This window comes from Carya illinoinensis, chromosome 8, assembly GCF_018687715.1.
Source record: "Carya illinoinensis cultivar Pawnee chromosome 8, C.illinoinensisPawnee_v1, whole genome shotgun sequence".
Classification (NCBI taxonomy): Eukaryota; Viridiplantae; Streptophyta; class Magnoliopsida; order Fagales; family Juglandaceae; genus Carya; species Carya illinoinensis.
Window position 1 is genome coordinate 13,703,402 of NC_056759.1, and position 144,179 is coordinate 13,847,580.

Here is a 144,179-nt window from a genome sequence, read left to right on the forward strand (position 1 = left end):
AGAGACGTTAGCCTTGGCTGGCTCTAGATACCATATTGAATAAAATATCAGAGTATACCAAATGCTTGAGAAAAGGTCTAAAGAGATCGTTTTTACTCAAAGTGTATTCTTGTATTTGTTTTCCACACTTTACAGAGCAATACAGTGATCTATTTATAGAGTACATTCCTCTCAACTATTGGTCCACCTGTACATTCGGTTATGAGTGATTCCTTCTAGAATTTACAAGATATTACAGCAGAGGAGCATATACATTGTGGGGTGATTTCTCTATGGTCAGATTGTGGTGTTGGTCCTCCTGTGAGGCTTTTATGTTATTTGCCTTATCATTAAGTATTTTAAAAGATAAAAAATATATAAATACACTTAAGACCACTTTCTTAATTATTAAATAAAAATAAAATAAAATTCTTTTTGTAAAGCAGTCAATATTGGATGGCAGAGTAGCTTTTTTTCTAATCTAATTAAACCTATTCTCTATAGATAAAGAGAGTTTGTATGTTTTTTTAGCACTTGAATGGACGAAAATATCCTCAAACGTGCGATTAGCTTCAGTTTATTCGATCCCCTTTTAGTAATTAGGAACTGATGATCTCGTTAAATCACGCCTAAATCCAGTAGAAATGCCTTTCTTCCTTCCATCCGAACACGGACAAGAACCAACGGATCGACCGGCAGGTCTCCATGCACGTCTGTTACATCTCTTGCATGGGCCATTGGCCTTCTGCTGTTCCTAATTGCCCCCATATGTAGTCATCTCAAATTCGGCCGAGGAGTCGCATACTCTCGCTTGGCCAAGTGCGTCCGTACTGTGGTGTTGCATTCACTTTTATCACATACGAGCTAAATAGGCATGATTCCCTCCCAATCACGTCCAATCTCGAAGAGGAAGGTCTTATCCTTCTTTATTCCATTCGAGTGCGGGCAAGAAATAGTACTGGATCAACCGACAAATCTCCACGTGTATCTTTGGTAATCTTTTATAGCGTCTGCATGGGATGGCCTCGACAATTGACATGGCCGGCCATGTGAAAAATGAACTTTTCTTGCTGGTGATAAAGTTGAAATCATCTTCAAAATCACAACTGTTAGGATAAGGATAGATAGTGATCCCTACTCACAAGGCCACCGTAAACCCCCACTTGAGAAGAGAGGGGGGTCATCCGGCAATATTGTTGGCATTTATCATCCACTTGGCACAATGAGCGCTAAGATTAACCATTGAACAACCAACATGAGACACTTAGCTTGCCATCCTCTAAAACTTGCCCATTGCTGCCCTTCGACAATCAGACCAAAACTAAAAAGAAAATATGATCTTGTTTAGGATCACTGAGTAATGCATATCTCCACAAGACCCTACTTCAGATCATTGAGCAAATAGAAAATATGCTATACCTTCGAATTATCGAGCAATGCTATCTTCACGTGACCATGCTTGGGATCATCGAGTCGGAGGAAAGTATGCCCTTGCCTTGGATTACTAAGCACGACTGTTTTTACAAGACCCTATTTGAGATCATCGAGTTAGAAGAAAGTATGCTCTTGCTCAAAACTTCCGAGTGAGGTCTATCTCCATAAGACCATGTTCAAGATTACTAAGAAATGCCAATCTTCATCACAAGCCGCTCAAGATAATCGAGCAGAGGAAGAAAATAAGCCTTTGCTTGAAATCACCAAGCAATCCCAATACTCTTGCTTACGATTCCAAACCAAGGCATAGTCCACAAGACCCTATTCGGAATTACTGAGTAGGAAGAAAGTACGCTCTTGCTCGAAACTACCGAGTAAGGCCAATCTTTACAAGAAGTTACTTGGGATAATCAAGTAGAGAAGGAAAATAAGCTCTTGTTCGGGATCACCGAGCAAGGCCTATCTCCACAACTAGTTCAATTCGGTTCGGTTCTGAACAAATCTTGGAACCAGATTGGTATACACTGATTTTAAAAGTTTAAAAATTGATACAGACCGATTTATCACCGAAACCAAAACTTTCAGTTTTTCCGGTTTGGTTTTTCCGGTTTACTATTTACACGTTTGCACTACATAAATTTAGTATTATAATTTTTTCAATACTAAACTTAATTGTTTGAATTTAGTATTTGTTATTAATAATTACTAATTCATTAGTGTTTAATTATACTAGTATACTATAAGTAATGTCTAACTTATATAAAATGTTAAATTAATTTTATATTATAATATTAATATATTAGAATAATAAGATTAATATTTCATATTATATTAATTTATAATTTAATATATAATACAAAATAAAAAATTATATACAATATAAAAATTAAAATCTATATACCGGTCCGGTAAAGTTTAGACCGATTTTCTAAATATGAAAACTGATATCAAACCGGTTTAAGATTGTTTTCGATTATAAAGAACCGATACCACATTGGACCGATTACAAAACGGCTCGACCCATTTTCTGATTTTTTTGGCACCCCTATCCACAAGACCCTGCTCGGGAGCAGGAAGCAAGAAGATACTATGGTCTTACTTAGGATTCTTGAGTTAGGCCTATCTCAAGACCCTGCTTGGGATCACAGTGTGAGAAGAATGTATGCTCTTGCTCGGGATTACCCCCATCACGTCTTGAGTATTTATAGTACCAAATAAATACCTAATAACTATTGTTAAAAATGCACTGAAACATCTCAAATTAGCAACATATATAGAATTAATTAATAGAGATTTTTCAATTCTGATCTGTTTAACATTATTTTTATTGCATAAGAATTCTTCATTCTATATTGAATCGACAAATAATTATTTGGATAAATTAATTGTTATATATAGATAGTCAACTTTTTGAAAAAATATGTGTATAAGAAGATCAAAGGCAACGTTTGACTTGTAATTCAACTGGTATGCCATTTATTTTTAACCAAATGATAGGGATTAATGTAGTGAGCTCTAAATCCACCAAGTAAATCATTTTTTTTTTTTTTTTATATAGAAAAACAAAAAGAGATAGAGAATTACATCCATGTTTGATGAGATGATGATGAGAGGAATATATATGTGTTATATGAGATTATATTCTATATAAGAGAGATTCTCATCATCATTAGGCCACACCAAATATTTTGTATATTTTAATATTATTTTTTTATTTTATTTTATTTTTATTAAACTAATTCGGTTGTTCTATATATCATCTTTATACCACATATTTGTTATATGAAAAATAAAAATTAAAATTAAAATAAATGTAGTTTGTGGGGATGATAATTAGTAAAACTATTATATATATATATATATAAATAGGTTTTTAATCTCACGTTTCAAATTAAAAATAAAAACAAATCTTAAAGAAATAATGAATTCGCTAATTAGCTTATACGTACGCATGCAGCATATATGTATATATATACTCATATATGATCATGCCTTGCCAGTACGTACGTAGCACAAATATCAAGCTGTATTGATGATCTTGTTTTCCATTTTTTATTTTATATTTTAGTTTTTTGCCCTTTGCTGTTCCTATGATCATGGTTTTGGAGGCATAAATTAAAACACAGCAGCTTTAAGGTCGACGGGTTAGATCGAGCTACTTAATTCGTAGGGATTCTGACATGAAGAAGATCGGGATCAAGTCTAAATGCACTAGTCTCCTATTAATCTGCATAGTGGTTACTGGCTTTTCTTGGGGTTTGCTAAGGAGGCAGCACTACAAGAAAAAGGCAGCACCACAAAATTGACTCTCAGGCTCAACAATTGCATCGTAAAACATGATAAAGATTAGGCGAAAAGTCTTTGGAGTTGGTTCGTTCAATCTACAGTGCTCTACCTTGATTTCTTTGTTTATAAATAAATTGCTCGTGAATACAAAATTATGATAAATTGTTATACGATATTGCAAAAATTTGATTTGGCTCTGTATAGGTTTGTATAATATGGTATTTATTATTTTTAACTTTTAAAAGGGGAATATTTTAAATATTTAAAAGGGTATAAATACAGTATAAATTATGCCTGGTACATATTGTTTAAGGTGCAGTTTAATGGAGAACATGAGTTCGAAGCCCCCTCCCTCCCCCATTCTATATATAAAAAAAGAGTATTAGCAAGTACTTTTTGAGTTCGTTTGGATTTAGAGAATATTTCATCTTATCTCATCTCATCATTACAATTTTTTCAAATTTTCATATAAAATATAATAAACAATTTAACTTTTTCAAATTTTAAAATAATAATAATATGAAAAAATAATAATCTAATCATATTTGATTCAATTTTTAACTTTTATCTACAACTATCTTATCTCATATCTAAACTCAAATGAGTAGTTATCAATTTTTGGTTATTTGTGTCTCTGTTAATAATATTTCAATTATATATATTCTTCTTTATTATGAGTTGAGACTTATGTTACTGGTTATTTCTGTTTCTATCTTCAACCAATAATGGTGGAAATCGATTGGTTAAAGCTGCCAAAACAGAATGTCTACTTCAATGAGACTTAAACTAATACCCAGCATTGTTGAGGTATGAAATGCCCAAATCTGTATGACTTTATCACTTTTTCCCTTGACGGCATGGAGCAGCTAATAGTTTGTCAAGGGGTATAGGGATATTAGATGGTCAAATGTGCAGCTGGAACAAAAGCTTGCTTACTGGAAAACCTATAACTTACAAACATTTCAAATAAGACAACTTTCTAGAGGTAAGACTTTCAAAGTGTTTATTCCATTCTCTTGCCTCTGTGTTAGGCATGCTGATGTGATGCTACTCTCTCTCTCTCTCTCTCTCTCTCTCTCTCTCTCTCTCTCTCTCTCTCTCTCTCTCTCTCTCTCTCTCTCGTGATGATATTAGAGTGCATGTTGTCTACTCAGTATTGATGTTAGAGTTTAACGATTTTATTTTTAAAATCATGACCTAAGGACTTCTCATATGTTTCTATGTATTGCTCAGAACGTCTCGGTTGCAAGTTAATATATTTCTGTTTTAAGAATTCTTGGGAACTTGGGGTTTTGTCATATCTTATTTCTTACTCAGCTTAGGTTTGAGGGTGGGTGTGAATATGTTGGGATCGTCCATCTGCATTTCTCTGACCCCTTCCTAGTAAGTGTAAACCCTTAGAAATTTTATTTTACAAATAACTCACCACACACATGCTGGAACCTTTTAGCGATGATAGAGGAAGATTTTTGGCAGCCTCTTCTACTGAGTTTGGCTTTGGAATAAATAATGAAGTGGAACTAAGGGCGCTTAGTTGTGGTTTAGTGCTTTGTAAGGAGTTGGTCTTCCAGAATATTGTGATTGAAAGTGATTCAGTTCTGGTGATTAATTGGCTTAGGAAAAAGGAGTGCACAACTTGGTATTTATGGAATTATTGGGATGAAGTTATACATATGCTTGATGGTCTTCAATATATGGTGACTCATCAATTTAGGGAGGGGAATAAACTGGCTAATTTTCTCACTAGACCAGGTGAGGAGGGGGTGGAATGTACTTATATGGCTTGTGATGAAGTGCTTATTTGTGTTCGAGGTTTACTTTGGTTGGATTTTCTTGATTTGCCTAGTATTAGGTTGTTATTATTATTATTTTTTTAGTATTTAGTTTTTGTATACATTTATGGTTGCTGGGTGTGTTTTTAGGTTACAATGATTTATTGGTTTGTAATTCTTTGGCAATAAGGTTGAGTTGGATGGGCATGTAACCACGGTTTTCCTCTACTATAAGTGAGGGTTTATTAACAAATTTGAAGAAGGGTTACTCTTGAACCTATGGTCTTGACTTTTAAAAATAATAATAATAATAAGTAATATTTTTAGCAGAGTTTGAAATAAGGACTGTATAATTCTGCTCAACTTGCATCTGGTTTGAAGGCTTGCACGTGCTATTGTTTGATGCATCCTTAAGACGAGAAACATCATTTGAGTCTTTGGAAATTTGTGTCTTTTTGTGTTAGCTATATATCACACCTCAAAAGATTCAGCTATTTTTCTTTGATAGAAAATAATTATGCCTTTTTGTATTAGACTTATAATTAGTCATGGGTAGTAGATGCTGAATAAGAAAATACTCCTCAGCTTACCAAACAAAATATATCAAGTTTGGATTAGATGCCTGATTTTCGCACTTGATAATTGAGATTTTGACATGCTTTTGCTTATAGTACCTTTACTAAATGGTCGCTAGAATGTTATCGAACTTGATATAGTTTGCTGGTCTTCTCTTTCCAATTTCATAACATAATTGGAGTCTTCATATGTACAGATTTTTTTTCAAGTGCTTTCTTTGACATTTATGATGTTATGTTCTTTCGATTCTTTTAAAATAGCAGCCCTTTGAGTGAAAGTGCTAGATTAGTTGGGGCTTATTTTGTTGTTTTGGCAACTCAAGCTGGGTGTATGCTAATGACTCAGGTCTTCAAATCTGTTGCCCTATTTTACATGAATGGGTTATACGCTTTACAGTTTAAGCATTTTATGCTTTTAGTTTTTGGTTCAATATTTTCCACATATATGAAGTCACCATCTGCCTGCTATGAGATATGTTTAATATACTTATTGATGTTATGTCTCCTTGATTCTGATCACAGCTTCCTTATGATATGAATATGCAGGAATGGTTCTCTTGAAACCATGATCAATTTGAAAACTCAATCAAGAAAGTTAAAATCAAGATAAATGGAAAATCTAGAGCCATTGAGGAACTCGTTTCAAGAACCTAGATTATATAAAAATCTAAAGAGTTTTGCTACATACAAGTGCAGTTGCGCACTAATCTGTGTACCAACACTGATTTATTTATACTTAAAATTTAAATTAACACTGTTATCAATAAAATCTACTTTTTGACCAATCACATCACATTGGTGCACAGATTAGTGCATAATTATGCTTGCAACTATACTTTTCCAAATCTAAACCCGTTAAAGAATCTGTCTCAAGAACCCAGATTACAAAGAGGAACGTCATAAATGTTGTAATTTACTTTTGATAATTTCAAAAGTTCATTAAAAAATAAGAAGAGATAAAATCAACTCATAATGAAAATAATTTATCAAATTTCATAAACGGTTTAAAATGAAGCTACAAAGAGTATTTAAATCAAATCCCAAATAAAACCCTAAGCTAAAATAAAGCTCATTCTTCCAAAAATAACCTTGGCTGAATTTTCACCCCAAGAGAATCCCTATGGCCAGCACCCCTCCTTGGTGCATAAACATAAAACCCCTAAAAAATAACTTTCCAAATGAACCATTGGCCAAAAATATAAGGCTTTTTCAAAAACCCTAATTTAACAAAAATAGGACATGTGGGCCAAACATACTCAAACTCAATTATTCAACAAATTCAAAACCTCAAAATAATAAATATAATATTAAGCCCAAATAATTAATCCTAAGTCACGTCTTCCGTAACTTGTATCATGTTGATCAAAATTGGACCTCATTCTCTCAAGCCCATCTTGAGTGTTGGCTCTTGCTAATTTCATCCTAAGTGAATTGCATCCATCTTTACATAACTTCCTTGACATTCCCAACTCTTAATCTTGTGATTATCCTATTTGAAACTTGTAAAGGATTTTTAAGATTTGGTCTACCTTAGTACCCATCACCTTGTATAACATTTTTCTTATCGATAAATAAGATTTTACTATACTTGATTATGATCAGGAAGCTCCTAAGGTACTTGTATACTTTTTGGAGCTTATTTTCTTTGAGAAATTGGTTCAAGAAAATGTTTGAGATCTTCTGAAGGTGAGTTTTCTTACATGCTCCCCATCATTGAGAGCATTTTTAAAAGCTAAATGATGGTGCACAAAAGAATTTAAGAGTTTTGTACATACTGTCTTTTGTCATTTTTATCACTTTATTTTAGATTTTATTTTATAGCATTTATTTTGTTTAAGTATAAAGTTCTTTTACAAAAAGAAAACTATATCTTCTAGGACAAATGTATGCATATGGACAACAAATCATGCTTAAAGATTTATGAATGGTCTCGTGAACATAGGAAGCCTACAATATGAATGGATAATTTATTTTTCATGTATCATGTTTAACGCATTTGTTTTTTAAAATTTTGTAAGGGTCCATTAAAAATTGCACGAAACATTTTTTTTATAACTGTTGCACTATTTGCTACGATATGAAATCGCTGCTAATAGTTATTTGCGTCACCCAAAACCCAAAATCAAGGCAAAAACTTATTTGCGGTGCTTGCAATGGTGGCAAATATTTATTTCCCAATAAAGATGTCGCCTAAAAAGTCATCACGGCAACACTTAACCATGGTTATCTACTTTTTTGGGGGAGATTTTGACTTTTTCTGGCAATTTGTTTTGTTGAAAAAATTCTATTATTTTCGACTATTCTACAATCTCATCAGAAATAGGAAGTTTTCGCACAACAATTGTAGTAGCTACAATGCGGCGAGCATTATATAGTAAAAAATGTTCTTTTCCAACTAATTTTATTCTTTTTCTGGCTACTCATTGTTGTCAGGAAAAGCCATTTTCTTGTAGTGTGGCTTGAGAAAGGATTTCTATGAGCTAAAATACCTATCCACGCATAGAGACAATTATCGAGGATTCAACTTGGAAACACGTTTCCAACAATCCCAACTTGCTGGCAAAGCTTTTGAGGATGCGTTTCCACAACTATTTTGTTAGGGTATTGCATTAAATTAAGGTAGTGAATGCATATATACGGGTTATATATACTGCAAATTAATGTGTATATTTACATATATATGTATTAATTATATGGATGTACTAATCATTTGATTTGCATGTGATTTTCATAATGCATACATATACTGATATGCATATATATATTGCTTGTATGCACAAATTATATGCATGCCAGCATATATATATATATATATATATATATATATATATGTATGTATATGTATGAATGTGTGTTTAACTATATGTTTTCATTTTTTTTTTCTTTTTACATTTTTTGTAAATTTTTGTTTATTTTCACATTAAGTACTATTTGTGTCTGCACTAGTACTACTCTTTTAGACATAAATAGATGCATGCATGGGACATGTAACAGGCAAACATTATTACATATCTAAGTTATTACAAATTACATTGATGAAAATTTGCAGGGTTGCGATGGATCAGTTCTATTGAACTCAATAGAACTTAAAATGACTCTATAACAACATTACACTTGCCCAACAATAACCTCACTGCATAAATATGCAAGAAAATGACTAAAATGGACATAACAATGGTATTAATTAATTTTAACACGCTCTTTTAATGCCTTGTGTGACATCTAACATTTCTCTCAAATAATGAAATTTATCTTTCCGAAGAGCCTCAGTGAAAATATTTGCAACCTAGTTTTTGGTATTGGAAATACTTGATTTGAATCTTTTCATTTTCTACAGCCTCTCTAATAAAGTGATGTTTGATTGCAATTGGACCTGAGACCCAGTTGAGCATTTCAAAACTTTCAAGGCTCACATGACGTTGCCTGGGTTCCCCAAGGAGGTGGCCTACAAAGCCTTACCGCTGACTTTGAGGGGACCAGCAAGGACATGGTTTGGCTCCCTAGAGCCCGACTCCATTGAAAATTTTGATGAATTTGCTCGCTTATTCCTCACCCATTTCATGGCTAGTAGGAGAAAAAGGTGCCTTGCCGCCTTCCTCTTCACCATCAAGCACAAGGAAGATGAGAACCTAAAAACATACCAGGCCAGATTTAGTAAAGAGCACATAACCGCAGAAGACCAAGACAAAAAGATCACTCTCTCCTTGGGGGAGTTTGGCCCCGATCCGCGTTCATGGCAGAACTGGCTAAATGACCCCCACGACTCTCTAAGAGTTCATGGATCAAGCTGACAATTTCATAAATGCATAAGATACCCTCCGCGTCTTGGCTAATCTAAGACGACAAGAGCTAGAGTGAGCATACAAGAAGGGAAAGCCCAAACCAAAGGCCACACTTGGGAGAAGGCCAAGAGGAAGCAACGGGAAGTGAGGAAGAAGAACCAAAGGCGAGGAATATGCTACACTGGCACAACCGCTTAACTTTCATCATCACGAAGGAGGATAAACGACCAACCCCAGAGGAGTGTCATTACTGTACTTACCACCAGTCGACCACCCACAGCATTAGGTAGTGACGTTTATACTAGGGGGACCGAGCGCCACCACAATACCCTCCATCCTAACAAATGGAACAACCATGGAGGGGATGTTCTCAGGAAAGGAATCCCGACAAAGGTTATCAGTAGAAGAGGTTGGAGAGCCCAAGGAGGAGGGAAGCCGAACAGGAACCACCGCACATCCCTCCACAACAACCGTGACAAGAGGTAACCACTGTGGGAGAAATTCACATCATCGCATGAGGTTTGTCAATGTTGGAGTGACTTCGTCTAGGAGGAAAGCCCATGCGAGAGAAGCTCAATATTAGAAGGTCTACTCGGCTCCTACCTCCCCACTAAATACCATAGGGGCAAGCCCGTTCCTATAATCTCCTTTGGAGAAGCTGACGAGGAAGAAGTCTTCTATCTGCATGACAACTCATTGGTGGTCACCATGCAGATCACTAACTTCACCACTAAAGAATCCTCATCAACAACGGCAGCTTGATGGATATCTTGTTTTGGGATACGTTCGTCCTCACGGGAATAGATGCAACCCAGCTTCTAAGGGGAAATGGTCCAAACAGTTGGGATGATCGCCTTATCAGTCTTGGTGGGAAACCCTCTTCCTCGCACCGCCTCGGTCATGGTTAACTTCTTAATAGTGAGCGCTTCATCATTCTATAATGCCATCATCGGTCACTTTACACTCAACAAACTGAAGACAATTACCTCCATCTATCACATAAAGGTAAAGTTCTCAACGACCCAAGGGGTAGGCGAGATACGAGGAGAACAAGCCTCAGCATGAGAATGCTATGTGCAGGAGCTGAAGCCAACGGCGGGAGGAACGACACCCAACGCTGGTATGCGCCTCTCATGAAGTCGTGACAAGCTCTTGTCATGACATGAGCTGTCTTGATTGGGGGCAGGAAGAGGGGTGTACAAGAAGGAAAAAGAAAGAGGCAACTCGGGTCTTCCTTTAATTTTGTAAATTTGATTCCATTTTGTATGAACTCTACTTAATGAAATGCGCTAGTCTTTTTAGGGATTTAGTAAAATACATCTTCAATTGCAATTACTTTGTCTAAACTCCAAATTTCATCGACTGATTACCTCCCCACAGGATAACAAAGGAATAAGTGTAATGCCAAATGCTGCTTTACCCCTCTCGCGGCAGAGTGCGGGTCTGTCCACAAAATAGCTCGACACACCATACCTTCCTCGTGAGTGTCAACCAAAGATGGGAGCAGGTCCAGTCAGATATATTGTCTAAACATATTACCTCCCCTCAAGGCATCAAAGGGCGAGATGCGCCAGAGGCCATCTCGACCCTCCCACGGGGGAGAACGGGTCCAGTCCTGAGGTTGCCCGAACAATACCCCGTTCTACCATGACAAAGAGTGGGCCTAGCACCAGCCTGGTCCTCACACCCTTTTCTTGCGACATCAACGGATGTGAGTGGGTTCAATTAGACATATTACCAGAAAAGACTACCTCTACGTAAGGGTCAACAGGTGGAGCTAACCCTAGGTTAGACCAACCTCCCCTACGGAGGAGAGTGGGACCAGCCCAGAGGCTGCCCAAACATAACTACATCCCGTCGTGGTAAAGAGCTGACTACCTCCTCAGAGGGAATGAATAGGGAGAGTGTGATTTGAGGTGCCTCTACCCTTCCCTTGGTAGAGTACGAGACTATCCTTAACAGCCTGACACATCATACCTTCCTCGTGAGCGTCGACCAAAGACGAGAGCTGGTCCAATTAGACATACTGCCCGAATAGTTTACCTCTCATTCGGGCACCAAAGGGTGAGATAAGCCAGAGTTCATCTCAACCCTCTCGTGGGGGAGAGCAGGTCCAGCTTTGAGTTTGCCCAAACATTACCCCTTTCTGCCATGACGAGGAGTGGGCATAACACCAACCTGGTCCTCACTTTCCTTTCCTACAACATCAACGGATGGGAGCGGGTTTAGTCAGACATACTGTCCGAATAGACTACCTCCATGTAAGGGTCAACAGGCGGAGTTAACCCTGGGTTAGACCAACCTCCCCTGCAGAGGAGAGTGGGACCAGCCCAGAGGTTGCCCAAACATTACCCAATCCCATCGCGACAAAAGGATGACTACCTCCATGGCAGTTTGAAGGGTGTGGCTTTAGGCGCCCCTACCCCTCCCTTGGTAGAGTGCGGGATAGTCCCAAGACTACCTATCGCAACCTTAAAAGAAACCATGTTCCCCAAGCAAGCAAAGACCCCAAATCTCACCATGACAAACTGAAAAGATAGGTTGGTAATGGTCAAATAAAATACATACATGATTTTGCAGCATATACACAAAGAGTTTGGGCGAGTTCTGGCTTACGTGCCACTCACCCCCTCTCATTGAGTGCGAGGGTCAATTAGGCTCACCCAGTCTTACATACCGCGCAACCTCTGCAAAGTATTTGGATGAGTTTCTGCTTATATGCCACTTGACCCCTCTCGCCGAGTGCGAGATTCAATGAGGTGCACTCAGTCTTACATACCACGTGACCTCCCCTAAAGACCTATGTGAATTCATGCAGGTGAGTTTTGGCTTATGTGCCACTCGGACCCTCTCTTTGAGCCCGAGGATCAACGAGGAGCGCTCGGTTTTACATGCTACATGACCTCCCCCAAAGATCTATGCGAACTCCATGGGTGAGTTTTGGCTTACATGCCACTCGGTCCCCCTCACCAAGCACGAGGGTCAACGAGGCAGGCTTAGTCTTACGCACTGCACGACCTTCACAAAATATGGGAAAGTTCTGGCTTACATGCCACTCAACCCCTCTCACTGAGCATGAGGGTCAATGAGGCGCGTCCGGTCTTACATTCCGCTCAACCTCCACAAAGAACCAAGGCAAGTTCTGGCTTGCATGCCACTCGAACCCCCTTGCCAAACGGGAGGCAAGCCTGGTTGCACCTACCGCAAGACTTCTGCAAAGGCCTTGCCTATGCAACACTAGGCCTCGGTGGGAGTTTAAAGAAAAAGTGATGAAGACATGGCGTAAAGGACTTGGACAAATTCGGTTTGAACCCCTAAGGGGTTCTAGAATATTACTAAATGACGAGTATTTAGTCCTCACAAAGATGAGTGGATAAAGAAGCAGTTATGCTCGATTGGGGTGCCACCCAAGAGGTTATTAATTTGTCAAGATTAAAGGAAAACACCAAGTCTCAACAAGCAACCAACATATTGGCATGCGCGAAACACAAGAAAGCAATGTGGAAAAGGGTGACAAAGCTTGAAAGTATAAATGGAACAACATTTTATTCATCAACTATTGGAACGATTACAACAGAAAGGTTACAACATAATTGCAAGAAACCATGCAAAAAGAAACAATGGTCGAGAATAGTCCAAAGGAAAAATCAAACTTCGCAGGGTATGCTATAGTACCATCGGTAGAAAAAGACAACAACTCCCGAGAGGCACCATCTTAGAAGTATAGAGGGGTGGCGGGACAGGAATTGCCTAGAAGACGAGCTCAACATGGCGAGATGCAGGCTCAATCAACTCACACTCCCAAACCACACAGCCGTAGAGAGCCCCCTTTAGGGGGAACCAGCCTCAGTCAAAACCAATTCCACTTGAGCTGAAGGCCCATGTGGAAGTGAAAAATAAAGGCTGCCTCTCCATGGACTCCACCCAAGAATCTGGGCTAGCAACGGAGAGCTTGAGTTGAAGGAAGCACCTTTGTGGTCTCCATAAAAGCCCCACTATTGGTGCAAGTGCCTCTTCTTTCTCCTTTTGGCCTACGAGGAAGTGCTGAAGCCCGACAAGTTCAGGACATCAGAAATCCCTTTCGCTCACCAAGCTTGAGGTAGTAGCCCATCTCCTTCCTGAGCATTGAAACGACTCGAGATATAATGACAGAACATGAATTGTACAAGGAATTTTGAGATAGAAAAACCCATTGAATGGCCTAGTCATAAGGCTAAGAGCATGCCTTCCTCACAAAAAGCCTCCTAATGATAAAGGATGATACGGCTCTCGGATAAGGACATCCTCTGAAAACTCCAAAAGACTACCACGCGCATGCCTCCACAAAAGCCCACTGCAGGGTGCAGTATCAAAACGCTGGCCTAAGGCCAGAAGACCCATCGGAGCCAAAAATGGCCAACAATAGCATGAGGAAAAATAAAACTTTGAATCACTTCAAGAGCAGGAATGGAGAGTTGATGGTAAATGACAGAGGCAAAAGAGACTATATATAGGCAGGGAACAGTAGTTCGCTTCTCGAAATTCAAAGAGCATGCGCACCTTAGAGCTTCATAAAATCTAACGTAAATCTTGCGAAGAGCCCCGCATGAATCCCATGACAAATGTGGTAGGTGTTATCTAATGCCATAAATACGGGAAGACCAACGGGTGTACATTAAATGGCCAACTACCCGAGATCCTCCTGAGGTCCTTGCAGGTTCGCAAACGAGACATTGGCCACTGAACCATTTTCATTGGAAAACTAAAAGACAGTTTATGGCAAGGAAACCAGAGAGGTGAACTACGAAGCGCCTCCTCTCACCCTTGGGAAAAGGGAAACTCTATAGTGGAGAGATAGACAGACAGTATGAAAAGGGAAGCAATTGGTATTGGGAGACAATCAATGTGTAAAGGGGATATATTATTACATCCAATATACGTATAGGAATAAAGAGGCATGTGACACCCACAATCTCTATGGGCAAAAGCCAAAAGGCAAAAAGTTACAAAAGAGAAGAAGAAGACAACGACACCAAGTGGAGTCAAGGCCAGGAAGCTCTTGATCCTCATTTGGATCAAAAGGGCCTGCCTTGGGAGAACCCAGCACTTCTCCAAAATCTGCATGGTAAGCCTCAACCTCTTCGATGCTCCCCCTTAAGCCGGCACCAGCATCATTCTCAAGAGGGAGGTTGGAAGGATCGTCATCCTCCGGGAGGATGGCATCTAGAATCATTGCCTGCCCAATCTTGCCGACATGGTTGAGGGTGGCTGGGTCAAGCTCGAGGTCTTTAAATCCCACAAATGTGCCTCTAACGCCCTAGAACTTTTTTAAGAATTAAGGATGACATAATCACACATCCTTTCGAGGCCCTCCAAATACCCGTGAAACCAGGTTTCATCACAGATGTAGAGAGCCTTCCCTAGCTGGCTTGACCGAGCGACAACCTCTTACACCTGTGACAAGTCATTTCTCATACCCCAGATGACTACCTCCTAGTCCGCTATCCTTTTGTGGGCTACCTCCAGTTCGGCTAGAACCTCATCCTTATGGATTCTAGTCGTAGACAGCAATGCCTTTTGATCTTCTGCAATGGCCAACATGGCTGAGCGCTCCTCCTCCAACATCTTGGCTCGGCGGGCATCGAAGTCTCTAAGGCCCTCTCAACTCGTCATTCTTTGCCTGAAATGAGACATGTGACCCCTGAATCTTGCTTAGCGACTCTTAAGCTTTCATGACCCATTCTCTAGCCATGGCCAACTCTACCTTCAGGCAGCTCCTCTCCTCTCTCTCCCTGTTGGCATAATGGAGTATTGTCTTCACCATGGACCAGAGATCTAGCTTCTTCCTCTCTATCGACTCCTGGCCACCAACTATGTGTTCGGTCGACCTTCTGACTCTTTGCAGATCCCAAAGTTAGAAAAAGAAGAAGGTAAGCCAACACTAAAGAATATGGCACAGATCATAGAACACGGAATAGAGAAAAATCTTGGAGAAAAGTTTCTACAGCAGCTTGGACTCTCGCACCAAAGCCTCCTCCCGCCAAGTCTTACCCTTAAGCTGAGGAGAAACTGGAATGACTTCGCTCGTAGCCTCCTAAGAATGCAGTTCAATCCTCATCGACTCGTCCAGGACTTCTTTACAGGGCCCACGACTAAAAGAAGCAAGAGCGCCCTCACTCACTAACAAGATAGGAAGGGCGACAAAGGGCAACCTGTCCTCAGCCCTAGGACTACACTGGTCTCCCTCCTTAGGACTCCCCTTTACTGCCACAGCCTTCCCTGGGCTAGGCAAGGTAAAAGAGGGAGGTTCGACCCCTGAGGCCCCTCCAAGACTTGAAAAGGTAGGGACACAAGCTCGGTTGCCAATTGATCGCCTCCAATTGCACCACATTTGTGTTCACCATTGGCCCAGTTGTAGCAGCAATAGACAAAGCACCGCTCGCATTGATTTCATCGCAAGGAGATTTTCAAGTATTGGCAGACTCCAAGTCCACCATGAGACAGCCCAAGACTTCCTTAAATTCAAAGGCCTTGGCTAGGGATTGAGTAGTGGACGCCAAAGAAGGAAACATCTCCACATTCAGTGGGGCTGTTCCACCACCTGGGTTTGACGAGGCGCCCTAGAAGTGCATGTTAACCAAGTTTGCCCTTTGGGAGACACCCTACGCCCCCGCAAGGGCTCCTGTCCCCCTTGGGCCAGACTCCATAACTATAGTCGCAAGAGAAAGAGGTGCGGCGAATGTGCCTAGATTCGAGGACTCCCCGTCTCCTAGGCACCTGGCTGACATCACAGAGGAAGAAGAAAGGGCAAAGGATTGCGTAGACCCAGGTCACCTGTCGTTAATGGCCAAGGCCTTCGGGAATGATAGATCATCCCCACTGGGCTCTGAATGGGCTCTCTTCCCCTTGTCTTCATGAGGAGGATCTGAGGCTCGTTTCCTTGAAGAATCTGGTAGCGGGTGAATGAAAATATCGCGAGCGGGAGGAACGATGTGACCTATCGGGGAAAGGAAAGCATCAAGGCTATCCTCTTCAAGGAGAACCTCCTAATGGATCAAGAGGAGATGTTGGGTTGCCCAGTCCTGCACGATCTTGATACAGCACAACTCTCTTAGTGTGGCGATTGGATGCACAATCCTGTCGCTTGGCACAACCCCCAAGAAGTTTTGATTAGGAACTCGGCTCAGCCAATTTGACCCATGGGGAACTCTCATCCATGACCAGACAGGAAGAAGAACTTGCCGGTCTAGTCTAGTGCCTTGCAATATCTGCTCTAGTACGACCAGGGTATGCATTCTCTTGAAACTACATATTTCCCCAATGCCCTTCTTCACGTTGTGGGTCAAGAGGAACTCACGGTAAATAAGGTTAGCATGCTCCAGGTCAAACTTCAACAAAGCCTGACGCCACAGAATGAATCAACAGATCAAGATTTGCCAAGCGTTCGCAAGAAGCTGAGTATGAGCCAGCCCCAAGCAATGCAGGATTTTGCAAACTAGACGAGGGAAAAGTAGTCTCAGCCCACTAGAAAACATGATAGGGAAAAGGGTGACATGCATCGCTAAGCCATCGGCAGTCATAGCCCCCTCACATGGCCCCGAGACTTCAAGAACCACCGCATCTAGAATGCAGTAAGTTAGAAGTGGCCTCAGAATGCCAAGAGCGGCCTGCATATCCCGGCTCCGACGAACCAGCCTCAGGACGATGCTCAAAACTTGTAGGGTTGGCAGATTTATGAGTAGTCATCTAGGCAATAAGAATCAAACCAAACGAGGAAAGCGAGAAGGAATAAGAGCAAAGAGAAGGGAAGAAGAGGGAAGCAATGAGAGTGTGACAGAAGCTATCAGCTCTCAACACACTACAAATGCGAAAGGGAGAAAGGATTTAAAAGCCCCACATGGCTACGCAATCACAAAGAAGAGGGAATGTCTGACAATCTGACAATCATCGTTATGGAAAATACGGAATGACAACCTAAGAAGTGTCGGTTGCGACTCCAAGAACAACAATGGAAGAATCAAAATCGGGCACATGGAATCATCAACCCACTAATATTTTCACTCAGTGGCAAGAGAAATAATTGGCAACCCTAAATAGAGGCAGAGGAAATTCCTATCAGTCTAAACCAATGAGAATTGGTAAGTAACTGTTTAGGGGATTTTTGTCGTGGGCATGAGGCCCAAGAGAGCTATCCCAAGCCCAACATCAAGCAGGTTCTCCATATTCTAGATAGCCTGAAAGGGCCAGGCCCAAACCTGTAGGAGCCTCACAATGGCTTGGGAGGAACCCATGACCATGTAAATCAGGCGTAACTATTTGGGTCAATATGGGAGATTACAAGAGAAGTACAGAATGCCTAGCCGAAGGAAGGAGAAGGAAGCATGCCAAGAGAAAGGGAAGGGACTCCAAAGCAATGTTAGGAGACCATGCCACATTAAATGAGTTCACAGATAACCACGCCGCATTAATGACTGATTCTAGAGGGTCACGCCGCATTAAAGACAGTATGGCGGAGGGAGCTCCGGGAGAGCTTCCCTTTTCCTAGGCCACAGGGTATGGCTTTCTGACTCTCCAGGTTGAGTATAAAAGGCCCTTTCGACTACCAGTTAAAAGATGAAATCTTCCCGCTCAAACACTAGTTCTCACTATCTCCTTGTTTCCCCGCTACTTAGTAAGTTGTTACTGACTTAGGCATCGTCTAATTTCCTGATTCCTTCTTCGTTATTGCAGGCCTCGAAAACAGAAGACTCGGATCACTGAGAGCTCGGCCCAAAGGAGTACGAAATACGTCGTTAATAATATGTGTTTTCTTTTGACTGACCCATTTTGTTCATTAGTATGAATGCAAATTAGATGATGGAAAATACCAATTAATCGAAAGTATGTGTTTAAACAACGATATTCTCCCCCCTTCCAATCTTTTTGGATTACCTTGATTTTAGTCCCAAATTGACGTTCCACAAGCAATTGAAACTGATAGAAGGTTTTCTTAACATCGTATTTGCGAGTGAGAGGAAACAACCAAGTAAATTTACTAAAATCTTCAACAAAAGTAACATACTAACGATGGCCATCACTAGATGGAATGGGAGAAGGGCCCCAAACATCAGAGAAAATTAAATTTAAAACATTTGTGGATTTAGATGGTGACAAATAAAATGGAAACTTGTGACTCTTTGCTTGTTAACAAGAGTTACAAACAGAAGGAGCCTTAATGGAGGACATTGGAAGTGCATGAGAAAATAAAATTTGCTTGACCAAGCGGAGGGAAGAATGACCAAGCCAGTTGTGCCAAGTTTGAAGCAATGATTTTTCTCCAATGAAAACAACTTTTGGTGTGGATGGCTTAAGATGCGGAGAGAAAGAATATAGGCCATCTTTAGTTGGTCCATGAAGGAGGAGGTTCCTTGTTTTGAGATCCTTGACGTAGAAAAAATAGGGTGAAATTCAAATAAAACATTATTATCACGTGTAAATTTATTGACAGATAATAAGTTTTTCTCAATAAGAGGAACATGAAGAAGCTGGTTCAAAAGTAATGGTTTAGAGGGAGAGAAAATGCTAGAGACACCAGTGCATGAAATGGATAAACCTGCACCATTTCCAACTTAGATTTGATCATTGCCCACATATGCGGTCAGATTATTAAAATCAGATGTAAGATGATGAGCGGCAGCTACGTCAAGGTACTAGCTTTGATTGGGGACACTAGAAGTGGCAAAAATGAATGTTTGGTATTGATTTGGTTGTTCTGCCTTATATGCTTGGTCAAATCAATGATAGTATTTGAGGGTTGTGTGACCAGGCTTATTGCAAGCTTGGCAAGTAGGTCGAGAGCAAGTGGATGGTGCTGGGCCACAACCACGTCCTCAACCATGTGATACCTATTGAATAGGCATTGGATCAATTAAAGTGGTGACAGAAAAGGGTCATATTCTGAGCCAAGTCCTGCAAGGACATAACTAACTAGTTCACAGTTAGAGAGAGGTTAGCCAATGGCAGCCAAGGTATCTCCAAAAGATTTTGTTTTCTGAAAAAAAATTCCAAAATAGAAAGAGTGCCTTTTTTAAGAGAGGCAAGATTATACCAAACATTCATAACTTTGGCATGGGATTGTAGGGAAAAATTTTGCTCTAAATTTTCCTAGACCTCTCGTGATGTATGGAGTCTGAGAGGAGTCCTCCAACTTGAGAAAGTACATCTTCAGAGAATGAGGAAATTAGAGCTGAGAGGAGAAGTTGATCTTAATGATGCCAAGCAAGATAGGCTGGATTAGGTACCAAGATGGAATCATTGTTTTCAGAGGAGGTTGTGGTGATCATAGGAGATCAATGGAGGTGGATGAGTGCCATCAACAAAGCCATAGAGTTGCTGACCTTTGAAGTAAGGAGCTGAGCCCTCCAAAGAAGGTAATTTTCACGTGTTAATTTCAACGTGATCAAATGTGTAACATTGGTGAGAGGAACAATGGTGTTTGGTGGAGTGACATAGACAATATTGGTGCTGGAGGAAGACGATGAAGCCATGAATCAGTGGCTTTAAAAAAAAAAAAACAAAAAGAAAGGAGGATGACGTGTCAGTGGGGCTCTGGTACTATGAAAAGATAAAATAAGATATGAAAAGAATATTGTTTTATTCCACACTTTAACTTTACAGAGAAGTATAATATATATACATTGTAGTCAATAAATGATAACCAAAAGTACAGGGATATGTTTGACAAAATTCCAGCAAGCTAACTGTCATGCATAATTGGGAGAAATTGATTTTTGCCTTGTATGTGAGCCTTGATCTTTGGCAAAGGAAATCTTTTCATTGACAGCAGATGAATCTTCTCATGATTTACGGTGGTGTCAATGTGTGCATTAACATGTACCGATATCTTTGCTTTGGCAGCTAGAGGCTCCGTTTCATTCCAAGTAATTAACAAATTATTAAGCAAAATGAATCTGAATGATGCATGAAGTATTATATATAATATATATATATATATATATAACAGTAGTACGCTAATGTATGTAAAACTTTGCAGTTCCAAAGACCAACGTGGGAATTGAAGTGCATACGGGAATAAGAGATGGCAATGTTTCTAACATCATAGAGGCCTTAACCAACATTCCACTGCCTTTCTTTAACTTCACCCAACTCGATCAAGAACAACTTTGCTCGTAAAAATCTTACTGTGCATGCATTACCTCGCCGTATTATCAGGTATATAAATATATGAAGAAAATATCAATAGAAAAAGAGATAAATTTATTTATAAAAAAAAAAAAAAAAAAAAAAAAAAAAAAAAAAAAAAAAACTTTTTTCTTGTGTTTTAACCCAAAAGTATGTAAATATGTAGGTGGTCATACAATTGGAATAGGTCACTACAAGTCTGCAATGCTTTCAGCAATAGGCTAATTTACAAATTTAGTGGAAGAGGTGATCAAGACCCTTCTCTGAACTCAACTTATGCTGAAGTCTTGAAGATATATAAAATGTCAGAGCCTCAATGACACAACAACAACAGTACTAGAAATGTGGTAGCTCTCAAAACTTTGAAATTAGCAACTATATGCTATTCTTCTGCAAAACAAGGGTATATATGTTCCAATCCGATGCAGCTCTTTGACAAACAAGCAAGCCAGGAATACTGTCAATGAATTGGCTGGCCAAACTGATTTCTTCACAGAATTTGCACAATCAACGAAGAGGATGGGAGCGATTGAAATTTCTTAATTGAAATTTGAAGGGGAGCTGCTGCATGCAGGAGTAATGGTACTGGTCCTAGTACTGCGGAAGAAAATTAGTAACATGATGATCGCCTTCGGCTGCAACCCGCGTCCAGCTAGCTGCTAGCCGTCATCGAATGGAAGAAAGGAGACTTTGATTTACCAATAACTACTACTCATGATGAAGATCAGTGAGTTTTTTAGGAGTTTCTTCGATCCGCTTGGCAGGGCAACAGTATGTATAATAAACTACAAGAAAAACGAGAAATTATTTGCGATGATAACAACTATTTGCGACAAAAATATACTCATTTTGATAAGAAGTAGTCATTTTCTTGCTGATTTCCTTGTAGCTAGCTAATTAATTTGTTGCTGATTTTCCCCTTCTTGCTTTTCTTTCCTAATCCTTCACTAATATTTCTCTCTTGATCTGCTGCATATAATATGCGTCTTCTTCTTCTTATTTCTTGTTCGTTCTGATATCTTATTTTCACATGAGTACCTCTCCAATATTCTTTTACCTTTGGTTTTCTTATTCATGAAAATCCTCCATCATTAATTAATACATGATGTACGTATACCTTCTTATATATATGTAATTTATTTCTACTTTGTGGCTAAATATATATATATATATATATATACACATTATAAGGTTTTAGTGAAATAAGTATCTAATTTGAATCATTTTTTTTTTCTTTTTCCTTTTATGATAGATAAGATATTTTGTATGTACGTTGGAAGGAAAAAATAAAATAAAATAAAATAAAAGTGTTTTAGGTTGATATATAAATGAAGGGAACATGACCCGTCACCTAATATTACAATTTACACGAGTGATGCGTACTTAATCATCCACATGCATTTGATTATACTACAAGAAAAACGAGCAATTGCAATTAATTAATAGCAATGAAAAGACTATTAACAATCAATTTTGTTAATAATCTTTTCGTTACTATTAATTAATCGTAATTGCTCGTTTTTCTTATAGATATATATATATATATATATAATTATATATGAGAGTTATTTTATTTTTTATTTTTTCAATAAAGGAGATGAAGGGTTTCAAATTCAAATTTTTTATTTGAAAAACCGGATGGTCCGAATCCTATGCTATCATGCCACAAGCTCTTAGCAATTAAGAAAGTAGTTATACTGCGCTAGAATTTTTCATTTTGTATAACTTATTTCGGTATATATTAAATTTGCGAAAGCAGACAAAAAGTTCTCTCTAAATTATATATGTTGGAATAAATTAACTTCAGCATATATTAAAATAGAAAAGTCATTTTTCTTCCAAATTATTGGCTTATTAATTAGACATTAACTTCAATATATAATATCAAAATTAAGAAGGATCGGACAAAGTTTTCTTTAAATTGGGAAGTAAGAACTAATAATATTCCAAACTTAATTTATTAAAATTAAAACATTATATTATATGTTTTCTTAAATTACCACCAATATTAGAGATTAATTCATGATGTTAGCATAACAAGCTAGACTTAAAATATCAATGTTATCCAAGGTTATGAACCCCATTTATGAATTGCATTAATATTGTTAAGAACGTGTTTCATACCACCGACAGTACAGATATCCTGCAACGAAGGGGATAAAAATTGAAACACAATTTTGCAACAAATTTAGTAGTTGCAAAACACTCAAATTTTTGCAACAAATGTAGTAGCCACAAAACATGTGGGAGCAATATTAGAATTTGAATTTCAAAGGCTTGATGTTATGGTAAGTTGCTCCTTGCAATCTATGTACGTGACACAAGAAGGAAAAAAAAAAAACACTCATTTTCTTTCCTACTTAATGTGGAATATATGTGTATGTGTGTGTGTATATATATATATATATATGGGAAATAGTTTGGACCCGTTGGATTTGCACCACGTGTCCCATATATAACTTTAGTAACGTCGATTTAACGGATCTAGTTCTAATTGAAACTCAATCAAACCGAACTCATCATATATATATATATATATATATATAATGAATCAATATTTCTCTTTAACCTATGTTGAAAGAGAAATAGAGAAAAGTAAAGGAGAGCAACTTGGTTAAAGACTTGGAATGCATGAATTACCAGCCATGAGGTATTTGAAATTTCACTTCCAACAATATTCTTGTTTTTTTTTTTTTTTTTTTGCTTTTTGGGAGTTTTGTCCCTTTAATAACCCAATTTCAAGAAATTAATTTGGGCATGTTTAGATTGGAAGGTTCTTTAGATTCTTTTTAGATGGTGTTTTCGTGGATTGGCTTAGACAGTGATTGCTCGTAATCTTGTTAGATAAAGAAATAGTGCATATGTACGAGCAGTCATGCATTTATGGGCATTTTCACAAACTGTGCCCACGCACAGTTTGTGAAAATGTCAGTTTGTGAAAATGTCTATATGTGTTTCTATCATTTTTAGATCAAAAATTCTATATACAGTTATTTTTATATATTCTTTTATACATTCCACTGATGTGATTGGTTGCATATTAAAAAAAATTGATACAGTTAATTACAGAAATAGAGTACGTAAAAGTGATTATACATAGCATTACTTTTTTTTGTATATGCACATGCTCAAACCAATAGTGATAAAGTTAAATATAGAAATTGAATATTATATTTAGAAGAGAATGAGTAGTACTTTGCATATTTAATTCAATGTGTTTTAGTAAATAGCGTTTAGTTTTATCATTCCCCAATAGATAGATTCTGTTTGGATACTGAAGTATTTTGTTACTATTTATTATTTTATCATTACTTTATATTTACAGAATATCTAAAATCACCTTATTACCCAAACGCAACCTTAAGAGGATGGTCCTCCTCTTTCATTTGATAAGCAACGAGAAATTATACACCTCATGGATGGCATGCATATTCATAAGGTTAGCTAGATGTGCACACATTCTTATTATATCAATACCATACATTTTATAACAACAATTACATAATGAGATATAGAAACTCTATAAGAATAGCTCTTGTGAATATCTTTTTTCAAAGACTAATATAAGAAATTGTGTTACAATTCTATAATTATTCTACTTATACAAACACGGTAGAATTTTGTTAAATAGTCAATCTTTAGATCAATTCTTGTTAAAAAGGCATAAATTTTAGAAAAATTTTACTCATCATCCTCACACCAAATACCACATATAATTTTTTAATTTTTCTCTTACCAAATGTGTAGTGTATGGATGATGAGTAAAAGAACTCAATTAGTTTTAGGAAGAATGAAACAAAATAAAATAAAATAAAATAAAAATAAGTGTGAAGTGTGGCGTGAACATGATGAGTAGCAAAACTCTAAATTTAAATGTTGTTAACTTTATCTGGGATACCCCATATGATAAGGATAAGAGTGAGTTGTGTATGAGATCCCCCATTACTTGAAAATGAGATTTTTTTTTTTTTTGAAATGGTCATTCATTCATATACCATCAGTTACACATAGTTTTTCGTTCAAGACTACATGTACAAGATCAAGAGGTCCCTCCTCAAGCCATATCCTTTCACTCTTCGAGTTTTTTGCCAACTAAGTTGCTTCATGAGCAGCTCTATTACCGGACCTGTGAGTAAAAGCCAGCCTCCACATATATGCCTTTCCATCATTTGTTGGATGTCATCTGTTACTTGTCCTCTCCATGAGTTATCCGCCACATTTGAATTGACAGCATCAATAACTATCTTCGCATCACCTTCAAACTCTACCAAATTAAATCCCAACTCATGACACAGTTCCATGGCTCTTAGTAGAGCATTGCTTTCAGCTAGGAAAATAGAATTAACACCTTCCTTGGGAGTGATCAAACAAGTTTGCAAGTCCCCTTCACAGTCTCTGATAACAATTCCCATGCCCATCCTCTCATTCTCCTTATCAAAAGCTGTATCAAAATTGACTTTGACAAAAGGTCTCCTGGCAGGTTCCCACTTTTTTCCCCCTTCCCTTAACTAGTTCCTATCTGGTGTATTTGGAGCCCTCTGGTTTGCTAACTGAAAATCACTAAGTTTAGCCTTAGCCATATCCAGGACCATCATAGGATTTTTAAACTTGTTTTCAAAAACCACCCCATTCTACCTAGTCCATATGTGATGGAGAACCACTCAGATCAATTCCAACTTATCCTGTTCTAGCCGAGAGTATAACTCATACCATAAACTCTGAAAATCGACAAAATCCCTCTTCCACTTCTTCACCGGGCTTGTTCTCCCTCCCAGCACATCAGTGGATGCAGCACAGGACCATAGAGCATGTATAACAGTTTCTTCCTCCCTTTTACAGATTGGGTAGATATTGTTGTCAATAGTTTTTTTCTTGAGTAGGTTACCTTTCGTGGGTAAGATATTATTTAAAGCTTCCCACAAGAGTTGTTTTGTCTTTCCTGAAACTCCTAGATGCCAAAGCCTTTTCCATTGATCCTCATTCTCCCCCCCCCCCCCCCCCCCCCCTCCGGCCCCCGGTTAGAAGCTTGGCCTTGCAACTGTCTACGTTGCATATAATCCTCATGGTAGGCGCTTTTAATTGTGAAGACACACCTAGCTGATCTCGACCATATTAATCTGTCGCTTGAGCCCTTGATACTAATAGGGATAGCACATATAATTTTTGCTTCTTCCTTGGAAAAAACTACCTCTATCACCTCACGCTTCCAACACCTCTTCCCTGCATCAATAATCTCAGCAACTCTTGCCTCCGCACCTAATGTATTGACTGGTGTCTGAACCTGGTATGTTGTTGGCCTTGGCAACCACTTATCCTTCCAAATTTGAATGCTCTCCCCGTTCCCTACCCTCCACACCAGACCACCTTTCACTAAATCCAGGCTTGACCAGATACTCCTCCACACAAAGGATGGTCCCGAACCCAATTTTGCCTCCAATAATCCACTGTTTTGGAAATACTTTTCTTTGAAGATCCTAGCCACCAGAGAGGTAGGATCCTTTATAAACCACCACCGTTGCTTAGCAAGCAATGCTCTGTTAAAGCTATTAAGGTCCCTAAATCCCATACCTCCACTCCCTTTGGTCCTTCCCATTTTCTCCCAGCTTCTCCAATAAATTCCTTTCTCTAAGCTTCTATGTCTCCACGAAAAGCGAGCTAATAGGGTTTCAATTTCTTTAACTAACGTGCCAGGTAACTTAAACACACTCATAGCGTATGCTGGTATGGCCTGCAGTACACTTTTAATTAGAATTTCTTTACCTGTAGTGGAGAGAAACCCAGTTTTCTAGCTATTGATTCTCTTCCATAACTTCTCTTTCAACTCTCTAAAAGAATTCTACTTTGACCTTCCGATGATTGTTGGCAACCCTAGATACTTGTTTAGTTGTTACACACCATTCCTCTTGCTTATTGAATAATAGAATTTCGGGTCTCGATCCTTATGTTTGAGCTAAACAAAATGCTGGTTTTCTACTTGTTTAAGGTTTGCCCTAAATCCCTTTCGAACTGAAGCAAGAGGTTAGAAATTACAAACCATTCTACTTGTTTGGCTCTACAAAAAATGACACAATCGTTAGCAAAAAGTAAGTGACTAATCCTTGTGCCTCCCCTGGCCACTACTATGCCCTTTCTGGCCCCACTGTTTTCAACATTTTGAAGCATGTCACTAAAGCCTTCAGCACAAATCAAAAACAAGTATGGTGACAATGGATCACCCTGCCTCAAGCCTTTTGAAGGGGTGATGGTTTCCCCTGGTACTCCATTAACAATAGCAGCATAACTCACAGATCTCACACACTTCATCACTAAACTTGTCCATTTTTGCCCAAAGCCGAGCTTGAATAACATAGCCTCTAAATAATCTCATTCAACCCTATCGTACACCTTTGACATATCCAACTTTACAGCCATACTACTCTCCCTTCCCCTTAGAATGAGAAGTTTTTACTTTTTATAAGATTTTAATGAGATTCTAATTATATTATTAATTAGTCTTTTGGAACATAAAACATGTAGTTTGGATCTTCTATGGAGTGTTACACTATCATATCGTATCGTATGGACAGAATAAAATAATAGTGAAGACAGTTTATTACAAAGTAGAAACCAATTTCAATTTCTAAATTGAAAAGAGAATGTGTAAGCATATACTTTTGTGTGAAGATGATTAGCATATTTATTTAGATTAATATATTATTTAAATTTTTTGCTCATATTAAATTTGAAAAAAATGGATACAAATGGATCCCATGTTACTCACTTTTAATCCTTATTTTACTATAATTAAATTTAAGGTACACAACAAGATATCCCCCTCTGTCTCTCCATCTCTCTCTCTCTCTCTCTCTCTCTCTCTCTCTCATACCCAAAAAATGACGAATTTTCTGCGTGTTGGAATTCATTCTAAAATCATTTCATCGAATCCACAGGCCATCCGAGGATTGAACATTTGGTAAATCACTAATATGAAAATTGCATAATTGATTTTAATAGGTTTTGTTCATTATATATATGCATGTATGTGTGCACGCCGTACGGCCTCAATCTCTCTCTTTGGTGCCCACTTCTTCAAAAACACCCGCGAATTCAACGCTTTTCATATGAATTTTTTGGCTGCATTTAATAAAATTTGTCCTTGATGCTCGACGATACTGTTCTCAGGTCAGCTTTCTGAACTTGAATATATAGATATTCAAGCTTTTACTCTTTCATTTGTACCGGACGATTCATGTAGTTGTCTCTTCAAGTCTTTCGCATATGTAGGGTTTTAGCCTCCAATTCACGTTGCTAACTTCAGAACTAGGGCTTTTAAATGTGGGGTTATTTTTTATGGTTTCTCTGCATTTCAGACTCACACGATTAATTTTCAATATTTTCACTCTGATTTAGTTATTATTATTTTTGTCAATGCAATTATTTTGCCTAGTTAAATTTTACACTACTCCAAATTGATGCAACCCAATGCATTGCATTTCAGAATGCTCTCTGTAACTTGCCTATATTGCAAAGAATTCAAAAATTATTCTCAGATGCTAAATAATTTCCTTGAACATAGTGTAGACAAACTTGACTTGAATCTTCTGTTTTGTAGTGCTTAAATGGAATAAATAGTGATTTAGGACCTCCTGAGTTATGTGCTTTCTGCATTTTGCATACAACATCTCAATCCCAACAAAAATATCTTTTATAGAGCATCTACATCCAACGTGTGTATTTTTGTAAGCGCATGGGATAGTGATAGAGCTAGTTTCATTTCCACATAATTGTTTGACATGGGACGAAATCTATGTATGGGTACCCCGGAGTTTTTATGTGTTGAAGATTAGGTTCAAAAGCCATCATGGTCCATGGACATGCTAGCATATGGTAAAAATATGATATTCTCAATAAATTGATGATTCAAGTTCTGAGATGGTTAGTATTCATCATTTGATAAGTGGAGAGGGCTGGGAATTTTTCTACCAAATGTTTTACCCATTTGAAGTTTCCATGACGATAAGCTTGTATATGGTCCAATTGTCTGCTGTCACCCTTTATTCCTTGTAGAGGGTTCGACGTGTTCCATCTCTTAGCCTTCCTTAGTGCACTATAGTAAACTTTGTCTGTTTATCTCATGTTCTGAATAATTTTTCTCTACTTCTCTTCCTTGTCTGAAAATGTATTTTTCCTTGGCTCTAGATTTTCAAGAATGAGGATTACCATAGAAGAACCCTCGTGTAGTTCTTTTGCCCCAGTAAGTAATCCAACTTGAATCAAACTTGGTTTGAAATCCCAACCCCTTTTTCCTAATAACCTGTTTGCTTTAGAGAAGTATTTCACCTTTTATTCTTCTTCCTCTTCTTTTTTTTCTTTTCATTTTTTTTTTCCTTTCAAATTGAAAATGTCTCTGTTATTCGTCCCCTGCCCCCAGTATGAATGTGGCTCAAATTATTTGCATCAGCAGGTCATTGACTTAATTTCGGCAGTGAAGGAGCTGCATGGCTTTAGCTCTCAGGAACTTCATAAGCTGCTGCGGGACTCTGAAAACTTTACCATTCACTACCGCACAGAAAAAAACTCATTGATTAAGGTCAGACGATGTATCACCATTATCACCCACTATCAGCTTCGGTGTTGTTATTGCCATCAATATGCTTTCCTGTTTTTACTCTTTTATTAATGTGTCAGATATTAAATTATGTTCTGTTTCAGATTGATATGGAAAAGCTTGCAGGATTTCTTCCCTTACATCTTATTGCAGTGCTTATGTCAGCTGACAGAGACGAAGCCCTGTTCAGATACTTGTTATCCGGCATACGTCTCTTGTATTCATTATGTGATTTAGCACCTCGACATTCTAAACTTGAGCAGGTTCTTGTAGTAGTTATCAACAAACTTCTGTTTTATTCTGTTTTTATCATAATAGTTTTGTGTTTTTTTCTTATGATAGAGGTCTTCACACGGTATGACATTTGCCACCAATATCTGTTGAGATTTGATGGATTTGCTAAGCAGCTAGTCTTCCCACTTTTTATGTGATAGTGCTCATGATACTTTAAAATAAGGAAAAACGGATGGGAGAGAGGGGTTTTGGAGTGCAGTATGTCATGTATCAAGGTTTATAGGAGGCTTTTTGATCATTTTTAACTTTAATTGATGAGGAACAGTACTAAACTTGGTGGTGTTCTAAATGGTAGGAACAATATTTTATGAGAGAGAAGAAATTAATTGTCTTCTGATTCTTGTATTTGAACGATGGTTTCAGATTTTGCTTGATGATGTAAAAGTGTCCGAGCAGCTGCTGGACCTGGTGTTTTATTTGCTAATTGTTCTCGGGGGTTATAAGCAGGTTTACCAATATCTTCTTCTTCAGGGGGTCTATCTACTGTATTATATATTTTTATTTAGACTTACTTTCATGATGTAGGACACCCTTATGTTTGGTCCTATGCCCACTGTGCATTCAGCACTGGTGGCATGCAGTCTAAATCTATTGACAGGTTGTATATCTTCGCAATTTCCAGATCTTGTCCATGTATTGCTTGCACACCCTAAGGTACAATTTACACAATATGATTTGATTAAGATGTTATTCAATCATTCTAGGTTTCAGTTGAAACAAACTCTTTCTAAAGCTAATGTTTTCATGTTAATGTATTTTTTTATTTTTTTTTTTTACTTTTGTTATTCCATCAGTTGAGCTACATGTTAATTAGTTTCTGGTTATTATCTCTACTCTTGCTAGATTTATTTTCCCCTATTAGGATCTGAAGGCTTACGCATATATGCGGTCGGTGATCAAGAATCTTTCTGTGGCAGGTTGACATTTTTATAGAAGCTGCTTTTGGAGCAATTTGTGTAGCCATTAGGTTTCTCAAAATCCAGCTGTCAGACAAACATCCTGATTTATGCTTGAAATCAAATCTGACTGCTGAACAAATAGTTAACTATATCTGCCAGCAATGTGAGGTTTCTGTACAGTTTCTTCAGTCATTATGCCAACAAAAATTATTTCTGGAGCGCCTACTCAGGAATAAGGTTTCTAAGCCAAAACAATCTTATACTGTATCTTTTCTGCGAAGTGATATGTTAGGAGGTGTCTCTTCTATGGTGTATCAGTCACTAAATAGGGAAAGAGATGGAGATTATTATATCATGTTTTCAAATCAGAGGCATGACTAGATATCACTTTCTGGTTACTGCATTTTACTATGGTTTACTAGCAAGAGCAGCTTGGCAGTGAGAGATTTAAAATGCCAAGTTTGTTATTTGGCTGACAAAATCATTGTTGAGATTTTAGCAATTATGAAACAAGTTTCAAGATCATATAATATGTTTGCAAGAAAGGAAGCTTGATGGATCCTTCTTAGATTACCGGTCAATTGTATTTATGTTCATTTATTTAGCTTTGTAAGATTATTCACAAGTATTCTTATCGTGTTAAAATTCTGGTTCTGGTATTATTTCAGGAACTATGTAAAAAGGGTGGTATTCTATTTCTTGCTCAAGCCATCTTGAAGTTAACTGCCACGCCTCATTTTGTAGAGTCCTCCAGAATTTCGGCTGCTGTATCTAGGCTGAAAGCTAAATTTCTAGCAATTGTGAGTCCTAGTGATGAAAAAGATACAGCTAACTTCTACTTTGAGGCTTGAGATTTAGCTTCCTGTTTTATGCTACATTTTAAAACAAAACTAATTTATTAAACTAATCATGAACTTCCTATTTTGTAGCTGTTGAATCTGTGTGAAGCAGAAAGCATCTCTTACCTGGATGAAGTTTCTAGTTCACCAGGAAGTCTCCAGTTGGCAAAATCTGTAGCTTCAGAGGTTAGTCAATGTTGTATTCCGAGAGTGGGATACTTTTCTCATAGCCCATTTAAACTGCTTGCACATGGCTTTTGGCTTACTCTTCAATGGCTAACCAGTGGATGAACCTTTTTCACTGATTTTGGCTGGGAGATCTACTACACTAAAATTATAAGGACATCATGATTATCACTTTCTTATAACAATGTGGTCTGGGTATCAAACGTTACCTATGTTGTTGGTTTTTTTTTTAGAAGAGCTAGATTTTTTATTTTTTATTTATTTTTTATCAGTAAATAGGAATTTTATTAAATATGGGTGAAGCCAAGTAGAAGAGCTAGATCTACAAAGGGATCTTCCTAAAATAAACGTACAAACTTATATGACTTGATATAATACGTCATACATACTTTACACTAAAAAGAGATCTACAATCTAACTACTACATCAAGTCATGTAATTTGTAAGTTTATTTTTGTAAGTTTATTTCTCAAAAAATTTGTAAGTTTATTTTTGTAAAATCTATTTGTAGACCAAGCATTTTTTTTTTTTTTAGTGCCTACCAAAAGATGTCATAATTTCTATAGTGGTAAACTTTTCTGTTCTCAACCCCTGGGTAATCTCATTTATTGGCACTCTGCATACTGCATTTATGCAAGCATTGCTAGCGCACTTCTTGATCAGTCAACTGTTATTGTGGATACTCTTTTCTTTCATTAAAGCCTATAACCATCAAGTGCTTTCTCATTCACTACTGTTTCCATGATGTAGGTTTTTGGGTTATTGAAGACCGAGCTCAGCAGAGATCCCAAACATCTTGCTGCTTGCTCTGACAGAACTTACCCTATGGGGTTTTTCCAACTCAATGCGATGCGCCTAGCTGACATATTCTCAGATGATACTAACTTTCAATGTTACATCACGATATACTTTGTAAGCTAATGCTATCAGCTCCATAGTTTAGATACTGTTGTGCCATTTTTGTACTTTTTGTGTATTGCCACTGTAACTTTTGAGAATACCTTTGTGGTTTGACAATTTGGAGATCATAGAGGATATACAATTGCTTGATTTATAAGAGATCACGTATCTTTCAATAAATTATATCATCATCATCATCATCATTTTACTTGAAAGTTCTGAAGTGACTTCAAGCCATGATGATGCATAAAGTTCACATAGGTTATATGTTTGCAGTAAGAGTGTCTGTTCTAATGGTTTTGCACCCATATCTTCTCTGTGTCCACCCAGACTGAAATTCTGACTGCAATATTATCGCTTCCTCATGGGGATTTTATATCCAGTTGGTGTTGTTCTGATCTCCCAGCGAGGGAAGTCGATTCTACTCTCGAGTATGATTCATTTGCAGCAGCTGGATGGGTTTTGGATAATATTTCATCATTGGATCGTCCAAATGAAAACAATTTGGAATTTACTCTGATTCCTATAAGCATACCCCGGGCTTCTTATGAACATCAGAGAACCTCATTATTCATCAAAATAATTGCAAATCTTCATTGTTTTAATCCCACGATCTGTGAAGGTTGGTTCTTTATTTTCTTTGACAGGTTTTGGCAGTATATACTATATACCATTGTTTCTTAGTAACGTTAACAAAACTCTCTTTATCCACAGAGCAGGAGAGGAACCTCTTTCTTCACAAGTTTCTAGAATGTTTGCATATGGATTTATCTAAATCATTTCCAGGATTTTCCTTTAGCTCTGATGCTCCAAAGGCTGCCAATGTTTACAGGAACCTACGTAATTACCATATACTTTGCTTTTTTTTAATGAAAACTTGATCTTAGATGTTATTTCATTCCTAAGGGGTAACTTGTTTGTGTAGGGTCGTTGTTAAGTCATGCAGAATCTTTAGTTCCCAACTTTTTGAACGAGGAAGATGTACAGCTCTTAAGGTTATTTAAACCTAACCCAAAGTTTCTTTTCTCCCGGATTTTTTCGCTTGGTTACTAAGATTTCATTTTTCTAGTTCTTTTTGGCATGTAAGGTGCATATAGACATGCATCTATTATTAGTGTTCCAACATCTTCTGCCTGACTTCACTAACTTGGGAACATAGTTAATTTTTTATTCCTTCTTTTATTGCAGGATATTCTTTAACCAATTACAACCACTAATTACTTCTGCTGAATTTGAAGAAAATCAAGTGCAAGTAAAAGTTTTCTTCTTTAGTTATTTTCACTTTGTTTCATAGCATTTCTCCACTATAAAAAGTCATTTTTTTAAAGAAAAAGTTCATGCACTGTACAATATATGCCATTTTCTAAAATACAAATACCTTGGGATACGTTTTCTTTATTCAAGATCAGCAAACATCATCAGGGGAATACGGTCTTACAAAATGCAACTTTATTGGCCATACAACCTGGATTTAGAATTGAATACCATACAGGTGTCCTAAATTTTGAAATAACATAAATTATCCGATTCTCACATTGGCTTATTGAGTTTGGTGATGTCATGTGTTCTCAACATAGTGACCTGAGGAAGTAAAGTTTATTCCTGATAGGAGGCACAGAGTCCAGAGGGATACTCATCACTTCTACCGAGAAAGGAACCTCCAAATCTCAATGACAGACATGGTAACTCAAAGGAGGAAATGTTTGAGGATTCTGCATTCCAAGACATGGACCAGTTTTATCTCAAAAGCAGGCATGTGGATCATGTTGATGTTGTGATAATGCAAGATACGAGAGAAGGTAAAGGTATATCTGGTGTGAGAGCATCTGAAGGTTTGATAAAGATCCACAGAGAAGTTCAGAATGTTGAAACTAGTGGTTCAGATACATGTTCCACTAGAGGAAAGAATGATGTTGATCAAATGTGCAATGGTGAGTTCCTAAAAACGAGTGAGCAGATAAAGGAAAGTGAAGTTGGAGGAGATACAGAGGACAAACAGATCAAAACCATTCATTGTGAAGAAAAGCAGCAGAGAAAACGGAAGCGAACTTTAATGAATGATAAACAGATGGCAATGATCGAGAGGGCGCTCTTAGATGAACCTGACATGCAGAGAAATGCAGCTTCAATACAATCATGGGCCCATAAAATAAGTGTTCATGTATGTCACATGCACCTCTCTCTCTCTCTCTCTCTCTCTCTCTCTCTCTCTCTCTCTCTCTCACACCCATCCACCCACCCATCTCTCTCTCTCACACACACACCCACCCGCTCACCCAACGAAACAGCGCCACCCCCCCTTCCATCCACGGTGATTAGGTTTTTTTCTTTTTCCTGTTCCTGCAATAACACATGCCTAAGAAGTTCCTACATTGTGTTTTCCAGGGTTCGAAGGTTACATCTGCACAACTTAAAAACTGGTGAGGAAGCCTTCATATCCGCACCTATACCTGCAATATATATTCAAATTCGTATGTGTATATATGGGCGTGTGTATATCCCAGAGATTTTTGTACTTTCACTTTGTCATGGAAACTCATTAAGCTTTATGCATTATCAACAGGCTAAACAATCGGAAAGTCAGGCTCGCCCGTGCACGCGCAGCTAAGGCAGTCCGTGCATCACTGGAGGTTGAAAACGCTATTCCAGACAAGCAAAGTGAGCCAGGACTAGGGTACAATGGCTCACCTGACAGTCCTGGTGAAGATTCTTATGCCCCAAGAAAGGCCGACGGAGATCCTGAAAGCATCTTGGGAACTGGTAATGGCGAAAGCTCTCATACTGCACAGACGAACTTAATTGTTGTCGGCCGTGCAGATTTTGTCCAGTGCAAAGCAGGTCAGTACATAATGTTTGTAGATAAGGAAGGACAGGAGCTTGGTAAGGGAATAGTGTATCAGGTGCACGGTGAGTGGAATGGATGGAACTTGAAAGAACAAAAGGCATGTGTTCTTGATGTTTATGAACTTAAGGTTGAGAGTACTGCTCTTCTTCCTTACGCTTCTAAAGTTGTTGGCATCTCCTTTGAAGAGGCTGAAATAAAGATTGGGGTAATGAGAGTGCTATGGGATTTAAGTAGAATCTTCACTCTTCGACCTCAATGAGTGTACGGATGCTTAGATGGCTGCAGTGAGAGCTCCTTTTTACTTTCAATCTGTAAACTGTACATCTTTTAGACAGGAATTATAAATAAGTTTATCCCAAAAATAGAGAAAGATGGGTTCAATTGGAATTTTTAGCTTCTTTTTTACCCAGTATTTTCAGACAAGTAATGTGCAGGGGGTTACACCCACGGGCCATGGAACTCCTTCAACCAAATCAAAGATGACTGTGTTGAGATTGTGTGAACCATATAGTTTGGTTCTTGGCATTTAAACTTAACAAAACTAGAAAATAATAAAAGAGGATGCATCATGCTCTCCAGCTACATGTAACAGCATCTAGTGTAATGTTTTGATATAACTTCATTCATAATCTGTTACAACCATGATGTGCCTCAAGTTGATGAACATGTTGATATTTTTTTCATGTTTGCAATTATTATTTATGTGTTCCTTTTCATGTTATCATATATGATAGCATAAGTTTGCCCCCCCTAACGCTAGGGTTGCCGCTGTTTTCTCTCTCCCTTTTCTCTCGAGTCTCGCCTCCAGCAAAAAGCAGGCTAGAGGAGGAGTGGAGCTTCAGCTACTCCCTCCCTCCATCCCTCCCTCCTCCCATTTGTTTGGACCATACAGTATGTAGTGGTTTTTCTATTTTTTGTTGTGTTTTCTGTCTAAGGTGTGGTGAAATGCTAATCTGTTGTTCTTCAGAGCCTAGTGACCACCATGCACCCCACTGCAGGATTTCCAAGCCGCTAATCCTTCATAACGGAGTAGCGTGTAAGTCACACTCACAGGTCAAAGTGAGCGTGAGTTCCATGCGCCGCCTTATGGGGAAACTCCTACTACTACAACGCGCTGCATTTTTGGGACAGGGCCCTTGATTTCCTTAGACCTAACCATTAACTACACTTCTAGGATTGCGCGTGTCCCTCACTTACCATCACAATCTATTAGTTTTTGTATTTTTTTCACATCTCCTTTTTTTTTTTTTTTTGGTTATTTGCTTTTGTTTTGTTTTAAAAAAAAAAAAAATAGTCTCTTGGACATTTTATCCATAGAGTGAAAGTCCTCTCCTCCTCTAGAAAGTGAGGATGAAATATCTGCTTTAAACAAAGTGTTATCTCTCAAACGGTTATTTGTATGGAGTTATAGAAGTTAAGATCATACCAGTCACAAAGAAATTTGCGTATTGAGGGAACCCTAATTGTGAGTAGTTGGCTTGTAATTATATCAGGTCACAGAAATAATTTCATTTTCACGAATGGATGAAGTCTATTTTTCAAAAAAATTAAAAACAAAATTAAAAAAAAAAAAAAAGGTTTGCCCCCTCTACATAAATTTTGGGCTCTGCCACTGACTCCACTCACTGAGATTGGGTAAAAATAAGGGGGTTGGTTTGAGGAAAATAGTGTGTTGAGTAATCAATTTACGAAACATATCATTCAACTTCCTAAGGTGGGAAATTAAAACAATCCTATATATTTCTATATCCAAGAGCGCAAGTAAAAAGAATTTACTTGAGCTGAGTATAGAGTAAAGGCCTAATATAAGGTACCTAATGGACTGAGGCCCCGTTTGTTTACCAAGATGAGATGAAAACATCTCATTCCAAACTATACGGAGAAGAGTTTTGCGTAACCAAACAAACATCTGGGCATCTTTATTTCATCTCATCTGAGTTCTAATGTTTTCAACAACTGTTATAATATCTAATAGATAAAACAGTAAAAAGTAAATTAAAAAGAGAGAAAACAGTGAAAAGCATTGTCTTCACTAGCTGTCATCCTCATCTCTGCCATTATTATTTTTTGCTTCTCATTTTGAAAACACAGCAACGCCTCATTGTGGCCTTCGCCCTAGCCATGAGAAATGGCATCCATTTCGCAATAAACCACCCCCATGCTGCAGCATTTCCAGCCCAAGCATTGATACACCTAGACAGCGTTGGGGGTCGATGGGGACGTTGGAGTCGAATAAAAAGGTATTCATACCATTTGAGGATTTTTTTTATTCTTTCCCGCTGAGTTAAAATTTTTTGTCCTCTGCACAATTTTTTAGTTGCAGTGGTAGAGTACTATAGATTTCCCACGCCTCTGAACTTATCTATGGAGGAATCTACATTTCTCGATTTCCCTATCAAAAACAATCCCATCCATTTCTTTCCCTATGCCAAATTCCTCCTATAAATTCAAAATGACCCCACTTAGCAGACCTACCATCTCCACTGCTTGGAAGCATCACACTGGCGCCCCTAGGACCACCATTAAACGGAGCATATTTTTTTAAGCCACCACGGCTCCTAAGACGTGATCCTTCAAGGTAATATATTTCTGTGCACCTAGTAATTATGCCACTACCATTTGTTTGATATATATTTGATATTTTTATAATCTCGTATTTTTATTTAGTTTGAACAAATAGTCAATTTGAGTATGAGATCTATAGCATTGTGTCACTTGTATATGGGTCAAAGGATAGTCGTTACCCAAATATTAACAGATGTTTTCTAGGGCTTTATCACACCACATGCATTGATAGCCATTACAAACATCTCTTATTTGATGTACATTTTCCAAATTTAAGAGATGTTTGTACATAAGGTTTTTTTAATACACAGTTACATGTGAGAATTTAGTTCAAGTAATACAAACCTCGACTTCTCTGATCCCAGAATGACTTTCAACTTAGGCATATTAGTACTTGCAGAACCAGAGTATGCAACTCTGCTTGCCTGCTTCTTCAAAGCTAGCATGTCTCATTACATTTAAAATAATAACTTCATTCTCATATAAAACATGCACACCCATAGCCTAAAGTACTCTCCACATATAATTATCACTAGGACATGTGTAATGTTGTAGAAATTTGTACAAGTATATATATAGGGAAATGTGTCTCAGATTCAGCTTTGCTATTTTGATGTTGAACAAGAAAATATTTTACAATATTTCCTCATTCATAAATACAATATTTTTGTTCCACACTGTTAAAAAAAAAATAAAAAGCAATGAGGAAATCTATCCTTCCTTGTGGGAAATGTAGAGCTAGCTAGAGAGATTACTTTCTTGGTGAGGGCAGAGGCCATCATCAAGAAAAGTAGACTCCCCTCATCTTCTTTTGGTCCTATATATTTCCTTGACATAAATTCTCTCAATTTATTAAGAAACATTTATAAGCAGTATATCTATTCATGTAATAGATCAATCCCAATTTACTTGGAAAAAGAATAGAGGGGAAAAAAATATTGGCAAAATTTTCCTAGGCCATAAACTTATTCATGCCTAGTTGGACTGTACTTGTAATTGCCCCTTTGGTGGGCCATGAGTAGTTTATGGTTTGGAATTCAAGAAAAACATAACACATGAGATATTCCTTTTGCAAGGACTGAGACTTTACCTTTGGGGATGACTATCTATATATACACACACATAGACACATAGATATAGTAGTAATAACTAGCTGCCAGCGCCATGCAAACATAAAGAATGACTAGTGGGGATGAGTAGTAAAAGCTGGACTTTCAAATGTAACATGAGTCCGCGTGGTCTCTTCTCTTAACATGCATATGGGGATGAGTAATGATATATTTTTTGTTTTAATGATTTGCAGTAGAAAATCAACAACATCTCATTCAGCAAGCAAGCAGCTAGCTAGCATACTTAATAATCAAAGTAATCAATCTATCATTGGAAATAAGGAAAGACTTGGGGATTGAGATAGAGATCTACTTTATAGAGGATCGTTGATTGGCTTTATAATCACTTTGCAAAGCACAATATTATAAACTTGAAAACCATTACTATTCTATGCTAAAAGTAGGCTAATGTCCATTGTGTATTTCATTCTTTCCAGCCTTTCAAGCAATTATTTTTGGTTAGGGACATATATTCATTATTATTATGTTAACCGATGTGTCCATCAGCTTTGAGTATAGATTTATGCAAACTTTTTAACTTGTACTTTTTTCAATTATAGCTATACCAGTTACGCTCCTACCAAGAAAGGCACCCACCAAAGGTATGAGTTGAAATTGCTCCTTTTCACTTGCTGGATTTCTTGCTATAATCTTGTGTGTTAATGGCAAATGGGATAATCTTGGATTGAAGCAATGACATTTTACAACTTATTATATTTGACCTTACATTAGCTATCTTTTTCTTGTTTGCTTTTTTGTCATTCTCGGGAAATAATTTGTTGCTGGATTTTTTGGGTCAACTTGTATGCATAATAGCAATATTGGATCACTTATGATATATATATATAGATCCAAAATTGCCTTCCTACACTTATGCTATATGTTGTTGGATTATTTTACCCAACTACCTACCTACACTTATTTAATATATTGCTAGATTATTTACATTAGGTTGATTAATGGCGACCAATAGGGTTGTTAGTTAACCAACAGCATTATTTCCATACTCATAAAGGAATTTCTTAATCATCTTACGTATATATATATATATTGTTACTATTGGCTTTAGCTGCTTCACATGGATGATCTGGAAAATACACACATTGATCATGAGCTTTGGGTTGATGAGATGGAGGAAAAGTTGATTGATCTGTTGTATGCGGACGCCCTTATTGGTGCAATAAGGGTAAGGAGGATCACCTCCCGGGACCATGCTACTTATGCTCAATGCTTGATGACGATGGGTAGAAGCAAATATAATGCTAGTCAAATTAAAGGCAAAATACATAGGCTCAAAGGCAAGTAGCACCTTTTCTCGGACCTAATTAGCCAAACTAGCATGGGTTGGGATCCAAAGACTAGAACGGTCATTGCTAGTGATGAGCATTGGTCCCAAGCTATTAGGGTAAGCACTTAGCCCTAGTATTTGAACAATTACAAAATTTAGTATGTCAAATTGGGCTGACGTATAGTTATCCAATTAGAATATTAATAATACTTATAATGTTTGTGTTAGAAAAAATCACAATGGAAGAACTTTCGCCATGCTGGCTACCAGTACAAGGAGCTATGCACTATTTTCAAGGTGTCCGTAGCCAATGGGGCACATGTGCATGCGTCAACTTAACCACCTCCAACTACTGAGGAGGAGGTCCAGCGTGATGAAGATATGCGCGCTCGCACCAATGTGCATCGTCACATGAATGTGGGCAATCAAGATGGTGTGGTGATGGACAGTTCTAAGAAGGACGCCTTGTTCCCATGTGGGCAATCATAGAATCGACCGGCATAATCAGCGTACCTTCACTTGCTATTGAGATTATTTTAATATTTGTCATTCTTCATTGCGGAATGTTATTGAGCACACCTTTGGTATGATGAAAGAACACTTTAGAATTCTAAGTTTAATGCCTTCTTACTCGGTTGGGAGGCAAGGAATGATCATAAACGCTTGTTGTACACTACATAATTTTATTAGAATTACAACGCCAGATGACTGGTTGTTTGTGGACGCACATAGCACACGAATCCGCCTTAACTAGTCAACTGGGGTGGATGAAGCTGCATCATCATCTCACCAAGCAGACATGACAAGTGCATCAGCCCAAGCAATGGGTACAATACGGGATAATATTGCACTATCAATGTGGGCAACTATGGGTGAGAATTAAATATTAGTACTTGAAAAAATTTATGTAAAGGTGTAGTTTGTATTTGATATAGATAATTTTTTGAGTGGAATATGCACTTTGATACATTACACACTTGGAATTTGATATTTTTGTGACCATTATTCAATTATGCAATTTGGGGTTTTAATAGGAACTTGTAATTCGAAGAAGAAAAAAAATTTACAACACTTTAGGGACATATATAATTATCTATTACAATTCATATAATTATTCTAATTTATAATAAGGAAAAAAATTTCGAATTTTCTATATATAGAAAAATAAATAGGTCATAATTATTTATAATATTATAATTTATAAATAGAAAAGAATTTCAAATTTCCTATATATAGAAAAATAAATAGGTCATAATAAGTCAAAACTATCTCATCTCATCTCACTATCCAAACATACATTATTTTACAAATTATCTCATCTCATCTTAACTCATATAATCTTATTACTATTCAAAATATTACATTTCATCTCATCTGAATTATGTATCTAAACGGAACCTAAAACAAGCAGGTCACTAAAGAATCGTTGGTGGGCCATATTGGCCCAGAATTCAAAATTGAGCATCATTTTCAAGTTCACAAGTACCTAATGAATAGTATTTTTCTTGAAGATTTTGCTTTGACAAAAACTTTGTGTTAAAAAACTCGAATAATATTTTAATCTCACGGTTTTAAATCCATATGTTAAAAAGGGTTAAATCTATTGAGGAGTTTCAAATACTTTTACTGCTTTATGAATCCATTCATACTAGAACTTAAAAATTCACCCAAAATAACCCTAAGGGAATTATGAATACCTCTACCAATGCTGGCTGGAATTTTCTTATTTACAAACCCGTTTGTAAACACCACCATCGCTAACGAATGAACGGCTCATGTTTGAGCATCATGAATTACTTTGTGTAGACTTGTCTCGTTTGTTTTTATAACACATCTCATTTTATTTAATCATTATAAATTTTTTAAATATATATATAAATTAAAATAAACAATTCAATTTTTTTAAATCTCAAAATAATATTAATAGTAAAAAAATATATTCTAATAATATTTTATTCAATTTTTAACTTTCATCTCATATCATGTGCGAAAACAAACGAAGTATATAAAGGGAAAAAAATGTGCTCAAATAACCACTTCTTTCTCCGTTGAAATTGGATATAGACGGGAAATTTATAGATCATGATAATTAGAAGAAATATTACATCACTTCTTTTTTATATTGATTGATATGATATTTATGGAACTTACTATAATTATTATGAAAATACCAAAATACAAATACATTTTTATGTTAACTAATGTGGCAGCTAGTATTGTGTTTAGCATGTGAATAAATGAGTTCCAAATGATAAGGCTGTCTTTGCCATTGAAGTGTAGAGTACTAGAGTGGATGGTGCAGTTATTGAAAAGGTGACCTAAGTAGCTAACTGGTTTAATGACGACTTGAGAAGTCCCAACCACATGGTGCAAGACAGGACTGTGACCCTATGGGGTAGTTTAAATTGCCCTTATCTCTTGTAAAACAACGAGTAAACAAGGCCTCGCCAGGGGCCACACACCCAAACACTCAGCTTTTAGAAGTGAATTGACAAATTTGTGTCCTTTTTATCATGAATGAGGATAGTTGGGTTGTTCACATGCCTAAATTCAAGCAGTTAACACAACTGTTCAACCACTACCTAATATCTAGTAATGGACTGCTGGGCTTGGGAGTAGTTAAAAGAGGGTTTTGATGGTTATGTTTTTTCTTCTTCTTCTTTTTTTTTTTTTTTTTTATAACTTTTTGTGCTAATGTTTAACCATTCATGCAATGAGCAATTCATGTAATGGTAGATGACAAGATGTAGTTAAGGGGTCGTTCTTAATTGATCCAAAAAACAATTTAATGCAATGAGCAAAAAATAAATAAATAACACTTCTATGAATCATCAATCAAATCTTTTCTTGTCCTAAGCATATGAACATATAACACAACAGTTTGGGATGGAAGGGATAACACACTGAACTCTTGATTGAGCCCCAGGTAACATAAATTGGGAGAAATAGCTGTAAATGAGCAAATCTTTGAACAATAGCAAAATCAGTCAGTCTTCAGCAATTCTCAAACCAAAATTTGATACCCTTACAAAAATAGTGGAAACCATACAAATTTGGAAGTCCAAACTAGTTCTGAAAAATTGCATCATCAAAAGCAATTACACACTATAAATGAATTGATTGTTGTATACTATAATATATTTTACAACACACTATAAACAAACTCTCCCTATAAGTTATCTATATGGTGGCAGCAACCTCTTCCCATTCTAAATTGTACATATATTACAAACCTGGAGACTATGAGCAATTGGCTAATAGCTACATCTACCATCCCTGAGCTATGTGTACAACAGATAATACTTTATCTTCTGCAACTATCTCTCAGAATATAACAGGAACACAGCATATCGGCCACAGTTGGAAAACTTATTTGATCCAGGATGGGTCAAGCCTGTCAGGGAAATACAGAATTGCCAATCTGACAAGTTGTAAAGCACCCAAATTTGTCAGGTAACATTATATATATGCAAGTGAGCCCCGGTCAAGATCAGGTTGTGGTCGACCACGAGTTGGAGTTGGCGGTCTTTGAATGTTAAGCTCCTGCAGAGCACCAGAACATACAGTATCATACAAGCCCGTCAAAAGAAGTGATGTTTCAAGATTGATTAATCTCCAATAGAAATGCACAGCTTGAACATTATTGTAAAAATACAAAAGCCTACCTGCATCCAAGTATCGTCTATGACACGCTCAGGAGATGTCTCTGGAGACTGAAGGGGTGGCGGCAGGGGATGAATTAATTTTGGAACCACGACCAACCCCCTGCCAACTACCAGTATAGCTCCAGCATTGTTTGCCGTCCCTACACGTATATGGCACATGAGATTACAAATACTAGGCACATGACGAGAAGAAATCCCAGAGCAGTTTTACTTACCACAATAGTTTGTTGCAGAAAAGAGAGTTATCAACTGTCCCTGAGCAAACCGTTCAAAACCATCCATTACGCATTCATGGGCCCTAATAATGAGCTGTAACTTGTTCTTCTTACAGAATTCTGTGACACGATCAGGCTGCAAGCAGCAAAAATTAAAAAGAGTTGGGTCATACAAGTATGCATGGAACAAATTCAAGCACATTACTAGAAAACAGTACCCCTGTGAGTGGGCTCATAGATGAAACAAGTAGATGAAGGAATCAAAATTGGACAAGAACATTGTTAGACATAATAAACAAAGTAAACCATAAACAGATGTTAAAAGAGGCTATCAAGACTCAACTCTGAGAATGGATAACTCATACAATAATTTGCAAAGCCCATTGCTATCAAAAGAATGCAGTCTAAATTGGTTCAGGCCAAACTATTCTCCCTCTTGGTTCCTGTATTGTTGGTTATGCCTTTGGCTTGCTCATAATCAACCATGGATAATATATAAAATACATTATCAAGGAAGGTAAAAAAACAAATTGGATATAGAATTTTGGGAAGAGCACATCCAAAACTTAAGAAAAAAAACTAGAACTAATAAATGACAAAATATATTCAAGATCCAGACCAATACTTTCAAACTGAACAATAGCATGCATACCCCAAAAGTGACAAGACCAGGCCCTCTAGCATTTGGTCTCAAACCCTCCACACTATCATTTTCTGTAGGATCAGACCTGCAAATGTAGATCTTATTAGAACAAACAAATATCAACCATAGATAACAAATACAAGATGAATTGGATAAGAGCCTACCAAAGGAGATCCATCAAGATTATAGATCCAGCATCCATTGTTATAGGCCTTTCAAGCTTCTCTATCTGTTCTACCGAATGTATAGACCTCCCAATGCCACCATGCATACAAATTATTTTCTTCTCAATAAGTGCAGCAAGTGGAAGATAGTTAAATAGTTGATTAAATCGTGTCCATGCCCATATTCCATCATTCTCTCCCTGCAAGTTCACATGTTACGAAGGAAATTCACACACTCAAAATATAGTTGTATCACATCTGCAAATTCTTCCATACCATTCTCTCGATGCATTCAAGGCGAAAACCAAAGAGAGCATTTATATCAGCAGCCTCATGGTTTCCACGTATTAAGTGAACGTTCTCAGGATACTCAATCTACAAAATCATAACCAGGGAAATAGGGTGTCAAAAATATGCAAATATGACAACAGAACTACAACTCTATGTTGAAATGCTATGACAGATGCATGCCTTGAGAGCTAGGAGCAAAGTTATGGTCTCCAAGCTATGCTGTCCTCGATCCACATAGTCACCCAAAAACAAGTAGTCTATATACCTGAAACATAAATAGACAGGCTCGTCAAAAGCACTCCAATGTGTTTTTAAAAATTCTTAATTGAAATAGAGAATCAAATGAATCGCCACAAGATGCCTTCAATCAAGTATTACTCAATCATTAATTAGAAGATGCCCTGCACAGGTGACAAGAATCAGAGAGAACATCCAAACAGGCTAAGAGAAACACGTGCTTGATCCACAGGAGAAGCTTCTACTCATACACCTGGCCCTAATCCATCAAAGGAAATGTAGCACATATTTCAAAACTTTTAGGAAAAGGCACCGAAACCCAGCCCGTAGAACATGGACCTGTACCATGCATTATCGTTTCAAGTGCGAAAGTTTTAATCTAGTATCAGTATAGAATTTGATGTTCTACCGTAAGGACCTGATTCACAATTACGACACAACTAACAGTCCATAAAATCTAAAGCTGATACAGATAAATTATTGTACTTAAAAGAAATCAGATTTATTACCGCAAACCCAGCTAAAATATATACCAAACATAGCAGAAGTGCAGAATTCATTTTTATAACGTACGTTATGTCTCCTGCAGTTGAAGGAAATCCATATTCATCAAATAGCCGCATTAAATCACCAAATTGTCCATGAAGATCACCAAATACTTTAATAGGTGCTTTCAGCTGAAGAACTGTGGGCTCATGCATAAAGATTTGCTCAGCAGCATAACAGAGCTCACCCACTTCATAAGAATCCAGGAAAAACCTTCTATTGGCAGGAGCTTTCCAGTTCCGAGGCCGGAGCAATGCAGAGATAATCTGATAAGGAAAACACTAAAAACTGACTACATTGAACAAACCCAGAAGAAATAACAAAGAACAACAAATCTGAACAAAGCTTGCCTTCTTATGTAAACCCTGAGGAGACCTCTGCCTGGCGAACTTTTTAGTAGGATATGACAACTCATTGTTCAAGGGAATCATTCGTCTACTCTCATTCTCGAACTGATCCAAAGATAACTGTCTTACCATCCCACCCAAGTTACCAACAGCCTCTTTAGCAACTACAACCTGTGACACAAAATAGTATGATTTCGAAACATGAAAAAGGAAGGAAAACCTAATAGGACACTGTTGAAAAGTACATACAGCTCTTGGATGAAGACGAACATCTGCCTCAGTATCACTTCCATCAGAAGCTGTTTCTGCTTGGGAGTTCTCATCCGATACAGACGTCTCTTCAGCAGGAGCAGCAGATGAAGCCTGCACAGCTTGCCAGACAGCATTGGCTGCTTCGGCTTCAGCAGCAGAAGCTTCTCTCAGTTTCTCCATAGAATTTTTGTCCATGCTGCTAAAGATGAATGTGCATAATAAATTTCTTATAAGAACAGAGAGAGTATTTGAGAGAGAGAGAGAGAGATTGAGATGGACTAATACCTCATGCCACCAGATGAAAGAATCTCTGTTCCACCATCCAAAGTTGGTGCTCTCACCATTTTAGACTGATTCACTTTGGCACTTGTTATTGGTGGGGCTCTCTCAGATGTTATTACTGGAGAACTAATGTCAGGCTGATATTGTGAATTTTCTGCAACCAGAAAATCATCCAGCAGCACATCTGCACAGAATAATATATTTGATTATTATTATTTTTTGTTTGGAATATTTGATTATTATTCCACAAGGATAACCTAAAAGAAGGGGAACAATACAAAAAATAACACATTGAAAGTTTGTAAAAGAAAATGAAAAGGGCAATAAAATCATCAGTAAATGCACAGTTCTGATGTAACCAAGCCAAAGATTAGTTCCCATAAATATGATTCATTTCTTCATTCCATGTACTCCAATAAATATTTTGAATACCCACTCTGCTTCCTGTTTTACATGAACTTGGGCTCATGACCTTAGTGGTGTAAACAACCCTAATTCAACTAGCTCAGCACTTTGTTCAATGGAAAGTGACATAATCTTTAGTATTGAGGGGCAAACCCTAATGGAATAAAACCAAAGGTTGATGAAGAAAGAAAATATTGTTTCTCTAGAAATATAAGTTCTCTTTTTTAAAAAAAGATAAATATTTTTTTTTTTTTTGTGAAAAAAGATAAATAAATAGTGGCAATACATGTCTACAACAATGCTAAAAGTTCCCTGGTTGGACATCGCAAAAACTTGTTTATTGGTGCTTCAGGGTAGGCTCCTGCAGTACATGTTTCATCTCATCTGCATATATTTATTTCAAGGGTTTCACAGAAATAATAAAACTTATTTAAAAAATAAAGTACAACTGAAACTTTTAGGTGTGGTTTGGATAGTGAGTTGAGATGAGATGAATTGAAATAAAAGATAAAAGTTGAATAAAATATTATTATAATATTATTTTTTAATATTATTATTGTTTTGGAATTTGAAAAAGTTAAAATTGTTTATTATATTTTGCGAAAATTTAGGAAAGTTGTAATGATGAATGATGATATGAGATAAGATGAAACACTTTCACTATCCAAACGAGCCTTCTTGCAATATGCAGAGAGGAAGGCCAAATTTCAGAATAAGAATAAATGGTAGTCCACTCTTGCAGTTGCAACAGTTGCTTCCTTCCTAAGAAGTAAATTCAGCACATCCGTTCTTCAAAACCAAAATAGGATATTTTCACTTTTGTAGTTATTCTCTATCTTTGCAATACTGCATCAGAAATTTACCTCCCTTGAGACCACCATAAATATATATTCGAACACCAACAGATGCAGCTGCATGGCGACACCGACGCATAAGCTCTAAAGGAGGATCATATTCAGTGGATCCCTTGCTTGTGCGTGAAGAGGTAACCAGCCCATTTCTATCCAACCAAACTCCAGCAGCAGTGTCCAATACTAGCAAGTGAAAAACATAAGATTTTCTGCAGGAAGCATACCATATATGTATGTATATTGCAGTGATGAAATTGAAAGCATAGAGATTACCTGCAATAGCGGCTTCACCTTCTACCCCACGTCCTCCTCTGAGGGCACCTCCAGTAACATGCAATCGTGCACCAACAAAAACCTAACAGCAAACAATATCAAGTTCAGCGAGAAGATTAAGGCTCAAGATTGGAGAGCTTGTTTCATTAACGGGACGGTACCAGCATAAAAACTTAGAATCCCAAACCAACCAACTTGTTTCAATAAACTCTGTAGGCCCATTAAAAACTGTATTCAAGTACATCACAACAAAGAAGATATCAAAAGATGCATGGAACTAATACAACTCAATAATCTCATTACTTACCGCAGCATGTTGATACCTTGGGGAAGGTGATACACCTGGTGCAAGAGTCCATTCCCACTGACCATTCCTATGCATGAGCAGCCCATAAGCATCTGCAAGTGGCTGTGGAGAAGTACAAATTAGAGAATTAGTTCTAAAATGCTTTACCAGAAAGGCCTCAAGATTGAAATTCATTACACAACCAAATGCACCTCTCACAAACTTCAATTAATTATTAGGTACTCCCAAAGCATGAACACGTGGTACTCTCAAATTATCATGTGATGCCATATCATTAGAAATCAGTGGTTATGTAAGAAATTTTAATAATGTGACATCATATGATAGGGTGGGAGTAGTGGAACACTGCATAATCCGTCTTCCAAGAGCAACTAACAATTAGCTCTAACTTCAGATAGTTATATAAGGGCAAGTAAATAGGATTAGATTCATTGGTTACATGGAAATTAAGAAGTAGCTTCGTTACAATTTAAGGCAACAGGTTTTTGAAGCTGGGTAAGCACCAGAAACGATTTAAAAAAACAATGGGGAAATCTGTATGCAAACATTTAGAGCACAATTGGGGAATTTATAGGTCATCCAAGGGGAACGCTTGACAAACAAAATTTCACCATATTTTTCTTTCTTCTAAGTCATTTTGTTAAAATAATAAAAAATTATTATGTTTCTTAACTGGAAGACAAAATAATTTTATTTTGGTGATACTTGTGATAATTTTTCCTTTATTCTCTGATAGTTTTCAAACTTTTACCTTGCAATTTCACAAACATCATATAATCAACTTCTAGTAGATTCTCAATTTCTCCCCCATTTAACTTCATCATAAGTTCGCTCAATTTAGCTGAGCTTCTCATTAACGCTCCCCAAGTTCCTATCCTATAACACCCCAATGAAAGGTTCAAACTACATGGCCTATACTCCAAAAAGACTAGTCAATGATACAATTGGAATCTCATTGGAACCTTATAAAGAGAAAGAATTTCTCCTTCCCAAGCAATTTGGGATCCCATATACCATCTACCCTTATCTTTATCATATGGGGTATCACAATCTCCCCCTCTTAAATTCCCGACGTCCTCGACTAGCCAATCCATTGTAAATGGCATGGCTCAAGTCCCACATTTCTGGTTGGGATAGACTCTAATACCATTTGTAACACCTCAATGGAAGGCCTAAACCACATTGCCTATACTTCAAAAAGACTAATTAATAATACCATTGGAGTCCCATTGGAAACTTATAAAGAGCAAAAACTTCTCATTCCCAAGCAATCTGGGATCTCATACACCACCTACCCTTATCCTTATTATATGGGGTATCACAATATCTCTCCCTTAAATTCCTGACATTCTCGTAGGTGGCATAGCTTAAGTCCCACATTTCTGGTTGGGATAGGCTTTGATACCATTTGTAATGCTCCAATGGAAGGCCTAAACCACATGGCCTATACTCGACTAGTTAATGATACAATTGAAGCCCTATTGGAACCTTATAAATAGCAAGAAATTCTCATTCCTAAGCAATGTGGAATCTCATCCACCACCTACTTTTATCCTTATCATATGGGGTATCACATATCCGTGCCAAATCAGTTCTTGCTACATATTTCCCATATGATTTGGAATTAATGCTTTGCTTCTAGTTTCAAATTTTAAGTTGCTTCACTTACAATCAGTTGGTATGCAGCTTCAAGGGATGATAGTTGATTATGATGTTTAGGCATGCCTCATCAATACTTCATTTTTCAACTGAAAATATCCTGCCTAGTAGTACTTTACAAAATGCCCCGATTCTGGAGCTGTAATGTAATCTAGAAGATGGAACAGCAAAATCCAAACAAAATGAACTAGACAACAGAGGCCATAAAAAGTGAATTTATAAATCTTCCGAAAGGTAATCCGTTTAGGTCATCATGGTCAATATAAAATAATGCCACAGTGAAGGTATTTTATCCCCGTCCCCCGGTTGCCATAGATCAATATATGTATTAATTTAGAAAGATTACTTAAATCTGAAGTACAGTCCAATTAAAAGCATAAAATGATGAAAATGCAGGAATATTTATTAAGAAGTGATCACTTCATGTATCCATGTAAGACTAATATCATTTACCATGCCAGAAGTGTCTCTTCCACCACACAGCAAAAACATGCCATCTGAGCGGGCACTAGCTGTTGCATACCTGCAAGATAATGTTGAATCATGACTATTCTAAACAAGGGTAGTTGAATGAACGTCTATTAGTAATTCTGTGATTTCCACCAAACTAAAAACACTCACATTCTAGCAGAAGGTCGATCACCTTCCGGGTTCAGCCTCTGCCATGCATAAGGCTTCTGGGCAGTATCCAAAGCCCAAGCATCAGATAGAACTCTTTTCCCTGACCAAAAAAAAAAAAAAGTTACATAGTTTGTATATGACAAAACACATTCTCATAGCAGCAATAAGTCAACCGGCACAAACTTTCTCTTTTATGAAACTACTCATGATCAAGCTCAACTCCATCACTATAAGTAAACACCAAGTCACAACAAGAATTTAGGTGAAGAGAGATTGAGAGATGTTCAATATGAGATATAACATAGAAGTTAACCATTAAGTGAACAGATCCGCCCAAGTGCTTTCACTGTAATATAGTACATTTATAAATCTTTGAGAATTAAAGGCCATTGCAGAGTTTAAAGCAAAATTTAACAATCAAAATACATGTATAATTAAAATAATTTTCTTTTATTGGCACCGGGTGCCCGAGAACAAAGTCCCGACTAATTCCAGGTGTGCATAGGCCCTCAGCAAGGTGTTTCCCACAAGTGCACCTTGGATAATTTAAGGGAAAGTTCCCACAATCAGATAGCCCCTATAAATTGTTTGCACCCAAGAAAATTCGAGAACCTTAGACTTGAAAGGAGCATACCACCAAGGCCAAGGCCTTTAAGCCAATCCCTGCGGGCTTATAATGATTAAAATAATCAAGTTCATTGGATTTTTGACATCATTCTCTTCCAACATCGCATGGTACAATTGAATCAAAAACAAAGAAACATTAACAAAATAGATAAAATACAACTGAACAGTGAATTTCCCACACCGTCATTGCCACTGACAGTGACAAGGTATCTTTGAGCAACCAAATCCATTACATGGCCATAGCGAGGTCCAGGTCCCTGTCCTTGCACGACCACTCTGTGTTCATATAGAAAAAAACAAAAAAAGAATGATCAACAGCAGAATGTAGTGAAAACTCAAGAAACCCAGAAAGAGAAAATGCTGATTAATTCTAGCCTCCTTAGCTCACCGGTGCCACTTGAACTTGTCATTCGTCATGTCCAGCACGTATAGATCATCCGTGGAATGTCCAGCCGGACCTATCCCACCCTAGCCATACAGCACCAATCAATAACTATTAATCATACCATTTAAATCCCCAGAAACAAAAACCTCAAAGCAAAATCGCACTCACAAAAAGCTCCAGAAGTCAAATGTTTTCACGTAAGTATTTCATTCAATCACCTGAAAAACAACCATGGTACCGACTGCAGCTGCTGCATGAGCAGCCCGAGGCGACGGTGGTTCGCCGGCGGGCCTAATTCTGCAAAATTCAAAAATCCAATTCAGCAAAACTGCGATTCAAAACCAGCTTCACCCAAACCAAACTGGTAAAGGAAAAAAACCAGTAAAACTACCTGGTCCATTTCCTGGTGAGAACATCATAAGAATGAACCGAGTTGGTCACACCAGCTAACCCTACATAAAATCCATAATAAACCGTGAAACAACTCCCGCTTGGATTTTGACGCAGAAAGAGTAAATGAAGATTGAATTACAATTACGTACGAATGCCAGGGGCAGAGGAGGCGGCGCCGCCTTCAATGGCGGTGGCGCCTCCGAAGAGGATGAGGCGGGGGCCATGAGATTTGGTGGCGGCGACGGCGGTGAGAGTATGACCGCATCGGGGACCAGGGGCGTCCTCGTCAGTGTCCCAGTAGGTCTCTAAGCTACGATAGGTCGGAGCCGAGGAAAGCCATGGCTTCGAACCCATCTATTATCACTATATTTACGCCTATTTTTGAGGCACCAACCCCAGACCGTAAGAGATATGACGACTAACGGGGAGTCGACAGAAGAATGAGATCGGAGAGAGAGAGAGAGATGGAAATAGTGATGGGGTGCTGGAAGTGGGGCCCGGGCTAGGCTCCGGACCCGCTCTGTTAAATTCTTAAATGCAGCTTCGCTGTAATGGATCGGAGGAGCGAGGAGGAGGGTTTTGGGTTGAGCTTAGGATCTTTTCGGAGGTTTGGGATTTAATTTTCTAAATATATATTTTCTTTGGAGTGATTGGCAACTGGTGATTGAATGGAAGGAAAATCAAGGGTGGAGGTCAACCGTTACGCCCTTTCGGTACAACAACGTAAAACGTAAAGACCTTTCCAACAACTGCTGCGACCATTTCTGTCAGAAAGTTGGACAGGGTGGAGGTAAAAGACTGTCCCTGGTATCTATCAATCTCACGTGTTGGTTTACCAAGACCACTTCCCTCAACTCTTAAAAATCATGCTTTGTGTAAGGCATCTTTTTTTTATTTTTTGGCTCAAATTCGTTTATGATAATGTTATTTGATATTCTAAAACTTATTTTTGGATGACTTTTTTGACTCAATATCATGTGATACTATGTGATTTATTAAAAAAAATTAAAAATACAAATACAAAAGCAATAGAAGAAATTTTAGAGTTTCAATCTTTCTCTTTTTATATTTTTTTTTATAGAATACTTATATTTTCAAGTTTCTACAATACACATTATTTACCTGACATAATTTGATTTTAATGATAAAATTTAAATTTTACAAATTAAATCTTACCATTTTAATGATGTGTTTGATAGTAGAATAATTCTTTTCCATGCTCTTTTAGTTTGAATATATTTTTTTTTTCTTTAAATTTGAAGGTCAAGCATTCTTATTATTAAAAAATCTCACTTATGGCGAAGGCAAAACCCATGGTAACAAACTAAAACCATCCCTTACCAAACGAACATCAATAAAAAATAAATAAATAAATAAATAAAAATAATTTGCCTCCATATAAAATCATTTGCAACTTTTCAAGAAAACCCCCTATCCAATCTAATTAATCCTCTAGTTTGCAAAGGACGATCTGAAACTGAGTACCACATGTCATTGGAACCTTTTACACCTCTTCATACTAAATCATTTGCTACTGCATTAGTCTCTCTAAAAGAATGCGAGAAAGAGACCCCAAAGACCCTCTAGTCTTCTTTAAATTTCATCCCAATAATCATCCATATACCAAAGCCCATATCTTTTCTCATTCAATCATTTTATCACAAGCATAGAATCTAGTTCAATCTCAACATTTATCAAACCCAACAAATAAACTTATCGAACACCATGAACTACATCCATGACTTCGGCAAAATTGTGAGTACTATGTCCAGTAAATTTTGCAAAAGCATATACCACCTCTCCACTATATTTTTTTTATAAACTATGTGCGGTATTAAAAGAGCCATCTAAATAGTAAACGGTAAGTTTAAGATAACCCAATAATAATACTCATTCGTTTAATACCAAAATCTAGGGGTGTATAGAAAACTGATAAACCGGTCGCCACTGACGCTAACTAACCGGTCGAAACCGGTGGTAAACCGATCAGCGCACGGTGGCATTTCCTCAAAACTAACCTATATCGATTCGGCACTAATTTGACCCTGGTTCAAACAGCTGAACTGGCAAAACCAATAAAGCCTTTTAAAAAAAAAAAAATTTACCCTGCTTCCCCACGTCTGTTGCACTAGCTCTCTCTCTCTCTCTCTCTCTCTCTCTCTCTCTCTCTCTCTCTCTCTCTCTCTCTCTCTCTCTCTCTGAGGCGAACTAAGCCACTAGGAAAATTGAAAACCAGCTGAGAACCGACAGAGAACTATCGAAGTTGATAGTGCCAGTTTTTCTCCTCTCGTTACGGTTGATGGTTTCTCCCTCTTTAATGATGTCGGTTGGTATCGGTTTTGCCCAAAAACCACGCTAAATATGTCAATTTTCACCTTTACCAAAATCACTTATTTGATAAAAAAAATGAAAATAGAAAAATTTGCCCTTAACAATTTAACACTTTTAAGGGTAATACTCGTGTATTTCGGTAATTTGACAACTACTTTATTTAATTTTTAATGATTGATGTCGTAAATAAGCATATAAATATGGACGAGTTTTTGGTCCTGATGTGCCGTAAGCATATAAAAGTGGCTTTACACCCTTTGATATATGGTTGAGTAAAAATTCGAAAATCTAACTCCAACTCTAAACTTACTCTATTCCGGCTTTGTTCTGACTACAATAAGTTGGAGTTGGAGTTGGAGTTAGAGTTAGAGTTGAAGGCAGCGATGTACCGACTTCGACTTCGATTGTCCGACTACAACTCCGATATTGTACATATTTTATAAAAATATATGTGTTTTTTTATGTATTAATCATGTATATTATATAACCATAACTTATATAGTTAGCTAAATTCAGTAATATACTAGTATGAGCAAATTATTATAAAAAAAATGTACTTATACTATAATGTAAATAGACTAAATTGACTGATAATAGTTTAGTATATGTAAATACCATACTATTAACTATTAATACCATGTAAAACTAATGTATAATAACAACTAATATATAATAACATGTAATACTAATTAGATAATAACTAATGTATAATAATATTTAACACTAATTTAATATGTATAAACACAAATATATAAATTTATAATAACATGTAATACTAATATATAATAACATGTACTAGTAATATAAAATAATCAATGTATAATAATATGTAATACTAATGTATAAACATTAATATATAATAACATATAATACTAATGTATAATAACATTAATTTGTACAAACCACAAACTTTTCTTTTGGTATATATGACATTAGAGTGGAGTATATGATAGCCTTCTCTTTTGCAAGGCTAACTCATTAGAGTGGAGCAGGATCATCCATATGTTAGAAACCTATGAGAAAGGGATCTGGTCAAATGCTAAACAAAGAGAAGACTTCAACGATTTTTAGCAGGAATACTCCAAAAGATACATAGCAAACTATCTTACAGATTGCAAGGGTTAAATCACAAGGCTCCTTTAAGAAGTATTTGGGACTTCCAGCTATGGTGGGTAAAAATAAGGTAGTAGCAATGTATCATTTCACTCCTTCATTGATAGAACATGGGCTAGAATCACAAATTGGAGGGCAAAATTCTTATTTGTAGCAGGTAAAGAAATCCTTTTGAAATCTACTCTTCAGGCCATACCAACTTATTCTATAAGAATTTTTCTCCTTACTTAGTCAATAATCCAAAGGCTCAATAAACTTTTGAAGAAGTTCTGGTGGGGATGCAATGAAGATCATTCTAAGATCCAATGGGTCAAGTGGAGTCAATTGGGGCAATCAAAGGATCAAAGTGGTATGGGTTTTAGAGATTTTAAATGCTTCAATATTGCTATGCTATCAAAGCAATGCTGGCATATTTTAAAAAACCCAGATTCACCCTTAGCTCAGGTTTTAAAGCACAAATACTTCCCTCAGACAGAGTTTATTGATGCCAAATTGGGAAATAGGCCCTCATTTGCATGAAGAAGCCTTTTGTCAGGACACAAGTTATTGAAAGAATGATTAATATGGAGGATTAGAAATGGTCAAAAGGTCAGAATCTAGGAAGATAAATGGATACCAAACTCATACTCCCATATGATTCAATATAGGGGCCAAGATGCTGGTAATTATGAGTGGATTTCTAATATCATTGAGTTTGATTTGAAGCGATGGCAAGACAAAATTCACCACACCATTTTCTGCCATTCTAATCTTGGTGGAAGAGAAGATCAATTGGTTTGGTCATGCACACAGAATGGTATTTTTCCAATCAAGAATGCATATCATCTACAATAAGAACTACTTACTCATAAGAATAGGGAATCATCCCAAGGAAGAATGTAGAGTGACATATGGAAGTCAATTTGGAAGCTGAAAGTGTCAAATACTGTCAAGATGTTTATGTGAAAAGCATGTCAAGAAGTCTTACCAACCTTCTCAAATCTATGGAAAAAGAAAGTAATAAAAGAGATGCAATGCACTATATGCAAATAAAATCTTGAAACTATTGTACATGTTCTCTGGAATTGTGAAGCTGCTAGGGATGTGTGGAGCTAGGGTTGTATGAAGATTCTAAAGATGTCTAGTCACAGAAGTTCTTTTGTAAAGGTTTGGAGCCATATGATTAAGATTGTAAAGACTGAGAAACTAGATGAAGCTGATGTTACAGCTCGATTGATATGGTTTAGAAGGAACAAGCTGATCCATGCTAAAGGCTTATCCTCTCCAGGCTCTCTCATCCAAACTGCTAAAGAGGAAGTCCAATATTTCAAACAAAGTAATTAGAAACAACAGATAAGCACTATAGTGGTGGAATAATCTGTTTGTTCTTGGCAAAAACCACTCGAGGGTTTTTATAAGCTGAATTGGGATGCTGTCATTGATAGTGCAACAAGTAGAATTGGAATAGGTGCTATAATTAGGGACTCTAATGGTAATGTTATTGGCTCTCTTAGAGCCTAACGATCATTACTTACCAATCCCTTCACTGTAGAGTCTTATGTCCGGATGCTAGCTGCTATTTTTTGTCAAAACATGGGGATCTTAGCTGTAATTATGGAAGGTGATGCTCTCCAAATGGTTAGCAGACTTAAAAAAGTTTTACAAGACTGGAGTCAAGGAGGAATGCTTATTAATGATACTAGAAATATTCTCAACTCCTTTACTATTTGGTAAGCCAACCATGTCAAAAGAGAGGCTAATAAAGCTGTCCATTGTTTAGCTCGAAATTCACTGTTGGTGCATGAAGACTTATATGATTTGGAAGAAATTTCTAATTGGATTTTGTCTATCGTTATTAGTGAGATGATGTAAGTCTTTTGATGAGTAATAAACCATTTGGTTTTCAAAAATGAATAATAATAATAATAATAATAATAATAATACTTTTTTTATTATTACTTTTGGAACACACTCTCTCTTTTCTCAACATTTCCTATCTTTATAGAAATTTGATTTGTAATATAGTTGGACGAGGAATATAGAAATTTAATTTGTAATTAAGACATTTATATTGAATTTTAAATTTGTTTAATTAGACATTTGTGGTTATTAAAATTAAATGACCATTGAAAAAATAATTTTTTAACCAATAATTTAATTAAAATATGATTAGTAATTAATATATAATTGGTAGATTGTTAAAATATGATAAAAATAAATATATTAAAAAAATAATTATTTTATTATTATTTTATTATTATATAATAAATAAATAGATAATCCAATATAGAGATTGAATGTAAATGGAATAAGTAAATGCAAATTTACGTCATATTAGCTGAAACTTAAGTTTTGATTTGGGATTCCAAATCCGTATATTCCAAGATTAGATTATTGAATTAATTCTTTTAAATTTCAAATCCGGTATATTCACGATCGCCTAAAGAAGGGCCACCACAGAGGAGGACATCTGGTTCAAGGTCAATCTCGCTGTGAGGTCCACATGTTGATGGCTATTTCAGCATAGAAAAAGGCTCGCTTTCCAGGATTAGCATGTGATACAATCCCTTTCTACACAGCAAATAAAATTGTCAAACTTGGCATAGAAAGTGCTTATTTGTCTCACTTTCAAGACAACATGAAGGGTGTCAAGACAAGCATCCATATATCTTTTCTCAAAAGGTTCATGACCCCTGCTCATTCCTTTTTTATGTTCTTTCTTTTTTTTAAAGAAAAAATGGGATTCATAACTCCAACTTTTGCATAATCATCTGAAATTCGAAACAAAAAATATCTTGGCTTTTGTCAACTTCAGATGTAATCTGTTTTCTAAATTTAGGTCCACATGAATCCCAAGATTTGTGTGCAGATGCCATCCACATGGGCAATTGTCAAGATGGAAGAGTGTCCAGCCAACTTTCACTATCATGCTTCTCTTGAAGGATTCGCAGAGGGTAGATTCCATTCCAGGCATAAACTTTTGTCATATGACTTGCCACCAGCAAAGCACTAACTAAAGTGAAAATTTTCTTTTGCTTTCTTAAGAATACTTTAAAGTAGGCAAAAAGGCAGGCTACATAGATTCTGTTCCTAAACTAATTGCAACTTCTGAATTCTCCTTTCAGAAAGCAGGATCTTTTTCCAGCCTGATGTCGCTAATAATATCTGATAAATCTTGCTAATAGGAAAGAAACTGAAAAGCATTAACCATTGATAAGGGACATGGATTAGGAAACTTTGTATCAATCTTGTTGATTTCAAATTTTCAACATTTCAGATATGAGCTCAACTTTGAATGCATTGAGAACCTCCCAAAGCTTCCATAACTTAGTAGCCCCAAACACAGCACTTGCAACAAGAGGATGTCTCAAAACAAATGCTGCCAAAAGAAACAGTGATTACTACAGAAATCAGAATTTGACTGAGATATAAGGTATATCATACTAAATGGCTGCCCCCTCTAAAATATGTTCAAGGATTGCATTCTTTCACATCTATAGATATGTGTAGAAATATTATCTAGAACTGAACACATTCTAATCTTAGAGAATCCATCAGTTGAGAAAAATCCCTTCATTTTGTAAGTAATGGGTTTCAAATACAATGCAGAGACAACTTCAGAAAATGAGGCCAGGAGATAACTACATTTTAGCAGCTGAGTGGGAATATATTTCTAGAAGGTAGAATGATTTTCTCATATAAAAATCTATATTTTTTGTGTGTATAACTTAGCTAGAAATTTTAATCCCCAAACTGTAGGTATTCCTCCATCATTAGTGGGAGTCTATAAATGAAAGTTTTACATCAGTTGAGAAGCTCCCTTCATTTTATGAGTTATGGGTTTCTAATACAATGCAGAGACATTCATAAATTCAAAACCTGAGGCGCAGGAGACAAAACTCAATTTTTGCAGCACAGTTGAAATATATTCCTGAGAGGGAGACTGATTATCTCACCTAAAATTCTCTATATTCCAAACCACAAACTCGTGGCCCCTAGAAACAATGGAACACTTTCCATTGGTGGCAAGCTTTAGAGAGTATGGGTGAGGTCCAGTGCATCAAGTAATTTAATTTATGGGCAAAGATCACATTTTTCCATGCACTTGCTGAATCAAGATCAGACTTCCAAAACAGTTCAAATGAAGAAAGAGATGGCAATATCTTCCCTATTTATGGACTCGCCTCCACTTCCCCATAGAATTATTGAGGGAAATTTGCAACAATCGGAAAAGCTACATAAATTAATGGCCATATGTATATATATATATTGAGTGTATATAAATGGTGACACACACACACACACACACACACACACACACATATATATGATGATATGTACACGGATTCATAGATAGCACAAAAGAATGAGCGGGAGAAATGTCAAACCAACTATAAGGGATACCCGATGAAGACCATATTTTCTAGCAATATGAAGATATAACCTACAAAGAGAGAGATAGAGAGCGGTCAGTCAGATCACCATGCAAAAGGTAGACACAAAAAATACATTGACAGATTGCTCAACTGAACAATATAATTGGCACAGATCCAACAGAAGAAGACATGAAAAAAATTTCTATCCTTTGTTATGTAATAACCAAATTCAAGGAAATCTAGTAAAGAATCAGCTGAAACAATCAGTATTTTTCCAATCAAATTTGTTACCACAGTTATGTTCTGCCACTGATCAATAATTCATCACAAATAACTTCTCACACTTGTAACCTTTCAATGAGCCCCTAACAACACAAAAATTCTTGAGTTATTGAACAAGATTTTATCTGCTTTACATGATTACAACCTAACATGGCATTTCTTGATATTATTCTCATGGAAATCTAGGCCTAAGGCCATTGATACTGTTACCCCTATCAGTCCGTCTGTTCGTTCCCCATGGCTTACCTAGCCTTAAATTGCAGTTGTCACTTTCTTTGGAAAGTATCATCATACACTCTCTAGCCCAGCTGGTGTGGACATCCTATTGGAGCCTAAAACCAAGTTCAAAGATACACAAATGGCACTTATACTGAGATGAAAATATAACAATTTTTCCTTCCTAAAAGTCGCTTCTTCCATAACTGTAGAGTAGCATTTGCATAAACTTTGGGCTTTCTTTCAGAGGATCATTCTCTATATGGAGCTTAAATAAATATCTTTATATAGTAATTTATGATTATATTCATAGATCTCTATATTAAAACTTATGATAATTTAAATGGAACATGATTACCTCTTATCCTTTTAAATATTTAGAATTTCTTATTATTAAATTAAGAATGATGCTATTAAATTAATAAATATGAAGTTACAATGTTTATAAAGATTGTAGGGTAAGAAACAAGTCACAAGTTATATATTGACAATAACTACTGCTATTATGTTGGTTCATTCTTCTTCTTCTTTTTTTTTTTATCATTTTTTAGATATTTTAAAAAATACACAAATTTACTGGTAGTAACATTTTTAATCATTTAAAAATAAATAAAATAAAATAAACTAGCAGTCTAACTCAAGAGGCAAATCCATAGGACACACTAACATTTTCCTATAAGTTCAGTTCAACTATTAGAAATTTTATTGTGGGATGTGGTCCTAATGTTGTCAATGTTATAAGCTCCATATTTGCAATGTGATTGGGGCTAATGCTCACACCTAAAGATCAAATACTAATAACGCACATGCGATTGGGGTTAGCATTTGCCCAAAAGGTAGTCAAGAATCTTTCCCGCCCACTCATCTTGGGTGTTAGCAACGTGTATGCGATTAGGGCTAAACATTAGTACCAAGTGATTAAAGGCTCATAACATGCATGCAATCAGGATTAGCGTTCACTCGAACAATGGTCGAGAACCTCTTTCGCCCACTCATCAAGCTGGGTGTTAGCAACACGAATCTAATCGAGATTAACACCTGCACTTAGCGATTAAAGGCTAACACACACATGCAATCGAGTTAGCCTTCACCCAAATGGCAGTCGAGAACCTCTTATACATCGACCTAGATGTTAGCAATACGCATGCACTTGGCGATCAAAAGCTAACAACGCACACGCGATCAGGGTTAGTCTTCACTCATGTAACATTGATGTTGGTCAGTAGTATGAAAATAACAAAGAAACAAAGGCAAAAATAAAAAAATGAGATGAAAGGAAAAAAAAAATCCACAAATATAAGGCAAAGCATGAAAGGTCGAACTCAAAGAAAAATGTTATTAACATGTTCATAAGGCAGGTGCCTATTAAGATCCGTGACAAAGCATTACAAGAATGGCACACAAAGCAATATGAAGAATAAGTTCAAATCTAAGGAGCTGGGCCAATAGTTGTAGGATGGTGAGGTGGTTGGTTCAAGAAGGCATCCATCATCACGTTTGCACCAGGGAATTCAAGAATTGCAAGGTAGCTAGGTCAGGGAAAAGAGTCTTTGAGTCTAAAGTCCTTAGGCCTCTCTCTTGGTGAGATAACAAAAGTCTCTTTAGAATCCACATCCAGAGGTTGTACCTAGCCTCTAGGACAGGTCACAAACCTGAGTGGCCACGAAGAGTTAGGGGGAAAGACAGATGATCTCATCCCTAGAAGACCTAAGCTCAATGTCCAATTCATCAACTTGCCACTAGGACTATGTAAACCTCTCATTCACAGTCTTGATAATCAGTTGAGCTAGAAGTAATGCCCATCATATTGCCTAAGCTCCTCCTTAGCAGATTTGAGCCTAGTCTTCGACTGGGCAAACTCACTATGGAAGACATTGAGATCGAACTAGAGGCCCAGAAAAGAATCCTCAGCTAATGAAGCTCTCTTTGCATACTTAATGCAACATTTTCTCACCTCCTCCAGGTCAACCTCTAGTCTGTCACCACAACTACATTTAGCCTCTAACATGTCTTCCAAAAGCAGGGAGGCGTGACTAGCCTCCAACTCATGCATCTGGGCCTAGACCAAGTCAGCTAGTGCCCTATTTAGAGAGGATCTCTCCACATCTAGGGCATGCTGGAGGTCATAAATGTCAGCCTCAGAATAGTGATCTTAACCTCCTAGACACACGACTGGGAGCCTAGTTGAGAATATGCGTCCTCCCATATTTCCTTTGCCTCCATCACCTTCTAAACAACTTGGTGAGCACCCTTCATGAAGGAACGAGAAGACCGAACTTGCTCCTCCAAGCCTAATTGGTCACAAGCAATCCATTAGACCAAAGAGTGTAACCCTTGCAGTGAATGAACGCAGGTTAGCTAACAGTACAGGAAAAGGAATAACATAAACCAGTGATGAGGTTACATATTGGGGAAAGAAAGCGCTTGATTTCTTGAGAGATCTGGGTGACCAAAGAATTCAAAAAAGAGCCCACTAATGAAGTAGAAGTAATACTTTTCCTCACCAACTTCCAATACCCCAACAGAGTCACTTGCCACCAAAAGAAAAGACAGTGACTTGAGTCTTTCAAAGCAAGGCCTCAGGGAAAGAGCCTAAGAAGACATATGGAATAGAGTCAAAGAATGAAGCGTCTAGTACTGAGTCAATGTCTTCCACCCCTTGGTCAATAACCTCCATTAGGCGGTCAAGGTATGTCGGTAGGAAAGAGGGTCGAGTTTCTCTCTAGCCACCAGATGAAGGGATGGTGGGTGATCTAGGACACCCTGAGCCCCTCTTTGTACTAGTAGGGTTGTGAAGGGTGGGTGATCTGCCACGAGCTCCAGCACCCTAGGTGTAGAGCCTTTTCCCTTTAGGGTCTCAGGAGTATGGGTAGACATCTTCTGCCTACAAAAAGGTATTGGACCGCAAAACTAGGGGCCTCACAACCTACAACTTGTGATCGGTCTAGTGACATTAAGAAACAATCTATCTTTTCACGGGTAAGGATCATGTTGGACTCAATGACATTTAGGTTCTCCTTAACCCACGAGTAAATAATACCAAGCACTCTGTCTACTCCTAGAAAGATTAACTCCAAAATCATGGTTGCCTAAAATGCGACCCCATGAAACTCTAATGGGGAACTCACGACGACTAACCTCACCAACAGGGAACTCTTATCCTGCTTTAGAGACAAAGAAAAACTTCTTGTCCCAATTCTTGACATGAGAATATCAAGATTCCAAATGCACAACTCTATAGCTTGGTTGCGAATGGAAACTACACTAGTTCCAGTCATGCTGCATGACACCATGAACATAGAAAAGCGCACAAGTAGTAAGATCAGCTTCTCCTTCCCCGCAACCTCTAAACAATATAGAAGGATGGCATATTCCTCTAGGCATTAGGTAAGAGTTAGGCAGGAGCCATGCCCAAGAAGTCTAAGATGCTGCAGATGGGGCGATAAAAGTGGATTCTCAATCCCATCAAGAACATACGGATGTACAATCCGAAGTGCTCAGCGACTCCATTGGAGTTGAAAATGCCATGAAGAGATTTAGGGAGTATCATATTCACCATATCAAGAATGTTGTACATATCCATCATAAAATCTAACTCTGTTTGTGTGGTGTTAGTAGCCCAACGATCCCACCCTCAAAGGTCACCAATTGTGAGGACCCATCGTCGTGAGTTCCACCCGAGGACTTGCATGATTAAAAATGGTCGAGGGGTAAACTGTGAAGCATTCTTGGGAGCCATTTAGAGCAAGAAGATGAGAATGTTGGAAGGGAAGAGAGAATTTCTTCTGCGAACGTGAAGAATGCAAGGACAAAAAGAGCATGAGAGTTGAGCAGGTATAGGAAATTCTTGACGAAAGAAAGGAGAACAGAGAAAGCTAAAGAGAAAATGACAATGATGATTATGGGAAGGCAGAATGACAAAGGAAGTAGAAGTGCAAATCAAAGGGGAAGTGCCATAAGTCAAAGAACGTGCTCAAATCCTGTATGTCGTGCTGCATACAGAGGTGTGTGTCAAATGAAACGACATTTTTCACGTTGCATGGTGAAGTTAATCAATGGTGATAGGTGAACCGCCAAACAAAAGGGATGCCCAAATTGTACACATGCCGAGAAAGGACATGAGTCTAGAGGAAAGATATTCTAATTCAAAATTACTGACACATTGAGGAAATATGAAATTCCTGCCAACACATGTGCGGCATGAGGTTTTGGCGTAACTATTGGGCCCAATTATATTCGACGGGTGAGGAACAAGCCGCGAGCGACTATAGGCCCAATAAGTCAAAATGCATCATGTCACTACAGGATTCAAACATCTTAAATTGCCCTTTATCTGAAATCATTGCCAAACAGTCTTTTCACAATCAACTGACACAGAGAAATTCAGGTAGAATATGCACACCAAACCTACACTATTAACGGTCAAATCAGTCCTTAGAGGAGTTACTATATTAAATTCCCAAAATAAAGTTTTAGAGGCATTACAATATCAAATCTTAGAAATCATGCTCTCATAGGAGTAATGCTATACTGGGTTTCTCGTCATCTTAAAATAGATAGGCAACTACATCCCGAAAGCTCTTTGAATCCTGAACTTTTCCTAATCACATCACCCACACTGAGTTAATCATTTGAGGCTTACCTTCACGACCCTAAGCTTTTGTTCTCGTTGCAGGACTATCTTTCGACTGAAGAGGAGGCAGGAAATTGCTTCGACATGCATAATTAAGAAACTTTAGCCAATCATAATCAAGATGCCATAAATAAATAAATAAATGCAAAGTAATAATGGATCCCAAAATTAATTCATAAAGTTTTCTTTCAAAACTAAAAGTAATTAACATCCATTTAATTGTCATGTATTTCTCACTCATTGTTTTAGTTAGAGAAAAACTTAATAAATTAGATTAGAAAAATTTGTTTAAACTAAATTTGAAATAAAACTCCACTAATGCCCCGTTTGGACGTTGAGGAGAGTTGAGTTCTTAATGAATAGTGGTAAATTGAGATGGTGTAGTCAGTTTTGTATGAGTCACCTAAGATGAGTTTATATGTATTTAGATGTTAAGATAAATTTAGATATATTTATGAAAAATTGAAAAAAGTTGTGGATCCCGCGTGTAAAGATGTATTGAGTTGAAAAAAAATTGTAGGTCTCACGTAGGGGTGTAATCGGTTCGGTTCACTATGATTTTGAATATATTTTATAACTAAACTGATATATACTGGTTTTGAGATTTGAAAAACCGATACCACACTAGTTAAACTCCTAAACTGGTATTTTTAGTTTTACCGGTTCTGGTATGATTTTTCCATGTATTATATAGTATATATAATATAGTTATTATAGTATATAATAAGATAGTGATAATATATTATAGTATATTATAATATATATTATAATTGTATTATAGACTACAATACTATAGTGATATATTATAGTATATTATAATATATAATGATATAGTACTAGTATAACTATTAATACAATAGACTATAGTGATATAGGATTTTAAAATTTAATATTATATTAATTAATAATTTATCATGTGATACAAAATTATTTTATATATAATTATATATTTTATTTATAAAAACTACATATAATATAAAAAATCATATAAAAATATCTTATACAATATAAAAGATTAATATATATATATATATATGAATTGGTCTGGTCCGATGTTAGAAAAATAACAATCATAATTAGACCGATTTTGAAAAAAATAAAACCGGTACTAGACTAAACCAAGCTCGGTATCAGATCGGTCCAGTTTATTAGTACACTGGTGTTTTTTTTTTACTCATAGCCTAGGTGTAAAGATGTTTTAAGATGAGATGAGTTCAGTAATTTAAGAGTTAAGTATTTAGATATTAGACTTAACTTAAAATTAGATTGAACTGAATTAATTTCAATATCTTTCAACACCCAAATGGGCCCTAAACCACTATATTTCAAAATTATAGACATTTCCTCTAACCTGGATTGGAATTCGTCTATAAAAATATTAAGTGTTTATTAAGCGTGGTACATGATTATGCTTTTAAAAAATATTTCTGATCTATTATAAAATAGACAAGTGTCATTTTATTTAAAAAATACGTGCTTATTATCTACTAGAGGAACACATGATTATTTTAGAGAGGAATGTATAGTATAATTTTAGACTATGTAACTCTTTTACACTATATTTGAGAAAAAGTAAACAAACTATTAAAAAATTATTATTATTATTATTTTATGTAAGTTTAAATTTATTTCTTTCCTTTAAGGTGACAATATGTTATATGACCCATTAATCCAACACGAACACGACACGATAATAGTGGATTAGAGTTTAGTCTTAATAGGTTTCGATCAAAATGATTTGACCTGTTAAGACACGATTGTTTAACGGGTTGATAATGACAGGCTCGGCTTGATGGTAAGGCTAGTTAGGCCATTGCCTAAGGCCCCCATTCTATGTAAGGCCCTCAAAATTAAAAATGAGGTGTCTTTTACTTAAATTTTTTTAAAAATAAAAAATAAAAAATAAAAATCATTTCATTATATAAAATTTTAAATAATTTTTTTATTTTTCAATGTGTGCAAGGCCCCATAATACTAAATTTAATTTTTAATACAATAAATTTTTTATATTTTAAATAATTTTTTAAGAGTTGCTATATTGAGGTGCTAAATTTGCATTGAGGTCTCATTTTAAGTTGTAGTATTCAATATAAATTGAAAAAAAAAAACTTCATCTAAAGATTTTAAATAAAATATCATTTTATTGAAAATTTTAAAAATATTACATATAATAATTTATATTTTATTATATTACAATTAAGAATGATTAACTTAAATTTCGCCCTAAACCTCAATTTGTATTAAGTCGCTCCTGGATAACGGGTCAACCCGTTTTGACATGTTATAACATGTAATGACATGTTAAGAAAGTTAAAATTACAATTATACTTTTATACCTAAAAGTAAAATTGTTAGAATTTCAATTTTGATATTTTTCTTGTTTGGATTGTAATTTTAGACTTATAGTTAATTTTATAATTTTTATAAATATTGTCATTTTAACATTTATATAAAATTATACTGAATTTAATCATGTCAAACGGGGGCCTATTTAACCTATTTACATAAACAGTTTGAAACGAATCGTATTGTGTCATGTTAACCTATTTCGTAATATTTACTAATAGGTCAAAACATATAGACATGACACGACCTGTTATATTAATAGGTCATGTTAGAGTTTAAGATTTTGACACGATAAATTTAACAGATTGGATTAAGGTTGAACTATATAGTATAATATATATACTTTGACACGACATAATGACGACTCGTTAATACGATTTGACATCCCTAATTTCTTTTAAAGAGAGTACAATAATTACATACCGTAAAACTTTTTTCTTATTTCAAATGAGTTTGTGAAAGTTTCTTCCATTCCCATTCAAGAGAGAATTCCATCCATTTCAAAATATTGTTAACCGTGAAGTGAATGGTTGTTGAACGGCAAGTCCTGTATAATCATTTTTTAAAAATATGGGATAGATAAATTGATAAAGATTCATATGGTCTTACTTACTTAATTTTTTTATTTTATTTTTTAAATTAATTAAATTTTTTTATTTATTATTCATACATCACATATTTAATAATAAGAAAAACTATATATCTATACTAATATATAAAGTGCGAATCGCTTATCTACAGTATTTTTGTCTAATATTTTTTTCCAATTTTACCCCTGATTGTATTCCTAAATTACGTTCGGTTGCTTTTTATTCTTCGTTTGCCGACTATTGTGAGGGGAGGGGGCAGATTGACAACAACGGCGAGGTGAAGCTTCGGTGGAGGGCTGGGACCACTCGTGGTGGCAGTCACGGCAAGAACCAAAAATAAGCAAACCACAAAATAAATCACCAAAATACTAAAGGAAAACAAGAGAGGAAACGGAGCTTGGAGGCTCACGGCTGGGGGAGGAAACAAGGCATGACAAAGGGCCAAAAAAACCAAGCAAGACCCCACGGATTTGGGGAAAGAAAAGTGGAAATCCAAAGAGAGTTTCACAAGTTTAGATTCAAAATAGTGAGAACACCAAGAGACGACGAAGAGAGGAGATCCGAGCATGGAACTTAATGGCATGTACCTGTAATGGAGAAAAAACAGAGGAAAGAAAATAAAAGCGAAAGAAAGAAAAAGAATCATGGTCCAATAGTAGAATAAGAGAAGAAAAGAACCACAAAAATAAATGAAAACCATTACCATAAGAAGAGAAGCAACCGGCACAAGAGAATGAAGAGAAAAGAAAAACCAAAGAAGAACAAGAAGGAAGCAGCGGCGCATCAAGGGGGAAGAAAAGAAAGAAGAAAAACTAAAACAAAGAGAAGGCCGAATGGGTCGCTGAAGGCATAAGGATGGTTTTATAGTGTACGGCTAGAGTTAGGGTTTTTCATTGGTTAAAACGGCGCCGTTTTGCGTTTGGTAGGGGGCGAGCTGGGCTTATTTGTACGTAAAACAACAACGTTTTGAGTCTTGGGTTATTCAGCTTCGTGGATCATTCCGGGCCTAGATGAATTGTTTTTTTTTTTTTCATTTCAAATAACAAAAAATTACATTATTATGTATTTGTTTAGTTAGCTATTAGCATGTAGTTTATTTAAAATTTTCCACTTAGCATGTGAATTTTGCATAAAATTTTATTAAGAATTTAATATGTAAAAAAATAAAATTTAAGATGTTGTAAAATTTTGTTTGTTTTAATTTATACATTAATAATTATTTCAAATTTAATAATAATGTTTACAAAAGTTTTCAAATTATTATTGTCCTGTGGAAAATTATAAAAATCATGCATGAGTTGGGGCTGACTGTGTGATAGGGGGAAATGGGGAAAAAAAATTATAAATGGGCTAAATTGAAATATAGAAAAAAAATTTAGTTTTAAAAAAATTTTGAACATTAGATATTATTGCAAATAATTAGGAGATACAAAAATGTTAAATGAAAATATTGTTCCTCTAATATTCACATTTATATATATATATATAGTAGACGTTTTTTTATATATAATAAAAATATAAAATTAAATAAAATTTTGAATATTAGTTTATACCAATTAGTAACATGACATCATTATTGTATTTTTTTTTATAAATATTGTATTTTTTTATGTTATTGTCATTTAGAGGATGAGAATTTGTGAATTGTGTGCTGTGAATTCCAAACTGTGCATGTGCTTAAACTTAAAATGTTGATTTTTTTTTAGGTTTAGTCCATGTGTTAATCTTGAATTTCAAATTGCTCTATACACTATCATTGAAGGGAAAAAAATAAAAAACAAAAACCTACAGATTCAATCTATATTGACTCATACAATAAAGTTTGAAAAATTTATTCAAAAAATTATAAACTTTTTAACAAAAATAAGTTTTTAAAGATATTAATTTTAATGCTACAAATAATTCAATTCCAACCGTAAAATTTTTATTCTAATTAGGTAATTAAATAATTTAAGTGTTTATTTTTAAATTAATGTATTATTTATTTGCGTTGGACATGATAAATGTGCGACATATACAGTTAACTATCATTTTAAAATTAGTGGTTATAGTTTTATTAAAATGAACATATTTCTTTTAATGCATTATTTCATACTTCCTTTTTAAACTTTTAGTTGTTGTAATATATAAGTAAAAAGTATTTGTAAGTAGTTGTAAATATGCTTGTGAAAATTCTATATTGTAGCTATAAATATTTTGCAGATAATACATATAATATTTATTATGAACAAGGAAAAATTGAAAATGATTACTATATAAATTTTGCCTAAACTAGAGGCAAACGTCCAAAGGACGTTTCTTATACTAGTAATATATTATGTAAAGATAATGAATTTTTCTTTTACACGTAATTATTATTCATTGCATTAACATTTCGTGAAAAAAATAAAAATAAAAATCCACTTTGACACTCCAATTGTCCCATCACATTAAATGACAAATTAGCTATAATCATACGACATTAATTAAATTGATAAAACTTTTTTTTTTAATGCCAAAATATTAAAATTGTGAAATATTATTGGTGTGATGTTCTACGAGTGATTAGTATAACTGATGCAGGGCGTACATACCTCGACATAGTTGATTCGACTTTGATTTATAAAAAATATTTTAAAATCAAATTACTTGTTAATAAATTCTTGTCGTGTAAGCTAAATATAAGATGTATATTTTACGTCGACTTATAAAGAGAAGAATTGATTAATTTTATTTTTTATTTGCATATCCAATTATATTGACTAACGTCTTATATTTTAAATTTCTAAATAATTGATGATGTTACCCGCTTAAATAATTTTAAAATAAATTACCAACACCAATCTTTTACAAATTTATGGCAAATATAATCATTCCTAATATATATATATATATATATATATATATATATAAATAGACATTTAATGAACATATTTTATATATATATTTTAATGGTTAAAAAAGTGACTAAATATGTTGTGTTTGGATGTTAAAATGAGTTTAGAGATATTTACAAGAAGTTGAAAAAGATTATGAGTATCATGTATAAAGAGGTGTTGGGTTGAAAAAAGTTGTGGGTACCACGTATAAATATATTTTGAGTTGATATGAATTTAGTAATTTGAGAATTGAGTATTTAGATATTAGACTTATTTTAAAATTAGACTAAATTGAATCGATCTTAGTTGAGTTTAACAACCAAATAGAGCTGAATTTATATATATATTTTTATATTTTTTAATGGTTAAGAATGTTAAAAAAAGATTAAAGAAAAATACAAAAACTCATTTGTATTAGTATGTATATTTAATGAACACATTTGATAGTTACCTTAATATTATCTAAATATTAAATATATATTTTTTAAAAATGAATAGCATAAAATATTAAAATCACTAATTTCTGTTTAGAAACGATAAAGCTTGTAATTGTTTTTATCTTAATATTCGGCATTTAAAACTTAAAAGATACACCAAATTTACCCTCCAAAAACAAAAAAAGGAAAAAGAAAGCGAGTAGAATTTCGCTTACAAGTTACATCCTCAGGAGCACACAGATGAGAGAGAGAGAGAGAGAGAGAGAGAGAACTTTGATTGAAGAAAGTATAGACAGTGATTGAGAGAGGGGGGAGAGGGGGAGCTTCGTCAAGGTTTTTCGAAGTCAAACAGAAAGGAAACGGAGGAGAAATCTGTGTTTGTGTTTTCTGTTTGTAGGTTTCCATGTCGGATTGCGATCGTGTCGAAGTTATCGGATGACCTATCCGATCGTTTGCGGCGATCGGAGATGTTCCTCTGCGGATATATTGGCGGTGGTGGCTTCAGTGGAGGGGGCGGAAGGCGTTGGTGGACGGAGTAGCTCCGGCGACTCGGCTGAGGCGGTGGTTGTGGGAGGTGGAGGATGATGAAGAAGGGAAAGGGAAAGAACAACGGCTTGTTGCCCAACTCTCTCAGGATCATATCTTCCTGCCTCAAGACCGTGTCCACTAATGCCAGCTCCGTTGCTTCCACTGTCCGCTCGGCCAGCGCTTCGGTCGCTGCTTCGATTTCTTCGGCTTCTTCCGAGGATCTCAAAGATCAGGTGTCTAATGGAACTTCTTTTCTCTATTCCAATTTCTACCTTGTTTGTACACTTTAGACTGACTTTGATACGTACTATAAGTGTAAGACTAATACTTTTCATCTTTTTCTTCTTTGCATGGGATATTTCATTAGATGGCTTGCTAGTCATTGGGATTTTCACTTGAAGCTTACTGATTATCCTAACCTACTGAGTTTCTCAACCAAACTCAAAAAAGCCATAACAGTGGTGGAGCCGGCACTTTATATCAATGTGGCAAAATAGATTGATAGTAACTTAACTCGATTTTGAAGTTGTTCAAGTATATGCAGTCTTCTGGACTATAGATGTTGTAATTAGGCTTTCAACACACATGTCCATACGAGATGTTTAAGTACGAACTAATAGGCTACAATGTCTGAGACTACGTATATAATCCAAGTTCAATTTCAATTTAATGAATAGATTGCATTAATAATGATTGCTATTGCTACAGTAGGATAACAGGTAGATTTGCGTATGATATAAAAAGTATTACAAAGAAGAAAATGATTACCCTTTTTCCCCTATTGATTTGACTAGTTTGTTTTGGTGGTAACTATAAGAAGAGGGGGAAAGAAAACCAATAAAATTGGCGAAGGAGACAAATGGAGAATATTTATGGCATTGAAGTGGTATGACACTTAGAAGAATTAGATCTACTAAAAATTTGAATGGATGATAATAAAATATAAAACATAATTTTTTGTGAAAAGTATCCATTGAATCTTTGGCCTTTTTTGGAAAATTTTGGCTTTATAAAATGTTGTATTTGACGTGTAAAGAAATAACATATAATGTATCAAAATGAAAACTTCAATACGTAATTACTAACAAAAGAAAGAAAACTTTAATATGTGAAAAGTTCTCAGTTGTATGCGTAAAAACTATTTATCGTGTTGTTTATGTTGTTTTAGTAAGTTTTAAAATTGATCTTCACCCACCTTTCTTAAAAAATGTCTAATTTAACAAAACTTACAAAATACTTGGATGCTCAAGAACGGAGGGAGGCAAGTTTTTTATTTTATAAGGTTGGGGACCAAAAATTCATGCGTTATGGACCTTATCAACTTCTCATCTGTGATCATGCCTGTGATGAATTGTTAATGACGGGCTTATTGATCATGCTAGTTATTTGACCAAGCTATTTAATGCTGTATACTATAATGATAAAGGCATACATTTGCCTTTCTCACATATTAGTGAAGAATATAGAATCTGTACTGAATCTGCTGGATTAGTTTCTTCCCATATTTTGTGAGTGCGCACCAAAAGATGGTGGAATTTGGTTTGGAAGTTAAATGGGGATGATGATTACTATGTGGGGAATTGAAAGTGATTTGTATAACACTATGTTTAGTGTTTGCTTGAACTGTATTGATTAAATGGCTCTATGTTTAGTCTTTCAATTGCATTTGAAATATCAGTTACTTTGAAGAAATGAGACTGCAAATGGTTTGGTGACATATGTATTCTACTAAAGTTAATAGTTTTTTGCACTTTTGTTTGTGAACAGGTAACCTGGGCTGGCTTTGACAAGCTAGAGCTTGGTCCATCTGTCTTCAAACATGTTCTCTTGCTTGGCTATCAGAACGGTTTTCAAGTCCTTGATGTGGAGGATGCCTCTAACTTCAGTGAACTTGTTTCGAAGCGTGATGGCCCAGTTTCATTCTTACAGATTCAGCCCTTCCCTGCATTGCGTGATGGCATTGAAGGATTTAAAAATTCACACCCTTTATTGCTTGTTGTTACGGTGGATGAAACCAATAGTTCAAGCCTTGGTCAACAGCGAAGCAATTTGGGTGGGTTAGGAAGAGATGGTAATATGGAGCCCCTATCAGGAAACACTGCCAACTCTTCTACAGCTGTTCAGTTTTACTCCCTTAGGTCTTACTCCTATCTGCATGTCCTGAGATTCCGGTCTGCTGTGTGTATGGTTAGATGCAGTCCTCAGATTGTGGCCGTGGGTCTTACCACACAAGTAAGATGGCCTTATCTGTGCCATTCCGTTTGAACTATTGAGTCTAGAAGTATAGATATGTAGGTTGAATGTCAGTAACCAGCTGATATATTTTCTGCCTTTTGTGTACTTTTGACTGGTCTGCATTTCAAACTCCTGATTCCCAACATTTACTAACTGGGGGAAGGGGTGTTTCAGGTGAATTTTGAAGTGAGCACCTCTATACACATATCATCATAAATATGCATTTAATCTTTTGCATGAATATCTTATTTTGGATATCGGTTCAGGCTGTTAATGAAGTGGTCCATTTCTATCAGTAATTGGTTTTGATTTTTTAGTCTTTCGTGGAAATCAGGTCATAAGATGTAAATCATATTCTGAAGGTGTGATGCATTGTTACCAATCTGGTGAAGGCTGTGCCATTTTAAATATATGGATTATGTATTACCCAATTGATCAAAACTTGTTGGTATTTGGTTGCAGATTTACTGCTTTGATGCGCTCACTCTTGAGAATAAATTCAGCGTTCTCACCTATCCTGTTCCTCAGTTGGCAGGACAGGGAGCCACTGGGGTTAATGTTGGTTACGGTCCAATGGCTGTGGGCCCAAGATGGTTGGCTTATGCATCCAACAACCCCCTGGTGTCTAATATGGGTCGCTTGAGCCCACAAAACCTCACTCCTTCTCCAGGAGCTAGTCCATCGACATCACCTGGCACTGGTAGTTTGGTGGCTCGTTATGCTAAGGAGTCTAGTAAACAATTAGCTGCTGGAATAATCAACCTAGGGGACATGGGATACAAAACGTTGTCTAAATACTACCAAGAACTGCTCCCTGATGGATCTAACTCTCCGGTATCACCAAATTCAGCCTGGAAAGTTGGTAGACATGCAGGACCAGATATGGATAATGCAGGGATGGTTAGTCTTTACTTCCCTTGGGATATGTTAAGTACTGAAACTTTATATGTCATGTTATGAATAGTTTGACATCTATATATGGCCTGTAAGATATGATGATCAACTCTTTAGAACTCTTTGTAATTGGACCATAGCGGTTGATTTCAATGGCTTAGAGTTACATGATTTTCTTATTTACATTGCTCATACCTAGATATGGCAACTATACATTGTATTGGGCTTTTGCCTATTCTCTGATGAATATAATTTATTTACTTATAAAAAAAAAAAAAGAAAAAAAAAAGATATGATGATCATTTATTGATATCTTTTACACTTGATGTAAAGATTTTTGGTTTTCTGGGTAAATTCATTGATGCATTTTTATCAGATCATGCAGATTTCTTTACGAATTTTTGGCCATCCTTAAAGTCTAAACATGTGTGAAAACTACCTGCCTAGAGTCATGTCTACCTGTAGGTCTTTCTTATTGAAACAAACCTTAATATTTCATTTAGTCTTCCTTATGAAAATGTTGGAAAAAGAGTGAAACTTTAGATATATATCTATGATGACTCAGTAACAATGGTTGATTACAGGTTGTTGTCAAGGATTTTATTTCCCGAGCTGTTATATCTCAATTTAAAGCTCATACCAGTCCGATATCTGCACTATGTTTTGACCCTAGTGGAACCCTTCTGGTTACTGCCTCAGTGTACGGGAATAACATAAATATCTTCCGGATTATGCCATCTTGTACTAGAAGTGGATCGGGTGTTCTATGTTCTGACTGGAGCTCTTCTCATGTGCATCTTTACCAGCTGCATCGTGGAATAACATCAGCTGTCAGTATATTTCAATTCAAGGATGATTATTGGTTTCTACGATCATATTTTCTTGTATGGCCTGATTTATACTAGATTTTATTGTATTTCTTATCCTGTGTTTATGTATTTGGCAGATAATCCAGGACATTTGCTTTAGTCATTATAGTCAGTGGATTGCAGTTGTTTCATCGAAGGGGACTTGCCATGTTTTTGTGTTGTCCCCATTTGGGGGCGATGCAGGGTTCAGAATTTTTAAACCCCAAGGTGAAGAGCCCTCACTGTTTCCCGCTTTGTCTGCTCCCTGGTGGTCTACTTCATCTTGCATCACTAATCAGCAATCTTTTCCTCCACCACCGCCACCTGTTGCTCTCTCTGTTGTGAGCAGAATAAAGTACAGTAGTTTCGGATGGCTTAATACGGTTAGCAATCCTACTGCTGCAGCAACAGGAAAAGTTTTTGTGCCATCTGGTGCTGTTGCTGCTACTTTTCATGATTCTTTATCTCAAAGTCTTCAGCATGCTAACTCAAGGGCCAATACCTTGGAGCATCTGTTGGTTTATACTCCATCGGGCTATGTCGTTCAACATGAACTTCGGCCATCAGTAGGGATTGAAAGATCTGACAATGGTTTGAGGATCCAGTCATCTTCATTTGTACATATGCAGGAGGATGAGTTAAGATTGAAAGTTGAACCTATTCAGTGGTGGGATGTATGCAGAAGGTCAGATTGGCCAGAGAGAGAGGACTGTGTTTCTGGTACCATTATTCATGGAAAAGATGCTGCTGAGGTTGTTCAGAATAAACCAAATTCAGTTGATAACTATGGAATGGGTTTTCTGTGCATAAATGATGGTATGGCATTGAAAAATGTGGCAAAGACTTATTCTGGAAAGCCTCATGAAAGATCTCACTGGTACTTATCTAATGCTGAGGTGCAGATAAGCTCTGTCAGGTTTCCAATATGGCAAAACTCTAAGGTATTTCTACGGTTGCAGTTGTCTTGCCCATTATCTTCTGCTATATTATGGTAGTCACTTATTTGTTCATTGTTTTAGATATGTGTTTATATGATGGATTCTCCAAGAGTTGATATTCTTGCTGGTGGAGAGTTTGAAATTGAAAAAGTCCCCACCCATGAAGTTGAAATAAGGCGGAAGGAATTGTTACCTGTTTTTGACCGTTTCCTGGGCATCAAATCGGATTGGAGTGACAGGTAATGACCATTGATTTTATGGTTACTTTCTTGTTTTGGTACCTATATAATGATTGGTTTATTCATTATTATCATTTGGTGTTGTATCCTGATAAAAGATTCTTGTTTTGGTACCTATAGACTATAAATGAATGATAGTTGGTTGGAATGCTAATTGATGTACATGTCATATCTATTGTTGCAGTCATGAAAGCAGAATAGGTGGTGTAATTTGCTGGTCTAGGTTTTTACATCATATTTCGTTCAAACCAACACTAGATGGTTACCATCTTTGTTCTTTCCAGGATCTTGATAGAGCATCCCAAATGTTTAATGATGGGTGTAGCTTGGTCACTGAGTTTTATCCTTTCTAGACTCAAATTTAAGAAATACTAGCGTCTGCTGCTTATCTTTCAATATTTCATCATTCACATTGATTCTTTGGCTGCAACAGTTTATCTAGTTAAGTGTGCAATCACGGAGTCTACAGGCTTTTTCTGAGGAAGTCCAAATCCTCTCTTTACTTTTGCATATGTTAACTTTGTAGCGTTACTTACCCCAAAATCTTTGGACCGATGTCTACCTGCACTGAGATATAAACTGACATCAAATCTTCTGTTGGCTTTGAAGAAGTGGAGATTTTCAATACGTGGGATGACATCAAAATTTGTCTATCACAAAGGCCCATAAACTTTTCTGTAGAGGCTGTCTGTGCCTACGTGTATCTGTTTTATTATACTGAGTGTTTCTGCTATTTATCAAGTGCTTGTTTGGCTGTTTGATTCACTGATAAAAAAACTTGTTTGGTTGTATGATTCAGAGACCTTTCTGGCGGACGATGTCTTAATTCTACATCTTCAGAGCCTCATCCAGGTGAAGGCAAGATCGCAGAAGAGACTGTTATTTGTCACTCAAAGCCAGCGTCGCTTAGTTCAACTGAAAGCTCGGATGGGGGTAAGAATTACATTTTCAAAGATAAATCATATTAAGGCATCGTCTATCTATATGTGATGGATTGAAGACAATCTGTCAAATGCCGAAAGTGATTTCTCTTATTTATGCGATAAATTATTGAAAGAAAGAATCGGAACAACGATCCTATTTCACCAGGATGTCCAAATCGTTAAATAAAATCTAGTGTTCGGTTCTGATTAACAATTTTTTCAAATTAACAGATTGGGTCCATATGAATACTTCTTTTATTAGTTTATCTTCAAATTTCCTGGCAGGGTCATCAAGAAGAATCGAGCATTTGCTTGACTTGGATCAAGTTAATAGTGAGAAGTCTTGTGTACCTGGTTGCCAAACTTTGAATGAGATTTATGGGGAAAGAAGAGGGTGTGCCATTGTTGAATCTTCGATTCTGAAGCAGAATTCTTCAAACATTGTATCTATTCCATCTGAACATCCAAAAGATGCTGATTCTCAATTTGATGGTTGTATCCATAGTGATTCCCCATGTCTAAACAGTAGTGGGAGACCTGAGGTCTCAGTTTTAAGTACTGACCTATATGCTTCTAATATGAATGCTACTGGTGAGGGGTCTACTACTGTGCACAATCCTGTTGATTTTGGATCGTTACTTCAGGCGGGGTACATTGAGGTAATGCAGCACAGTGGTAGCCATGGATTAACTGAAGATGATACTGTTGATGTTGCGAGCAACAGTAACAATCATGAGTGGGAAAAACTAGGAGAGGATGGGGAGAATGATGAAATGTTTGGCGGCATGTTTGCCTTTTCTGAAGAAGGTACAAAACCAAAGGAAAAGTTATACATGTAACAACTGCTGGACTAATAATGCCTCTGATTCTTTCTGATTAGTGTATTCTTGTTGCTGTTTGTTTTATGTGATTCAATTCATTATGTTTTGTATGTTTTCTTTCTAATTTTTGCAGGCTGACGCATAAATTCAGAAAGGCTCCAATTGTGCCAGTTTTTGATTCATTTCATTGAAGATATTGGAGTGTACTGCTTTCGTCAAGAGTAGGGATGGATGGTGTAGAACAAACTGTAAATAATATGAGACAGGCGGGCAACGAGTGAAAGCCTTAGTATTGGCAGGGTGAGTATGCGGTTAGTCCAATCTAATGTACATTCTGTAGATTGAAATTCATAAATTTGTGCAGGGTGCTACTTGTTTCAGGCAAGGGGGGAGGGAATGAGTTGAAAATCTCTCGGTATTGATAAGAGATAAGTTTCCATTTCCGGTCTTTGAAAGTTTCAGTGAAGACCGTCTATGTACAGATGAATTTGTGTTGCCCAGGTTTTCTCGAGCTGTATAACGTTTTTTAATTTTTTTTTTTTTTTCCTGGGATTTGAAAAGTAAAAGCAAATGAAAATGAAAAAAGACAGACAAACTGACATTGTGCTCAGCTGATTTATTCTTCTTCCTCCCTTCCCTCGTTTTAATTGCAATCGGGTAGTTTTCCAAAGAACAATTTAAGTAGGGAATAGGATATATGATGTTTTATGAAAAAAAATATCCTATGAATTATTGGTGTCTCGATCTGGATAGAATAAACTTCCATGAGTGCTATTGGTAAAAGAGGAAGAAAATCTACGAATAATTGAAATTTATATAATGAAAAACTAGGAAAAGTGCAGCGAAGTCAAGAGCATGATGGCTTGAAGATATATGATCCGGTTCTCCAAAATAGACTAAGGAAATTGGTGGTTTTTGAGGCAAAACCATTAATGTTAAATGGCATAGGCTAATGCTATAAGTCTATAATGTAATAGACTGCTTTAAGATATCTAATGGAGCTTTTCACATCCTCTTCCTTGAGAAAGGGAAGTAAGAAGTTTTGTCAATTTTCGATAAAAGAGAGAAGAGATGATTATCTGTCGTGATGGGAAAACAAGTTGTAAGAGTCCCTTCTTGGGACGCTGTCAAAGTTGAAGTTTTGCTTTGTAATCTAACTACTTGTTATTCACATGTAATATAGGGTGAGCTCGAGGGGTCAATTTATGTTTAAAATGTTTCTACTTTAATGTTAGAGATTATATTTAATTTTTGTAATTTAATCAATTCTCATCACACACACACACACACACACACACACACACACACACATATATATTTATGTAAACTTCATTTGGCTCCTTGGAGACATCTTGTGTGTGTGTATATATATAAATTAAATATAATCTTGGGGTGTATAAGTTTCGCATACTCAATTTGAAAAAATGTGGGGTTTATTATTGAATTTTTTTTTTTCCTTTCATGTAGGTTTCAAATTTATCAATTTTTTTTTAAAGAGAGTAGAATTTGAATATCCTAAAACTATAAATATTATTTATATATATATACAAGAAAAAACAATAGAAAACAATAAGCACTACAGTAAGTAATGAAAAAAAGATGAAAGAAAAGCTAGTAAGGGAAGGAAAATAATCCATGGAAAACAATAGGTACTACAACAAATAATGGAAAAAAGAAAAAAGAAAAGCTAGCAGGAATTGAAAATAACCCATAAACAAGAAAAAAGAAAAAAGAAAGAAGAAATAACCCACTAAGGAAATATGTAGTTCTGAAAAAAATCACTAAACAAGCTAGTAGGAAACGAAAATAATCCATAAATACCATTTTAAGATGCACTGTTTTCCTGAACAATGCTCTTAGGACATCCTATCACCCTACAAAATCAATTAAACCACCACAAAACTAAACAGATACGGGGAAAAGAAAAAACATGGATTTCTCTTTTTATTTAAATCTCCGACATGGATTTAATTTTACTGTACAGAAAAGTGCTGAAAGAATATCATGACAATGATGAATTGGCAAAATCATGCATTTTTTTTTTAGTTCAGTAATGAAAGCTACCTTTTATTTCTTTTTCATCTTTTAATTTTTTTTTTTCTTCAGTAGTGACTATAGTTTTTTTTTTAATCCACTGGCATGTATTCTTATTTAAAAAACTCTTTGACATGTATTTAATTTTATTTTGTAGGAAAGTAATGTATGGATGACACAAAAATAGGACCATGAACGTGCATAAAGAGACATGCATGGATTTTATTTTAATTTTTTTAGCAATGCGATCGAATTTTTTTATCAAATTAAGAATATTTTTTTAATGTTTCTTGTAATTTTTAATTTTTTTTCTAGGTTTTGATTTATTTATTGACTACATGAAACATGCATTTTTTTTCTTCTTCTTCATTCGTGAGCGGGTTTATTATTATCATCATCATCATCATCATTATCATCAAGGATAATTTTTTAATGTTTTTTTTATGAATTTTTAATTCTTTTACATTTCTATATGTATGACTGACTATTATTTGAAAATGTTAAAATGTAAACCGGCCTTATCTATTTGCATGACTGACAAACTTACATTACTTATACGCATGCACTAACAAGGGACATAAGGGTGTACTGATACAATTGAATTTTGTACTGCTACAACCGATAGACGATTGTAATGATTAACACAAATAAAACAAATAAATACAACTCACTGACACAAATAAACACATAAGATTGTACTGACACAACTGTGGAAAATCACAGAAGAAATAAAATAAACTGATTTTTGGATTGCCAAAATCGACAAAAATTATACAACAAATAAATACAATTCACTAACACAAATAAACACACACAAGACACAAATAAACAGAAATAAACATTGACTTTTGCATGGACAACACACAATAAAATTGAAAGGTAAAGAGTAAATACAAACAACATACTAAAAGTTCCCTCACTTTGCCCCACCTGTTACGAGGCCTCCTTTCCTTTGTTGGCACCAAGAAACATGGAGTGATTGCCTTAATTTGTTAAAAATAGCATAAAATAGAAAGCATTAGAGATTGAGAAAGTACGCTAAATGGATCAAGTTATTACCAAATACCAATACATGGGGCTTTCCTCCATTACGTGGAAACAAACAACAAAGAAAGTCGTTTTCGATTTACTCGATACTTGAAGCCTTGAAGGGATACTTTTAAGATAATTGACAGATTTGGAAGGGAGAGAAAACCATGGAAGGACAATGTTAATATGCACTTTAAATTGTTGGCTAAAGAATCATTTTAAAATGTGTTACATTTAGCCCACGTGAGGATGATAGAATAAAGGACAAGAAATGTATCATTACTCTTCTATTTTTTATTAAAAATGATATTTTTCATCAATTTGATTATCTTCTTGACATCTTACGACATAGCATTGAATGATTGCATATAATAAAGATTTTTTCTAAATATTTAATATCACATCGTAAAATAAATGATGAGCGAGTGATAAATATAGGAATCTGTCTTAAAGCTCATTGTGAAGAAACTGCACCCATTTCAATCACACTTTGGATTTGTTGGAGCTATACCTTTCCCCAAAAGAAATTAGAAAAAAATAAATAATTGAAAATAAATAAATATTCTATTATTATATAGAGTTTAGATAAATAATTCAATATATGATTAGATTTTAAGTGGGAAATGTAAAAGATAAAAGAATAGTGTTATATGTGGGTACAATTTTATGCACAATATTATAGTAATGAGTATTTGTTTCATTTTACTAGTTTTTTTTTTTATTTTTTTATTTTATATTTTTTTAAATTTGGATTTCAAAATCTTTCCCATTTCAATTAGAACTAAAGGAAAAACCAATGAAGCAGACAGGTGTTCGGTCTGGTACTTATTCCAATTTTACAAAACCGGTTCAAAATTAATTCGGTTCTGATTTTTCTTTTTATAACACCGGATCTAATTGACTTATATATATATATATATATATTATATTATATATAAAATATCTTTTATATGATTTTTCTATTGTATATAATTTTTTTAATTATGTTATATATATATTAAATGCTATCTTGTTAACTAATATAACATCAAATTATAAAATATTATTATTTATGTCTAATAATCTAATAACATAAAATTAACTTTATAAATATTAATATAAGTTATAACATTTGATATAACTTAAAAATTTTAATTTTAAAATATAAAATATTAAAATTAATATAACACAATTTTAATCTTAAACATGAATATTAAGTTGTTAATATAAACCTACAATATATATATAATAAATATATTTTACAGCATAATGAATTATAATATATATATTTTTTGATAAATATATTTATACACATATAATCATAAGTATTAAATGTGTATTTTTAGTTTCATAAATAATTGGGCACAACTCGAATAATCTTTCTTTGATTTAGAAAACTTTGTGAGGTTTTCATCATTAAAATTATATTTAAAAAATGGTTTTAGTTTCGGTGATGAATCAATTCAGTATCGATTCTTCAATTCTTAAAACCGATGTATAGCAATTTAGTTTTAAAATATGTCTAAAACCAAACCGAAGTGGATTGGTTAGTAGTTACACTCCTAATTTCAAAGGCTCACATGTTAGCACATATGATTACGTAAATAAAATTATAAGTATAGATAACGTTTAAAAAGTGTGATATTAGATAAAGTTTGAGCAATGAGAGAGCATGTGGGGCTGTTGAGGGCACTGAAGGGTTGTAAAATGATTCTTCAATTCAGTAGTGAGCACCCTGATTAGAAAAACTCAAAAACAGATGACGAGGTCAGGCACCCATAATAGAAAAGGAAGGAAGAAAAGATAAGGCAGGCTTAAATGTTACTTGTTATGATAACCAAAATCACTAAGATACTAGTTTATGGCAATTCATTTGCACTTTCGGCTTTCCCAAACATGTCCTTTTGAGCGTTTTCTACAGGAAAGACTGAAAGAGTCGTGGAGGAGACCCCCCGTCCTTATCTCTGGTTGACTCACTGTTTCGTCATAACCCTCGTACTACATAATCTGTGAGATGGGGCTGTGAGATCAGGATTTCCACACATCGTTTGTGGGTCGTTCTGGGTTAGTGAGAGTCCCCCAGTCGGAGTAAGAAAGCAAATCAATGGATGTTATGATCCAGTTGCAGATACAGTTGCGGGAACACTCCGCTTTTCTGCATAAGGAGGTCAGTTTTTTTATTCTTTTTAACTTTTTTTATGGATTTTTTCAATTTATTTCTGGGATTTGTTATTTGGTAATGGAATAGTTTTTCCGGGAAGCGTAAAGTGAATACTGTTGTTGCCCGGAAGAAAATGGATGGCATGCTACGTTTTCTTCCATACGTAAAGACTTAAAATTGGTGCAAACATACGAAGCTTTCAAAGTCTCCTGAAAAATTAACCGGTTTTCCATCGATACAGCTGGAATGGAATTTATGCTAGTCTCGTCCTGGTTTTTTTTTTTTTTTTTCTTTTTTTTTTCTTTTCTTTTTTTTTTGGGGGGGGGGGGGGGGGGGTGGTTTGGAATTTGCCAGAGGAATTCTGATGATGTTTTTTTGTTGGTGGTGAGAAGGGATATTTGGATGACCAGTTTGAACAACTTCAGAAACTGCAAGATGAGAACAGCCCAGATTTTGTGGTTGAGGTTGTGTCTATTTTCTTTGACGATTCTGAGAAGCTCCTGAACAATTTGGCCAAAGCTCTGTGCGTATTCTTTTATCTATTTGGTTGATTGTGGATATACATATACACACACACACACACATATATATATATATATTTGTCTTGTGTTTGGGACCTTGGGTGGCTGGAAATTGCGTCAATGATTGTAGAAGTGTTTATTGAATTGTTTATACTAGTGTAGGGAGCAGAAAGATGTGGATTTCAAACAGGTAGATGCCCATGTTCATCAGTTCAAGGGTAGTAGTGCCAGGTATTTGTTGATTTTCCCCTTTACTCTCTGTTTCTTTCCTTTCTATTAAAATGCCTGATATGGTTATCTCATTTTTGCTTAATTAACTTCTCCAAATACTTGTTAAAGTTATGGTATATGCAATTGCTTCACATTATTGCTAATATGGTGCGGGGAAGAATTTTATTTTCTGATGCGCTGGATTTAAACATTTTCCTTCTATTTTCTGATTTCTTACAGCATAGGTGCCATGAGAGTTAAAAATGCGTGCATCGAGTTCAGAAATTATTGTGAGGCCCAGAACATTGAAGAGTGAGTTATCTTCCTTCTCATGCTGCAGTTCGCTTTTTTCCTCATCCCCTATCTGACGTGCTATGTAAAATTTTCAGAGTTTATCCTGTTTATATTTGCTATTCTTCTTTACAAAAACCATGGACTAGTCTACGAATGATTGATTATGTCCAAAGTCATAGTCTTTGATGTTTGACTAGCGAAGTTTTATATGAAATTCATGAATTCTGGAAGAATATGTGACTCACTTTCTGGCTGTGATTTATTTAAAAAGTAACTAAAATGATCTAAATTACAAATTTAAATGAGAGTTAATTCCTTGCTTTCTAGTATCTTTAAATGGGAGTTAATTCCTTGTTTTCTAGTATCTGACTAATTAACTATCATAAGACATATTCTCTTAGAAAGAATATCCGAGTAAACGAAAAATCACGAAAATGTGCCTTCACACAATCCTCAACATGATGGTTGGGGCTAGTGACATAACTGTCTGCCAGAATCTGAATGACGCCGGATTGTTTGGTGCAGGTGTTTGACATGTATGCAAAAACTGCAGTTTGAATACTCTGTACTGAAAAACCAGCTTGAATATTTGTTCAGGGTAAGTATATCCTTCTGTTGAAGGAAGCTTATAATATTTTTGAATGATTTTGATCATCCAGTGTACTAGAAAATATGTCAATAATTAATGATTGCTTGAAGAAAATAAAATCTTATATGCCCAGAATATCATTGAAATTATTCTGAACTTTCATCTTTTGGCCTTTCCAAACACCATTTTGGTTTGAGCTTTGAATGTTCTTCATCCCATGATAGAGGATCATTGAGATCATTGTGAGGAGATTTCTATCAATTCTTCCTCCAGTTGGATGTTCAAAAACATCCTCGAATGGCATCCTTGGCTGATTATTTTGTTTTAACATTTGCATATAAACTGTGATGTATAAATAACTGTTTCCCCATTACTCTAGCTGGAGCAACAGATCCGAGCTGCCCGCGTGTAGTCTTGATTTTTGAGTCATCCCATGAAGGCAGAAACAAGAAATGAGGGAGTTGATGTTAAAGACTATTTATACGAACTTTTATAGTGTTCAAATTATATCCTAATAGAATATCAAGACTTGCTGAAGGATTCCTCAAGAATTATGTGTAAGGCTTGTAGGAGAGGGAAATGCTAATGTGAATAAATAGTTCTACCTGCTCTTTGCGAAACATATTCCTTTCTTGTGTTGTTCCTGGTCACTGGTTAATTTTTCTTTTATAGTTTCTTTGATTAGATGGGTCCAACTTCTACCCCTTTTTTTTTAGCAAAATGGTTAATGCCTGTGTTTCTTTCTTTCTTTGTTGGGTGAACATGAACTTTAATTTGCCAGCCTCCACGAACCACAGGATCATATTAGCCAAAAAAAAAAAAAAAATGTCTGATTTGAAAAACACTCCCTTGGGTTTTCAATTTTCTTCATCAACTCCCTGGATATGACGGAATTTTACAATTAGATCCTTCGGTTCCTTTCGCATTAACCTCTTTTCTAACAAGTAACAGCACAGCTGTCACGTGGCTCATAGTCTATGTATCAACCAATTTGAAGTTTACATGTTGAAACTTTGAGCCACGTTAGCTACCTCTGCTAAAAGAAATTATATAGTTTTTTTAAAAAGTAAAAAACTTTGAGAAAAGCCAAAAATTGAAATAATTAGAAATTGATTTAATAAAAACTAGGAAAAAAAGAGCAAAAAGTATTAGTAAAAAAAATTGAAAAATATAGACCCAAAAATTAAAAAAAGATATATTGTAGAACAAAACTTAACAAATAAATAAAACAAAATAAAATAAAAAACTTAAGAATAAGAAAAAAACATTTTAAAACAAAACTTAAAAAAATAGCATTTAAATGAAAAATTAAAATAGCATATGACTTGATTCTCTAAATGAAAAATTTGAATATGAAATCTCCCACTTCACTTGTATAAAAAAAATAAAAAAAATAATGAAAATGGGTATTGATGGCCAACCCCAAGTCACCACCTTGACCACCTTCTTTGGTGGCGCCGTCATGCGAGATACTTCTAGGTGGCCTACAAGGGAGCCGCCCTAAAGTGGCCTCGTAAATCACCTTCAAGATTGATGTAAATCCCAATCGACTCGTTTTGAGACCCAACAACAATATTGGAAAACCAACCCAAGAACGCCAAACTCAGGTCTATGGATGAAGAATTTAGACCCGTTGAGATCTCGTTTCAAGAACCTAAATTATATTAAAATCTAAACCCAATGAAATTCCGTCCCAAGAACCCAAATTATAAGGAGGAACGCCACAAAGGTTGCGATTTATTTTTGATAAGTTCAAGAGTTCAATTAAGAACAAGAGGAGAAAACTCACTCACAATGAAAATTCAATAAAAAATGTCATTCCCTCTCAAATGAGGCTACAAGTGGTTTAAATAAAATTCCCAAAACCCTAAGTGAGCCGCGGGTACTGTAGCATGAACAGTGCCCGGGCTACAGTACTTCTAAAACCCTAGTTTACTTTAAATAATAACTTTCCAAATATGCCCTTGGCCAAAATACAAGGCCTTCTCAAAAATTCTAGTTCATTAGAAATAAGACATATGTGGGCTGACATTCTCAAGTCCACTTATTCTAAACTAATAAAATAAGCTCTTTTAATAAAATAAATAAGTTCAAAGCCTTCAATAACAATAAGCCCAAGTCGTGTATTTTGTAGTGTATTACGTGGAAGAAAACTAGATCTCCTTCTTTTAAGCCCATCTTGAATATTAGGCTCTCTTGCTAAACACGTCTCAAGTGGATTTCACCAATCCTTACATAGCTTTCTTCATCTTCCTAGCTCTGGAGTTTGTAATTGCCCATTCTGAAACTTGCAAAAGATCTTTACGACTTGGTCCACCTTGGGGCCCATCATTCCCCCTCTCCTCAAAAGGATTCGTCCTCGAATCCCCACCTGGATTAGAGGGAAAAAGATCAGTAATATTGAAAATATCAAACACATGATACTTACCTGGAAGATCCACTAGATATGAAGTATCATTAATTGTATCAAGAATTTGAAAATGTCCATCTAAGCTACTTCTGTCATCAACAGGTAAAGGCATTAAATCAAAAGGAATAAGTGGATTAAAGCCAAAAATAACTTCAAAAGATGAATGAGAAATAGTAGTATGCATGGTCCTATTATATGAAAGCTCTAATAATGACAAATGATACTCTCGCAAACGTTCATGCAACAATTCAATGAATGGAAAGTGATACTCGCACAAACATTCATGAAACACATCTAAAGTCTTCCTTACACCAAAATGATCACTCAAATTATATGCGACCTCAATGAATGGTAAACTGTACTCCCAAAAGTGTTCATGCAGTACGCCTAAACTCTTCTTTACACCAAAGTGATTACTCCAACTATATGCAAACTCAATGGATGAGAAACAATACTCACACCATTGTTCATGCAATATGCCTAAAATATTCTTTATACCAAAGTGACCACTCCAACCATATGCAAACTTAATGAATGGCAAGAAGTACTCCCACCAATGGTCATGCAACACGTTTAAAGTCCTCTTTATATCAAAATTTCCAAACAGAACACATCCATGCACAAGCAACTCACGCATAAGACTAGTAGGCACACAAAATCTTTTCTCTCTAAACAAGTACCAATCTAGTTTATAGAACTTACCGAACAATGTTTTCTCACATACTTTATACGCACTAGCCAAGCCATCATCAATAACATACAATTTCTTATCATATTCAAGTCTCAATAGTTTTGTATTTAAAATAATGATAAGGACATACCTTCTTGCTAAAGCATCGTACACAAAATTTTTCTTACCATGTATGTACTGAATTACATGAGGAAAGGTCTCAATGAATTGAACCCACTTGACATGAATTCTGTTGAACTCAAGATTTCAAGTTTCATGTGATTATAAATCTACACATGGATTTTGATGATAACAAATGAATTCAAAGAATAAAGAAGTCTCAAGCTCAAGTTGTCTACACAATGGAGTCAAGCACATCAAGGAAACAAGCATGAGCAAGAAGGGAACAAGTTCACATTAAAATTATAGAGTAATGTTGTAAATCTCTTCAAAATTCGAAATTAGGATTAATGCTCAAAATTAATATTTTATCATAAAGCATTAAAATACATTTTCCACATGTGCATGAATATTTTTGAAAATTAAATTTGAAAATTTTGAAAGATGATTGATTGTCATCTTTTGCATGTGCATGCCTTGATTAAAGGGTTGAACTTTGAAAATATTAAAGATGATTGATTGTCATCTTTCACATGTGCATGTTTTATTTGAATATTTTCAAAAGTGATTGATGCTTTTTTAGACTTATACAAAAAGTAAAAGATTAGGTTTGAATTTTTTGAAAATGAAAGTGTGCTCATTTTGTCATATGCCAAAAGTAAAAGATTAGGTTTGATTTTTTTGAAAAAGTGAATGATGTTGTCTTTGACAATTGAGAAAGAAGAACCTTTTATTTGAATTCTTTGAAAAAATGAATGATGTTGTCTTTGACAATTGAAAAAGAAGAACCTTTTATTTGAATTTTTTGAAAAAGTGAATGATGTTGTCTTTGACATGTGAATCTTTTTAAATTTGAATATGAAGTCTCATATGCCTATAAATAGATCATTTGAGAGCTTCACATTCACAACACCAAGAGCATACAACATTCATTCAAAACTTTCATTCTCTCTTCTCTAAACATTGAGCCTTAATCCTTGTTCATTTTGAGAGATATAGCTTGCGCTGTATTGTTCTTATTTCACTCGTTGAGGAGTGTTTTCTGATAACCTACCCACTATCAGCTTTTGTATCAGAAAAAGAGTGTGTATAACCCTTGTGTGTGTAGAAAGTATTCTACACAGGGAATAGTTGAATCACCACGTGTAAGGTGATTGCAAGTGTAGAGGGTGTTCTACACGGATCCTTTGTAGCGGTGTTGTTCAAAGGTGTAATAGGTTTCTATCTCCACCTGAAGGAGGTTGAATAGTGAATTTGGGAATCCTCAAGGGGTAGCTTGAGGCGAGGACGTAGGCAGTGGGGCTGAACCTCGTTAACATACTGAGTTTGCTTCTCTCTTACCCTTACTCCTTATATTTATTGTTATTTCATATTTTGTTTATATTTTATATTATATATTTGATTTATAATTGTTATTTTTTTTTTAATACAACTCAATTCACCCCCCTCTTGTGTTAGTCATCTGGGCAACAATTGGTATCAGAGCTAAGAGCTCTATTATAAGATTAACTATCTTTTGAGTTAAGATCTTATGGCTAACATTGCAGCTTCATTTGGTGAAGGTCAATCTAGTAGTCGGCCTCCACTCTTTTGTGGAGATAATTACTCATTCTGGAAAGTTAGAATGAGAATATTTCTTCAAGCTCAAGGTAGAGAAATATGGAAATGTATTGTAAATGGACCTTATATTCCAACAAAAGTGGTTGGTGGAGTAAAGGTCAAAAAGGAAGAAGAAGAGTTTGATCGTGAAGACGATAGACTTTATACTTTAAATTTAACTGCTATGAATTTATTATATAATGCTCTTAATGGAAATGAGTTTAATAGAATAATGAATTGCGCTACGGCAAAGGAAATTTGGGATAACTTGGAAGTAACTTATGAAGGAACTTCGCAAGTCAAGGAATCAAAAATTTATATTCTTACTCATGAATATGAAATGTTTAAGATGAATGATGATGAATCTATTTCTAGTATGCACACTCGTTTTACTAACATCATAAACAGCTTGACAGCTCTTGGCAAAGTTTATTCCAAGGTGGAGATAGTAAGAAAAATTCTCAACTCTTTACCAAAACGTTGGGAATCAAAAGTTACAGCGATTCTTGAAGCTAGAGACCTCAAGAAGCTCGAAGTCAATGAACTCATCGGGTCACTTATCACCCATGAGTACACATTGAAAAGAGGAGAAGAAGAAGGAAAGTCAAAGAAGAGCTTAGCACTTAAAGCTGTTCCTCATGAAAGTGAAAGTGATGAAGATGAGGAAAATGACGATAAAGATGAAGAAGTTGCGATGATAACAAGAAGAATTCAGAGGTTCTTGAAGAAAAATAGAACTCCTCCGAGGAAATCTTTCAAAAAGTTTTCCAAGAAAGATTCAGGTAAAAACGACACTTTAATTTGTTATAAATGTAATAAACCTGGTTATATCAAGCCAGATTGTCCTCTGCTAAAGAAAGATCGAAACAAGGGCAAGAAAGCAATGAAAGCTACATGGGATGATGATTCAAGTAGCTCAGATAGTGAAGCAAGCAATGAAGAATCAGCAAATCTTTGTCTTATGGCTAAAGATGACATTGAGGTAACAAATCTTGATAATATTGAAAATCCTTCATATGAAGAATTGCAAAATGTTTTAGAAGAGATTTATGAGGAATTTGAAAAATTGGGTATAAAGTATACTGCTTTGAAAAAGAAAAATTCTTCTTTAACAAACGAAATTGAAATTTTAAGAAAAGAAAGTATCATTTTGAAAGATGAAAATCTTGAATTGAATAAGAAGAAAACCGATTTAGAAAATATTGTTGAAAACTTTACGAATGGAAAAAGAAATTTTGAAAAACTTCTTGGTAGTCAAAGATGTGTTTTTGACAAGGCAGGTTTGGGATATATGCCAAAACAAAAATACAAACCTTATAAAAATTTCTTTGATAATCATTCTACCTCAAATACTAATATTCAAAATTCTTTTCATAAAAATAATTTTGTCAAAAAAGGATATTATTATAATCATTCAAGTTTTTCATATATGTCACATGCTATTTGTAATTTTTGTAATAGAAATGGTCATAATTATCATACTTGTCCTATTAGAAGAAATCATACAATGACTATTAGGGCCATATGGGTACCTAAAAATCTTGTTTCTTCTAATACTAATAAATAAAGGACCCAAAGAACTTGGGTACCAAGAAAAATCATTTTAATTGTTTTTATAGGTATGCATGAAGCCATCCACAAGCAAAAATAAGTGGTTTTTAGATAGTGGATGTTCAAGACACATGACGGGAGACAAGACTAAGTTCTTTGATCTTAGATCTAAAGAAGAAGGACACGTGACATTTGGAGACAACTCGAAAGGGAAGATCGTGGGAATAGGTAAAATTGGTAATGAATCTTCTCTCATAATTGAAGATGTTCTACTTGTTGAAGGTTTAAAACATAATCTTTTGAGCATAAGTCAATTATGTGATAAAGGATTTACAGTTACTTTTAAAATGGATAAATGCATTATTTTGAATGATCATGATTGTAATATTTGTTTTATTGCTTTTAGAAACAATAATGTTTATACAATTGATTTTGAAGAAATTACCTCACAAGATGCTATTTGCTTGTCAGCTCAAAATGAAACTAGTTGGTTATGGCATAGAAGATTAGGTCATGCCAACATGGAACTTATTTCCAAACTTTCAAAAAATGATCTTGTGAGAGGTTTACCAAAAACATATTTTCTTAAAGACAAAATTTGTGATGCATGTCAATTTGGTAAACAAACAAAAACTTCTTTTAAAACTAAGAAACATATTTCCACTACTAGACCATTGCAACTGATACACATGGATCTTTTTGGACCAAATAGAGTTGCAAGTCTAGGAGGAAAATATTATGCATTTGTTATTGTTGATGATTTCTCTAGATATACTTGGGTCATCTTTCTTGCTCATAAAGATGAGGCACATAATGCCTTTACCAAGTTATGCAAGAGAATTCAAAATGAAAAGGGCTATACTATTTCAAGTATCCGAAGTGATAGGGGAAAAGAGTTTGTTAATAAAAATATTGAAACATTTTGTGATGAAAACGGTTTTATTCATAATTTTTCTGCTCCTCGAACTCCTCAACAAAATGGGGTAGTAGAGAGGAAAAATAGATCTCTTCAAGAGATGGCAAGAACAATGCTCAATGAGAACAACTTGCCTAGTTATTTTTGGGCCGAAGCGGTAAGTACTGCATGTTATGTTATAAATAGAGTTATGTTAAGGTCTAAATTAGATAAAACCCCCTATGAGCTTTGGAATGAGAAAAAGCCCAACATTGGTTACTTTCATGTATTTGGATGCAAATGTTTTATTTTGAATGACAGAGATAATTTAGGCAAGTTTGATGCAAAATCTGATGAAGGTATTTTTCTCGGGTATTCTACTAATAGTAAAGCTTATAGAGTATTCAACAAAAAGACTTTAACTGTACAAGAATCTATGCATGTAGTATTTGATGAATCTAATTCTCCACTCTCCAAGAAATCTATTGATGAAGAAACAGAAGGTATAAATAACACAGAAAGTCTCAATCTCAACAAAGAGAAAGCAATAGAGGAAGTTCAACATGGAGCCATCAGGAAAGATCATCAAAATTTAATACAAGATGCAACCAAACAGTGGAAATTTGTGAAAGATCATCCAGTGGAACAAATTTTGGGAGAACCTTCACAAGGTGTAAGTACTCGATCATCTCTTAGAAATATTTGTAATCATACTGCTTTTCTATCTCAAATTGAACCCAAAAATATTGATGACGCACTTCTTGATGAATCTTGGATTCTAGCTATGCAAGAAGAGTTGAATCAATTTGAAAGAAATGATGTTTGGACACTTGTTCCTAGACCCAAAAATTATACTATTATTGGAACAAAATGGGTTTTTAGAAACAAGAAAGATGAGTCTGGAGTCATTACTAGAAATAAGGCTCGACTTGTAGCCCAAGGTTTTAATCAAGAAGAAGGAATCGATTATGATGAGACATATGCACCTGTCGCAAGATTAGAAGCTATTCGAATGCTACTTGCATATGCTTGTTATAAAGATTTCAAACTTTTTCAAATGAATGTTAAAAGTGCTTTCTTAAATGGTTTTATAAATGAAGAGGTATATGTTGAGCAACCTCCGGGTTTTGAAAACCATATTTCCCCAAATCATGTTTTCAAACTCACAAAAGCACTATATGGACTTAAACAAGCTCCTAGAGCTTGGTACGAGAGACTCAGTGGTTTCTTGATTGAAAAAGGTTTTTCAAGAGGAAAAATCGACACAACTCTTTTCATTAAATATGAAAATGATGATATTCTTTTGATTCAGATTTATGTTGATGATATAATATTCGGTGCTACTAATGAAAATATGTGTCAAGTTTTTGCTAAGACTATGCAGGAAGAATTTGAGATGAGCATGATGGGTGAACTTACATTCTTTCTCGGATTGCAAATTAAGCAAGCAAAAAGTGGGACATTCATCAATCAATCAAAATATATTAAGGAATTACTGAAGAAGTTTGGGATGGAAAATGCTAAGGAAATTGGAACACCAATGAGCCCATCAACTAAACTTGATAAAGATGAATCCGGTAAGCCAGTTGACTCGAAGATATATCGAGGTATGATTGGTAGCTTATTATATTTAACAGCCAGTAGACCAGATATTATGTTTAGTGTGTGCTTATGTGCACGTTTTCAATCATCTCCAAAAGAATCACATTTAATTGCAGTTAAGCGCATTCTTAGATATCTTAGTGGTACAATTAACCTAGGGTTATGGTACCCTAAGCACACATCTTTCGATCTAATCAGCTACACAGATGCAGATTATGCTGGCTGTAAAATAGATCGAAAAAGCACTAGTGGAGCATGCCATTTCTTAGGTCATGCATTAGTTTCCTGGTTTAGTAAAAAACAAAATTCTGTTGCACTATCTACTGCTGAGGCAGAATATGTTGCTGCGGGTAGTTGTTGTGCTCAAGTTCTCTACATGAAGCAACAACTTGAAGATTTTAAACTCATGTATAATCACATTCCAATCAAATGTGATAATACAAGTGCTATAAATCTTTCAAAGAACCCAATACAACATTCTAGAACTAAGCATATTGAAATAAGGTATCATTTTCTTCGAGATCATGTGCAAAAAGGTGATATAATGTTAGAGTTCACAAACACACACGATCAGTTAGCAGATATTTTCACAAAACCTTTACCAGAAGATAGATTATGTATGATCAGAAGAGAAATAGGTATGATGCATGCTATGAATATCTCTTAAAAGATAGACCAGAGTCAATAAAAATAGAGATAGATTTTTTTTTAATACTTTTACATAAATTTGAGATTCTTAGCCTCATGCTTGAGACGCTCATTCTCTTCATACAATATCATGTCATTCTTATTCATGGGAACCGGCAAGCGGAATGAAGAATCTAATAAAGATTTCAACTGTTTATTCTTCTGCCGAATGATTCCTTCCCTTGTGTGAGACTCTTGAACAATTTGTTGAAGTACAACAATTTGTTCTTTGAGCTTTTCAACTTCGTGATTTTTGGCTTGTAGCCGCTGAGAAAAAGCCACAATAGAGGAAGAGTAGCGAGTCCCAAGACTCACCAAGTCATAAATAGCATCAGAATCTGACTTATTAGTCAGATTATTATTTTCTTGCTGCAACATGGCACCAATGGTAGCTGCAGAAAGAACAGGAGGTTGAGATGCAGAATGCCTCATGGATGGATCTAGAGAAATGTTAGAAGAATGAGCCATTGAGAAAAGAATAGAAGGCTTAAAACGAGAATGCTGAAGGAATGCAGATGAGTTATAGAGATGAGATGAAAACTTGATGCGGATTAGATGAACTTCAGGACTGATTTTATAGAGATAGCATAAAGAATAAGACAAACTATTTTCTCTTCAAATCTTATTTAGTCAAAAGAAATACAAGATATGCTGGACACACATTGTCAAAAGTTTTCTTACTAAGCCAGCGAGATTAACAGTAGATTGTCCCTATTTTTCTAGTAAACGATGAACCTCTGCTGTTATCTGCCGATGTTGACCTTGTATCTGAACCCTTTCTCGTTCCAGCTCTTCTATTCGTGGTTGCAGATCATGAGCATACCAATCTGCAAATTTTTTCAACTCTTGGTTTTCTTGCTTTAGCCTTTTATTCTCACTATCCTTATTAGCAAGCTTCTGTCGTAACTCAGATATTTGCATGTTAAGATGATCAATCTCACTCACCCTCGCCATTAACCTTCGAGACATGATCGTAACAGAGGCAGCATATTGATTACTGAGCATTCTTGATTCTGCAATAATCTCAGAATCAGCCTTACTAGAAAAACGGTTCACTGCTCCTATCATGGTATTGACGGCCTCAGGAGAGAAGATTGATGATTGATGCGTCAAGGGTTCCTGATTCAAGTCTGGAACATTAGTGGAAGAGAATTGCTCAGCCATTCTATCGTTGTGGAAAAACAGAACTCAGGTCAAGAAGTGATTATTTTTTTGGCATCCGATAGATGAAAATGATCATTTTTTTATAGAAACTCGGAGCCTTCAATCCCGTTTGTCAACAACATCAGGCGATTGTTTAAATCTTCAGCCGTATTAAATTCATAGAGTTAGGCCTCGAGGCTTTGCAGCACTTGTCGGGTCACGGACGGCTCCATTTTTCAACTATCTACAGTGACTATTAAACGCATCGTTTTCTTCAGTCCATTTTTTTGTTGCGGATCCTTTTTAATGATGCCAAAAGGGGGAGAAGTGTTAGACTAGAACATTAACATTGTTTAAATTGCTAAACTTGTTATATATGCTTGGAATTATATTTATACTTTTGCTTGAAAAAAACTAACGCATATTTTCAGGGGGAGCTTAAGTATTAATATAGGTTTCAAGTTCTATCAAATATTTGTCATCATCAAAAAGGGGGAGATTGTTGAACTCAAGATTTCAAGTTTCATGTGATTATAAATCTACACATGGATTTTGATGATAACAAATGAATTCAAAGAATAAAGAAGTCTCAAGCTCAAGTTGTCTACACAATGGAGTCAAGCACATCAAGGAAACAAGCATGAGCAAGAAGGGAACAAGTTCACATTAAAATTATAGAGTAATGTTGTAAATCTCTTCAAAATTCGAAATTAGGATTAATGCTCAAAATTAATATTTTATCATAAAGCATTAAAATACATTTTCCACATGTGCATGAATATTTTTGAAAATTAAATTTGAAAATTTTGAAAGATGATTGATTGTCATCTTTTGCATGTGCATGCCTTGATTAAAGGGTTGAACTTTGAAAATATTAAAGATGATTGATTGTCATCTTTCACATGTGCATGTTTTATTTGAATATTTTCAAAAGTGATTGATGCTTTTTTAGACTTATACAAAAAGTAAAAGATTAGGTTTGAATTTTTTGAAAATGAAAGTGTGCTCATTTTGTCATATGCCAAAAGTAAAAGATTAGGTTTGATTTTTTTGAAAAAGTGAATGATGTTGTCTTTGACAATTGAGAAAGAAGAACCTTTTATTTGAATTCTTTGAAAAAATGAATGATGTTGTCTTTGACAATTGAAAAAGAAGAACCTTTTATTTGAATTTTTTGAAAAAGTGAATGATGTTGTCTTTGACATGTGAATCTTTTTAAATTTGAATATGAAGTCTCATATGCCTATAAATAGATCATTTGAGAGCTTCACATTCACAACACCAAGAGCATACAACATTCATTCAAAGCTTTCATTCTCTCTTCTCTAAACATTGAGCCTTAATCCTTGTTCATTTTGAGAGATATAGCTTGCGCTGTATTGTTCTTATTTCACTCGTTGAGGAGTGTTTTCTGATAACCTACCCACTATCAGCTTTTGTATCAGAAAAAGGGTGTGTATAACCCTTGTGTGTGTAGAAAGTATTCTACACAGGGAATAGTTGAATCACCACGTGTAAGGTGATTGCAAGTGTAGAGGGTGTTCTACACGGATCCTTTGTAGCGGTGTTGTTCAAAGGTGTAATAGGTTTCTATCTCCACCTGAAGGAGGTTGAATAGTGAATTTGGGAATCCTCAAGGGGTAGCTTGAGGCGAGGACGTAGGCAGTGGGGCCGAACCTCGTTAACATACTGAGTTTGCTTCTCTCTTACCCTTACTCCTTATATTTATTGTTATTTCATATTTTGTTTATATTTTATATTATATATTTGATTTATAATTGTTATTTTTTTTTTAATACAACTCAATTCACCCCCCTCTTGTGTTAGTCATCTGGGCAACAAATTCTATTCAACTTACCTTGTCCCTTCAAGTGCGTCAAGGATTTATGTTCTTCCAAAAAAGGTCGGGTAGGGATTGTCGCACCTGGCACAAGATCAATGTATTGCTTTGTCTCTCTAATAGGTGGTAATCCACTAAACATACCGCTAGGAATCATGACCTCATATCCTTGCAATAAAGAGATAAGAATACTAGGCAAAGATTCATTAAATCTATTAGTAGTAAAATTCGACTTAGCATAAAAACTAACTTCTCTCTTTATTTTTCTCTTACTTTCTTCACTCTTGCTTTTCTTTTCAATCTCATTTTTCTTTTCACTCTCTTTTTCTCTTTCACTCTCTTTTTCCTTTTCACTCTCTTTTTTCTTTTCACTCTCTCTCTTTTCTTCAGTCTCTTTATTCTTTTCACTCTCTATTTTCTTTTCACTCTTTGTTTTCTTTTCACTCTCTATTTTTTCTTCACTCTCTTTGTTCTTTTTACTTTCTCCTTCTCTTGAGGTTTTGGCCTCACTATTTCTTTTTTTTCTCAATATCACTTTTTCCATTTCTTTTTTGATCAATCTCACTTTTTCCCTTTCTTTTTTGATCAATCTCACTTTTTTTTTTGATCAACCCCACTTTTCAACTTCAGTTGGTCCTCATAGACCTGTGTTGGAGTTAAAGGAGCAAGTTTGATTATTTTTCCATCCTTTTCAAAACTGTACATGTTACTAAACCCATCATAGATCACTCTTCTATCACACTGCCACGGCCTTCCTAACAAAATATGGCCAGCACGCATAGGCACTACATCACAAAGTACCTCATCCTTGTACCTCCCAATTGAAAAAGAAACTAACATTTGCTTATTTATCCTAACCTCCCCACAATCATTCAACCACTGCAACTTGTATGGTTTAGGGTGTTTCAAAGTAGGTAAATTCAATTTCTCAACTAAAGTAGTGCTAGCAACATTAGTACAACTCCCTCCATCAATAATTATACTACATACCTTGTTGTTGATGTGGCATCTAGTACGAAAAATGTTATCTCTTTGCTGCTCTATACCATCTATCTTAAATTTTGTATTGGGAGCACGTCTAACAATAAGAGACTCGTCATACTCTTCATTCTTATTGTACCTATTCTCAATACTAGGCTCACGTCTCCTCCTATCTCTCACACTTTGCAAATTTATAATCAATGCACCTTGTTGTTCCATCTTATCCCTCACTTCCCCCAACTTCAAATTTAACCTTTCAAAATTTTGTTGCATAAATTGCAACAAAAAAAATGAATTGTCTGACATCACCTTTGGTTATGAGTCACTTTAATGAGACATCGTATGTGCTACACAAAAAAGAATGTTAGTGGAAAAAGACCTCACACGCTCTCCCTCACGTGTTTACACTCAAATAATGGCGCTCCACTCGTGTTTCACTCTTAATTGACTTTTTTCCGATAATGATTTCACACTCTCTTGCCTTTTACCTCAAGAGTTTTCCCACTCAAGTTCTTTCAAAACTAATTGAACTAAATCAAGATAATACAACCTTGTTTTATCCTAACTAATAATTAGGTCTTAGAAACAAGAACAAGAGAAACATGTAAGGAATAAAATGACAAGGGAATCAAGGAAATTATTAGAATGGAAGGGTAACTATAAAGACAAGATACCAACTAGAAAGATGTATTCTGCCCCTTTAAAGATAAGGCTCAATCAATGCCAAATCAATTTCATATGACAAAGTATTTCAAACAACTATACCCCAAATCATTTTCTTTCTCTTTTTTTTTTTTGATTTTTTTTTTAATTTTCTTTTCCTTTTTTTTTTCTTTTTCCTTTCTTTTCTTTTTTTTTCTTTTTTTTTCTTTCCCTTTCAGCCTTTCTTTTCTTTTCTTTTCTCTTCTCAACAATTCAATCACAAACAGAAATATTTAAATGTGATAATCAAACAATTGAATTCAAACACATCCAAATTGACAAAGAAATAGAAGGGAATCAATGAAACCCTAGAAATTTTAAACCCTAGATGGTGCAAATTTTGGCAGCCCTAGGAAAAACGAATTTTTGTGCTCTTTTTTTTTTTTTTGGCAATCCTAGAACATCGAAGCCCTGGAATTAACGATATAATGATTAAAAAGATAGAATCAGACCTGATTGGAAACCTTGCTCTGATACCAAATGATGTGAACCCCAATCGACTCGCTTTGAGACCCAACAACAATATTGGAAAATCAACCCAAGAACGCCAAACTCAGGTCTATGGATGAAGAATTTAGACCCGTTGAGATCTCGTTTCAAGAACCTAGATTATATTAAAATCTAAACCCAATGAAATCCCGTCTCAAGAACCTAAATTACAAGGAGGAACGTCACAAAAGTTGGGATTTACCTTTGATAAGTTAGCCGCCCCAAAGTGGCCTCGTAAATCACCTTCAAGATTGATGTAAACCCCAATCGACTCGTTTTGAGACCCAACAACAATATTGGAAAACCAACCCAAGAACGCCAAACTCAGGTCTATGGAAGGAGAATTTAGACCCGTTGAGATCTCGTTTCAAGAACCTAAATTATATTAAAATCTAAATCCAATGAAATCCCGTCTCAAGAACCCAAATTATAAGGAGGAACGCCACAAAGGTTGCAATTTATTTTTGATAAGTTCAAGAGTTCAATTAAGAACAAGAGGAGAAAACTCACTCACAATGAAAATTCAATAAAAAATGTCATTCCCTCTCAAATGAGGCTACAAGTGGTTTAAATAAAATCCCCAAAACCCTAAGTGAGCCGCGGGTACTGTAGCATGAATAGTACCCGGGCTACAGTATTTCTAAAACCCTAGGTTACTTTAAATAATAACTTTTCAAATATGCCCTTGGCCAAAATACAAGGCTTTCCCAAAAATCCTAGTTCATTAGAAATAAGACATATATGTGGGCTGACATTCTCAAGCCCACTTATTCTAAACTAATAAAATAAGCTCTTTTAATGAAATAAATAAGTCCAAAGCCTTCAATAACAATAAGCTCAAGTCGTGTCTTTTGTAGTGTATCACGTGGAAGAAAACTAGATCTCCTTCTCTTAAGCCCATCTTGAATATGAGGCTCTCTTGCTAAATACGTCTCAAGTGGATTTCACCAATCCTTGCATAGCTTTCTTCATCTTCCTAGCTCTTAATCTTGTAATTGCCCATTCTGAAACTTGCAAAGGATCTTTACGACTTGGTCCACCTTGGGGCCCATGAAAGATAGTAGCCTAGAACCATCTCCAGGGATAGCCCACCCCATCATGAGGACAACTACCCAAAGGTGGCTCGACAAGATCTGGCCGCAATAGAGGTGTCTCCCTAGAGGTGACTTGCTAGAAGATGCTATTATGGATTAAAGATTAAACGATCAGTTTCAGTTCACTAGATCGAGATTTCTTGTAAACAGGTTAAATCTCAGTTTTCATGTTTTGTGGACCCAACCAAATTCAAATCAAGTATATTTATGTATGAGTTATTTTATTCTTAAGCCGATATATAGAACACACCAACTATATCACTTAAATTTTTAGAATTTGATTTGTAAAGTTCAAATCTTAATATTTATTTTCTAAATCAAATTATATTATGTAAGCATTTTACTAGATGTGCTCTACACGTTGACTTGAGAATAAAATTTTTCATATATATATATATATTTATATATAATATGTTATATACATTATACATATTACGAAACTAATAATTATAGTGCATCTTTCTAGTGGGGGGAAGTATCTTGCGTATCATATAGAGAAGCAGGAAGGCCAACAATGAGATGATCTTCAGTCCAACCAGTGCACATTGGTTAGCAAACATAGTTGAAGAGTGCAATATCTGAGGGCAGGAATGGTTTTTTCAAGACATATCGCAATGGGGCGACAACATTGGTTGCTCATCGATGGGCCAATGCTTTTGGGCGATATTTGGAAATTACTGATTATGTTGATAGAGGATATAGAGGGATGATAGTGATACCAAAAGGGATGGAAGGTAGGGGTTGAAAAAGCATGTCGAAGGAGATAAAAAATGCTTTGACTACCTCATCGAAAAATAAAGTCCCTATAGGAAACTAGGGTGAGGGGAATAAGAAGGAGACGCATGCAGAGGTGGCAATTGGTGGTGGTGAAGAAAGAAGGGTGGTAGCACATGGTGGTCCAAGCCAAAGCTTGGTGCTATAGCAAGAAGAAGAAGAAGAAGAAAAAGGGTAGCAGGGGAAGGTACAACTGCATAGAGGAATTGTCGGTGTGCTATACCTAAAAGAGGTTGTGGAGGCCTTTATGATATTTGCCCAATGGAAAGTGAGGAGCAAAGGGTACTCTTTGGTTTGAAGGAGGAAGTAGCAGGCATGAAAGGGGATATAAGATTATTGAAGAAGGCTCTAGAAGAATTGATAAGTAGAGTGGATAGGGGATTGAATTGTAACCTGGGCTAAGGATATAAAAGGAATGATGGGCCTAGGCCAAGGCTGAATCAACAGAGGACTGGTTCAGGGAAAGCCAAACTTGGCCTAGGCTTGGATCGTCTAGGCCCAACTCCAAAAATGATATGGATTCTGAAACGGGTTGGGCCCAAAGGGTGGTTCAATTTGAGGTGGGCTCCTCATCCATTACCAAGCCTGCGACGATGCCGGATCTGCAAACACAGAAGTCACCTTTGCTTTTGCCGGCGAGGTTTAGGGGAGATTCTGATGACACCTGTGCCAGAGCTTTAGTGAAAGGATGGGTGGCTTAGTTTGAAATGAGATCCTCATCCACTGCTGGGACCGAGACGATGCTGGCATTGGGAACACAAAAGGCTCCAATCTTTTGTGTCAGAGATTCTAGCGATTCCTGTGCCGGAGATTTGGAAATAAGGCTGACGCACATGTCTATGGAGGATGAGGAAGGCACGACAAAGCATGGCGTTGTACTGGGAGGGTCGCCACTTTGTGGGCTATCATAGAACACACCGGTGAGCTCTGAGTTGCAGTCTGACACCACGCTGGGAGGGCCACCACTATGTGGGTAGGCATAGAACATGCTGGTGTCTAAGCTTGTGGAGGATGTGAGGGTTGTAATGGTGCCGGAAACTTTGCAACAAAGGGAGGCAACAAAGAATGGGTTGGTAGAGGGTGTTGAGCAGGAGCAAAGGTCACAAATGTCTAGTATGGTAAAGTTCCTAGCAGATTCCGCTGAAGTTACTGTCATTTTGGAGAGTAAGATTGGGAAGGAGAAGAGGGAGGTAGAAGGGGAAGGAACTTTGATCCTATTTGGGTCAAATAAAAATCCAACAAAGGGTGAGGAGCTTACAATTGATGATCCTACACCAATATGTATTATTCCTCCTTCTCTATCCTCCAATTGGGTAATGAAAAAAATGGAGGAAATTTAGATATGTGTGGGGATATTGTTTAAGGGTTATGACGATCAAATCAATGCACTTCTAACAACAATTGAGCTAGGACATTATCACCATGGAATAGGGTCAAAAAGAAATAGGGAGTTGAGGAGGCCAACTTGATCTAGTAACTATGATGGAAAGTAGTGGAGGGCAAGCCATGGAAGGAGCAAAGGGAGGGCTGAAATAGTTGATAAATGAAGCCCAATATTCTTATTTGGAATGTTAGGGGGTTAAACGAGATTAATAAATGTCTTCGAATGAGATCTTTGTTAAGAAAAGGGAAGATGAACATAATTTGTTTGATGGAAACTAAATTAAAGGTTATCACAAGAAGTATTATTCGGAGTATTTGGGGCTATCGGTACGTAGGCTGGTCCTATCTACCCTCAAATGGGGCATTAAGTGGAGTATTTGTAATGTGAGATAAAATGCTGGTGGAGAACCTTGATGAGTTTGTGGGGGAATACTTGGTGGGGTGTTCGTTTAAAAATTATGAAGATGGTTTTTTATGGGCCTTTGTTGGGGTTTATGGTCATAATTTGGATTGTGAGCGGCAGTTTCTTTGGGAAGAGCTTGCAGATTTGTGTACTTGGTGGGAGGTTCTATAGTGTATTGGTGGAGATTTCAATATGACAGGGTTTCCTAGCGAAAGATCGGGGGAGGGAAGACAAAACCATGCTATGCTTGAATTCTCGAATTTCATATTTGAGTTGGAACTCATGGACACTCCTCTTATGGTGGGTGAATATACATGATCTAATAATCATGCTAGGTCAAGACTGGACAGATTCTTCATATCTCCCTCATGGTAGATGCAATTTCCAAATGTATGTCAGAAGAGACTTTTATGGATATGTTCATATCACTTTCCTATAATATTAGACTGTGGAGGCATCCAAAGGGGAAGAAGGCCCTTTAAATCATAGAATATGTGGCTAAAAACTGATAGGTTTGTGGAGTTGATTAGGCAATGGTGGAGTTCATATGAGTTGTAGGGCACTTCGAGCAATGTATTGGTTGGAAAATTGAAAGCCTTGAAGAAAGATTTAAAGACGTTGAATAAACAGGTATCTGGTAATGTAGCATTACGGAAGAAGTCCTTACTTCAAGAGTTACAAAACTTGGAGGGTGTAGATGAAGAGAACCATCACAAAGGCCAAGTAGTTTTAGAATTAGAAAGGGTGATCCTAATAGAGGAGATTTCATATAGGCAAAAGTCAAGGGCATTGTGGCTTAGGAAGGAGGACAAATGTACAAAGTTTTTTTTTATCGAGTTGCAAACTCACATAGGAGGAATAATGCCATTGAGACCATGACCATAGATGGCGGTGTATCTTTAGACCAATCAACTGTAAAAGACCATGTTGCTGGACATTTTGAAGAACGGTTGTTGGAACCTTATGCATGGAGGCTTAGAGTAGATGGTCTAGCTTTTGAGGCCATTGATCAAAATAGTATGGTTTTATTGGAGAGACCATTCGAAGAGGAAGAGGTATAGGAAGTAATAAGAAAAATGCATAAAGATAAACTCTGGACCCGGATGGTTTTACTATGGCATTTTTTCAAAATTGTTGGGAGATGGTGAGAGAGTATGTCATGCAGGTTTTTCAAGAATTTTTTACTTTTAGAAAATTTGAGAAGAGTTTAAATGTTACTTTTATTGCATTTATCCCTAAATATGTTTGTGCAATAAAGGTGCAAGATTTTAGACCTATTAGTCTTATGGGCAGTGTGTACAAGATACTCTCAAAAGTCCTTCCTAATAGGATCAGCACGGTTATCGATAAAATTATCGCTAAATCTTAAAATACTTTTGTGAGAGGTAGACAAATATTGCACTCGGTTCTTATTCCTAATAAATGTTTGTAAGTTGAGAGTCCCAAGCATTTTATGCAAATTTGACATGGAGAAGGCCTACGGATTTGAGGGAAGACGGAGGGGGTGGATGAGACATTGTGTGTCAATGGTTCGCTTCTCGGTCTTGGTAAATGGTGATCCCGTGACTTTTTTTAACGGTTCGCGGGGATTGCAACAAGGTGATCCACTATCACCTCTCTTATTTGTTCTTGTTATGGAGGCCTTAAGAAGAATGGTGTTAGCTTCAATAACGGGTGGATTTTTTTTTTTTTTTAGGATTTTCAATTGGGGATAATCATCATGGCTCCACCATTATGGCACACCTTCTGTTTGTATATGACATGTTGCTATTTTGTGAGGGAATTCAATATGTGGAGGCTATCTTACTTTGCTTTGAAGTGATATTCGGGTTAAAATAAATCTCTCTAAGAAGAAGATGGTTGCTGTGGGTGATGTGAGTAATATTAGGGGGCTGGCTAACATACTGGGTTGTGTGGTCTCTTCTTTGCTGATGAAATATCTTGGTCTTCCATTAGGAGTATCATTTAAAGCTAAGGCTATATGGGAGGAGGTGTTAGAGAAAATAGAGTGAAGGCTGGGTGGGTGGAAAATGTTGTATTTGTTTAAAGGGCGTTGGATTTCACTAATTAAGAGTACTCTATCAAACCTTCCCACATATTTCTTGTCTTTATTTCCTCTTCCATCTAGTACTACATCTTGGATTGAGAAACTACAACGTAAATTTTTGTGGAGTGGACTAGGTAATGAGTTTAAATTTCATCTAGTTAGGTGAGACAAGGTGTGTACTCCTTTGAGGGATGGTGGATTGAGGGTTCGCAATGTGAGGGCTTTTAATAAGGCTCTTCTTAGGAAATGGTTGTAGCAATATAATTATGAGAGGGAAGCCTTATAGAATGTGGTGATTGATACGAAGTGTTGATGTCATGTTTCAAGGTCTGGGTAGTTCTACAGGGACCTAACCTATGTGGTTTGCATGAAAGGGGAAAAGAAGGTTTCAGAGGGTGTCTGGGGAGCCTTCGATGCTAGAGTCAGTAAGCGATATCTAGGTGGGGAAGAAAGCTAATAAGATGTAAGTTCGTGAACCCCCACCCTAGTTGGGGGTTAGGGTATTTATACCTGCTCCACTTTGGAGGTCAAAGGAGATCATGGGCTGACAGGTTACATCTGGGTCATACCTATTACCAGCCTCCTACAATGTCAAGGTGTCAGGCCACAGTTGTGCTATCCTTTGACATCTGTTCATTGTCATGTGTTTGGGGTCCTTGACATCCATTTAATGCAGCGTGTCTCTGGCCTGGTATGCCCACAATGCGCCACGTCCAGCCACTTGCACCTTGTCACAATTGTCTACCATACTTCCTGATGACTGGCATAATTTAAAATATTTTATCACTTCTTAATTTTAAACTTTAGTATAATTTTATTTATTTATTTTTTAATTTTAGACTTCATTGTTGTTATTTAAATTTTATTTTAGATTTGAAGGAAAATGAAGATCTAGATTTTAGAATCCTATCGTCTAATTTTGAATATGCTAATTGATAGGAATGGACTTGGATTTATTCTAAATTCAAAAGGAATCAACATGCCAAGCGGGCCTTTATTTGAATTGACGGATGAAGCACGTGGTTGGGGATTTGAACTTCTACTTGGACGGTGGGTTGATGGGAAAAAAAAAGGTACGCAGTGGCAAAACTAATCTTACACACAATACAGATGAAAAAGAAAAGAATGAGCAGCCTTCTTTAGTTTGACTTGATCAATTGGTGAAAGACACAATAGTGGTTTTATTGGAGGCACAAAACACGAAGCTTGGTTTCTTTGGCAATTTGACTTGGGATAGAGATGCAAGGGTGGATTTTATGCATGGGACACAGAGCAGCAGCAGCAGCGAGACGCAACGTGTGATTAGATTTCTTTCGATTTTCATTTGGACGCACGGATGTCATTTGGAGTGATACTTTTCGTTTGAAGATGCTGTTGCAACTGAGAGGTTGGGACTTCGAGGAGCATTTTTTAGTGTTCATTTTCCTTCCATTATTTTCAGAAAAATTATGGTGAATTCGTTTATGTTGAATTTAATTTTTAGCATGAACTAAATTTTCTTTATTCTAGGAAAACGATGTAATCTAGTTCCGAACTATACTTGATTTTCTATGCTAATTTGAAGTAATTCTCTTTTATGTTTGTATGATTTGTTCTGAGCTTATTGCTTCTAATTAACTGACCATTACTCGAATGATTTTAATATTGTGATTTGCTATCAAAAGAGGGAATTATAGGATAGATCTTGAATATTTAGGCATAGGTAAATATAGAGATCGAAAGACTTGTATGAACCTATGTAGTATTAAAATCATTGGTCTTATGGATTTCTTGCTTTATTAATTTGCATACTCGTGTAAAATGATGAACAAGAATAATTTCTAATTGACTATCGAAAGAGGCTTTTGGATGAATTAGAGATTTGCTAACAAACAGAGAGAATTAAATTCAATTAGTTAGATGAGTAAAGCATAGTGAGAGATTAGGTGAAATTGATTTCTTAGAAGTTTTCTTTCCTATTAATTTGATCTTCGAACATCATTTTTTTTTCTTTTGTGTATTTTTCTTTGAATTGATTTTATTTTAAATTGCAATTACAAAAATCTTAGTGACTTCTCTAGATAAAATTGAGATTAGTATAATTTTGGTATTTGTCAAAAGTAAGTTATCAATCCCTGAAGACGATACTCTTCTAATCACTTTACTGTAAAACTACGATACTGTGCACTTGCAGTTTTGCACCGATCAAGTTTTTGGCGCCGTTGTCGGGGATTGATTTATTCTTATTTTTTTTCTAATATCGATACAAAGTAATCTTAGTTTTAATTTAGAATTTTATTTTAATTTATTTTTATATTTTATACATCCTCGGGATTGGTTTGGTCGGTTACCAAGATATCAGGCCCCCAACCCCCCCAAACAATGATGGGCTCTTTGACTGGACTAGGTTTATGGCCCCCCAAAAATTCCGGTAGAAGATGGCCCGCCATGGGCTCTGTGCCCAAGTCCCATCTTAGGCCCTAGGCCCATTCCCAGTAGCCGTGGAAAGGGGGACTTGGATTCTTCGTAATTCAACCTTTGTGGGCTTGGGCCTTGCCACGGGAAGAGCCTCCCCTCACAGTACCCCGTGAATTCTCACCACGGCCACATGGTGGAAATTCATTGCATCTCATCCCATCCTTTGAGTACGCTCCCCTTGAATCGTTTGCACTTTACAAAGGGACCCCTAGACTTCCGAAGCCTTTCTGGCTTCTGACGGTTGGGATCAACTCTAGGCCGTCGTTCTCCCTTGGCTGTCGATTGGTTCGTGTCCTCCACACGTTTGCTCTTTCCCAATCCCACTCTGTCGCTTGTCTGTTGAGTTCTTGAGCCCACCTATCCTCCATAATGATTGTGTGTCACTCCTTCTCCCGTGTCTCGCCCACTTCCCAACAGTTGATTAGACAGGGCAATGGTTCCCTTTTCCATGTATTGAGAAGCTAATGGGTCCATGATTCCCACGTACCTAACACGATGATTGCCATTACTTGAGGTTGACTAGTTAGGATCCCCGAGCTACTCTGCTGGCGTTATTACTGTCAGCATTGCTTTGTTTCCCGTGCTCTTCACCCGTTAGCTTCTATAAAAGGCCTCCAATTTCCCTCCTTTTTCTCTATTTGTTCTCATTCCTTCGAGCTTCTTCCTTTCTTCTATTCTTGTCTCCATTTCTCACAAGCCACTTTGTTGCCACCTCTTGCATTTTCACCCTTCCTTGCCAACATTTCCCTTCCTTTTTCCTATTGATTCCATGACCCCCAAAGTATCCTTTGAATCTCTCCCCCCATACTTCTCCAGGAAATGTTGGAACTCGATGGTTACCAGTGTAGACCTTCGAGCTTTCCAGTCTAGGTACGACATTCCCCGCTTTGTCATTCTAGAAGCCCCCTGATTGAGAGAGCAAGTTGTTTGTCTTGATGGCATAGCGTCCAAGGTTGTTTTCTACCCCCTGATGTTCGCGAATGGCCTACGCCTCCCATTTTGTCTCTCCGTCCATGAAGTCCTCTACTACCTGGGGTTGGCCCTAGCCCAACTCAACATTAATGCCTGGCGTCTCTTGGTGTCCAGCTGTATCATCTTTTGAAAGGCCCTCAGCGGGACTGACAAGGAATATCCCAACCTAATTGCCTGGGGGTTCCTGTTCATGTATCGCATCAATTGTTGGCAGGGGAGCATATGCAGTTTCCAGGCTCAGGTACTCGAGTCGCTTCATTCGAGCGTCAAGGAGTACTCCCGGAAGTTCTTTTTCATGACAAGCTCGAGCTAGGAATTCCTTAAGGGGAAGATTGTCCACTAGAAGTACCCCATCCGGGCAGTTTGGGGGCTCCTCCCTTCTTCACAGAGTCTGGATGTTAGGTTGAATTGGAGGGAAGAGGCCTAATTGGAAGTAGTGATGGCTTGGGTGAAAGCCCATCTAGACAAATCGCACATTGACCTGGCCATATTTGACTAGAACATCTGGGACTTCCTATTTGAGCCCGACTACTCTCGTCTGACTATTTGGGACTCTTGGGTGAGTTCCCATCGCCTCGAGGGTAGAAGTGCCCTTCAAGTTCCTTTGGTGGCAAGGGAAAGTGGTTGAAGGTGCACCACGACTCTTCGTGCAATGTCTCCCTTGAGGCTTCCCTTGAGACTCCGTAGAGGAAGAAAGAGAGAAGTAGAAGAAGCTAAAGACCGAGAGGGAACCTCTCCCGACGCCTTAGAGACCGTTGCTGAGGTCAAGGGCCAAAAGGCAAAAGATGGGTCCCTTCCTGACACTTCTATACCAGCCAACGATGTCGGAGACCAAGAGGAAGCCGCCAGGTTCTTGCCTCCCAATGCTAGGACTGTCCTACTGCAGTCTTCCCCTAATTGGGCCGAATGGCTCGGGTTGATAAGAGTGTCCCCAGAACCCTCATGTTGTCGTCGAGTTAAGTGATGGTGATGACATTTGGGATTCCGAGAAGGTGCATGTGCTGGGGGGGAGGGTTTCAGTCATCCCTGTAGTTGGGAGTTGTCGACTCCGCCTTTCCCTCTAGAGCTAAGCAAAGTCAAGCCCCCGCCTTAGACTGGGAAAATGCTCAAGCCGCACCTACCGAGCGAATGGCCCAGAGGTTGCGAGCTCTGTTTGCCCATGTATGTTATTCCACACTTGACTTATTCTGCTAGGGTCTTCCTCTACCTTGTCTTCCAAATTTCTAAGTGTTCCCCTTATTGCAGGCCTTGAATCAGTTGGTGGCTATGATGGATGACGAGCTGGGGGAGCTGTTAGAGGATAACTAGGAGCTCGAGACACTGGTCCGCTACAGGCACTACAAGCTGAAACAAGCGGTTCAGCTGAACGAGGCCTTTGATGCTGAGCGCTGAGATCTGGTCAATGAGGTTGAGGATGCAAAGAAGTCCTTTCGGCGCTTGGAGAAGGATGCCGATAAACTCAAGCAAAACGAGGAGGGGTTGAAGAATTTGCTCCTTAAGGTTAAGGAGAACAACAATTGATGGGCAGAACAATGCAAATGTCTGGAGGAGGCATATCTTTGTGCCGAAAAGGACTTGGCCACATCTCCAGCGGGATCAGGCCTCAGCCCACGGGCAGCGGTAAAAGCTATTGTCCAGGAACCTCAAGATCACTCAAGAGGCCCAGCACCTAAGGGGGCAGCTACGACTGGCATAGGGGCAGATTGATGACCTTTCGTAAAAGGTGACCAGGAAGGAAGATGACCTCTCGGCTCAGGGAGACGAGATCGTGCATCTGAGGTCTACCCTGGAAGACGTCACCCGGATCCGGCCAAGATCAGGTCCCGAGTTGTGAGTTCTAACACCATCTAGGACACCATATGGGTGTACGGTTACCAAAAGGGTCTTGAATGTATGCTCGAACATATGAAGGCAAACCCTGGGTTGGATCCGTACACTTTGGCCCTGATCTCTCTTCCTCTGAATCCTCAGGCGAAGGCCTTCTTCAAGAACTTCAGGAAGCTTGTGTATCCTCTGTTTCCCCAGGGGGCTCCTCCTCCGCTGCCTCCTCCATGACAAGTCTCAGGCTTATCTGTGCTTGTAATTAATAATTTTTTTTTGTAAGACTTGTCCCGCTTCAGTAATTGTAAAGGGTGTCCGTATATGCAATGAAAAGTGGTTTCATTCCTCTGCTCACGTTTTACCAATTTCTTTCTCCACCCTTCTTTGTCTTTTACCTCGTTTTTTTTTTGGAGTCTTGCTTGGTGTCGTCTCGGCTCTTTTGAACAGGGGTTCGGCAGTCTTGGAGATTGGGCCTTATCCTACAGTGACGGGAGGTCAGCAAGTGTCGGAGACTTGGCCTTACCTTGTAGCAATGTGAGTTGAGGGACTCGATTTTGTTGGACGGGGGGTTGGCATGGACTTACCCCACAGCTAGTCTAGGGACTCAACGTTGATGCAAGTCTAGGGACTCGGTTTCGTTGGATGGGGGTCGATAAGTCTTGGAGACTTGGCCTTATCCCACAACAATGCGAGTTGAGGGACTCGACTTTGTTGGATAGGGGGGTCGGCATGGCCTTACCCCACAATGAGTTGAGGGACTTGACTTTGATGCGAGTTTAGGGACTCAACTTCGTTGGACGGGGGTCAGAAAGTCTTAGATACTTAGCCTTACTGCATAGCGATGCGAGTCGAGGGACTCGACTCTATTAGATGAGGGGTCGACATGGCCTTACCCCGTAACGAGTCTAGGGACTCGACTTCGATGTGAGTCTAGGGACCTGACTTTTTTGGATAGGGGTTGGCAAGTCTTGGAGACTTGACCTTACCTCACAGTGATCCGAGTCTAGGGATTCAGTTTTGTTGGATGGGGGGTTGGCATAGCCTTACCCCGTAGCGAGTCTAGGGACTCGACTTCGATGCAAGTCTAGGGATCCAGCTTTGTTGGATGGGGGTCGACAAGTCTCAGAGAATTGGCCTTGCCCCGCAGCAATGTGAGTCTAGGGACTCGGCTTTCCAAACTTGGGTGACAAAAGGTTCGAGACCAACATTCACACATTCTCATTCATAAATTCAAACTTTACATACAAAGTACTGCTCCTTCTCCTTACGCAAAGTACCTTTTCAGGTGCTCGGCGTTCCATAGGTGGGGGAGCTTAACTCCCTTATTGCTCTTGAGATGGTAGGAGCCGGGTCGGTTACTTGCAGTTACCACATATGGACCTTCCCACCGCAGTCCCAGCTTCCCTTCTTAGGGGGCAGTGACCCCTATTTTTTTCAATACCAGGTCGCCCACTCTAAAGGAGCATGGCCTGACCCGTTTGTTGAATTACTGTTTCACCTTTCGCTTGTTGCTTGCCGTTTGGCCACCTCTTCCCTTTTCTCTTCCAGAAGATCTAGTTATTCTGCTAGTCTTTTGTTGTTGGAGCCTGGTCGAAGTGCTGCACACAAAACGTTGGCATTCTGACTTCTACGGGAATTACCATCTTTCTCTCGTAAGTGAAGGCAAAGGGCGTCTCTCTAGTAGGGGTCCGGATGGTAGTTCCGTACGCCCATAGTACACTCAATAGCTCCTTTGCCCATGCTCCTTTGTGCATCTCGAGCTTCTTTTTGAGAGTGGAGATGATAGTTTTGTTGGTTGCATGCACTTGGCCATTGGTTTGTGGGTGTCTCGGCGAGGAATACTTTACTTTCATCCCGAGCTCTGCGTACCATTCTCAGTAGTGTGAACAGTTGAATTGTTTTCCATTGTCTGCCACAAAAACTTGAGGTATGCCTAACCTGCATACCACTGACCTCCATAAGAACTTTGTGATGGTCTGGGAGGTGATGCTCGCTAGGGCCTTTGCTTTGACCCACTTCGTGAAATAATCGACTACCACCATTACAAACTTCATCCCTTCTCTAGACGTCAGGAATGGGCCGATCAGATTCAAACCCCACTGGGCAAAAGGCCAAGGGGTAGTGATCGACGTTAGCTCCTTTAGCGGGCAGCGCGGTATCGACTTATGCTCTTAACACCTCGGGCATTTCCTTGCAATGTTTTCAGCATCTCGGAGCGAATGGGGCCATTAGTACCTAGCTCGGGTGACCTTTGCATCTAGCGCCCTTCCTCCTGTGTGGCTCCTGTAGACTCCCTTGTGAATCTCTGTTAGCACATATTGCACCTTTTCTGGTGATAGGCACCTAAGAAGAGGCTCGGAGAAGCCTCTTTTATATAGGACCCCTTCCAACAATGTGAATCGGGCTACTTCCGACCTTTCATGCTTCCTCCGCATTGCTGGGCAGCTTGCCTTCCTACAGGAATTCCCTAATGTCTACCGCCCACTTTGGGGATGCTAGGGTGGTAACAAGCTGCTCAGTTCTGATAGATTAGGTGTCAATTGTCCTGACTACAGTTTGTTCTGGGAGGGGGAGTTCTTCCTGTCCTGACACGGCTTTTGCCAACCGGTCTGCCTCCTGATTTTCCCCTCTTAGGACTTGTTGGATGTTGAAGTAACAGAAGCAGTCGAGTTCTTTGCAGACGAGTTGGAGGTACTTTTTTAATCTCTATCCCTTTATGGCAAACTACCCCAGCACCTGGCTAACGACCATTTGGGAGTCCTTACTTCCACCTCTTCGGCTCCAAGTAGTCGAGCTACCGTCACCCTTGCCAAGAGCACCTTGTATTCAGCCTCATTGTCAGTTGCTCTCAAGGTAGGCTTGGCTGCATAGTTAAGCTCCTCCTCCTGTTCTGTCACTATGTGCACCCCCACACTCCTACCAGCCCGACAAGACAAGCCGTCTACATAGACCTGCCAGAGCTTCCCTAGGGGTGTGATTGGCGTTTCTTCTGAGAAGCTGGTGAATTTCGCGATGAAATCCACCAGTACTTGTCCTTTGATTGCAGCAAGGGGATGATACTCGATGTCAAACTCGCTGAGCTTTATTGCCTATTTAACAAGCCTACCCGAGGTGTCGGGCTTCTACACGATTTTCTTGAGGGGCAGGTTAGTTAGTACCTTCAGCAGGTGGGCTTGGAAATATGGCCTTAGCCTTCTCGCTGCTACCAATAGTGTAAACACCAACATTGCCATCTACGGGTACTTGGCTTCAGCTCCTCGGAAGGCCCGACTCTTGTAGTAGATGGGTCTCTATCCTTCCTCTGTGTCTTGGACCAGTACTGCCGAGGCCGCCTATAGGAACACAGCCAGATACACGATTAGATCTTCTACCGACTTTGTTTGGCTAAGGAGTGGGGGATGACTCACATATTTCTTTAGGTTGGAGAAGGATGGGTCAAGAATTTTCTAGACTCTACTTCGGGCAAGCTTTGTTCAAGTCGATTAAGTCGACACACATCTGCCACTTATTGTTAGCCTTTTTCAGGTTGGAGTAGTGTACCTCTCGGATGAATCCTGCGAACAAGATACAATCCACTTTCTTGGCAATTGTTGCATACTTCTCGGCGCTAAAGCTTCACTATTTTTGCTTAAATTTTTGGGCCGCCGGGTCAACACAAAGTCAATGTTTGATGATGGAATTGTCTATCCCAAGCATCTCCTTATGGCTCCAAGTAAAGACGTCTTGGTGTTTGATGAGGAGCAGATGTCTACTTTGGTCTTTAGCAATCGACTAAGACGAGCTCCAAGGGTTCATTAGGCTCCGCCTGTCACATGGCCCCTTCATCACGAACTTCTTCATCCCACTCAGCCAAGTCAGGGGGGTGAGTTTGGTTTGGCCGCCTCTGTAGCTCCTCCAACACTCGTGACTACCTTGATTTGGTGCCTCAACTCTCAAACATAGCATTCCTGACCTAGGACTTGCTTGCCACAGACCTCTCTTACTCCCAGGTTGGTGGGAAACTTCATTTTGAGGTGGTAGGTAGAGGTTACAGCCCTCAAACTATTCAAGGTGGGGCGTCCAAGTATCGCGCTGTACGAGGAAGGAGCGTTGACCATTAAGAAACCAGCCATGGTCTCCGCGGTGCTGGGAGCCTTCCCAGTCAGGACGAACAAGGTAATGACTCCCATTGGTTGCACAACGTCACTCGTAAAGCCTTTGAGTGGCATCGGTGCAGGGCATAGCCAGTCAGGGTTGATCTCATCTTAACGAAGGCTTCCTAGAATAAGATGTTCTTCAAGCTCCCATTGTCGACCAGGATCCTCTGGGTTGTGAAGTTTGCTACCTGCATTGTCACCATGAGTGTGTCATCATGTATGTGGAGCATTCCCTCTTCATCCCTCTCACTAAAAGTTATTGTGGGCTCCCCGGTGGATTGCTAGGGGCCAAAGGGGCTCTCCATGTGATGAATACTTCTTCATAGCGGGCTCTTCAAGCGTGCGCTCTCCAAGCCGACGAAGTGGTCTCTCATCTGACATATCCTTCCATGATCATGCGGATTTCTCTGATTGGCCCTTTTGCCCTTAGGGGCCTTTTGTGGCGTAGGCTTCTCTGGACCTCTCTCCTCGCTTCGCATCTCCTTGGGTTGGTTCCTTGTCGATTATCTTGGCATCCCCCTCGTGTTGTTCTTGCTAATCTTCTGACTGGCACCTCTGATTTCGTAGGTCTTCCTCCCTCCTTATTTTCAAGGCGTAGAAATTCGTTGCGCTATGCTGGTCTGTCATGTGGTACTCGCAATCTGGCGACTCGTCGTCTCCCGACCTAGGTCCCTCCATGGGCTAGATCCCTCAGCCCTTTCTATTGCCAAACTGAATTGAGCTCGGGGCCATCACGTGACCATGCCGAGACTTCTCCCTTCCTTTGTCTCAGGAACCCCTCTCTTTCCTCCCTTGCATCTGTGACTTCCTTTATGCCCAGCTACCCTTAGGTCTACCTTCTTTATCTCAGATTGCCGAGGGGTAATAAGGGCCTCGAGAGTGTCTTTCACATTGATGAACCGATCCACCCGATCCATGAACTCCTTTAATGTCGTCAGGCTGTCTCTACCATGAACGGGTTCCTAGGCCAGATCCCTTCTAGCAGGGCTGCTTGGCTAATCTTCTAGCCTTGATTGCCAGTAGACATATGTTATTGATTGAAGCGGGTGAGATACGACTTCAGACTTTCGTTGTCATGTTGTTTCACCGTTAGGAGGTACGCGGCCAGCTGTCTCCTCTTTCGGCTCGCCATGAACTACATTATGAAAAGTCCTGCTAGTTCATCGAAACTCCCCACAGTCTTGGGTGGTAGGGACCTGAACCAGGTCTAAGTGGCTCTCTTTAAGGTCAATGGGAAGGCTTGGCAAGCGACCTTCCTGAAGAAGTCGTGTAAGTTCATGTGGGCCTTAAATGTATCCAACTGCTCCAGGGGGTCCTTGGTCCCATCATACAGCTCCATGTAAAGGACTTTGAACTTCAGTGGGAGGGGTACCACCATGACTCCTGCACTACATGGGAAGTTGGTGTTGACGAGCAGCTGGTCCACAGTGGACGGCGGGCCTACTTGCCTAGCTATCTTCGTGTACTTATCCCCTAGCTTCTGGAGCTCGAGGTGCATCTTGCATCATTCTTCATCAGCAGTGGCGCTCACCTAGTCACATTGTGAGTCGACGTGCTCGTTGTCGTTGGTTCATTCCGGTTCTCCTCTTGCCGCATAGCCTGGGACCGTGTTGCTACCATCATGCAAAGTATGTGCTTCTATAGAAAAGAAAATTCCATAGACAGCACCACTATTGATGTCGTGTTTCATGGCCTGGGCAATTTCACAAGGACCTAACCTATGCGGTCTATAGGAAAAGGGAAAAGAAGGTTCTGGGGAGTGTTCGAGGAGCCTCATATTCCAAAGTCTGCAGGGGATATCTAGGCAGGGAAGAAAGCTATCATTGTTTTTAAGGCTGCCGAATTTCCTTATTTAGGGTTGCCAAATTGCTTGTCTTAGGGTTTTGAATTTCTAGGGTTTCTTGCATCTTTAAGTTGTCAATTGCTTGGAGTGCCGTTTCATTGATTCTCTTTTAATTCCTTATCAATTTTTGTGTGTTTGAATTCAATTGTTTGATTTTCACAATTGAACACTCGTGCTTATTATTTAAGAATTTAGATTTGTATTTGTTCCAAGTTTGAATTCAATATTGTTTTTTATTATCCTGTGTTTATTCCTGTTTCTTGTTGCTAAAATCAAATAAATATCTTTTGGGGTATCAAATCAAATCAATTGCAGTTCTTGTTATTGTTTGTGATCAAACCAATTAGTGAAAAAAAAAAAGAGAGAAAAAAAACTGGAAAAAAAAAAGAAAGAAAAGAAAAGAAAGAAGGTAGCAAATTTAAAGGTTGCCACATATTTACAACAAAAGAGAAAGAAAGAAATATGTTGATTCAGCCTTATATTCAAATGGGCCAAGTACATCATTCTAGTTGGTATCTTGTTTCGTAATTGCTCTTTTCTTCGTATAAATTTCTTGAGTCTTATGTCATTTTGTTCATTTCTTGTTTCTTGGATATATTGTTGGTTGGAATAATACAAGGCTGCCTCTTGATTTAGTTCAACTAGTTCTTAAAGAACTTGAGCAAGAAAACTATTGAAGTAAAAGGCAAGAGAGTGAGAGACTAATACGGGAAAAAAAATCAATTTAAAAGTGAAACACGAGTAGAGTGTCAATATTTGAGTGTAAACACGTAAGGAAGTATGTGAGTGTTTTTACCACTATCATTCTTTTTGTGCAGCAGATTATGATGTATTATAAGAGAGACTCAACACCAAAAGAGGAGGCAGATAACTCATTCTTTGTGTTGCAAGCCATGCAACAACAATTTGAATTGTTGAATTTGGTGTTGGGGGAAGTGAGGGATATGATGGATCAACAAGATGCAGTGATTCGAAATCTGCAATGTGGGAGAAATATGAGACGTGAGTCTAGTATTGAAAATAAGTATAAAAATGATGAGGATGGTGAGGATGAAGAAGACATAACATCTGAAATTTGAATGGATGGAATGAGCAGACATAGAGGAGTTAGGTGTGGAAGAGGAGTTAGGGAAAATTCAAGGGGTTGAGATGGGGTAGATAGGGACCTTGGGAGCATCAAAATGAAAATACTATCTTCCCAAGATAGAAATGACTTTGAAACTTACTTAGAGTGGGAGAAAAAAATAGAGTTGAGTTTTGAGTGTCACAATTATTAAGAGGAGAAAAAAGTGAAGTTTGTGGTAATTAAGTTAACTGATTATGCAATTATTTGATGAGATCAATTAATGATCAATAGGAGGATGAACCATGAGAGGCTTGTAAAAACTTGGGGTGAGTTGAAAACTCTCATAAGGCAGAGATTTGTACCTAACCTCTACTATAGAGACCTTTACAAAAAAATTACAAAACCTTACATAAGGGTTTAGGAGTGTAGAGAATTATCATAAGGAGATGGAGGTAGCTATGATTCAGACTAATGTAGAGGAGGATCGGGAGGCCACTATGGCTAGATTTTTATGTGGTCTGAATAGGGAAATAACCAATGTAGTTGAGTTATAATATTATGTGGAGATAAAGGACATGTTGCACATAGCTATAAAGGTGGAGAGGTAGTTAAAGAGAAAGAGGACAGTAAAGTATACTTCGGTTTCTAGCACTCTTTGGAAACTAAAGTGGGATAAAGATGAGCAAGTTGTAGCAAAAGGAAAGGCCAAACTACTTAAGGGAAAAGGTGAGAGAACTAGCACAAACAAACCAAGATAGAATTCTAACCTTCAAAGAATAGAGCTATTAAATGTTTAAAATGTTTGGGTTCAAAGCACTTTGCATCTCAATGTCCAAATAAGCGGATGATAATTATGCGTGACATTGGGGAAGTGATGACTGAGAGTGAGGGTGATAGTGATGAGATGCCCGATTTGGTTGATGCTAGTGATGATTATGGAGTGGAATATCTCGTAACAAGTGAGTCTTTTGTTGTCAGGCATGCTCTCAATACACAATTAAGGTAGATGATACGGAGCAGCAAAGAGAGAACATATTTCATACTAAATGTTATGTAAGCAACAAAATTTGTAGTATGATTATTGATGGGAGAAGTTGCACCAATGTATCTAGTACCACCCTAGTTGAGAAGTTAAGCTTACCTTTATTAAAGCACCCTAGACCTTATAAGCTGTAGTGGTTGAATGAATGTGGGGAGGGCAAAGTCAATAAGTAGGTTTTGGTAGCTTTTACCATTGGGAGGTATAATGATGAGGTACTTTGTGATGTTGTGCCTATACATGCTTGCCATATTTTGTTGGAGAGGCCGTGGTAGTATGATAGGGGGTGATTCATGACAGGTTCAGGAATATGTGTAGCTTTGCAAAAGATGACAAAACAATCAAGTTTGCTCATTTAATCCCAAAACAGGTCCATGAAAGCCAACTAAAATTGAAAAGTGAGATTGAAAAAAAAAAAAAAAAGAGTGAAAGTAAGCTTGAGCAGAAAAGAAAGAGTGAGGCCGAAAATAAGAGAGGGAAAAAAAAATGAGAGAGCGAAAAAAAAAGGATGAGGCTAAATATCAAGAAAAAGAAAGAGTGAAAACGAAAATAGAGAGGTAGCTAAAAAAGAGTGGAGCCACTAGAGAAAAAAGAAAAAGAGCCTGCAGAGAGAAAAGGAAAGAAAAAAGTGAGCTTTTATGCTAAGGCTAGTTTTAATACTGACAAACTTGATTAATCTTTGCCTAGTATTGTTGTTTCTTTATTACAGGGATATAAGGTCGTGTTTTCTCAAATTGATTTTGTGACAGCATTGGACACTTGGCAACATTATTTTTGGCCTAAAAAATTTGTCATGCATATCGAATGTGAGTCCTTGAAGCACTTGAAGGGATAAGGTAAGTTAAATATAAGGCATGCCAACTGGGTGGAATTCATTGAGACATTTCCTCATGTAATCAACTACAAATAAGGTTGGGAAAATAATGTGGCTAATGCATTATCAAGAAGGTATGCCCTTGTCTTTATTTTAAATGCAAAGTTATTGGGATTTGAATATGTTAAGGAATTGTATCTAATGATGATGACTTTGCTAGTGTGCATGGAGTGTATGAGAAGGTATCGTATGGTAAGTTCTATAGACTAAATGGGTACTTGTTTAGAGAAAAAATATTTTGTGTGCCTAATAGTTTTATGTGTGAGTTGCTTGGGCGTGAAACATATAGAGGTGGTACGTTGGGACATTTTGGTGTAAGGAAGACTTTAGAAGTGTTGCATGAACATTATTGGAAGTATTGCTTGCTATTCATTGAGTTTGCATATATTTAGAGTGTTCATTCTACTACTTTTTATTCTCTATTTGAAATTTTTTATAGCTTAAATCCACTTACTCATTTAGATTTGAAATTATTTATGCCATTTATTGTTCAAATTGGCCAAAAGAATAGATAGTTTGCTTCCCTAACCAATAAAGGGCGAAAGCGTGTCATTTTTGAACTAGGAGAGTGGGTTTGGGTTCACATGCACAAAGAAAGATTCTCAATCCATAGAAGGACTAAGATGCATCCTCGAAGATATGTATCTATACAAATCCTTGAAAAAACTAATGATAATGCCTATAAAGTGGATTTTCCAGGTGAGCATAATATTAATATTTTTTCTACTTTCAATATTTCTGATCTTTCTTTTTTTGATGTAAGTAAATATTTGAGATCGGATCATTTTGAGGAGAGGGGGAATGATGGGCATAAAGACGAACATAGTCTTAAAGAACCAGTTACAAGGTCAAGATGGATCAATTACAAAGTCAAGAACTAAAAAGATCAATGAAGCAATGCAAGAATTTGTGCAATCTATTTGAAACGAAGTTAGCAAGACTCCAACATTCAAGATGAGTTTGAAAGAAGAAAAACCAATTTTGATTCATGATACAAGCTAAGTTATGGAAGAGGGCCATGACTTAGGGTTTATTATTTGAGCCTATTGTTATGTGATTGAAGGCTTTGGACTTGTTTAATTCATTAAAAGGGTTTATTTTATTAGTTATTAGGCTAGAATATTTGTATTTGAGGATGTTTGGCCCACATATGTTTATTTTTGACGAACTAGAGCTTTTGGGATTATTATTATTATAGGTACTAAAGGGGGCACCGGCCTAGGGTTTTGAAAGGCCTTGTATTTTTGGCCAAGGGCATTTTGGGCACCTAGGGTTTTGTGGGGAGGGTTATTTAATTTCTTGTAGCCGCCCATTACAAAGGTTAGACTATTTGATTAATATTTTTATTGAATTGAGTTTTCCTCCTCTTGTTCTTGAATGAACTTTTAAACTTATTAAAGATAAAAACCTTTGTGGCGTTCACCCTTCAGTCTAGGTTTTTAAAACAAGATTTCAATGGGTCTAGATCATTCGGATCTAGGTTCTTGAAACAAGATTTCAACAAGTCTAGATTTTCATTGAGTTGATTATTGGTTTTTTTGGATTAGTTTTCAAATTGATTGTGTTCAAGGGATTTAAATCCCATGAGTTCATATCAATATGAGTAACAGGTAACTCTCGATCATCTAATTTACATTCTAGAATTATTATTTATCATTTGTTATTGACTCGGGTATTGAAGTTGTCATAGGCATCCAGTGCCACCCATATATGAGTTGGAGGTAAACGATCATGTTCAGTAGTGGGACACGTCCTTACAAATAGAGCAGTACTCATTCATAAAACATGACTGATTCCATGCCACAGGATTAGAGATAAAAGCATTGTTCTACATGGAATATTCCTCGCATGCTCAATAATATTTAATTTGAAAAAAAAGAATTTTTAATTTTATTTTTAATTTTTTTTATCAATCAAAGTCTAATGTACTAACAATATAAAAAATTTGTCATTTAAATCGAAGTAAATGTTGAAGATTAAAGAATTCCATCCACACTAAAACCTCCCTCTAACGTCCATAGCAGTACTCCAAAAATAAAAACCAAAATAAAAGAACGGCCTCTTCTCAACTTAAACATGAAAAAAATAAAATCCAATAAAACTTATGTTCCCAAAAGCAAAAAGAAAAGAAAAATGCTAGGGTCGCAATTATTATTATTTTTATCTAATGATTAAAGAAGTACTTTTAATAATATTGTATTTTTTTTAAATGTTTAAAGAGATTAAAAAAATACATGAAAAAAAACATAAACGTAAAAGGGATTACACTTCTCGGACCCATTGTCCAGTCTGCAGAACATAAAAAATAAATAAATAAATAAAAATAAAGAAGAAGAAGAAGAAGAAGAAGAAGAAGAAATCCTATAAAGTGATTAGGGCCTGTTTTAATATATAGAATATCTATATATATATATATATGTATATATATACACTAATAGTAATAAAATAGTTTAAATTAAGATATTTTATTGAGTTTTAAATAATAAGAGAAAAAAAGTTGAATAAAAATATTATAAATTAAAAAATTATTTGAATATAATTTTTATTTTAAAATTTGAAAAAATAGGATTACTTTTTCTATTTTGTTTGAGTGTTTAGGAAAATGTTAATGATTAGATAAAATATTGAAGATTTTAAAATTGAAAAATAGTTTGTGTTTGAATAATGCTTGAAAAGAAAATACCTAAGAAAGCTTAATTAATTGATATATGTTATATTGCCAAATGGGACCTAGATTGTCTCATGACATATGAAATCCAAGATTAAACAAATTGGGTTTTGATATGTAATTCCATTCACAATTATATTTTAAAATAAATGTATTTTTTATAAAATAACTTACATATTGAAGCACTAATTTTCATTTTGGTAAGGGCAAGCAACAGCTATATTATCTCATGCTCATACATGACAAAGTACTTGTCATCGCACTTTGGTTACAAACACAACGTACACATGAAGCTTATTCACAAGCTTTGGTTACAAACACAACACATCAACCTTATTCACGTTCAAAGCATCTGAAAATACACAACAACAAGAATTCAGACGTGAACTGTAATCCCGTGCCTACCAAAATGGCAATCTTATCAAAAGTCAAAAGCCGGTGTTATTGGAAAAGCCAGTTTTAGTTATTTTAATACAGACTAAACCCTGTGCCAGAGCCTGCATCGGGCACCGGCATATCTCCGATCAACAGCCCCCCAAGCGCTCTTCCTAGCAATCTAGCTCCCAATTCCGTCCAAAACTTGTTCATCTTCTGCCGTTGCTGCACGGCCCGTTGGTACCCGTAACCCGGAGGAGGCGGTCCGGGGTAACCGTAACCCGGAGGAGGTGGTCCGGGGTAACCGTAACCCGGTGGAGGCGGTCCGGGGTAACCGTAACCCGGTGGAGGTGGTGGGTAACCATAACCATATGGTGGAGGAGGAGGACGATGAAAAGTGGCATCCGGAGGATAGGACCCATTGTATGGTAGCGCACTAATCACGGGGTACCCATAACCCGGTGGAGGTGGTTGGTAACGATAACAATATGGTTGATGAGGAGGATGAGGAGCGGCAGCTGGAGGATAGAACCCATCGTATGGTGGCGCACTGGTCCCCACCACAGGAGCAGCATATGCAATAACAGGCCCGTGAGCCTTAGCCTCTGGCACTAGGAGCTCACCGCCTGTGGCCACTTTCTTCATAAACTTGCACGAAAAGTTGAGTATGCCTTGGGGCTTTCCGGAGGGTCTGATCACCTGGTAACTCACTAACTGCATGGATTTACCATAGCCGGTAGAGTTGAGAAGCTCTGCGACGGGAACGTACACTACGCCGATATATTTGTCTCCGCCGAGGCTGCGGTCGCAGCGGAGTTGGAACTCGAGGTTCAGTCGGTTTTGCCGGGCTGCGGACTCGTCGATGGTGAATTTCACCGTGAAGTTCCAGGTGGGGCTGGTGCCACCTTTTCGGTCGACATTGGTTTTGGTCATTTGCTTGTCGCCGGAGAGCGAGACGACGACGTATACGTCCATCTTCGAGAAGAGGTTGAGATCTTTGAGGCCTTTGGCAGAGATAACGTTGATTTCTAAGGTTCTGTACTCCATGTCAGAGCTTTGAGACCCGACAGAGAGAGAAGGTTACCTAAGGTTCTCAGAGTATTGGCAATGAGTATTGGCAATGATCTGACTATTGCATAATACCTTACTAGGTACAGACCTTATAAGGAGGCCTCTTGCACTCTCTTCTTTGTCTTTTAGTCCATGTTAATAATCGAAATGCCATTTTAAAATATTATGTGGACTATATCAATCCCCTCAACAGAATCTACCATGTCAATCTGAAACCTAACAGATTCTTTTTGTCGGGTCTCGGATTGACATGGATCCATATTTTATATAGTACTATTACTTGGGGTCAAAGGACCAATCAGAATTCTCCAGCTGAAGAATGATGCAATCACATAACGAATGAATATCCAAATATTCTTTTGTCGTGTACTTTACCATATCATTCGTATTCATGACACAGTTATTAATTGCATGCTGCATGCAAAATTAAAGATTTCTTTTATTGACTCACTTCTAGGTCTCTCCCAGTTCTTGCTTCTAGGCCAAAGATCAAATTACACATGCATATATTGTGTGTCCGGAGTGGAGATTAAGCTGTTATAATAAGATTAATTAATTTAATAATAAGATTGACAGCTTGTTACGTACATATATAGCTTCAAGCCGTTATAATAAGATTAATTAATTTAATCATTGATTCCAACCAAGCGTGGGTATCTGGAGTGATTGAAATTAATTCAAGCAAGACATCTTGAACGGTGGCTTATTAAAAAACTAAAAATATAATTTCAACCGGCCTTGCAGCAACCGCAGAAGAAGAACAAGTTTGGGATGGGATTGGGAGCTGGATTGCTAGGAAGAGCGCTTGGGGGGCTGTTGATCGGAGACATGCCGGTGCCAAATGCAGGGTGTGACTCATGAGGGTTCGGTGATTTTGGTGGATTTTGATTTTTTTTTTTTTTTCCCTTGAATTTTTGATTGGCTTTTCCAATAACACTGGCATTGGACGACTAGTTAAATTATAGCTAATTATATCAAAATTGGTCTGTATGGGAATAGTTAGTCATTGAGCTTTGAGCTACAGTAATTTTATATGTTTTTCTAAATTTGGTTAGCCATTATTTATCTTTCAAACATTATTTTATGAGTAAAATTTCCTGATCAAATGTGTTTATTAGATAATTAGGTTAAGAAAAAAATAGTTGGAAAATAATAATTTTAAGTAAAAATTAAATTATTAATTAATATATGAAGTCTATTTGTAATATATTAAAAAAATTAAAAAATTATTACTAAAATATATAATATTATATTATTATTTTGACTTTGAGATGGCTATTAATTTCAAGGTGGATTAATATTTATATTGGTTTTGACTTTAACAAAAAATATTAATTTTAATCAAATTTTAGACTTTGACACTTGTTAAGACATTGCCAATGCTCTCCAAAGATTGTGTAGTTTGTTGTGTGAAAAATGGCAGCTTTTGACTTTAAATAATGCTAATTCCATCGTATCCAACTCTAGGAGCTATCGCCGGTATTTTATTTTTATTTTTTCACTTTGTAATTAAGGAAGTATTTTTAAATAATGTTATGATTTAAAAAAATATATATATTTAAAAATGTTAAAAAAATACATATAAAAAATAAAAAAAATACATAACTAATGATAACTCCTAGTGAGAGTTGGAAGCAGTGGCTGTAGTGCCACCCTTTGACTTTTGATAAGATTGCCATTTTGGTGGGCATATGGATTACAGTTCACATTTGAATTCTTGCATTGCTATGTACTTTCAGATGCTTTGAACGTGGATAAGTTTCATATGTTGTGTTTGTAACCAAAGTGCCAATAGAAGTGCTTTGTCATGTATGGGCATCAATTAATATAGCTTATGCTTGCCCTTTCCTAATTGAAAATTAGTGCTTCAATGTGTCAATAATTTTATAGAAATTACATTTATTTTAAAATATAATTGTGAATGGAATTATATATCAAAACCCAATTTCTTTAACTAGCTTGGATTCCGTACGTCATGGGACAATCTAGGCCTTGTTTGGTAGCACAACATATATCAAATATTTTCAGATATTTTCATTCTAAACATTATTCAAACACAAAATCTCTTTGTAGAGGCCTCATTTGAAGGCTCCCTCATATCAGAAGCAACAAGAGACTTAAAAAACATGTTTGCCCTTTTGACACTAAATATACCATTCTTCTCATGTTTCTAAATCCATTTGTCTAATTCACCTGAGGAGCTAGGATGCAGTCTCAACACAGCATCAACTACCTTTGGATTGAAGAGAGTTCTAATTTTAGAAATGTTCCACTAGCTAGTGCTGCAATCAATTAAAGATGTAACTTGTCCATCTAAACCAGTAAAGTCCACCTCCCGCTGAAAACTGCCAATACACAACTCCTTACTCAAATCTCTAAAGCCAAGTATCCAAACATCCCTCACGATATGTATAGACCTCCCATTTCCATCATTCCACCTTTCGCCTTTGACAAGAGGATTACTACCAAGAAAGGCATTAAACAAGTTGCCACTAAAGAAGTATCTAGGACTATAAACCTTGTGAAATAGGCTCTCTTTATTATTCAAAAGCCTCCAACTCTACTTAGCCAAAATAGCCATATTAAAAGTCCACAACTCCTTGAAACCTAACCCTCTCACAGATTTGGACTGACACATATTTGGCCAACTGACCCAATGACCTTCCCTTCCTAATTCTTCTGCCCCTACCAAAAACTTGTCATCATACCCTCAATTTCTAAACACAGCTTATTAGAAAGTTTGAAACAACTCATTGCATATGAAGGAATAGCTAGTGACACTATCATAAATTTTACTCTTGTCAAGTTTTAGGGATATAAAACCTTTCTTTATCCTCTTTTTCCTTTTCAGGTAGTGGAAAACTTTATAAGCAACTAAAACATTATCAGTGATCAACCTTCTAGGTAAGAAAGTAGATTGTGTTTCAGATATCACACTAGGTATCACTTTCTTAATTCTATTTGCAATAGCCTTAGATATTAGCTTATAAATCATATTAGAGAGGCTAATGGGTCTAAAGTTATTGACTTTCACTGGATGTTTCTTTTTTGGGACCATAATAATAAATGAATGAATGATTCACAACTTGAGGAAAAATACCAGAGTTTAGAACAAGTAAAATTGCAGATATGATAGATTTACCAATTTCAGGCCAAAACTATTGGAAGAACAAAGGTGGCATACCATCAGCCCTAGTGCCTTTGAATGATGCATTTCCTTCAAAGCTCTAACCACTTCTTCAACACTGAATTATTTAATGAGTTCTACATTCATGGCATTAGAAACTTTCATTTCAATGTTATCCAAAACAATAACTTCATTTCGAGTTCCTGCAGAAGTAAAGAAAGAAGAAAAGTGGTTAATAATAAGACTGCCACATTACTCCCCTTGCTGCCAATAGCCTCCGTCATTTATAAGTTTCACAATGCCATTCTTCTTCTTTCTTTGGGAAGCTTTAACATGAAAAAACTTGGTGTTTTGGTCCTCCTCAATTAACCAAAGGGCTCTTGATCTCTACTTCCACATTATCTGCTCCCTCTCTAACCATTTATGAACTTCCTCAAAGACTAAGCAAACCTCTCTTGAACTCAAATCAAGGGGATCCCTCTACTGCACTATCTTTAGCTTTTGTCTTGCTTCTTGTAGATTAACTTGGACTTTCCCAAACCTAACCTTATTCCATAACTGCAACTTTGAACTATAGTCAGAAATACTCGACATCACCCATTGTAAGCAATTATGAGAAACAAACTATCTCCAAGAATCTTTTACTAGTTGTGCACAGTCCTCCTCATCCAACCACATAGCCTCGAATCTAAATGGTGTAGGCCTTCTCTTCCTGTTGATAACACCCATCACATCCAACCAAATTGGCTGATGATTAGAGTAAGATGAAGATCCATGCAAAATTGAGGCACTCTCATACAAGTTACACCAAGACAGATTCCCCAAAAACCTATCAAGTCTCTCAAAAATCATTGCTAAATCACCCCTCTTATTATACCATGTATATCGAGGCCCACTAAAGCCTAGGTCCTTCAACTCACAATCAACCAACAGATCACGAAAATCAAGCATTTGTTGTTTAGGCCTATCCCTTCCGCCCCATTTCTTCTCATGAGTAATTATCTCATTAAAATATCCAAATACAAGCTAAGCTTTAGAAATGCCCATATTCAACCTCTTAATTAGGTTCCAAGTTTCCTTCCTAAGAGCAGCCTCATGTTGCCCATAAATCCCAATTAAGAACCAGTGTTTAGAGTCATTCTCAACATAGGCATCAATATGAGAGGAAGAGTAGCTAAGAATAGTTAACTTCACCTCTTTCTTCCATAAAAGAGCCAAGATCCCACTATGACCCATTGCATCAATAGTCAAATAATTTGCAAACTTTAATTTAACTCTACATAATTCCATTCTAGTAGCTTTAAGTTTTGTCTCTTGCAAGAACAAAACTTCGGGATCTTTCTTCCTGATTAGATTAGGAAGAGTTTGAATACCACGAGGGTTCCCAAGCCCTCGATAAACCAGTCCAACAAAATGCTTAAAATTGAACTATCACTATAACATCAAAGTGAATTGAACAATTGAGAAAATCAACAATACTGATTCCCTTGGTAAACCAATTGGTTCCTGTTCTGACAATTCTAAAGCTAAATTGAATTGGTTTCGATTGGATTCATTAGTAAGTCCAAAACCAAACCAAACCGAATTAATTACTTCCCTAGATGCCACCATAAGCCATTTGACCTTTTGTTCCAATCAATTCTTTAGTTTTAAGTTTCTTAAAATTTATCCTGTGTATTTTGTTATTTATTTATTTTTCAATTTTTATGTTTTTTAATTTGATTTTTGTCTTATAGTATCTTTATTTTTATTTTCTCATTTTTAATTGTTTCAATATTTTTTTAAAAACTTTTTTCATACTTTTTGGCAATTCTAAAACAAATTTATATATATATATATATATATACTAGGATGGGACCAACGAGCAAAATGCACGATTTCCTAGTTCAATGATATAATTATTTTTAAAAAAATAATATATTTGTAGGTGATGATAGTTAAGTAAAGTACAATAATTACATGCTTGCATAGATTAGAAGATAAAAACATGAGTTTAAAATATAATATAGTCCAATAAATATTTATAATATCGATAGTTTTAGCAATGTTGCTTGTGATAAGTTTAATAGAAGTCTAGCAAAAAAATTTGTTCAAAATATGAGTCTTTTGATGCTAGACTCTATAAGATCTAGTCCATTATTTCCATCCTCTATAAGATCAATGGAGACGATATTGAAATTTTTGTGTGGCTGTTGATTGAGTTGGTCAGGGTCAACAAATAGCTTAATCAAATAGAACGCGTTTGCCAAGTACTTGCCCAAAGATAGATAACTACAATTTATTCATCAAATATTAAAATATTAATTTCTCACTCCAAACAAATAAATTAAATTAATTAGAATATAAATAACATTTAACATCTAGAATATAATTATTATTAACAATTAATAATATTTTTTCATATTAATTTAATTAGAATATAATTACTATTAATGTGTGATAATACTTTTTTTTTGTTTTTTATTTTTTATTTTTTATTTTTCCTTTCGCTTATGAATAGTTGAACAGATCTTCACAGAGTTGAAGAGATCTTGTTTAGACCTGAGTGTTTTTGTTTTTTCTTTTATATTTTGCCGTTGTTCTTTATGGTTTCTTTCATGCAAATTTGAGTATATCACGTCGAAATCTTTTTTTTTTAAATACTATTGCCTCTTGTTGAAATCTTTTATAGATTTGAATCTAAAAGTCTGTAAGAATTTTTTTTTTTTTAAATTTCATTCATGTTCTTTATTTTGTTAGATACTGTTAGGTATAAAAATCTTGTTCTTTAAGAAATCCAAGTGATTCTTCCAACCTTTTAGGGTTGTTGTTTGTTTCAGTGTAGAGTTGTTTTCAGTGTTGCTTTATTTTCAATGTAGAGTTGATTTTTTAATGTTTTGTTTTATTTTATTTGTTCTTATTTCTAGTGTTGTAAATATTATTTTAAAATTTCTATTTTTTAGTATAAATATGCAGTTAAGTTATACATGATCTTTTATGGTATGATTTTTTTTAAGGCTTGTTGTTTGTTATAGTGTAGAGTTGTTTCCATTGTTGCTTTATTTCTAGGGTAGAGTTGATCTTTTAATGTTTTGTTTTATTTTATTTGTTCTATTTCCAACGTTATAAATATTTTTTTTAATTTATCTTTTTTAATATAAATATAAAATTAGCTATATATGATCTTTTATGCTATGGTATGGTTTTTTTTTAAGGCTTGTTGTTTGTTATGGTGTAGAGTTGTTTCCAGTGTTGCTTTATTTCTAATGTAGAGTTGATCATTTAATGTTTTGCTTTATTTTATTTGTTCTTATTTCTTATGTTGTAAATCTGCTTTTAAATTTATATTTCTCAATATATATATATATACAGTTAGTTGTATACGATCTTTTATATATATGTTTTTTAAGAGTTATTGTTTGTTATGTTGTAGAATTGTTGATGGCTTTTGTGATCCTTGGATCCATTAGCAATCGGTTCTTTACGGCAGGGCCTCACCTTAGTTTTGACAGCCTTTAGTATAACATGAAAGTATATATCTACCTCTATCTCTCACACTGGCACATTCGCATATATTTGGGTGACAAAATGCTGTGGCAATTGGTTTGTTTTTTTTTTTTTTGAAATCTGTGGTATGGCATATTGAGAACAACTTATTAAATGTATATAAAAGTTTTTAGGGAAATTATCTACTATGTGCTGCATGTAAACAACTTATTAAATATGTATAAAAGCTTGTAGAAAAATCATATAGTTTGTACTGCATGTGAAAATCAATGAAAAATAATCTACTTTGTACTGCATGTAATTACTATTTTTTAATATTAATTTAAGTAGAATATATTTTTTTATTAACATGTGTTAATACTTTTTTTTTGTTTTTTATTTTTTATTTTTCCTTTCGCTTATGAACAGTTGAACAGATCTTGTTCAGATCTGAGTATTTTTGTTTTTTCTTTTATATTTTTCCATTGTTCTTTATGGTTTTTTTCATGTAAATTTGAGTATATCACGTCGAAATCATTTTTTTTTTTGGTAAATACTATCATACCTTGTCAAAATCTTTTACAGATCTGAATCTAAAAGTCTACAAAATTTTTTTTTTTTTTAAATTTCATTCATGTTCTTTACCTTGTTAGATACTGTTAGGTATCAAAATCTTGTTCTTTATGAAATCCAAATGATTCTTTCAGCCTTTTTGGGTTGTTGTTTGTTTCGGTGTAGAGTTGTTTCCAGTGTTATTTTATTTCCAGTGTAGAGTTGATCTTTTAATGCTCTACTTTATTTTATTTGTTCTTATTTCTATTGCTGTAAATATTTTTTTTTTAAATTCCTATTTTTTAGTATAAATATGCAATTAATTTATATATGATCTTTTATGGTATGATTTTTTTTAAGGCTTGTTGTTCATTACAGTGTAGAGTTATTTCCATTGTTGCTTTATTTTCAGTGTAGAGTTGATCCTTTAATGTTTTGCTTTATTTTATTTGTTCTTATTTCCAGCGTTGTAAATCTATTTTTAAATTTATATTTCTCAATATATATACAATTAGTTGTATATGATCTTTTATGGTATATGTTTTTTAAGGGTTATTATTTGTTACGTTGTATAATTGTTGATGGCTTTTGTGATCCTTGGATCCGTTGGGGATCAGTTCTCTACAGCGAGGTGTCACCTTAGTTTTGACAGCCTTTAGTATAACATGAAGGTATACATCTTCCTCTGTCTCTCACACTTGCACATACTCATATATTTGGGTAACAAAATACTGTGGCAATTGGTTTGTTTTGTTTTGTTTTGTTTTTGTTTTTGTTTTTGTTTTGTTTTTAAATGTGTGGTCTGGTATTTTGAGAACAACTTTTTAAACGTGTATAAAAATTTGTAGGGAAATTATCTACTATGTGCTGCAAGTAAACAACATATTAAATGTGTATAAAAGCTTGTAGAAAAATTATATAGTTTGTACTGCATGTAAAAATCAATGAAAAATAATCTACTTTGTACTGCATGTAATTACTATTTTTTAGTATTAATTTAATTAGAATATAATTACTATTAATATGTGATAATACCTTTTTTTTTGTTTTTTATGTTTTATTTTTCCTTTCGCTTATGAACAGTTGAATAAATCTTCACAAAGTTGAAGAGATCTTGTTCAGATCTGAATGTTTTTGTTTTTTCTTTTATATTTTTCCATTGTTCTTTATGGTTTTTTTCATGCAAATTTGAGTATATCATGTCGAAATCTTTTTTTTTTTTTTTTTTTTGTAAATACTATCATACCTTGTCGAAATCTTTTATAGATATGAATATAAAATTTAAAGAAATTTAAAAAAAAAAAAAATTCATTCATGTTAGATACCATTAGATACCAAAATCTTGTTCTATAAGAAATCCAAATGATTCTTCCAACCTTTTAGGTTTGTTGTTTGTTTCGGTGTAGAGTTGTTTCCAGTATTGTTTTATTTCCAGTGTAGGGTTGATATTTTAATGCTTTGCTTTATTTTATTTGTTCTTCTTTCTAGTGTTGTAAATATTTCTTTTTTTAAATTTCTATTTTTTTAGTATAAATATGCAGTTAAGTTATATATGATCTTTTATGGTATGATTTTTTTTAAAGCTTGTTGTTTGCTACTGTGTAGAGTTGTTTCCATTGTTGCTTTATTTCCAGTGTAGTGTTGAACCTTTAGTGTTTTGCTTCATTTTATTTTTTCTTATTTCCAACGTTGTAAATAATTTTTTTAATTTCTATTTTTTAGTATAAATATGCAATTAGTTATATATGATCTTTAATGCTATGGTGTGGTTTTTTTTTAAGGCTTGTTGTTTGTTATGGTGTAGAGTTGTTTCCAGTGTTGCTTTATTTCTAGTGTAAAGTTGATCTTTTAAAGTTTTGCTTTATTTTATTTGTTCTTATTTCTAGTGTTGTAAATCTGTTTTTAAATTTATATTTCTCAATATATATATATATACAGTTAGTTGTATACGATCTTTTATGGTATATGTTTTTTAAGGGTTATTGTTTGTTACGTTGTAGAATTGTTGATGACTTTTGTGATCCTTGGATCCGTTGGCGATCGATTCACCACAAGAGGACGTCACCTTGGTTTTGATAGCCTTTAGCATAACATGAAGATATACATCTACCTCTATCTCTCACACTTGAACATATGCATATATTTGGGTGACAAAATGCTATGGCAATTGGTTTTTTCTTTTTCAAATCTATGGTTTGCCATATTGAGAATAAATTATTAAATGTGTATAACAATTTTTAAGGAAATTATCTACTATATGCTGCATGCAAACAACTTATTAAATGTGTATAAAAGCTTGTAGAAAAATCATATAGTTTGTGCTGCATGTGAAAATCAATGAAAAATAATCTACTTTGTACTGCATGTAATTACTATTTTTTAATATTAATTTAATTAGAATATAATTAGTATTAACATGTGATAATACTTTTTTTTTTCCTTTTGCTTATGAACAGATGAACAGATCTTCACAAAGTTGAAGAGATCTTGTTCAGATCTGAGTGTTTTTGTTTTTTCTTTTATATTTTGCCGTTGTTCTTTAAGGTTTTTTCCATGCAAATTTGAGTATATCACGTCTAAATCTTTTTTTTTTAAAATACTATCATACATTGTCGAAATCTTTTACAGATCTGAATCTAAAAGTCAGTAAGAATTTTTTTAAAAAGCTTTCGTTCATGTTTTTTATTTTGTTAGATACTGTTAGGTATCAAAATCTTGTTCTTTATGAAATCCAAATGATTCTTCCAACCTTTTAGGGTTGTTGTTTGTTTCGGTGTAGTGTTGTTTCCAGTGTTGTTTTATTTCCAGTGTAGAGTTGATCTTTTAATGCTTTGCTTTATTTTATTTGTTCTCATTTCTAGTGTTGTAAATAATTTTTTTTTTAAATTTCAATTTTTTAGTATAAATATACAGTTAAGTTATATATGATCTTTTATGGTATGATAATTTTTAAGGCTTGTTGTTTGTTACGGTCTGGAGTTGTTTCCATTGTTGCTTTATTTCCAGTGTAAAGTTGGTTCTTTAATGTTTTGCTATATTTTATTTGTTCTTATTTGCAACGTTGTAAATATTTTTTTTTTATTTCCATTTTTTAGTATAAATATGCAATTAGTTATATATGATCTTTAATGCTATGGTATGGTTTTTTTTTTTAAAGGCTTGTTGTTTGTTATGATGTAGAGTTGTTTCCAGTGTTGCTTTATTTCTAGTGTGGAGTTTATCCTTTAATATTTTGCTTTATTTTATTTGTTCTTATTTCTAGTGTTGAAAATCTGTTTTTAAATTTATATTTCTTAATATATATATATAGTTAGTTAGTTGTATACGATCTTTTATAGTATATGTTTTTTAAGGGTTATTGTTTGTTACGTTGTAGAATTGTTGATGGCTTTTGTGATTCTTAGATCCGTTGGTGATTGGCTCACTACAACAGGGCGTCACCTTGGTTTTGACAGCCTTTAGTATAACTTGAAGGTATACATCTACCTCTATCTCTCACACTTGCACACACGCATATATTTGGGTGACAAATGCTATGGCAATTGGTTTGTTTTTTTTTTTTTTTTTGAAAACTATGGTCTGGCATATTGAGAACAACTTACTAAATGTATATAACAGTTTGTAGGGAAACTACCTACTATATGCTGCATGTAAACAACTTATTAAATGTGTATAAAAGTTTGTAGAAAAATCATATAGTTTGTGATGCATAATGAAAAATAATCTACTTTGTACTTCATGTAATTATTATTTTTTAATTTTAATTTATTTAGAATATAATTACTATTAACATGTGATAATACTTTTTTTTGTTTTTTATTTTTCCTTTTGCTTATGAACAATGGAACAGATCTTCACAGATTTGAAGAGATCTTGTTGAAATCTGAGTATTTTTGTTTTTTCTTTTATATTTTGTCATTGTTCATTATGGTTTTTTTTTTTTTTTTTATGAAAATTTGAGTATATCACGTCTAAATCTTTTTTTTTTTAAATACTATCATACCTTGTCGAAATCTTTTACAGATCTGAATTTAAAAGTTAGTAAGACTTTTAAAAAAAAAATTTGTTCATGTTCTTTATTTTGTTAGATACTGTTAGGTATCAAAATCTTGTTCTTTATGAAATCCAAACGATTCTACCAACCTTTTAGAGTTTTTGTTTGTTTCGGTGTAGAGTTGTTTCCAGTGTTGTTTTATTTCCAATGTAGAGTTGATTTTTTAATGCTTTGCTTTGTTTTATTTGTTCTCATTTCTAGTGCTGTAAATAATTTTTTTTTTAAATTTCTATTTTTTAGTATAAATATGCATTGAAGTTATATATGGTCTTTTATGGTATGATTTTTTTTAAGGCTTGTTGTTTGTTACGGTGAAGAGTTGTTTCCATTGTTGCTTTATTTCTAGTGTAAAGTTGATCCTTTAATGTTTTGCTCTATTTTATTTACTCTTATTTCCAACGTTGTAAATATTTTTTTTATTTATGTTTTTTAGTATAAATATGCAATTAGTTATATATGATCTTTGATGCTATGGTATGGTTCTTTTTTAAGGCTTGTTGTTTGTTATGGTGTAGAATTGTTTCCAGTATTGCTTTATTTCTAGTGTAGAGTTTATCCTTTAATGTTTTGCTTTATTTTATTTGTTCTTATTTCTAGTGTTGAAAATCTATTTTTAAATTTATATTTCTCAATATATATATATATACACAGTTAGTTGTATACGATCTTTTATGATATATGTTTTTTAAGTATTATTGTTTGTTACGTTGTAGAGTTGTTGATGGCTTTTGTGATCCTTGGATCCGTTGGCGATCGGCTCTCTACGGCAGGGCGTCACCTTGATTTTGATGGCCTTTAGTATAACATGAAGGTATACATCTACCTCTGTCTCTCACACATGCACATACACATATATTTGGGTGACAAAATGCTATGGCAATTGGTTTGTTTGTTTGTTTTTTTTTTGTTTTGTTTTGTTTTTTTTTTTTTTTTTTTTTTGTTGTTTGAAATCTGTGGTCTACATATTGAGAACAACTAATTAAATATATATAAAAGTTTATAGGGAAATTATCTACTATGTGCTGCGTGTAAACAGCTTATTAAATGTATATAAAAGCTTGTAGAAAAATTATATAGTTTGTACTGTATGTGAAAATCAATGAAAAATAATATACTTTGTACTTCATGTAATTATTATTCTTTAATTTTAATTTAATTAGAACATAATTACTATTAACATGTGATAGTACTTTTTTTGTTTTTTATTTTTGCTTTCACTTATGAACAGTTGAACAGATCTTCACAGATTTGAAAAGATCTTGTTCAGATCTGAGTGTTTTTATTTTTTGTTTTATATTTTGCCATTGTTTTTTATGGTTTTTTTCATGCAAATTTGAGTATATCACGTCGAAATCTTTTTTTTTTCAAAATACTATCGTACCTTGTCAAAATGTTTTACAGATCTGAATCTAAAAGTCTGTAAGATTTTTTTTTTTTTTTTAAATTTCATTCATGATCTTTTTTTTTTTTTTGTTAGAGACTGTTAGCTATCAAAATCTTGTTCTTTAAGAAATCCAAATGATTCTTCCAATCTTTTAGGGTTGTTGTTTGTTTTGGTGTAGAGTTGTTTCCAGCATTGCTTTATTTCCTAAGTAGAGTTGATCTTTTAATGCTTTGCTTTATTTTATTTGTTCTTATTTCTAGTGTTGTAAATATTTTTTTAAAATTTCTATTTTTTAGTATAAATATGCAGTTAGGTTATATATGATCTTTTATGATATGATTTTTTTTTAAAGCTTGTTTGTTATGGTGTAGAGTTGTTTCCATTGTTGCTTTATTTCCAGTGTAGAGTTGATCCTTTAATATTTTGCTTTATTTTATTTGTTCTTATTTCCAAAGTTGTAAATATTTTTTTTAATTTCTATTTTTTAGTATAAATATGCAATTAGTTATATATGATCTTTTATGCTATGATATGTTTTTTTTTTTAAGGCTTGTTGTTTGTTATGGTGTAGAGTTGTTTCCAATATTGCTTTATTTCTAGTATATAGTTGATCTTTTAATGTTTTGCTTTATTTTATTTGTTCTTATTTCTAGTGTTGTAAATATGTTTTTAAATTTATATTTCTCAATATATATATACAGTTAGTTGTATACGATCTTTTATGGTATATGTTTTTTAAGGGTTATTGTTTGTTACGTTGTAGAATTGTTGATGGCTTTTGTGATCCTTGGATCCGTTGGCGATCGATTCACCACAACAGGGCATCACCTTGGTTTTGACAGCCTTTAGTATAACATGAAGGTATACATCTACTTCTGTCTCTCACACTTGCACATATGCATATATTTTGGTGACAAAATGCTGTGGTAATTGGGTTTTTTTTTTATGTTTTTTTTATGTTTTTTTATCTGTGGTCTGGCATATTGAGAACAACTTATTAAATGTATATAAAAGTTTGTAGTGAAATTATCTACTATGTGCTACATATAAACAACTTATTAAATGTGTATAAAAGCTTGTAGACAAATCATATAGTTTGTACTGCATGTGAAAATCAATGAAATATATTCTACTTTGTACTGCATGTGAAAATCAAATAAAAATAATCTACTATGTACTGCATGTGAAAATCAATGAATAAGAACCAACTCAATGAATAATAAAGTTGGGAACTATTGTGATCAAGGATATTATCTCTTGATTGATCTCCTTCGTTTTGGAACCTGTTGTTTGGTTGTTTTTTTTTTTTTTGTTAGAAATATGTGGTCTGTAATATTGGAAACCAATGAAAACCAACATGTAGTTTGTACTGAATGAAAAAATAATCTACTTTGTACCGCATGTGAGAATCAATGAATAAGAACCAACTTAATGAATAATAAATCTAGGAGTTGTGTACAACCTAAAACAACCCAGAAAGAACAATAAGCTTAGTTTTCTCAACATTGATAAGTAATTTAGTACACATAGAAAGCAAACCAGAGAAATGTAGAATGTAGAATTGGTATAAAAATATCCTACGGAGAAAGTATAAACCATAAAACAACGAACAAAGAATCAACATTAAAATGTAAAATAAAACAGCAAATGTTAAAATTCAATTTAATACTACATACAATAAATAGAACATAAAACTACCCAAAAGGAACATTCAGCTTAGGCTGTGTTTGGGTAACAGAGATACCTCAGATTTTTGAGGTGAGTTCGTACAGTTGAAATGTTTTCATCCTCCAAACACTTTAAACACACTCCAACTAACGTTCCTTTTACTGTATCCTGTACTTGTACTTTCTTTTGAAATAAATTTCCCATCAACCATTCTCTCTCCCCCTTTCTGTCGAGTCATCGACGACCATCACCCCTCATCTTCCCCAAGCCACACCTTTCTTCCATCCGAATCTCTCTACAGCGATTTGAGCGGACTTCTACTTTGGATTTGGGTGGGGAAGCCTCTCTCTCTCTCTGGTTGCATCTCCCCGAAGTGACATCTCTCTCTCTCCCTCTTCCTCTCTCTAGCCAACTCTGCAATGTCCAAGGGTTAAAATGCAGAATCGAGTGACAACTTTGTACAGCTTGTGACTCTACTCAGTGCTGCGCGCTATCACATGGCTCGTACATGGATGACTGATGTTGTGGAGAGTAGACTGCACCGTAGTTGGAAATTGGAAGATTCAGATTCGAGATCTGAGCACAGAGAACCTGTGCCCCTATCCCTCTGATTGAAGTCGAACCCTCCTTCTTAAAGCAACCATGCCGAAAGGTAGAATACAGATGAGACCCACTTCTGTCATTCACCTTCATAGAAGCTCCAGACAACCAGCACGCTTTGCAGTGACCAGGTTCGCCATCACGGGGCCGAGAACGCGTTCCTATAGGGTAAGCACAAATCAACTCCACTTTTTCATTTTTTTTTTGTTCATTATTCTTGCATGTTTGTGAATAACGAAGTGGTACAAAATTTACAGTTAGGGTATAAATCAATTACTTTATCTTGTTGTATGCTGATGGATTTTTGCGTATATACTGGGTTCTGCATGATGAAGAACCTCATTGGGCTAAAATCACAAACAGACCATACACACCTATTTTGAGAATTGAATAGGGATGCATATCACCAAATTGATTGCAGAACAGTGACCATAAGCCTCTCTTCATCTAGCATTAATGTAGTTAAGTAGTTGTGCATAGTGTTACCAATGTCGTGATTGTGTGTGGAATATATGTGCAGATTTGCAGAAATTATCCCCAAATGTTTATAATTTGAACCATATAATTGTCGAAATTCATATGGGTAAAGTGCTCCAATGGTTATGCAGAATCAATCAAAAGTTTGGACACCATAGTGACATAGGACCGTAGTACCCAAGAGACCATTTCATATAATAGAGATGCCTACTAGAAATGAGGATTGCATCTTTGGTGCTTGCATCTTTCCTCCCACAGCTTTACCTCTGTTCCGAGCAATTCCCTGCATCCAAACTTCCATCAAATAAGCATACGTGCAATGTGGTATAATTTATTGAAACAAAAGCAGTGTAATTTGAATTTATTCAAGATGCTTTCCTAAGTAGTGGAAAAGGTCTGGAAACATACCAATGTTTTCTCAGCTTTCCGTTTGGTTTTCCCATTATTTTTACCATTGGTTTGTTCTTCAACATCCTCATTTTGGTTATTTTGATGAGGAACGGCTTTAGGAATCTTGTCAGCCTCATCTTCTGAATCAAATGAGAAACCATCCAGTGTTCCTACTCAAAACAAAATGATTGAGGTGAATGAATAATGTCTGGAAGACTGGAACTAGAGTTTTTTATTTAAAAAAATAAACAATTAAACATTAAAACGACAATTAGGAAAAGTACCAAACCTTCAACCATAGTTTCAGCTTCATAAACGTTAGACTGTGGTTTAAGCTGAATGAAGTCATTCATGATGGCCTCTGTCTGATCAAGAAATGTACAATTAGGGAAACAGTGCCAATGAGGAAGGGAAGGGTGGTCAAGCATACAAATTGTATTGAAATCTTGACAATAGTTACACTGATTTCAAGTCATATTTCTTGCTTAAGAAAAGTTGTTATTTATTTTGGATTTTCTTATTCTTTGAGCTGATGGGGCCTTGTTATTTTGTAAATCAGCTCTACATTATTTGATTGGTATATAAATGACTGAAAAATTTAAGCTTATGCAGACATAGGGGCTAACAAGTGGGCAGTTGTAGTTTGGTTGATGTATTTTTAATTAATAGGTTTGCCTTATAAGGCTGGAACTCGTATTTAAATTTAATTTGGAAGAAGATATATTTCAGTTTGTTATGAAACTCCATGGTTTTCCCTCTCTTTACTTCGCATTTTGCATAAGAAAAACATTGTTGATACACGAGAATAAGTAAATTCAGCTTTCTTTTTCTCTCCCTTAGTTCCTTTTTAATTTAGTTAAACCCTTCATTTTTGTGTGTCAATTCCTTATAAATCAGTATAATACTTGTGAGTTATATTCCCAACCTAATTACCCAAGTAAACAACCAAAGTTTTCACTCAAACTAGTGAGTTTTCCTCTTTCAAATTCTGCCTTACCGAGATTTGCCTCATTTATGCATTTGATAAAAGGCTGTTTTTATGCCAGATCTATTTTTAAAATGATGCAGCTTTCCAATTTTTCATCATTACTAGAACAAGTTTAATTGTGTTGTTGGGCTTAAGGTTAAATCAGTGCAGATTTTTTCATCAGTGCAGATTTTTTCTCTCATGCATTCTGTTTTAGGTCAAATCAGCCCATTTTTGTGAGTGAAATGTGTGTCAATTTTTATATGAGATTCACTAGTATAGGTTTGCTTCTGTTGTTAAAGTTATGGTTAAAGGAAAGGATTTTTTAAGCCCGTAGACAACCAACTTCCTGGTTATCTAATATTATATTATATTAGTTTATTACTTTATTATCTAATATTATCTTATATTAGTTTATTTGGATTCTCTTACATGCATGTCTAATTAATTTTATATCATTGTTGATATGAAAACTGGGCAAGTTCCAGTGACCAACTATCTGCTAGTAGTCAAACTAAAATGGTTTCTCACTATTTTTTTCCCTTTGATCTCTGTTTTACAGCATTACTATCTTAGATCTTCCACTCGTGCTTGCGGAGAGGTATGTTTGCATATTAACGGGACCCATGTTGGTTTAAATTTCACAAGTCTCTTTTCAACTTATTCCTTGATATTTGACCATGTTAGAATATTAGTTAAACTTCCATGAACCTTATTTATGTTGCAACCGAGGCGAATGTTGAGATAATATGGTTGATGTTTATGTGAATCCTTAGTTAGATAAATGTCTATGTGCTAAATAGTTTACAAGTACTCAACGAGTAGTAACCATTATTCGAGACATGGGTGTTGGATTGCGTAGTTAAATTTTTGTATTGAGCAGTGCTTGATGGATGCCACTGAGAACCAGCGTGATCTCAACCTATGGACCGATGGGTTGGAGAAGATGTTGGTAGACCTTCTCTGCCACGAGACAGTCGATGGAAAATTGGTTGGGTCGAAAATCACCTACCGAGATAATGTCAGACTTGCAATGAAGATGACTGAACTTGGGAAGAAGACAATTGATGCGGCACAAATAAGAGGAAAAATTACTCACCTGCGACAAAGGCAACGACTGTTCACTGATCTCATGGGTCAAACAGGAATGGGTTGGAACCCAGAAACGAAAACCGTAATTGCCACTGAGGAGCATTGGGCTAATGCAATACGGGTAAACTACATTTAGTTTTCATAATTTAATTTCGAGACATTATTTATTTTTGTTGTTGAGGATTTCATTCCAGATGCATATTGTATGCATGCCTTTTAATAAATGGTTGCTTATGTTAGGTGCAAAGCAAATGGAGGAGGTTCAAGACGAATGGATGTCAAGATTACGATCTTCTCTGTACGATTTTCGGTCAGTCTGTGGCCACAGGGGTCCTTCATTATGCCTCAACACAAGAACCCCCCACCTATGAGGAGGAAGATCGCCTTGAGGAGGCGCTGAGGGCACGGGGCCCTGTACTGGGAACTGCCACGGACACGCCCATTGACTTAGATGAGGTGGACATAAACATAGATGGGCTGGCGCGTAGACAGGCAGGGAGTACTCGTCGCCGCAGAAGGGAGCCGCCTCGGAGTGGCATTTCCCCAGAACTTAGCAAAGCTATAGAAGTTATGGCCGCCAGTGCAGCCGCAAGAGCTGAGCTAGACCAGAAGATGTTCGAAGAGCATTGTAGTAGAAAGCGTAGTAAAGGAGAAGAAGAATCCGATCAGACTGCATCCGTTTCATCATCTTCTATGGCAAGTAAATGTGTTAAGTTTCTAAATGACATCAACCCACCCCTGTCTATGGATCATTATGGGCTGGTAGCAGGGATTTTGATGCATAAGGATGCGCAGGAGTTCTTCCTTACAATGCCACCAGAACGCAGAATTGGTTGGATCCACGGGTTGAAGTGATGTAGCGTAGGACAATGCTACATTGAGTTTATCTTGTTTAGTATTTAAACTATCTATGTTTACATTTGATGCGGCCGGCTTATGCTTTTATTTACATTCTTCTACTGCTGATGACATTTTTCTATTTAAGAGTTTATTTGTATAATATGCAATTTGATTTAATTCATTTTGCATATTATTTAAATTGCAACTTGCCAAATATTATTGTCTTTATATTATTTTTGTGCCACCATATAATTTAGAGGTTATATATTAACTGGCTCATGGACACTATTCTTCTAAATATTTTATTATATATTCACTACAATATTAAGCCCATAATAATTTTGAATATAATGATTGACATGGCAAAGTGTTTTTAACCTAATTATTTGATATAGCGCAGGATGGAAAGAGAAAGTAGTTCAGATAATGAGCCCCAGGTGGAGGCCAATTTAACGACTGAAGGTGCATCGAGTAGTAACTTCGATCAAACATGGGACGAATACCAAGAATGGAGGAGGCAAGATAACACATATTTGGATCACATGGCCATTCTATTGGCTGCCGTAGAAGAGGAGGAATCTACAGAGCAAGTGGTTGAGCGAATGCTGCAGCATAACATTGGCTTACGCGGACGAGAGTATATAGTCGCAATCCTTAATGGACATCCCAAGAATTGTAGAAATATGTTCCGAATGGAAGTTTATGGATTTCAAGCGTTATGCAATACATTACGCACGGATTCCATTCTGGAATCGACAAGAGAGGTTTCCGTAGAGAAAGCCGT

General features: G+C 36.0%; 8 protein-coding genes and 1 long non-coding RNA gene across 15 annotated transcripts in view; 5 read left to right on the forward strand and 4 right to left on the reverse strand.

Annotated features, from left to right (window-relative positions):
- Positions 1-27,781: 27,781 nt before the first annotated feature.
- Positions 27,782-35,925, forward strand: LOC122318930 (nodulin homeobox-like). Of its 4 annotated transcripts, none has more exons than XM_043136690.1 (17): positions 27,782-27,940; positions 29,167-29,221; positions 29,429-29,557; positions 29,680-29,838; positions 30,233-30,316; positions 30,395-30,523; positions 30,787-31,005; positions 31,437-31,568; positions 31,698-31,793; positions 32,544-32,705; positions 33,024-33,315; positions 33,408-33,533; positions 33,619-33,688; positions 33,882-33,945; positions 34,303-34,854; positions 35,079-35,113; positions 35,257-35,925. In XM_043136690.1, the coding sequence occupies exons 2-17, from the start codon at positions 29,177-29,179 to the stop codon at positions 35,795-35,797; spliced, it is 2,835 nt and encodes a 944-aa protein (XP_042992624.1). In that variant the 5' UTR covers positions 27,782-27,940; positions 29,167-29,176; the 3' UTR covers positions 35,798-35,925. The 4 variants fall into 4 exon arrangements, with proteins under 4 accessions (XP_042992624.1, XP_042992625.1, XP_042992622.1 ...); XM_043136691.1 differs by having other exon boundaries at positions 29,432-29,557; XM_043136688.1 differs by lacking the exon at positions 27,782-27,940 and adding an exon at positions 28,003-28,149.
- A 7,568-nt stretch (positions 35,926-43,493) lies between these two features.
- On the reverse strand, positions 43,494-53,469 carry LOC122318670 (serine/threonine-protein phosphatase BSL1). 3 transcript variants are annotated; one of them, XM_043136230.1, is made up of 21 exons: positions 52,813-53,469; positions 52,662-52,722; positions 52,489-52,567; positions 52,274-52,353; positions 52,067-52,161; positions 51,259-51,358; positions 51,091-51,160; positions 48,979-49,080; positions 48,672-48,753; positions 48,411-48,581; positions 47,146-47,326; positions 46,858-47,056; positions 46,612-46,779; positions 46,289-46,527; positions 45,659-45,743; positions 45,464-45,562; positions 45,188-45,387; positions 45,033-45,108; positions 44,381-44,516; positions 44,166-44,305; positions 43,494-44,043 (listed from the first exon to the last, which is right to left on the reverse strand). In XM_043136230.1, exons 1-21 carry the CDS (start codon positions 53,015-53,017, stop codon positions 43,960-43,962), a joined length of 2,652 nt encoding a protein of 883 aa, XP_042992164.1. In that variant the 5' UTR covers positions 53,018-53,469; the 3' UTR covers positions 43,494-43,959. The 3 variants fall into 3 exon arrangements, with proteins under 3 accessions (XP_042992164.1, XP_042992163.1, XP_042992165.1); XM_043136229.1 differs by having other exon boundaries at positions 46,858-47,059; XM_043136231.1 differs by lacking the exon at positions 52,813-53,469 and having other exon boundaries at positions 46,858-47,059; positions 52,274-52,343.
- A 15,397-nt stretch (positions 53,470-68,866) lies between these two features.
- On the reverse strand, positions 68,867-69,469 carry LOC122319207. Its single transcript, XR_006245037.1, has 2 exons — positions 69,233-69,469; positions 68,867-69,116 (listed from the first exon to the last, which is right to left on the reverse strand). It is a non-coding gene; the product is annotated as an uncharacterized LOC122319207 (long non-coding RNA).
- A 2,536-nt stretch (positions 69,470-72,005) lies between these two features.
- LOC122318610 (autophagy-related protein 18g-like) lies at positions 72,006-79,860 on the forward strand. 2 transcript variants are annotated; one of them, XR_006244884.1, is made up of 10 exons: positions 72,006-72,585; positions 74,120-74,584; positions 75,050-75,487; positions 76,066-76,311; positions 76,428-77,270; positions 77,349-77,506; positions 78,306-78,439; positions 78,715-79,236; positions 79,384-79,550; positions 79,615-79,860. XR_006244884.1 is itself a non-coding variant. In XM_043136136.1 (9 exons), exons 1-9 carry the CDS (start codon positions 72,406-72,408, stop codon positions 79,386-79,388), a joined length of 2,991 nt encoding a protein of 996 aa, XP_042992070.1. In that variant the 5' UTR covers positions 72,006-72,405; the 3' UTR covers positions 79,389-79,860. The 2 variants fall into 2 exon arrangements, 1 of the variants encoding a protein (XP_042992070.1); XM_043136136.1 differs by having other exon boundaries at positions 79,384-79,860.
- A 4,217-nt stretch (positions 79,861-84,077) lies between these two features.
- Positions 84,078-86,689, forward strand: LOC122317951 (histidine-containing phosphotransfer protein 1-like). The gene is made up of 6 exons (XM_043135037.1): positions 84,078-84,459; positions 84,846-84,976; positions 85,137-85,205; positions 85,425-85,496; positions 86,004-86,076; positions 86,447-86,689. Exons 1-6 carry the CDS (start codon positions 84,397-84,399, stop codon positions 86,477-86,479), a joined length of 441 nt encoding a protein of 146 aa, XP_042990971.1. The 5' UTR covers positions 84,078-84,396; the 3' UTR covers positions 86,480-86,689.
- Positions 86,690-123,589: 36,900 nt separating this feature from the next.
- On the reverse strand, positions 123,590-124,809 carry LOC122274738 (protein SRC2-like). The gene has a single exon (XM_043083753.1). It carries the CDS (start codon positions 124,753-124,755, stop codon positions 123,802-123,804), a length of 954 nt encoding a protein of 317 aa, XP_042939687.1. The 5' UTR covers positions 124,756-124,809; the 3' UTR covers positions 123,590-123,801.
- A 15,472-nt stretch (positions 124,810-140,281) lies between these two features.
- LOC122274160 (DNA-binding protein BIN4-like) lies at positions 140,282-140,857 on the reverse strand. The gene is made up of 3 exons (XM_043083134.1): positions 140,786-140,857; positions 140,515-140,666; positions 140,282-140,389 (listed from the first exon to the last, which is right to left on the reverse strand). The coding sequence occupies exons 1-3, from the start codon at positions 140,847-140,849 to the stop codon at positions 140,297-140,299; spliced, it is 309 nt and encodes a 102-aa protein (XP_042939068.1). The 5' UTR covers positions 140,850-140,857; the 3' UTR covers positions 140,282-140,296.
- Positions 140,858-142,387: 1,530 nt separating this feature from the next.
- LOC122274222 lies at positions 142,388-143,574 on the forward strand. Its single transcript, XM_043083239.1, has 2 exons — positions 142,388-142,676; positions 142,796-143,574. Exons 1-2 carry the CDS (start codon positions 142,410-142,412, stop codon positions 143,408-143,410), a joined length of 882 nt encoding a protein of 293 aa, XP_042939173.1. The 5' UTR covers positions 142,388-142,409; the 3' UTR covers positions 143,411-143,574.
- Positions 143,575-143,796: 222 nt separating this feature from the next.
- LOC122274432 (protein ALP1-like) overlaps positions 143,797-144,179 on the forward strand; it is a 1,488-nt gene continuing 1,105 nt past the window's right edge. Inside the window, exon 1 of the mRNA XM_043083472.1 lies at positions 143,797-144,179. This exon is cut by the window's right edge and continues 50 nt beyond it. Coding sequence (XP_042939406.1) covers positions 143,797-144,179 — 383 coding nt within the window.

What these genes read in the sequence shown, in the direction of transcription:
- LOC122274160 (XM_043083134.1), bottom strand. Translation starts at nt 140,849, where the DNA reads ATGAATGACTTCATTCAGCTTAAACCACAGTCTAACGTTTATGAAGCT. An exon ending in AGCTGAAACTATGGTTGAAG is followed by an intron (nt 140,667 to 140,785) that starts GTTTGGTACTTT and finishes TGTTTTGAGTAG; the next exon opens with GAACACTGGATGGTTTCTCA. An exon ending in GGAAAGCTGAGAAAACATTG is followed by an intron (nt 140,390 to 140,514) that starts GTATGTTTCCAG and finishes GTTTGGATGCAG; the next exon opens with GGAATTGCTCGGAACAGAGG.
- LOC122318610 (XM_043136136.1), top strand. Translation starts at nt 72,406, where the DNA reads ATGATGAAGAAGGGAAAGGGAAAGAACAACGGCTTGTTGCCCAACTCT. An exon ending in ATATGGATAATGCAGGGATG is followed by an intron (nt 75,488 to 76,065) that starts GTTAGTCTTTAC and finishes GGTTGATTACAG; the next exon opens with GTTGTTGTCAAGGATTTTAT. An exon ending in ATCGTGGAATAACATCAGCT is followed by an intron (nt 76,312 to 76,427) that starts GTCAGTATATTT and finishes TGTATTTGGCAG; the next exon opens with ATAATCCAGGACATTTGCTT.
- LOC122274222 (XM_043083239.1), top strand. Translation starts at nt 142,410, where the DNA reads ATGTTGGTAGACCTTCTCTGCCACGAGACAGTCGATGGAAAATTGGTT. An exon ending in ATTGGGCTAATGCAATACGG is followed by an intron (nt 142,677 to 142,795) that starts GTAAACTACATT and finishes TGCTTATGTTAG; the next exon opens with GTGCAAAGCAAATGGAGGAG.
- LOC122318670 (XM_043136229.1), bottom strand. Translation starts at nt 53,017, where the DNA reads ATGGGTTCGAAGCCATGGCTTTCCTCGGCTCCGACCTATCGTAGCTTA. An exon ending in ATCTTGATGGATCTCCTTTG is followed by an intron (nt 45,109 to 45,187) that starts GTAGGCTCTTAT and finishes CTACATTTGCAG; the next exon opens with GTCTGATCCTACAGAAAATG. An exon ending in TAGACGATACTTGGATGCAG is followed by an intron (nt 44,044 to 44,165) that starts GTAGGCTTTTGT and finishes GGTGCTCTGCAG; the next exon opens with GAGCTTAACATTCAAAGACC.
- LOC122317951 (XM_043135037.1), top strand. Translation starts at nt 84,397, where the DNA reads ATGGATGTTATGATCCAGTTGCAGATACAGTTGCGGGAACACTCCGCT. An exon ending in CCGCTTTTCTGCATAAGGAG is followed by an intron (nt 84,460 to 84,845) that starts GTCAGTTTTTTT and finishes GGTGGTGAGAAG; the next exon opens with GGATATTTGGATGACCAGTT. An exon ending in TTCAAGGGTAGTAGTGCCAG is followed by an intron (nt 85,206 to 85,424) that starts GTATTTGTTGAT and finishes GATTTCTTACAG; the next exon opens with CATAGGTGCCATGAGAGTTA.
- LOC122318930 (XM_043136688.1), top strand. Translation starts at nt 28,127, where the DNA reads ATGCTCGACGATACTGTTCTCAG. An exon ending in AAAAAAACTCATTGATTAAG is followed by an intron (nt 29,558 to 29,679) that starts GTCAGACGATGT and finishes GTTCTGTTTCAG; the next exon opens with ATTGATATGGAAAAGCTTGC. An exon ending in CAATGTTTACAGGAACCTAC is followed by an intron (nt 33,534 to 33,618) that starts GTAATTACCATA and finishes TTGTTTGTGTAG; the next exon opens with GGTCGTTGTTAAGTCATGCA.
- LOC122274738 (XM_043083753.1), bottom strand. Translation starts at nt 124,755, where the DNA reads ATGGAGTACAGAACCTTAGAAATCAACGTTATCTCTGCCAAAGGCCTC.